This window comes from Lynx canadensis, chromosome C2, assembly GCF_007474595.2.
Source record: "Lynx canadensis isolate LIC74 chromosome C2, mLynCan4.pri.v2, whole genome shotgun sequence".
In the NCBI taxonomy this organism is placed as follows: domain Eukaryota; kingdom Metazoa; phylum Chordata; class Mammalia; order Carnivora; family Felidae; genus Lynx; species Lynx canadensis.
The window spans coordinates 93,343,881-93,465,776 of NC_044311.2; the positions used below are offsets into that span (position 1 = coordinate 93,343,881).

Sequence of the window (121,896 nt, forward strand, 5' to 3'; positions counted from 1 at the left end):
TCATGAACCGTGAGATCATGGCTGAGCTGAAATCAAGAGTCAGAGGCTTAACCGACTGAGCCACCCTGGCGCTCCTCCCTATTGTTTAAATAAACAAGCAAATGAGAAACAGATGACAACATGGAGACTAACTGTGGTCGGGGAAGGAGCACAGGACCAGGATAATAGTACCCAGGGCCAGAGAGCCAATTCAACAACTATATGAGTATCTACTGTATATTCTAGGCACTGTGCCAGATAACTACGTCATGGATCATCATGAGTAACAGTTGAAAGAACTGAAGGTGTTTAATCTGGAGAGATGAGCAAGAGTGCTATCCTCAGATTTTGAAAAGAAGGGGAATTAGAATTTACCTTAATTTGGGGGGGCGCCTTGGTGGCTCAGTCAGTTAAGCATCTGATTTTTGGTTTTGGCTCAGGTCGTGATCTCACAGTTAATGATTTCAAGTCCCGCATCAGGCTCCATGCTGACAGTGTGGAGCTTGCTCGGGATTCTCTCTCTCCCTCTCTCTCTTTGCCCTTCCCCCACTCATGTTCTTTGTCTCTCAGAATAAATAAATAAGCTTAAAAAAAGAATTTGCCTTAATTTGGTATTCTTGAGGACAGAAATGAGTTAAGGACTGAATATGATAAGAAGGAAGCGTTTTACTCAGTATCAATAATGGGTTGCCTCATAGAGTTAGTGAGTTACTCATCATTGGAAGAGTTCAGGTAGGAACCAGAAGAAATCTCAGAGATTTTATAAGGTGATGCAGGCTCTGAGAGAAGGATGCCTTAGGCTATTGCTATTAAGGTGTCTTCTAACTCTGATACTATGATTCTGTGATTCAAAGATCTGACTCTGGTCCTGTCACTTAACCATAAAGAGTGGTTTCTCATCTCCAGAACAGGACTAATAGTCTAATGGATAATAAATATGTACTAATAGGTAGATAGGTAGCCTGTCTACCTCACCAGGTTGATGTGAGGAGTAACTGAGATAATGTATAGAAAGGTAGTTTGTCATTTGTAAAGCCCTAGTTAAATGTGTTAAGTATTTCAGTATCCCATTGTATACAGAATTGTTTAGCAATCCCCCTCCCTCTCTGTCAGAGGTACATGATTTCACCTCTTATTTCCCCCAGTCTGGCTTTCCAGGGAAGGTGGCAACTGGCAGAGGCCCCTGAGGACAAAGGCCCAGCAAAAAGGTGGAGACTCACACGATGGGCTCCTCAGCCCCTGACTCACCAATCACTTGCCAGACCTTCATCTCTTTTCCTTTATTGGCTCATGGGGAGACAGATCACCATCACACTCTCTTCACCCTCTTTTCATCACACTATATTTTTCTCTGCAGTGGCTGTAAGGTCCTTTGGAGCTGTCAGTTTTGCTAAACAGACCTGGGGCAAAAAAATTGCTCCTAATGGTGGCACAGCAGGAGCTGCCCCCGGGCCTCAGGTTCTGAGTCTCTGGGTGGTAGCACCACTCTCTCTGCCAAGACCTCATGTTGGGTCAGCTCAGTTAAAGAGGAAGCAGCTCCCTCCCAGCCCTCTGGATCACAGCAGCCTGCAACCCACAACAGCCTGAACCTATTGTTCTCCTACTTGTATTTTACAGGCCTCTCTTTGTTTAAAAAAAAAAAAAAAAAAAAAAAAGACAGGGGTCTTATAAGACTCATCATTTTGCCATACAGGTTTTTTTTTTTCCTGGAAACTCATTCAGTAGTGCTAGATAGGAAGTAGAATTCTATAGATTCTTCATAGGAAGCACCAGGAGTTGATTTCTTGGTCTCGTCTCCTATAAAAATGAGACTGGGCTAAATAACTTCAGAGCTGGTTCATCCTAATACTCCAGAATGAGACGATTCAAAGATACGACCGCCCCTATCACATCAGGTATTGGGGACAGCTAAAGCGTTGTGAATTAGTAGAAGAAAAATAAACTGAAAAGAACCCTGCGGTGTTAGGCAAGCCACCTGGAGCCACAGTGCTGAAATCCTTCCTCTTTTTCTTTCCACAGCTTCTAGAACTCCTCTCCACAGCTACTCTCAAGTTGTGTCCAGGGGACAGGCCCCCTTGGCTCCAACCCACACTCCTGAACTTTAAGGATCAACAGGCTATCTTTTTCTCTGGCCGCACTAATCTTCACAGGAAGGTCACTTGAGTGCACACCGCGTCTCACCCCCTGGAAGGCTCACAGGCAAGGTCAGAGCAGACACAGAAGACGTCGCCCCGCTGCTAACATCAAGGGCTCCAGGCGACTTGTGCAAATTTACCCTCACCAGCCTTCCTTCCAGGAAAAGGCACCCAAAAGTGTGAAAGCACCGATCCCATCCTTCACTAACTGCAGAATCTTGGGCAAGTTACATAGGCTCTCTGAGCCTCATCTGTAGAGTGGGGATTCACAAAACCCATCTCCCAGGGTTGTGGTGAGCACTGAATGAGCTGACTTAGGTAGAGCCCCTCGGACATGTACGTGGCGTGACACCTAGTAAGCACTCCATAAATCACTCAGTTTTTTTCCCTTGTTGTTTTTCTGAACTGTTAAAAGGGTCACTGAAGTCAGCTAGCCAAGAAGTTTTCATGGTTTACTTGTTTGTTTTTCCAGTTAGATTCAATTTATAGAAGTAGAAACTTTTAAAAACCTAGTTTTCCCTTAAGCTTTTAAGTTCAACTTACAAATCTCTTGTTCTGTTTAGGACCCTAGTATTAAACAATAGTTTTCAGAGGGACTTTAAAAAACTTAGTTAATTAAATTTCCTTTCATGGTTTTAAGTGGGTTTATAAATTTAATATATTCTGTTTTACTTTTCCCCTAAATACTTCAACATATATTCTGGTTATCTATTGTCCTATAACATTCATACCTAAAACAGTGACTTTTTTTAATGAATATAATTTATTGTCAAATTGGCTTATGTACAACACCCAGCGCTCATCCCAAGTGCCCTCCTCAATGCCCATCACCCATTTTTCCTTCTCTCTCACCCGCCCCATCCACCCTCAGTTTGTTCTCTGTATTTAAGAGTCTCTTGTGGTGTGCCTCCCTCCCTCTCTGTTTGTAACTATTTTTCCCCCTTCCCTTCCCCCATGGTCTTTCTGTTAAGTTTCTCAAGATCCACACATGAGTGAAAATTCTAGCATATAGAAATATAATTCATGTTTTGTATCTTTAACTTTAATTCAGTGATCTTGATAAATTCACTTATCACTTCTAATAATTAATTCAGGGAGTCTTCAGGATTTTCCACAGATTCACATATATCATCCGTAAATAATGATGGTTTTATTTCTTCCTTCCTAACCTATACCTTCCCCCTCACTCCTCCTCCTCTTTCTCCTCCTTATTTTTCTTTTGATTCCTTGTTTTTCTGGGTAGGACCTATAGTACAGGGATGAATGGAAGGGATAATGAAGACATCCTTCTCTCATATCTGACTTTAAGGAAAATATTTTCAATATTTCATTATTAAGTATAATGTGTGCTATTAGATTTTTATATTGCCCCTATCAGATTAAAGAAGTTCTTTTCCTAATTTGCTGTTTTTTTTTAAATCGGGGATGAGTATTGAATTTCATTAAATGATTTTCTGCATTTATGGAGATTATTTTTCTCCCTTATTCTGTTAATGAATTACATCAATAGATATGTGAATATTAAAACAACCATGCATTCTGGAGGAAATCCAATTTTATTATGTTGTATTTTCCTCTTTGTCTATATCTGAACTTAGTTTGCAAATACATATATATATATATATATATATATATATATATATATATTAGGACTTTTACAAATATGTATCTTGTAATATCATTGTCAGGTTTGATATCAGGGTTATGCTGACTTTGTAAAAGGAGTTAGGAAGTACTCTATCTTTCTTCTTTCCTATTCTTGGAAGAGATCTTTAAACCCAGAAAGCTTTATAACTCTTGGTTCCCACTCCACCCATGTTACCTTCTACTCTTCTTTTTCAGTCAGTTGCCCATGCCCAAAACCTTGGAGTCTTTCCATTTATCTTAGTTCTATTTTCAAAACATATCCTGAATTCAATTCACCACCTTCACTGCTACCACTGATTTCAAGCTATTATTTCATACCTGGATTAACCTCAATGGACTTACAACTGGTTCCCTATTTCTCCTGTCTCTCTTCCCCATAATCTATTGTACACACAGCATAGTGGTCATTTAAACATGTATATGATCTCATTACTCTCTCGCTCAAAATTTCAAATGGCTTTTATTATACTTAGAGTAAAATCCAAACTTCTTACCATGTGACATTAGTCAAGATGAGCTTATTATGACTTCATAGCACAAATGTTTATTTCTCTCTTAAAGTCTACTGCCAGTCTGCATGACTCATGAGGGCAACCATCTTCATGTTGCAATTCAGTGATTCAATCTACTCTGACCATCTGGCTCTGTCACTTGAAGAAAAAACAGCTCGACATTCCTGTGCTAGCTTTTTGATGCTTTGGCCCAGAAAGGATACAAATCACTTCTGCCCATAGTCCATTGACTAGCGGTAATCTCATGGACCCACTTAATAATCCACTTTGTGCTTTGGTTAAAGGGATTGGGAAATGTGGGGAAGCAAAAGCATGTTTGGTGAATCCTATTCTTCTGGAAACTTATAAGCCACAATGCCCTACCTGCCTGTCCTTCAACTGTATTTTATTCTGATCTCATTCTTATTTATCATGTTTCAACCACACTATTCTTTTTGGTATCTGTCAGGCATACCTAGCTTCTTTCTATATTAGGGCCTTTACACTTGCTGACTTCTGGCCATTCAGTTCTCAGCTCCAATGTCACCATCCCAGCTAAGATACCCACTCACCTTACCATCATCTTCTGTCCCTTTTCCCTGCTTGGACTTTCTTCAGAGTCTTTTCTCTTTCCTCTCCTTTTAGGATTCCAATTACGTGCTTGATAGAACTGTACATTGTGTCCCATATAGCTCTTACATCCTTTTCTCATTTTTTTTTTCTGAAATTACACTGTTTATTTCCTTTCTTGTTTGGTTTCTGTCTCTTCCCTATATATTTCACAATATATTTCTCCCTTGTCAATTCTGAGAAATTCAGTAGCTCTTTTGTCAACACTTGAGGGCAGTTATGGAGAATAAATAAAGCAATAAACAAACAGCAACAAAGTGTGTACACGCTAAGTTGAGACTCAGCATTACCTGGATGTGGTGCCACCCCTCGAGCTAGAGGTCTCCCTAAGCAGGGCTCCTGTTACACACATGCAGTACATAACAGAGGTTCTGTACAATGGGAACTTCATTTAATGTGTGTGCGTTTGTTTTTAAAAGGATCAGACCTTCTACATCATAGAAGTTGTGTGGGAAAAGATATCTGGATTCCTACAAGGTTTTTTTTTTTTTTTAGATATATTTGTAGATTTTTAGAATCAACCACAATGGTATCTTTATGTATTTGAAATATAGCATTACATGTAGGTACAAAGCATTTTATTTACTCAGTCTATGGAAAATTCTTGACATGACATGGATTTGTGAACCTCCTGCAGTAACCCCACACTAGAGATCCACACATGTGAAAAGAAAATCTTGGGTTTATATCAAAATTTTAGCAATAAAGCCTGGCAAATAGTTAGATTTGCTCTCAGGAGACAACAATAAATATTCTTTTATCTCATGAATACTTATTAAATATTCACTTGCTGTCAAACATTATGCTGGACATCACAGGCTTTAATAAGTGAATCATTCATGGTATCTGCCCTGAAGGAACTTGAGCTCTAACAAAGGAGAGATATGAATCATAAGCACCCTGCCCCTCTCCCCACCAAGGCCTTGCTAAGTCAAGCTCCTTGGGCCTGGCTCCTCTGAGGATTAATTAATTAACTCTCCTCTGAGAGTCCTCAGTCCATGTGTAAATAGGTTTCTTGTGAACCATAAATAAATATACGTCAGATCCCTGACGTATATACAAATAAGCACTGTGTCAGTCCACTGTGGAAAGCATTACAAGAGTGGTTTAAACCACTATATGACCTACAGAACTCCAGCAGAAGAGATCACTTCCTATTTCTGGTATTCGGAGGGTTCATGGAGAAACTGAGCTGTGCCTTCAAAGACAGAGTTAGGCAAGGCAGAAGCAATCCAGGAAAAAGAAATATGTGACTCAAAGACCCTACGCTGGAAGGTACAAGAAAAGCATGGCTGGAGGAGAACCAATGGCTCTTAGTGACTAACTGTGGAACCTAAGTAAGCTCTCATCAAAAGGCGATGGAAAGTGAGCAGGAAAATGGTGCACTCAGAGCAGTGCTGAGGGAGACTGCATTCAGTGCATACCACAGAGTCTGGCAGAGTTTAGTTGTTTCATAAATGTTCACATTCTGAGAGACCTGAGAGAACAAAGCCAGGAGAACAGTGTCAGCCATTGAAACAGTCAGAGGGATTGTGAGGTACCAAGGGCCAGAATATATGATGGTGATGGGAACAGAGAGGCAGACACCTGAGAGATAGCCTGGGGGGAATTGCTTGGGAGAGGAGGCAAATCCATCTTAGAGGTTCTCCATCTTCTTCCGCATATATTCCTGACACCCTGGTTTCCTGTAGACTCCCCCACAAGTCTCGATGACGGAAAAAATGTGAGCAATGCTCTCAGTGGTTTCACTTCTAATTGTCATGGAATTCATACGTTGACACATGTCTCCCACTCAGAAATTTCCCTAGAGATCATGGGATTTTATTTCACTTTTGATTCACTTCTCTGACGTGATCCTTACCAAGAGCCCTCTTCTGCATAGCACATGATTGCCAACTGCCGATTGCCAACTGACGGTTGCTCAATGGCCTGGAATTGCCCTCTATACCCCCAACCCTCTGCTCTGAGTCCTAGTCATCCCTCAAGACTAGTACAAATGTCCCCTCCCCTCCCACACTGTCCCTGACATCTACCCCACCTCTGTCAGCATTAATCTGTCCCCTCCAGGACTCTCAGAGTCCTCTTGGACCACCACCCTCAGCTCTCACCTCCCCACAGACTTTCTCTCCAGGTGCTTGAGGGCTGGGCAGATTCTTATTGCCATAGTCCCAGCACCCCACATGGTGTCATGTGCCTGGCATTTAGTTGGTAATTGTTAGATCTTTGTTAAACTCAGCTGTCTAACATTTCAACATGGCTTGGATTAGGATTTTAGAAACTTCTAGTTCCATTTTCCAGTGTTCTTTTGCTTCTGCCTCCTGTTGAAGTTAGAACACTTTGTCTTTGACTCATGCGTGACTCAGGAAGGAGGTCCTTTCTTCTGGTTTCTCCAGGCCCTGCTGAGGAGCTCAGGCCTGCTGTCCCCATCTTCTGTCTGTGGACAGCTCAGATTTCTTGCCTGTTCCTCTCTGAAGTGTGGGAGATGAAAATGTGGGTCGCTCCTAATTTCTCCAATGTGATTTCTTCTCTTTTCCCTGAATTTTGTTTCTTGTAATCTGATTCCTCGTCATTCACCACATGTCTTCTATTTCTCTTGTCTTTTGCAACCTCCAGTAGCTCTCAAATTATTTTAACACCTGTCATTTATTCATCACAAACATAAATACACATATTTTTAAAACCCTCCTATTTACACTGTAATACTTCATCTGACCTAGTAAAATCTACTTTAATGCAACATGGCCAGACACCTTGCCATTGCTGGCAAATTTTTATTAAATTAAGTTTAAAAAACAAGGATATGGGGATAACATAAGTAGACATTGGGTTAGGATGCCTTATGAACATAGTGTAGGGTTAAGAAAACAGAGCTCTGGAGTTGACCACTTGGATTCGAATTTTAGCACTGCCACATTCATGGTCTAGTTACATAACTGCTCTGTACCTCAGCTTGCTCATATGTAAAATGGCAATAAAAAAAGAAGAACCTATCTCATGTTGCTGTGAGAATTTAATGAAACATAAAACCATGCCTGTCACACAGTAAGCATTCAATACATTGTAGTTATTATTAAGAGGATTGCCATCAGAATAGTGCCTGGACATAGCAGGCTTACAATAAAGGTTTGCTGAATGAGTGAATGAATGAATGAATGAATGAGTGAGTGAACATTCTGGTTTTGTGATAGCTTGTCTTTAGTTTTACCATTTCCTTGTGCTCTCCATAGAAGAAGTATAGCAAAGGGCAGCTTCTGAAGTGAACCATGGGTTGAGAGTGAAAAAGGAACGATCTTGACTTTGGGGTGGACTGAGTTTCAAGTCCAAACCAGGAGGGCTGGGTGAGCACTTGGAGTTGTGAAGTTGCAGGGGCTGGTAACTGCAGGAGAGAAGGGGCATTTTCACTTGAGTCAGTCTGACCCCAAGAAGAGGGGTGTTCACATATTGGGCTCTCCTTCCCTGGATATTTGCCTAGATCTCTTTCCACTTCTCCACCCTCCAGTTCTGTCCAAACTAAGAATCTGTCTATACTGGTATGGGCCTGGGTAAATGTTAAAGACCCAGAGCTTCAGGGTAGCAGCAGGAATTTACTTCCAGATAAACACTGCCCCTTGATAGTCTTCAAAAGCTATTAAAGCTCACATTTGCATTTATTGAAGAGTCACTTAGAGTTATTAAAACCCAATAGAAGTGCAGTCTGGTTTGGAAGTGCAGTAAAAATGAGAGAGTGGCTGTGTTTTTTCTCCGGTGGCTGTTTGACTTCAGGCAATTCCCTTAATCTTTCTGGGCTCTTCTTTCTTCCTCTGACACTCTGTGGCTTGATGACTAATAAACAAGGGTTGCTTAAGGAACCCAACAATAATAATGATAATAGATCAACCTCAGAGGATCTAAGAATTTCTTTTGGAAAAGAATAAGAGAAATCAAGGAAGAAAGATAAGGATTGAGGCATAGAAGTTCCTGAATTCTAGGTTAAGAAGTTAAGAAGCTCTTATTCTAAGGCCTTTGGGAAAATCCAGTGAAAAATTGGCAGCAGGAGAATGATAAGTTTAAAGACTTTGTAGGAGTTATCTGGCACAGGTAAATAGAGGGACTAGAGGGGAAAGAAGCTGGAGGAAGATACCAGTTCAGAGACTGGTGCCAAATCCAACGCCTTACCCCACGTCTGAGAAAACAGAAAGGAAGGGACAGATACCAGACACATTTTGAAGAAATTGAGAGACATAGTGTCTAAGTGTAAATCAGGTATTGGGAGGGAGGAAGAGGGGGTAATTACTTTTTTCTTTTTGAGCATTATAATGTCTTGAGCCAAAGATAACTCAGGCTTCAAGCCTGATGTTGCATGCCAGTGTGGTGGCTATTGTCATTGAGGAGAGAGAAACAACTTTGGGGGAGATGTTGATTTTATTTTGGATAGTTTGAATTTGGGCTATTGTCAGGACACTGAATGGCCCCCATAAAGCAAATAGTTAATGTTTCATAAGTGAGTGAATACTGAGGATAGGGAGGATTTTAGGGCCTGGGGCATAGAAGAACTCAGGCACAGGGATGGCCACATCACCTCCAGGCTCCTCTCTTAGGAGAAGAAGCCAACCTCCTCTGGGGTAAATGTGGGCTGTGATGGTCACCCCAAGGCCTGAGCATGCCGAAGAGTGAGGTCAGAGGTGTGTTTAAGGCTGGGGGGCAGCAGTGTATGTCTCTCTGAGAAGGTCACTCAGGACCACTGAACAAGGAGATAAAGGGCTGGGTGAGATTTTAGCAATATGAGAAGATTTATGTTTCAGTATGATTCCTTTATACACCCACAGCTTCCTCCTGGAGATATTTTTTTTTAAAGACTTTATTTTTAAGTAATCTTTATACCCAAAGTGGGTCTTGAACTTACAACCTCAAGATCAAGAGTCATATCCTCTACCAATTGAGCCAGCCAAGAGCCCTGCATGGATACTGACTGAAATGACATACTGAAGGCCAGTCTTCCTGGAAGAGATAGAACTGGAAGTTCTATCTGAATGGCTGGTAGAACCTGAACGGGATGGTGGGGGCAGCAGGTGCAAAGGCATGGAAGTGACATAGTCCACAGTATGCTTTAGGGGGATACTGGCTTCAGCACAAGGGGGACACGGCAGGTAACTTCAGTTAGGCAGAGTGGGGCCAGACTGAGGATGTTGCAAGTGCTAAAATCCAACTTGAGGAGGCCAGCCCGTATCACACAGTGGACAGAGCCCAGGTTCTAGAGGCACATGGCTTAGTGTGAATCCTGATTTCACCCATTGCCAGCTGTATGACCATGGACAAGTTGCTTAATTCCCTCTCCCTCCATGTTCTCTGATATAAAATGAGGTAGTACATGGAACTGCTGGGAGGATTAATAAGAGAATTTATATAAAGGGATTAGAACACTACCTGACACATATTAAATGCTCAGGAAGTTTTAGTTTTTCACTTTCTCTTTCATAACTTTCTGTATTGACTGAAATTTTTTTAAAGAGTTGAGTTTTATAGTCATAAATAAATAAGAGTTTATTTATTTTTTTTACAGGTCTTTATAGCTCATCCCTTCTAATGATTTCACTGCTCAGAGACTATGGTGTCTGAATGAATGCCATTTTTCAAAAGTAATGAAATCTCAGGCCCCTATAGTTCTGAAGGAAAATGTCATTCCACTTTCACACATGGGTATGGATTGGCCAACTTGGAGCCAGTTGAACACCACATGGTAACTCCAGAGGAGAAATTTGGGGGTTAACTTATCTTAGGAAGACAAATGCTTGAATAAGTAATTGCAAGAAACCAGTTTCTTTGAACCACTGTCAGAGCGTATGTGAACTGGTATGCCGTGTTTAGAAAGTAATCCAGCATTACTAATCTTTTGATATATCTGTTGACCTAGCAATTCTCACTGCAAAAATTTATCATACAGAAATGCAGGAGTCACAATATGAGATAGATGCACACAAATATTTATTGCAGCATCATTTGTAGTTGAAACAACCTCAATCCATCACAAAGAAAAAAGCTGACAAAATCATGGCATATCCAGACTGTGGAATATTACACATCCAGTGAGTAGATTAGACCTGTGTCTAATTGGAGGGATAGTCATGACATATTGTTAAGTGACTACAGAAAATTGCAGAGTGATAGGTGTACTATGATTTCATTTTTGTTAAAAAAACAACTTTGTGTGTATATATTTGTATTTACATGGAGAAATGGGTAGAAGGACATACATACGGCTATTAACATGGATTACCTCAGGGCCATGGTAGTCTATATATCTACAGTTTGACTTGTTAAAATGAACATTTATTGATTCTGTAGTTTGAAAAATATATATATAATAATGTATGGGAGTTTTTTTATTTGGTTTGGTTTGGAAATTAATCTGAAGACCAAGATTGAGAAGCGATCACCCAACTGCTTTAAGTGAATTCTGGTACCCAGACCCTGAGTTACAATCTTGCCTTAGAAATACCTTGTAGGGTAACTGAGGTCTTTGGTAATCACTGAATAATCCCAAAGAAAAGAAGTTAGAAGATGGTAGATACATTTGCCCCAGTAGCCAAAAAGAAGTAAAGCAGAAATTCCTGAAAGTAGAGACTAGGAAGTTTGGTGTGTTCTCAGCAAAGTCCAGGGACAAATCACTAAAAACATTGCTTGTATATATTTACGAAATTAAGTAGAAATTATCAGGAGCTCTTGGGAATGAAGTCATGCTAAAACTCAATCATATTATCTCTCTTTTCCCTCTCTCAGATCAGGGGATCATTATAAATATAAAGTATTGAAACTTTTCTCATAATATATAAGTAGTCAAGATAAACATGAATTAGAAATCTATGCAAATGTTCAGACCCAGAGTATTGATTAATCTTAAGGGAGCTTCTAGAAGTAGGGCTTTGCCCTTCACTTTCTCCTCTCAAGTTCTTGGATACAGATATAAAAAGAAATCTATTTAAAAATGACATACACATTGGGACACCTGGGTGGCTCCGTCGGTTAAGCATCCGACTTCAGCTCAGGTCATGATCTCATGGTTTGTGGGTTTGAGCCCCACATTGGGCTCCATGCTGACAGCTCAGAGCCTGGAGCCTGCTTCGGATTCTGTGTCTCCCTTTCTCTCTTCTCTTTCCCCTACTCATGCTCTGTCTCTCTCTCTCAAAAATAAATAAACATTAAAAAAAATAAAAGTAAAAATGACATATATATGTGTATATACATATATAATAAATATATAAAAATTACATAAAGCTTGGAGGGAAAGCTAAATGTTCCTAAGGATAAAATCGGGATATAAGTAATTCCTGACAAGTTGAAAGATTACAACAATAACATGTAAAGGAATTGGGTTATATGAAAAGTTCATTCAGGTTAAAAAAATCAATTCCACGAGAAAGAAAGAAAGCAGAATCAGTAAGAATAATAGACTCTAAAAATTGAAGAGTTGAGGGGCGCCTGGGTGGCTCAGTCAGTTAAGCATCTGACTTTGGTTCAGGTCATGATCTCACGGTTTGTGAATTCGATCCCCACACCGGGCTCTCTGCTGTCAGCATGAAGCCTGGAGCCTGCTTTGGATCTTCTGTTCCCCTCTCTCTCTGCCCTTCCCACATTGGTTCTCTCTTTCTCTCTCTCTCTCTCTCTCTCTCTCTCTCTCTCAGAATAAATAAATAAACTTAAAAAAAGTTGAAGAGTTGCAGTTGAACCCTAAAGTGACTCTTGGGCTGAATTAATGGAGGATTATAATGAGGAACATGTAAAACTGTATACTTGGTGTGTTCTGTGGGAGGAAGATTGAAAACATTGAGCCCAGTCCTGGGATTATGGCACAAACTGAACATATTCAGGGTATCACGACCAGAGGGAGGAAGGGTCTGGAAACCATGTTTGCAGTGCCACTTAAGGGAAGGGGTGTACTATCAAAGGGAATTACTTCTGTAATTGTCTCTGCTCATGGAAAGATCTCAAAAGAGGTTGTGAGCAGCAGGGGTGTGGAAGGGAGACGATGCTCTTGCCTTGCCATCAGGCAGATTTTCTTGTTACCTCTCTCTTTTTTCAAATCTCACACATGTCCCACCTACTTAAAGCCAGGTTTCCCAAAGTGTGGGCCACTGGGCAGGATGGTTTAAGGTAGCACATAGACCCAGCATTAAATAACATTAAGTCTCCTGGTGAGATTGCTGTTTATGTTTTCATTTTCTTTCAAGTCACTGATTACATAAAGAAGAAAGTCTCTGGTGTTAATAAGGTTTTGTCATCTCATATTTACTAATCTTCCCTTTTTAATAAGGAAAGGACAGGCCTGAAGTGGATAGCCTTCAGCAAGCCACAGCATCTAGTTGGACTTTTAAACATTATTATGTTATCATTGTATTAATTTACAAGAAGGGAAACTGGCTTTTCTTTTTTCTTTTTTTAAGTTTTTTTCTTTTTTCTTTATTTTGAGAGAGACAGAGACAGCACGAGTAGGGGAGTCAGGGAGAGAGAGGGAGAGAGAGGATCCCAAGCAGGCTGTGTACCATCAGCATGGAGCCCAATACGGGGCTCGAACCCACAAAGCCATTAGATCATGACCTGAGCCAAAACCAAGAGTCAGAAGCTCAACCAACTGAGCCACCCAGGTGCCCCTGGAAAACTGGATTTTCATTTAGGGTAATGATCTAAAATTTCTGATGGGGAGGAAAATGAAATGTGAGAGAGTCTAATCATGCTTTAAAGTAAGAAGCTATTAGCAAAGAAGCACAGGGGTGTACTCAAAGGCAAAACTGGAAGTATGAGGACAGGGAAAAACAGGTCAGTGAAACACCAATCAGCATCACGTAACATCATTTTGATCATAGAAGCATAATTTACACACGCTTGGAAGCGATAAGCAGTGGGGAAAACCAAGGAAGAACTATGTGCTGAGCAGTGTCTCCCAGGATGGCAAATGTGTGACAAGGACATTAAAGTCAAGGAACAGTAGGCACAGCCCTAATATAGCTCCTGGGTAACACTGTCTCTAGCGAGGTCCTTGCCTGGAACCTGGGTGGAGTAAGGGAGGGAGTAAAGGAAAGAGGGGGTTTGGGTTTTGAAAAATAAAAATGAACTCCAAGCCTGCCCAATACTGGGGGGAGTTTCTGCACTCATGTTACGCTCCCACTGACTGTGGGGGACAGTGAAGAAAGTAAAGACCTACATTAGTATTCACAATGGATCACCTGTCCTTTCATTGCATTTCTACAGCCTAGACAAAGGCCCAAACCCTGACTTCTGGTCAGCTGGGTGACTTGGCCCAGACGGACCAATTGCAGGCTATTGCTTATATCGTCTTCCTGCCTTTACTGTGGGCAGTGAACCAGCAAGTCAGCAGTTTCTTTCAAAGCACATTTATTTGAACAGATCTTTGTACACACGTGTTCAGAGCATCATTATTCAAACAGCCAAAAGGTGGAGTAACACAAGTGTCCGTGGATGGCTGAAGTGGTAAACAAAATGTGACATATGTATACCATGGAATACTATTCATCCTTAAGAAGAAAGGAAATTCTGACACATGCTATTACATGGGGGACTTTGAAAATGTCATGTGAAGTGAAATATGCCAGATACAAAAGGACACATATTGCGTGATTGTATGAGGTATTCTAGAAGAGTAGAAATCATAGTGACAGAAAGTAGAATAGTGGTTACCAGGGGCGGGGGCCGGGGGGCGATGGGGAATTGCTTAATGGGTTCAAAGCTTCGATTGGGGAAGATGAAAAAGTTCTGGAGATGGAAAGAGGTAATGGCTGTACAACACTATGAATGTACTTAATACTACTGGAGCGTACACTTAAAAATGACTAAAAGGATTTTTTAAAGAAGCTAAAATGAGGGGCGCCTGGGTGGCTCAGTTGGTTGAGTGTCTGACTTTGGCTCAGGTCATGATCTTGTGGTTCGTGAGTTCAAGCCCCTCGTTGGGCTCTGTGCTGACAGCTTGGAGCCTAGAGTCTGCTTTGGATTCTTTGTCTCCCTCTCTCTCTGCCCCTCCCCCACTTGTGCTCAATCTCTCTCTCAAAAATAAATAAACATTTAAAAAAAAGTGGTAAAACGATTAAGTTGGAAGATTCCAGGGAGTACCTGCTTGTGGAGAAAGTGTGATGGTGTGTGCCATATCTCTCTGGGGTTCCTCACCCACACCCCAGGCATTCTCCACCCTTCTCTGTCCTGCTTTATGCCCTGGGTCACATCAACATGCTTCTTGCCTTCTGGCTTCTGCTTGGAGTCATTCATTGGGGAGCACTAGCAGGAGATGAGGGCAGAAAGAAGAGTGAGATTGGAGAATCTATTTCCTCAGTTCCCTCCCTACAGGATTGCTGTCCGGGTGACCATGTCCCTTGACTGAAGGTCTGGCAGCCCCTGTCAGTCTTGGGATTCCAGTGCTCTCTCCTCTTGCCTCTTCAGACCTAGGGCAGGATGAGCTAACTCAGCCCCTAGCCCGAAGGAACAGCACCATCCCTTCTGGTTTTCCCACTTCCTACTAAGACCTTTGTAAATAGTCCTTTTATTAAATTCTCCTCAAATTACCCTGTTAGAGCAAATCATCTGTTTCTTGCTGGACTATGGCTGTATACAAGGTAACTTACAACAAAGTTCGGGAAACACTGACCCAAAGAAAATTCATCTATATTCCCCAGAGATCTCTCTGATTCCCCAAACCTTCCAGATATCAAGAGAAGGCAATGGTAAGAAATGGTGAATGGTGCCATCTTTTTCCCAGCCCTCCATCCCCTCTCCTGTTCCAAGCACTTCTTCTCAATTGCTATTTTAGTACAGAGAATTCAGTGCCTATTGTTTTCTCCATCCTATAGAAAATCACATTTCTATACATCACAGAATTCCATTCCAATAAAACAATGAAATCATTCAGATATTCCATGGTGTTTTATTATTTTTTTTTAAAAAAAACATTGTTCCTGTGAATGTTTCCATTGAATCCTAGGCACAGATGTTCAAGGATATGGGGCAATTGCAGTTAATATGCAGTTAAGTAGGAATAGAAAAGCTGAAGCGGTATTTTTGTAAGGCTGTTCAAATTGGTAACAGAGACAAAGCTCTGATAGAATGAATTATCTCTCCCCTCTAAGGTGGCTATTATGGGGAAAATAACCATGAGTTTTGCCTTCTTTCTAGTAGTAATGGCCTAGAGTAAGTTGAACATAGCTCCCCGACCTCTGAAATCCAGGGAGATGCATCCTGCCCAGGCTTATACTATACACACTTTAGTTTCAGGTCATGAGAAACGGTCACACTCGCTTGTAAGTTCACTGGCTCAGGTAAGCAGACAGTCTGTTTGCTGCAAAAGAAGAGCAACAAGAAGGTATGCGCTCAGGGCAGGTCCCCGATTGCTCAGGAAAGAGGGCTAGGAGTTGTGTGCTCTTGTGTTACCATGATGTCAGATGAAAGAAGCCTATAGCTGTCTATTATAGGAGTCTACTACTCCTGTCCTCCAAGTGCCCAGGGGTGGTAAGACTAATATAAATTTGTGCTAGAGGCACAGGTGGATCCACAGCTGTGAATGTGACCAGTGGAGACTAAGGAGGAGGAACTATGCAATGAGAAGTCTTTGTTTCAATAAATCGTATGTAGAAACTGAATAAGACATATATAAAATAGATTTTATATGTATATATAAAATTATTCAGCTGTATGTCAGATAAAATGAACTTTCTTATATTGAAGTGGGAATGGGAAATTGAAGCCTACCCTTTTTGGCTTTTGAACACCTCCAACCCAAGATGGCCCCATAGGAAATTCAAGAAAACCCTAGGTCTTTGTCATTTCTGTTGAAGAAGCTAATCTCTGTGATGAGACTGTACCTCAACAAATGTCACATCTCAGGTCAGGATTGGTCCTTGTGGGTATGTATGGGGCAGGTGTGGATTCTGGGCTTACTTGTCATTGACTGGCAAAGGAGCAGTGCAGAACTTTCCAGCAATGGTAGTCCGGTCTTTTTTCCAAACTAGGTTGGAAGAATGAAACTTGAATTTCACTTGGTTTATCTGGCACTGAGCGTTGGTGTGAGCTATGATTCCTCTCCCCTGGAGTTGCTGTCTAGGTCTGCAAGGGAAAGGGAAATTAAGTTATTGAAGCCCTTTTGGCCTTTGCTTCCCCTTGGCTCCTATGGGGTTCCGCTGGTAGCATTGGTTAGCTTTCATGCACAAAAGAACTCCTTGAAGGTGGGGACCGTGATCCTTTGTATCACACTAACCAGTCCCTTTGCACATATACTCACAGCTTTGAACATGGCTCAGAAAATAGTTGTTGATTTTTAAAAATATTTTTTAATGTTTATTTATTCATTTTGAGAGAGAGAAAGAGAGAGAGAGCATGAGCTGGGGAGGGGCAGAGAGAGGGAGAGAGAGAATTCCAAGCAGGTTCCACACTGTCTGTGCAGAGCCTAACTCAGGGCTTGAACTCACGAACCATGAGAGCATGACCTGAGCTGAAATCAAGAGCCAGAGGCTTAACCAACTGAGCCACCCAAACGCCCCTAGTTTTTTTTTTTTCTTTTGAGGAAGATTCTGTACAACTTTAAAAGCTGTTCCTTTTTTTTTTTTTTTAATTTTAGAAGTGTTTTGAAATACTTCAGAGGAAAAAAATAAGGTTTTTCCCTTTAAGAAGCTGCATGAATGGAGGAGCTTGCAAACTAACAGGGTATGAAGGACGCTATGAGTAAGTGGCCGAAAGACCTGGTTTGGGTAAATTTTCTAATTAGAAGGAAACCTTGGGATTTCACAAAGCTATAGAAAGTAGACTCACACACAAAGCTATAGAAAGTAGACTCACACATAAACTCCCCCCAGCCCCGCCTTTTTCAATTTCTATTCTGCAAGAGAGAAAAAAACCAACAAACAAGGAACTGAAGATAACCATGTTCTGATAGTCTTCTTCAAAAGAGTAATGCAAATTGTTTTGGGGAGAAGGAAGAATCTGTAGATACCTATTCCAATCACTCAGGGAGGATTTAAAAGTGTAGTGGTTGAGGGGTGCCTGGGTGGCTCAGTCAGTTAAGAGTCCGGCTTCAGCTCAGCTCATGATCTCATGCTCCGTGAGTTCGAGTCCCACATCGGGCTCTATGCTAACAGCTCAGAATCTGGAGCCTGCCTTGGATTCTGTGTCTTCTTCTCTCTCTGTCCCTTCCCCACTCGTGCTGTGTCTCTATCTCTCAAAAATAAGTAAACATTAAAAAAAAAGTGTAGTGGTTGAGGCTATGCCCAGAGATTCTGCTGCAATTGGCCTGGGGCAGGGTTTGGGGGTCAGTGGTGTTTAATGCTTTCCAGGTGATTCTAATGAGTGGCCACTTATGTGTCATTGTCAGGACTCTTGCCAATGTTGGCTCATTTACCCATGCAACCAAGAGGCAATGAAAACACCTTGTGGAAATAATGTGACCTTGAACTGACGTAGTGAAAATTATTCAGCTATAATCTGCAAGACTAACGTGGGCACCTGAAAATCTGTGTTGGGGTCCTGATTGCCTGCGGGACTTCTCTCTGGCCTGTGTGAGCTGGAGCCCTGGCTGGTGGCAGGGTGTTTGGGAATCCAGAAATGTGCTCCTCTCAGTGGAAACTTGTCTTCCCTGGTAGTGCAATTAACCTCCAATACTGCAGCCTGAGAAATATTTCCAAACTCCAATCTGATCCGGTCACTCTCCTGCTTCAAATTCCCAGTGGCTCCCCAAACTGCTCTCAGGATAAAAATAAAAATCCCTAACCTGTCCTTCAATGCCTGGCACAGTCCGGCCCTCAGCTGCAACCCCTGCTCCTTCCTTCTCCAATGCCTCACCCCCTGCTCTCCACTCCCTGTGCCATATTCTCACTAACCCCTGGCCTGGGTAACTCCTGTGAATCACTACTCAAATGTCAATTCAAACACTCCTCAAACATCACCTTCTCACACTTGGTCAGGCTCTGTCTCAGTTGTCCTCATGGCACCTGCCACTGTGGACAATTGTACATTTCTGTGCACACGCACTGGTCATTTCCATGTTTGTGCTTCATGCGTTCCCCTGCCAACCACACTTCTCAGGCTCCCCTGCCAGCAGGTTCCAGTGAGGTCTAACTTGCAGAAGGCACGCACAGTGGGGAGACAGCTTTGGACTGCGATTCCAGAGGGGATATATTTCCTGCCTGCTTCCAGATCCTGCTGGTATTCTACAAACACCTCCGGGCTTTCTTCCTCCAACCCCATAGGCGGAGTGGCCTCTGTTGCTGATCTCTGCAGTGCCTCATGCTCCTTTTGGGTTTCCAGCCCTCCCAACACATTTGTAATTAGTTCCCTGGGTTGAAGTCCCTCTGTTGGACTCCCAGCTTGGACTCTGGTTTCTGGACTGTACCCTGACCAAGATAGTTACTTCTCTGATTAGACTGGCTCCTGCTGGCTTGGGAGTAACTAACCAATTGCTTTTTTTTTGTTTTTAATGTTTATTTATTTATTTTGAGAGAGAGAGCATGCATGCAAGCATGAGCAGGGGAGGGAGAGAGAGAGAGAGAGAGAGAGGGAGATGGAAAGAATCCCAAGCAGGCTCCGCTTTGTCAGCGTAGAGCCCAATGCAAGGCTCAATCCCATGAACCAGTGAAATCATGACCTGAGCCAAAATCAAGACCCGGAAGCTTAACCAACTGAGCCACCCAGGCACCCCTAAGCAATTGCTTTTTAAAGAAACATGCACCACTGCTGCTGAGTTCCTGTCCCCTGCCAGGCCTGAGCCTTCCTATAGGTGAAGTTGTCTGTCTTCCCACCTCAAGTGTGGTCCTGCCAGCCGCTACGCCCAGATGTGACCTTATAAGGGAAGGAAATGCTCAGCCCAGTTCCAGAGATTGGCACCACCTGGCATCAAGCCCTGCTGGCCTCACCTTGTACTCATTTCCTAACTGACCTTCTGCCTGTGATTCAGTTCTACTAACTCACCTAGTACCGCCCCTACTTTCCAAGAGTAGGTGCTTTGCAGTCTCTGGCCAGCCCTCCCTGGGCTAGTGGCTGAGGTCCTCCTACTTGCTGACATCCCTGACGTGGCCTTCCTGGAGTCCTGACTACTGTTTCCTATCAGGGACCCAATTACTTTGTTCTCACCACTTTTTGAGACATGACTGCTGTCTGCCTGCTTCAGCTGCTGTTGTCTGAATACACTATCCTTGGACCCAATACTGATCCTGAACCTGGGACAGTTGCCCACCATGTGTCTGTGGGGTGCATCTGTAGTAGGTGCTGCCCTCACCCCCACCTCCAGCCCAGCGGGCTCAGGTCACCCATCAGTGATTGCACAGGGCCTGTTGTGGGAGATGTGTGCATGTAACGTGGGACACTTACGTACATGGTGATCTCGACCGAGGAAGTAACATTGCTGCTAAGGAAGGTGATGGAGATACAGGTATCCTTCTTTCTTGGCTCCTGCAAGTAAAACTCCACGAGGCTGTGATGCACTGGGAAACCAAAGCAGAGCAGATGCCTGGGCCAGAGGTCAGTGGGTGCAACATGCAAAAAGCCCCAGAGAGCAGCAGTGCAGGGATCTGAGATCTACCTCTTAACAGCCGTGTGACTAGCAGCAGATTATCTGTCATCCCAGATCCTTAGCTTCCTCATTGTAAATTGGGGATAATAAAAATGGGTCTGAATGAGAGTTAAATGAGTTAATACAAAAGTCCTTAGACAGTGTCTGTGCCTAGGAAGCATTCAATACATGTTAGTTTTTATTATTACCTATAATGCTAGAATGTCCCACTCCTCCCTGCTTGATGACATTATCTCGGTGGTGTGATTTTAAAAGAACTGAAAAGGATCTTTCTTATACTAAATAATTAACTCCTAAAATAACCCTCCATATGCACAGTGTCAGGGAGCCCACTTGTGTGTAGGAGATGACTATTTCCCTCTCTGTGGCAGCTGGGTGCCTGTATGGCATCTCCACCCTCCCAGGCAGCATCGATCCTGGGGCTCTCAAACTTGCGTCATTGACATAAACCAGACGAGGAGCCTGGCTCATGGTGATGCCCCTGCTGTCTCTCTGGCAAGAGAAGTTAAGAATTACAGCTTCCCTAACCTCCTATCCTTTCCTTATTAAGGGGGAGACCCATCTGGTGGCATTTTGCAGTATCTTTAGTCTTGGGGCATTTCCACAGACTTCTTTGGTGATCGGGACATAGCTGGACAGGCAATTCTTCACTTCTGCCCTACTTGTACTTTTTCATTTGTCATATTTTAAAGGCAAATATTGGGGGGACATCAAGTGGATTTTAGTAGACTCACCACTAAGCTGGAGGAGTGCTATGATCCATCTGGGCTAATGGAGTTGGTAACAAGACTCACTGACAGGTGCTAAGATGCCAAGAACCCACATGGAAGAAAAGAGAGCACCGTATGCTTCCTCTCCACAGAGGAACACATCCAATGCCATGCCCCTTCTGTCTCTTTCTCAGTTGTTTGCTAGAGGATGCAGACTGTAAAGGTAATGGGCAAGGGCTAAATTGTAGTGGGTAACTGAAATCTGGAAAAAAAGCTAAATTACATAAGCTTTAGGAATTGAATTCTCTGGGCTGACTTTTACATATTATACCACTTCTTCCTTTGTCAGCAGATCTCACCCATTAAGAAAGTTTCCTAAAGTTCTGCTTCTCTCTTTATATTATCTGGAAGCCCCAAGAGGGTCAGGTCTACTAACACTGGATGGGTGGGAATCAGTAGCGGAATCCAATCTCCGGTGCAGGAGTCAGACATGGGAGGCAGCAGACAGAGCCCTGGATGGTTGATCAGGAGATCTGGATCCAAGGCCTGGCCCCACTGCTTACTCGCTGTTTCCTTTCCCTAAGTCACTGAACCTCTCTGTGTCTTGGCTCCTTCATCTACAACCCTCGATATCACCTCACAGAACATTGGCAAGGATTAAATGAGGTAATGGAGGAAAGCACTTTGTGTGAAACACTGTTCTATAAAGGGAAAAGTAATACTGTTAGAAAAACTATCTAGAAACAATAGAAACACTATTTGTTTTCAACAATAGTGTTGAAAACAATAGAAAAACTATTTGGAGAAGGTTCTCTGCCCTGCTGGTGCATGTCTGGCAGGGGTCAGGGGTGACCACTGTCCTGTTGAACACTGCTGAGACCCAGGCAGGCCGAGTGGGGCGATGGGCACCCAGTGCGTGGGGCCTGGGAGTGGGTGAGAGCGGGAGCTGCAGGCCGTTGGTACTACCCAAACTACCAAGTGGATGGCCTATCCCTCCAGGTAGAGGAGAGTCCCAGCTTCAGTGCTCAGAACAAAAAGCTCAGAATTGCAAGGCGCAGAGCATGCAGAAAAGTAGGTACTCGGGCTGGCTTATTTCTTTCTGTAGCTCTGTGAGGTTTTTGAACAGACAGGGCCATGCTTCTGGGGCATGGAGAGGGAGTCTCACAACAAATACGAAACAGTCAGAAAAATTATAGCTATGTGAGTCTGCCTCAGCAGGGACTTTGAAATGCCTCTAACCTCAAGTGTGCCCCAGGCTCCCTGCCATGTGTGTCCCCAGCTGCGCAGACAGGAAGGAGCCAGTTCAGGTTGCTGTGAAGCTGTCCCAGAACTGGAAGTAAAACTGGACGTCTGGTCCTGGCATCGCTGCCTCCACCACTGGACAAAGCATCCTCCCCCAGGCTGACCTCTGGAGGGGGCGGTGAGGACAGAAGAGGATCCAAGAAATACGGTTGTAAAAAGCAGATTCTCAGAAGCAGAGGCAAAGAAGCCAGTGTGGAGGCAGGTGGTGACATGGAAAGAATATAGATTTTGGAGTCAGAAGACCTGAGTTGAATTCTGCCTTTTCCACACCACTGTGTAGCCTTGGGCACAAGGCTTAATCTCTCAGAACCTCCCCGTCCTCACAGCTAACTAGAGTGGGGTTGTCAAATGAGCAGATATATGTGAGAAGCCCACAGTGGACTCTTATAATCCACTTGTTCCTAAGAGGTAGCCATGAATTCTCTCTAGAATGATAAACACCCGCATCTAGTCTCCCCCAGTTCTCTGAATGATAAAAGGAAGGGAATTATTACTTATCAAGCTCCAGTCACTGTGCTAGCAACTTCCTGTATACTATTTTATTTTACCCTCACAATTGATTCTTTAAAGTAGATACTGTTGTTGTTCCCATTTTCTACATAAGGATGGAGAGTTCAGCCAGGTTAAGTAACTTGCTTCTGATGACACATCTGGTAGGTGGAGAAGCTGACATTCAAATCCAAGTCTGCATGACCACAATCTGAACTTTGGGCTCCATATCACATGGCAACAGGAGTTCTGGTCCAAGGAAGGAATGGCCATAAAGAAAGATCCCTCCACCAACCAGACACAAGCTGATCAGAATATCAGAGTTAATTTGGATGTACAATTTATCATCCTAACCAGCATACTTTTATCCTATACACACAATAAACCAGACAAGATCCTATGATAACAAGCACTAAGGAAGTATAATCACTCTACTTAAGACACAAACAGCATAGGAGAAAATGATGCTTCAACCTGTAATATTTCGTAGAATCTAAGACACATTTTTCTCTCACATTTAACATCTTTTACTGGTATCTTAGCTTCAGTGAAGCATAGTGGTTAGAAGCAACAGTAAATAGTTGGAGTATGTGTATGTAGGGGAAGTAGAGTAGAGAGCAAGGTTCGACATACCTTAGAGACCCTGACCTAACAGGGCTGCCAGGGTAGGAGACACATAAGATGGGCATCGAGGAGAGGATGAAAAAAGGTATGCGGGAAGGATGAAGCCAGAGGGTGCTCCCAAAAACCACATTACAGAGAACCCACACTGAAGTGAGGTGGGGAGGAACTAGGATAAGTATACAGACAGCAAGATACCTGATAATCTGCAGTAGAGCATGGGTTGGACTAGCTCTGAAAGTTTAGGGTCTAAGACCAGTAGCTGCTGCCCCTCACCCCTCCTATGACATCTTTGCCCCTGTCCTTCACCTCACGCCTGAGCTCCCATGCCATGCTAGACACAGCCCACACCAGAGCCCTGGACTCTGCAGAACAGCACAGTAGCATACCTGAGCTACACACAAACCCCCCACTCACCACAGTACGGAGCCATGGAAGTGGTCCGGAGGTACACTTTCACTTCCTTGGGAAGTGGCTGTATCTTAACACCACTTTGTTCCATCAGCCCTGGAAATACAGAGGCAAAGACAAAAAACAAGACCCCTGAGGAGGCCATTTCAGTGTCCCATGGCATGCAACCACATATTGATTAATTCGCACACCCATTCACTCTACAAACAACTACACTGTATGCTCATTATATGTCATGCCCTAAGGTGGGTCCCAGGATACATACAGTTCAGTCCAGTCAAAGATAAACACACAAATACACAGGAAGCACATTTTTTAAGATCATCTGGTCCATTCTCAGCAGGTATGTATCAGAAATTTGAAATTAGATCTCCAATTTGTAAAATAATCTATTAGACAGTTGTTTTAACGGCATTTATATCCTTCACAGACAAAGCACGGAAAGCGTTTGACCTGAAGAATAGTGGTTGACAAGTTAAGGAAGGGCATAACAAGCAGGGAGTACAGTTTGGACAAAGGCATACAGGGTGAGGAAACATGAAACATGAACATCCCTGGGGTGTTCAGTGCCAGGGAAAGTGTAGTGAGAGCTGAGGCTGGGGAAAGTGTGAGGTGGCTGGTCCATCACATTTGGGGGAAATTGTGGCATATGCACAATGAGTAGGAAGTAATGTTGATTTGCTTTATTGTGGGAAGCTACATCTACTTTAACATTTTGTCAAGCTGCGGTTCTGAGTAGTAGCTAGGGGTGGGAAGTGGGAGAATGAGGGCGAGAAAGGAACCATTTATACTCCCCCAGAGTTCTTCCTGAAACCCTTCATCTTGGAGAACCCTAGGATGTTCTCAGCAATGACCTGCACAGGGTGAATTGAGGTCAGATCCCTCAGCCTTTCCCCAGCCCCTCTCCCCAGACTAGCCTGGGTCATCCAGCAATGTGCCCAAGCCAGCCAGCAATTAGGCAGCCCTCCAGCTGGCACATGGTCACCACAGCCTCAAACCCCTAAAGGGGGCCATATGTGCCACTCATGGGGATTCCCCACAACACCTTGATTTAGAATCTATCAGGAATTGGAGAATGGCTGGCCTGGCTAGAAAGATCTATGGCAAGCATCTGGTCTGGGAGTGGGGGCAGCAGTTCTGAATTCTACCAATGTTTATAAAGTGTCCTTTGCCTGGACTTGCAGACAAGGGGCTGTGTGTGAAGGGTGTGTGCAGAGCAAGTAGAGTATCAGGCAACAGCATGGGTGGCAAGAGGTGGGATGTGGAAGGCCAAATGCCATCCTCCAGGTGGGAACAGGCTGAACATTTCATTGGTGAATTTCCTTACTGTAGTTGGATAGACTTATTGACCACAGAAGAGCAGGACTTAAAGAGGTGACAACTAGCAAGACTTGAACTTTCCCCAAATTGTCAAAGGAAGTCAAAGGGGTGGCATTTACCAATCCTTGGGCAGGAAAGCAGAAAGGGGTTAAAACAATCCAGACATTTTCCAGCAAGAAAGGCCTTGTAGTTGGCACAGGGAAAGGCCATCAATGGACAGGAATTCTCCAGGGCACTGATGTAGAGGTACACAGCCCTCATGTGATCACAGATCAGGTAACTGTAACCTTAACAGGGTAAAAAACACAACCAAGGTTTTAGTTTAAGACAAATGAAAATCCCTCCATGCTACTCATTATAACTCTATTGAATTTTATATTCCAGCAGGCTACAAATACATGGGATGTCTCTTGAGCCACATTTTTTAATGTTAATGGACATGGCTACTGCTTTCTTCCTTTTCCTTTTCCAGAGATACCTAAGCTTAATCTATCAAAAAAATTGTTTAATTTGAGACCCATTCTTCCATGATCATCAAACTCTCTTTCAGAAAATGGGAGCTTTCAGACAATTGGTGATCTTTACCCACTTCTCACAATGAATATCTGTCTACACATTTTACTTTCTTCATCAACACCCAACAAAATTTTTTATAACCTCATGATACTCATCCCAGCAATGAGACAATCAAGGGAGTCAGCTCTAGTGTTCTGAGGTCTTCAGAGTCCCCCTTCACCTTGGGACCCCTACTCTGGGACCAGTAACCACATCTGAGCTGTGTGTCAACTCTCTTTTTCCCATGGCTGGCACACTCTCTATGGGCAAGCTCCTTCCAGCTGCAACAGGGAGGTGGTGGATACAAACTAAACCCTTTTCAAATTGTGTTATGAAGAAAAATAAAAAGTGGACACTGAAATGTCACAGAAATATTCAAAAGCCATTAAAACCAAACTATCCCATCTGGTAAAAAAAAAAAAAAAAAAAAAAAAGTTGGAAAATCTACAAATTGTGAAAGGAAACATGTTTTTGGATAATCAATGAATTTAGTAAATTAGATTAGGGATTATTCAATAAAATTGTCAAAAGAATCCTTAAAGTGTCAAAAATTTGGTAAGGCAAGAAAAGACTAAAAACATAGTAATCAGAAATCAGGATAAAATTCCTGTAAGAAATGCTGATAGGTTGGCTATGTTCATAAGAAGAATGTGAGAAGATTAAACAACCCTTGGTCCTTAGCTTTTGACAAATTTAATATTATTTAAAATAATGCTAAGAAGAATGAATTCAAAAAGAACATTCTAGGGGCGCCTGGGTGGCTCAGTCAGTTAAACGTCTGACTTTGGCTCAGGTCATGATCTCACAGTTTGTGAGTTCGAGCCCCACGTTGGGCTCTGTGCTGACAGCTCAGAGCCTGGAGCCAGCTTTGGATTCTGTGTCTCCTTCTCTCTCTGCCCCTCCCCAACTTGTGCTCTGTCTATGTCTCTCAAAAGATAAATAAATGTAAAAAAAAATTAAAAAAAAAGAACATTCTAGAAGAATACATTAACCCTTGAACTTAATTATTAATAGCCTATTGTTGACCAGAACAATAACATGAACTAATAACATGAACAGTTGATTAACACATATTTGGTGTAAGTGTAATACTGTATTCTTACAGTAAAGTAAGCTAGAGAAAAGAAAATGTTGAAAAAAATCACAAGGAAGAGAAAATACATTTACAGTACTGTACTGTATCAAAAAATCCATGTATAAGTGGACTTGTACAGTTCAAATTCACATTGTGCAAGCATCAATTGTGTATTTAGAAAAGAAACTGTACATTTTTTTATTAAGTTCATTTATTTCGAGAGGAAGAGAGGGCAAGGGAGTACAGAGAGAGGGAGAGAGAGAATCCCAAGCAGGCTCTGCACTGCCAACACAGAGCCCGACACAGGGCCTGAACTCACAAACTGTGAGATCATGACCCAAATCGAAAACAAGAGTCAGATGCTTAACTAACTGAGCCACCTGGGCACCCAAGAAATGTATATTTATTGAATGCACTCAAGATTATCTTAAAAACAATTTTGGGGAACTGTCAAATTTAGTAAGTCATCAGTGAATTGAACCTTCAGCTAGCCAGCTTTGGGCGTGTCATTCTCCTTCTACCACAACTAAGCTCTGCAGAGGATGCAGCTAGTGTGGACCTGCCACAAATCAGGGCCCAGGAAAAATAGGGTTTATTGGCTTGAGTGATGATATATCACTGCAGGGCTTAAAAAGTGGGTAGGCCAGGAGAAGTATGGTGTACGCTTTTAATTTCGGGCACTCCTCCCCCGGAATTCCTGGGCTCCAAAGACATCCATTCAGTAAGTGCTGGGAAAGGCATTATGGGGCATAACAAAGAACATGAGAAGGAAGACCCCCCTGTGTTCCACACTGGCTGACTCAACATAAAGGCTACTGGTGAATTCCAGCCTCTGGGGCAGCCAAACCCCAACTCTCTCTGGCTTTCTGACCTGCATGAATGAAGGTGGGACAGCCAGGTTGGTCTTGGCCTCCATTGACGAAGTAGTCCACGTGTCCAACAGGAATCCGAATACCCGCATCTGGAAGGAGGAAGAATCTCATTACTTCTGATTGCAGGGGCTTATTTTCCAGGCCCCACAGCAGGGTCCACTGGCAGCAGAGCCTGAGCTCTGCCTTTGGGAGCACATCCACTCTGTGTGCTCCTTGGGTGCCCACCTCACTCCTAAGTGCTGTGAAACTGAAGAACCTGCCATCAGTTTTCTAAAGGTGTTTTTATACACTGGAAGGAAGCAAAGAAGAATAAAGCCATAAGATACTCATATTTGTCTAATAAATTCGAGAAAAATATCCCTTAACATAAGTTTTTATAAATTTTTTTTAATGTTTATTTATTTTTGAGACAGAGAGAGACAGAACGTGAACGGGGGAGGGTCAGAGAGAGAGGGAGACACAGAATCTGAAACAGGCTCCAGGCTCCAAGCTGTCAGCACAGAGCCCAACACGGGGCTCGAACTCACGGACCGCGAGATCATGACCTGAGCCAAAGTCAGACGCTCAACTGACTGAGCCACCCAGGCGCCCCTCCCTTCACATAAGTTTTTATAAATCACTAAATATTACAAGCTTGGTGAATTTCCTTGTCAAACACTGTTTACTTTGTTTTGAGCAAGAGTTCACATATGTATGTGTGGGTCCACATTTCCACAGTCTCCCTCATATTTTTGTGCTTACCTGACTGAGCAGAAATAAGACCTGGCTAATTTGAAACACTTTAGCCCTCATCTCATCATTGTGACCACAGCTGACTCCTCAGATGGGGTCAGAGCCAGCTGCCAAAGACCCCGGTTTTCCCCTTCAAAACATCTTTCCCCTTCCCACATCTATCACTATTGTAAGTGATCAGTTGCTTGGTATTTGTTTACTGGCATCTATCCAGGGGTTAAGCAATGACCTGGAAGTTATCCTTGCTTCCTCTCTTTCTGTCACTCCCTACACTTAGCCCATCACTTGTCTAGTCAACTCTACCTCCAAAATACCTCTCAAATCTTTCTTTTTTCGGTTTTTTAAAAGACTTTTTTATGTTTACTTATTTTTGAGAGAGACAAAGAGTGAGAGAGAGTGAGAGGCAGAGAGAGAGGGGGACAGAAGATCCAAAGGGGGCTCTGGGATGACAGCAGAGAGCCCAATGTGGGGCTTGAACTCACAAACTGTGAAATCATGACGTGGGCCGAGATCGGATGCTTAACCGATTGAGCCACCCAGGTGCCCCTTGAGTCTTTATATTTCTCTCTGTCTCTACTGCCCCCACCTCTGCACAAGCCACCACCATCTCTTGGACTCTACTGTAAACACCTTCTAATGAGCCTCCAGGCTCCCCTTAGTGTCCCCTGCAACTTATTCTGTGCACAGCACCCACAATAATCTTTACAGGAAATCCTAATCGCCTCCCTGTTCTCACTGCCTGTAGAATAAAATGTAAATTCCTCACCATGGTCAGCCTGGTCCTCCTCCCTCTTCTCTAGCCTCACTCCCTGCCCTCTAATCACATGGTTTTCTTTCCTGTCCCCCACCCATGTCCAGGCTTTCGTTTGGCTGTTCTCTCCAACTTGAATGTTCTCCCAGCTTTTCCCAGGACTTGCTCGTTCTCATCCGCAAATATCACCTCCTGGGACAGACTTTCCTCAATAATCCTTCCTGAAGTAATCCACCTCCCCACCCCACAAGTCACCCTCTGCCCTACATTCTCCATTATCATACTCATAGTGTGTAATAATGTCTGTTTACTTGCCTGGAAGCTCTACAACTTATAGCAGGGACTTGGCCTTTTTTCTGCTATATCCCTAATACCAGCACCGTACCTGTCACATGTTAGTACCTAATGTTTATTGAAGGAAGTAATGAATGAATGCCCTCTCAATTAGTCTGTATTTCCATGTGGGCAGGGACCTTCTTCAATGCCTTGTGTGTTGCATTCTTGGTGCTAACTACATAATTCAATGAAAATCGGTTAAACAAATGGAATGATTTTTTTTCCTCTGGTCACATTAGGAAGAGGCTCCAACTTTGAAGGAGACTGAGAGGCCGCCCTCTGATAAATAGGGACCTAACAAGTCACCTATTTAGCAAATTTAGAAACAGAAGTAGTTGACCTTGATAATTAATATGGTTAACCCAACAGCTAGGCAGAAGCCTGTGGTCTTTGCTTTGCTAACTGTGAGATGACAAAGGTGGGAAAGAGGGTTGAATTACATGACTGCATGGGTTTCTTCCAGAATTATGAATCTGTGAGTGTTGGGTGCTAAGAAGAAGGCTTCTGAACAAAGGGAATGAGACATGGACACCTCTCACTTGAACAGCAGACTCTTCTGGTGAGGGATAGGCATGAATTGATCTCGTACCCACCATCCTGAGCACAGGATCTGGCTAACTCCTGGGCATTTCATGTCAAAGTAGAAATGAGGAGGAATGCCCATCCCCTTTTCCAGCTAGTCAGAATGGCTTAATTTGGTCACAATGGATTCAGAGTTGGGTGGGGGGGAGGATTTCTCATTTTTCACTGGACTGAAGGGCTGGCTCCTCCCTGGGGAGGAGGAAGTCCCGACAGGCCTGAGTATCTGCCCCAGAAGCGGAATGTCCCAATCCCATGGGGCCAGGCACATTCACCCTGAAAAAAAGTAGTATGTCTTTCCCCTATGCCAGCCAGGCAGCAGTGTCCTCCCCCACCCAGCCTTGTCACAAGATTTAGTGTTAACCAGAGATCAAGATGATGCTGGTAAACTCCTCACTGCAACAGAAGCTCAGAAGGGAGGGAATCTGCCCAGAGCCACACAGGTAGATGCCAGCCTCCTAGCCCCTGCCATGCTCATCCCCCCCATCCCAGGAGGGTCACCCCCACTCACTGTCAGTGTCTGTGTGGATGGCCTCCACAAAGAGGGCATCTCCAGGGTCCAGGCGCTCCTCCAGACTGGCTCTGGTGTACTCTGGTCCAGCGGGGTCCAGGCCTGCTGGGACAGACTGATGTCAGGGGCCCCTTTCATCTCAGCTTCCGGAACCCTCATGGACCCATCACACACCTCTCCAGGCAGTCCTTCCTGGTCAGATCCTAGAGTCCCCCAGCAAGGATCCAAGGGCAAGAGGACCAGCTCAGGGCCATTGTACCCAGGAAAACGCATGCTGTGTCTCTAACTCTCAATGACGCAGCTTCTCTGGCTCTGAAGTGAGCCAGTTGGTAAGGGCTAATGTGAGTAATATTAATCCTCAAGTACTCATAACAACAGCTATAATTTTTTGAGCAGTTACTATGTTCAAGGCCTTGTGCTAGTCTTCACAAGTAAAAATTACTGTCCCCAGGTGTTAGTTTGGGTCTCTTTTCCTCTTCCTCCCCCAAAGCAAACCCTGAGACAAGGATTTAAAGCATAAGTAGCTTTTTGGGAGTATATCGCAGAAAGCATAATGAAGGAGTGGAAAAAATGAATCAGAGCACAGGGGAAAAAAAAGTATTGAATGGATTATCACTTTGGGCAACTTGGTCTCATTCCACTGGGACCCTTCTGAGAGGCTCTGTAGAACATGACTCAGACTTGTCCCACAGAAGAGCCAGAAAGCAGAGTATTTACCACATAACTCTGGTCCTTTATTGATTGAGGGTAGCTTCTAAAGCATAAAATCCCTAGTGTTTTGCAAGTATTTAGCATAATTGACTAAAGGTGATTTCCACAGTAGGCCAAGGTGATATGACCTATTATAACTCATTTCGCAGAAGTAGTAACTGAAGCTCAGAAAGAAATACATGGCCTCTTATACTGACATTAGAGATCACACAATAACAACACAGTACTGTTTTATGTAAATGGCCACAATAAGTAAAGTTTAGTGGAAATAAATGACTTGGTCGTAAGAACAAAGATCCTTCTGCTTGCCTCAATAGAGGAATTTCAAGGGCGTTCTCTCTTTATCTCCAAAATTGGGGTGATGGGCAGAGAATAATGTTACCTGTGATCCGTCCTAACTGGCCTTCGTAGAAATATCCCACCACGCCCCCAACGTGGGCTCCCAGGCTAACACCAATGATGTGGATTGAGGACTTCGACACACCCAACACCTAGAATGGGGCATTTACAAGTGAGTTGCATTTGGGCCATGGCAACCTGGGCCTCACAGCGTCACACTTTTCCTTGAAGCTTCAGAATCCAAGGACCCCGGGCATGACGTACCCACCACGCACACTTTGGGGGAAAAAGGCAGAATTTTCATTCCATTCATCACTCAACTTCTTCCTAGAAACCCCACCTTGATGATTGTCTCACTTTCTTTTTGGTGCTCAACGTGTGTGAGTAATGCCCATGGCCACTCCCTCTCGAGTGACTCCCTATCTAACATGCAGTGGCACATTTTACAGAGGAGGAGCGGGAGGCTCAGAGAAGGCCAACTACTTGCCCAGAGTCAGCACTGTAAGTGGTAAAGTTGAGATTAGAATCGAAGACCCACAAGCCACTAGGTAGCTCTGCTTCTGCCCTAAAGCTCCTCCTCATATGTTGATTCTTTCTGTTTCCTCTCCCCTAATAAGCAGACAAAACTCCCCCAAAGCTCTTGTGTACCTACCAGTAGTTTCTTGAGGAAACGGGAGATCTCTAGGCCCAGCTTAACCACATTCTGCACAGCTGAGAAGTAGATACCCGTAGAGCCATAAACCCAGTCCACAGCAATCACATTAGCATTTGCTGCTTGAAGAAGGGCACCGATGAATTTATCAATCCAAGAAGGCTTTGTACCTAAAGCCCTAGACATGGGGCCAAAAAAGGATGGGAAAATTATCTGCCAAGCCAATATCCATTGTCATGGGAATTACAGTGACATTCTCTATTAACAGAATAAACCCGGAGGCGGGGGGGGGGGGGGGACGATCAAAATGAATCAGGGGGATATATGGGCAATAAACCCTCTACCACTTTGAGCATAGGGAGGACATAATCCTATAGTCACCAGGGCTTCTGCCTGCATATATGGAGCCTTTGTGTAAATTATAAAAGAGTGCCTTTTGTTTTAGGTAGATGCAGCCTCATGCCTGGGCTCAGAACTCAGGTTGAATTCCAGCCCCACCAGCCCTCAGTCAGGTACCTTTGGGCAATGGATACCACACAAACCATATGTACTGACATTGCTTGTGTTATTTATAGAAAAAAAGAAGATAGCTTTGTACATTAGAGTTAAGATTTGCAATCTTAATTCTCATTCTATAATATATGCAATTCCCTTGGGACGCCTGGGTGGCTCAGTTGGTTAAGCGTCTGACCTCGGCTCAGGTCATGACCTCATAGTTCATGAGTTCAAGCCCGGTGTCAGGCTCTGTGCTGACAGCTCAGAACCTGGAGCCTGCTTCAGATTCTGTGTCTCCCTCTCTCTCTGCCTCTCCCCTGCTCACACTCTGTCTCTCTCCCTCTTTCAAAAATAAACATTAAAAATATATTTTAAAAATATGCACTTCCCTTGAAGAATGTTTTTATGTACTTGTTCTTTTGATCACACTTTCATTAATTCAATGGGTCAGTATTCCAGGTGCTTTGTGAGAAATAAAGAAAAATAAGATACAGTCTCTATTCTTCTGGAACTCATAGTATAAAAGCGCTTTTCTAGGAAAAGGAGAATGATAGAAAAAATTTCATAGAACTTTAGCAAGAGTTTGGGATCTGGAGAAGTTTTCTCAGTGGCCCACAGTGAAGGAATGGTAAGAGCATACTCACGTAGGCAGAGGAGCACAAATTGGGTGTGTGCCATAGAAAGTGGATTTCAGGGGATCTAGGAGCAGACAGAGTGACAGCTGCTGAGCTCTCCAGCTCTGTTAGCTATCTCTTGGTTGGGGATACACATACAGCCTTAGATAGTGGCTAAATAGATGATTTTCTGGAGAAGAGACTTTGGCATAAGAGTAAGGAAGTATATACCTAAGGAGGTATAGAGCCGGGTGCTCAGGGTCCAGGGATTTGAGAAGCAGAGAGAACCCAGAGGCCATGAAATGGTGATCCTTTGTGCAGTGCCTTTGCATCCACCTCTTCATTGGACACTCCCATCTCTAGTTGTTCTATACTGCTACTATTTTCACTGCATTTTCTCCCTCTTTCCTCCCACCAACCTTCTTCTGTTTTAGGCCTTGTCAGTGGGCTCTGGAGAGAAGACGTTGGAAGGAAGGATAGTGGTCGAATTGAGACTCAGTGACTACATATTATAACAAAATTTGGACGATAGGGCATCAAAGAAATCAAACCTGAGAAAGGTTAGTCTCAGGAGATGATGGAAGTAGCACTCGTGAGTGGAAGTTTCTTAAATCATGAAGCCAGAGAAGAAATAAAGAAGAGGAAATAAAACCCTGGATAAAAACACCATGCCCTTACTCTGATTACACACAGCCCATGACCTCACTGGCTGAGATGAGTCACATACCCCATGCTTCAGGAAGGAAAGATCAACTGGGACCATTTCTACAACTTCCCTTTTATTCAGATGTGGAAACTAAGGCTTCGTGTGCTGGGACAACTTGTCCGGGGTCATACATATTTACTGTTTGAGAGCATGTAGATAAGACCAAGCAGAGGACTAATATACATGACCAACAGGAATAAACAACATAATGTGTATTCATGTTGATATGAGAAACCTTCAAAGACAGCAGGAGGTGAGAGATAAAACATGTGACTGTCAGTAAATCCATCTTTCCCCTTGGTCCCCATTAACTTCCTGTGGCCTTATGGTCACTCTCTAGTTCTTAGTGAAGATGATCCTATTGGTTGATTACTCCCACCTGAATCCATGGATGATTAGTTTAGTTCCCAGAGAGGCATTGAACCCAGACTTTTGGATGTCACTACTTTCCTGCACTAGCTGACCACAGCTAGGATCCAAAGGGGTGAAGAGGAGAAACTGGACTTTGAGATTGGTGCCTTGGAGAAGATTAGCATTCTGGAAGTCAGTGCACTTTGTCTGTGGGATAGGAGGTGCGTCTCCTGGAGGAAAAAACAAAAAGAAAAACAAGAAAGATTCAAGGTGAGGTCATCTATTCTTAGAAGGAAGACAATTGTTCTTGAGAGGAAGAGACAAACAGGGGCTTACCAGCATTTATTATAAATCAGCTAGTACAATATTCAGACTCACTTATTAAAGACATCACTTCTGTAACCAAAATCTGTGAATAGTTTCCATGTCTAAAGATACATTGCCATAGGGGCGCCTGGGTGGCGCAGTCGGTTAAGCGTCCGACTTCAACCAGGTCACGATCTCGCGGTCCGTGAGTTCGAGCCCCGCGTCGGGCTCTGGGCTGATGGCTCAGAGCCTGGAGCCTGTTCCCGATTCTGTGTGTCTCCCTCTCTCTCTGCCCCTCCCCCATTCATGCTCTGTCTCTCTCTGTCCCAAAAATAAATAAACGTTGAAAAAAAAAAAATTTAAAGATACATTGCCAGAAAAGGATATGAATATTACTCAACTAGAGAAGATTAAAAGCCATGGTGAAGTGGATATTGTCATGAGATAAATTGAGTACCGCCCCCCCCCAACCATAAATCCATATGTTGAAGTCCTAACTCCCAGGACCTCAGAATGTGACTGTATTTGGAGATAGAGTCTTTATGTTAAATAAATAGAGGTATTTATGCTAAAATGAAGCCAATAGGGTGGGTCCTAATCCCATATGGCTGGTGTCCTTATAAGAATAAATTTGGACACAGACACAGAGGAAAGACAATGTGAAGACACATGAAGTAGAAGGTCAACTGCAAGCCAAAAAATAAGTCAAATAATGTCACACCTCTGTGCAAAAGAGGGCATTTCCCTCAGAATGAAACCTGAAGTCCTAACATTGGACTAAAGCCCCAAATGGTCTAAATCATGAGCTCCGGGAAAGCTTTGCCTGTCTGACTATTCCTTCCTCCATTCTGGCCACGTGTCTTCCCAACTCTTCCTCACTCTACACAGGCCTAGACCACCTGAGGGTCTTTGCACCAGCCATCCCTTCTGCCTGGAGTGTCTTTTCCACAGACATCCACATGGCTAACACCCTCTTCTCTTCCGAGGCTTTGCTTGTCAAGTGTAACTACTTTAAATTGCCACCTGCCTGTGCTCCTCACCCCTGTTCTCTCAATTTTTGTCATCTTAATCTATTTCCTTTTATAGCAATCATTACCTTCTAATCTCCTATGGAATTTACTAGTTTATTATTAAATTTATTGCTTACTGATTTCCCTGTATTAGGATATACTTTCAAAGAAGGCAGAGATTTTTATCCATTTTGTTCACTCTACTGCCCAGAATAGGGTATGCCACACATAATAAACATGAAAAGCTACTTCTTTGAAAATAATAAACTAGTTGTACTTTTGATTGATAAGACAGAGTAAGACAAAAAGAGGGAAGTCACAAGTAAACAATATAGAGAATAAAAAGGGATATATAGTAGACTTAAAAAAAAAAAAACTATTAAAGAGCATGTTTATACCCACCCAAAATTAAAATTACAGGTATTTTCCTAGAAAATAGACAATTTCCTAGAAAATATAACTTACTGAAACTTAGTCAAAAAGAAAAAATAGAAAGTCAAGTGTAAAACAGTAGCATGAGGGAATTGAAACAATAGTTTTTGATTTATTCATCAAAAAACCTCTACCAGGCCAGACAGTTTTCCAGAAAAATTCTATCATTCCTTCAATTCCTATCACTGTTCCAGAGAATAGAAAAGGGGGATAATCTAAATTCATTCTACAAAAATAACCAAGATATCCAAATTGGACAAGGATAGAAGGAGAAAAGAAAACAAAAGGCCAATTTCACTATTAAACACAGACATAAAGAACCTGGATAAATTACCAGCAAATCTAAGCCCATCAAAGATAATATGCATAAAAAATACATCATGGCCAAGCAGGGTTTAATCCAAGATATGAAAAGATGGCTTAACATTAGAAGATATATTAATGTACTTCACATATGAAAAATTAAAGAGAAAAACCCATATGCTCATCTCAATAGATGGAGAAGAAAGAAGCACAATAAAATTTAATATCCAACACTTCTTAACCTAAGAAAAAGCATTATCCAAGAGCCTATCTGATGACCATACTTATAGGCGAAACATTAGAAGCATTCCATTTAGAACTGGAAACAAATGAGAATGTCTGCTATCAGTGCTTCTATGAAATATTGTACTGGAAGTTCTAGTCCAAGCCAGGGAAACAAGACAATAAAATGGAATCAAAGTTACAAAGTTTGAAAAGGAGGAGAGAAAATTGACAATATTTGCAGATACATAATAAAACTTTCTATCATTCGAGAGTATGGAAGATGGCACAGTGAATCATACTCCGATATCCCCTCTCCCTAACCACCTTTCCAACCAAAGACTAATCATAGATGAATATCAAAAGAGAAGAAAGACATAGATGATCTCAAATATAAAGATTATATCTCTGTGGGCAAGAACAAGAACAGAATTGCAATATGGTGCTGGGTTCCTGTTCTGGGAGAAGACAGTGGTTGTGAGGATTCAGCTCTGTGAGGTAAGGGGGGTCCAGTAGTGCTTTGTGCCAGTGCTTTGTGGAAGGTCAGCACCAGGCGAAGCTCTCCAACTCCATAAAGGAAGCTAAAAACAAAAGCAATACAACAAAAAAGTAGCTATTGACTTTTTACCTGGGGCTATAGGTTTATTTAGGAAGGCAGGATGGAAAGACAAGGCCTCACTAAGAAGAACTGAGACAACCCCCCTCCCCCCACCAAATGGAGGAGAGAGTCTAAAGATGGGAAGGACTGGGGGTGGGGGGTAGAGGTGGGGAAGGCCATAAACAAACTTCTCATTGACACTGAAATAAAACTAACCTATTGTGTTAGAAGTCAAGATAATAGTTATCTTTGGGGTGGTAGTGATTAAGAGGGGATATGTGGAATGGGTTTTAAGAACCTGGTAATGTTTTATTTCTTGATTTGGATGATGGTTACAGAGGTGAGTGAATTCACTGTGAAAATTCATTAATCTGTGTATTAATAATCTGTGCACTTGTCTGTATATATGTTGTACTTCAATAGCGAGTTTTCTTTAAAAAAAAAAGCCTGCAAACAAAATATCTAAATTTATACAGAAATCAAATGTTTACAAAGATAGTCAATAAAGCCAATAAGTGGATCATGAATTCATTCCAGGTGAAATAAGTTTTTAAAAGCCTTTGACATAGACTTTTAAATAAATATGCTGAGAACCCACAAGGATAAAAATAAAGACAGAGCATATGAAATTATGAAATAAAAACACAAATAAATAATAAAATAAGATTTATAGAAAAAACCTAGTTAGGAAATTAGAAATGAAAAAGATAACCATTGAAATAAAAAGGGAATCAATACTGTAATGTTTAGGACAGAAGTAAAAGAAAATTTTAATATGGAAGTATAGTCAAAAAGTACGGACAATAGATGGAAAGATTCTATTTTTACCTCGTAGCTGTTCTCTAAAGGAAGTGAATGGGAGAAGAAGCACTAGTTTGAAAAGATAATTATTTAGAATTTTCCACAACTAAAGAAGATATGATTTCTCCAATCAAAATTTGTACTCAGGGTAATGAGTGAGATAAAAAGAAAAATCTACACTAGGCACATTATAGTATAACACCAGAATGTCAAGGATAAAAAGATATTTTTTAAAATTCCCAAATGCATTGGAAAACTTAGAAGAAATGGATAATTTTCTAGAAAAATCCAATTTGGTGAAACTGACTCACGAAGAAATAGTAAGCCCAAATAAAACTAGCATCAAAACATTAAATTGGTAATCAAGAGTCTTTCTGACTCGAAAGTATACTAGAGCTAGATGGTTTTATCTGAGAACTGCACTGCTTCAAAGTACAAATAGTCTTTATCTTATATAAACTGTTTATAGAATAGACACTTATTTCACGAGGTTATAATAATCTTAGTATTAACTGGACAAGGGTAATGCAAGAAAAGAAAATGATAGGTAAATTTTCTATGGACATATAATCAAAATAATATATAAATATATACAAAAGTAAAAATAAATTTTGGCAAAATAAAATTCAGTATTATATTTAAAAATACACCACGATTAAAGGATTTGTCCCTAGTGATCTTAGTCTGATTGGGCTAGCCATTAGGACTTAGAAGAAAATATGAAAAATTGCCTTTATAGTATGATTGCTTAAACAAGACACTGGAAGCACAAATCATAATAAGAAATAAGAATTAGGACAACAATGTAATACTATTTTTTCCATCAGGTTGACAATATGAAAAATGTTTGATACTGTGAAGTATTGGCAGAGAGGTGGGGAACCAGCCATGCTCACATATTAATAAATAGTTGTAACTTCTTTGCAGGCAACATTTCCCACATCTATCAAAAATGTTGGGTAGTGGATTAGCAAGGACATCCACCATTCTCAGTGGCAAAATCTTGGTTAGTCTGGAAATTTTTAATTTAAAATTAAATATATCTTGGTACAGTGGATATTTATAGGGTGAATGTAAGTCATATTTTGGAACTGATGCAGTATTATTTTCTTACAGTCTTGTGCCGGGTGAAAGGATTAATGCAGCTTTTAGGGGACTTGTGAAAGTATCCTGGTCGTTACCAGTCCCTTTATGATTGTAGGTTTTTTTTCCCCTCCCTCTTCTAAATTCATCTCAAGAGAAGAGAAGGCTTTTAGGGGACCCTCCAAATGTTAGCACTATATAAATAGTTGGTTTAAGAAATAGAAGCACTGACTGAAAGAAATTCCACCTAAGGCCCGAGCCCCCGAATTACCTGCACTTCCAATGCTGAGCCACAAAAGGAGTCCCCACGAACAGAAGCTTCTGTCCCCTAGGCCTGGGGGCATTGCTGAGCTGGAGGTCTCAGAGCTGGAGTGAAGCCGACCCCTAATGCCAAAAGAGATCACAGAAGCCCGTCTCTCAAAGTTGTGGATACCCAACACTCACTTGAGTCTCGCTGATTATTAACTGGCCTCATGACCTGTTAGAAGAAAAATAAACTCTCCCTATTTGTCTAACCTCCACAGTTTTTTGGTTTCTTCTTCCCAATGAAAATAAATACACTTCGTTTTTTAGGCAGGGGACATTGAAACACATTGTCCTTCCTCTCTGAGCCAAACATCATCAGGAAATGATTTCCTGCCCCTCTCCCACTTCCTATTATAAAATGTTAGTAAAAACCCAGGCAGAAGTCTTTTATCTCTAGGTGATGACAAAACCCACAGAATCATCGTGGACATATTTATCTCCCTAGGAAGACTCTGAGCAACTTGAGGGCAAAGACCTTCTCCTTTCATTTTGAATCCCCAGGGCCTAGAATAGAACTGGACCAATAATATGTGTTTAGTATATATTTAACAGAAGGAGTGGAAAATATGAAGTTTGCCTCTGACAGTACCTTCCTTTCAAAGAGACGTTCATCTTCTTACAAATAAAGAATGAAGAAACTGAACAGTAGACAAAGAAAGTGACCCGTTGCAACCCTGTTGTTAGACGTGGCTGCGCTGGCCTGTAACCAGGGCGTTTCCAGCACACCACATGGCCTCTTCACCCAAAAGAGTGGCAGAAACCACAGAGAGCTAGTTCTGGGCAGGTCAGGGGAAAGGGGAAGGCAAGGTACTTGCCCAGCACTCCTTAAACTGCAGCGTACCGCTACGAGGTGGAACCTGCCAGTAGGGCACTATCACACTTTCTGGACAATAGCTCTGTGAGGTGTGTACAGCCTTAGAGCATAGAGAGGCTAAGTAACTTGCACAAGGTCATGTAGAGTTGGGACGAACTAATCCCAGAGGCCATGCTCCGCACCTGTGCACCAGAAAGTAACAGTCCCCAAGGAAGCCTTGGCACTGTGTCATCATGGCTGTGCCAGGTCTGCCCAAGATGAGGATAAAATGATTTTGGAGGGAAGCCCTTGCTTCCCCTGGTGCACATGATCCCACTACTTGAGCACTGCTGCCACCAGGAAGGAGAGGAGCGATAAATAGGGCACTACTGAAGGCTGCTCTGGTGTCACCGACCACGCCAGGTGTGGTAGTCTGGCCCCTCGGAGAAGAGACACCAAGATGGGGCTAGATGGGCAAGAGATTTACCGGAGATAACACTTGTGAGGAATAAGAGAAGCTGAAGAAGGCAGAGACAGTCTTTAGACCATGATGCAAGTTTGACACCTGTGAAGAGGGGAAAGGAAATGGATGACATAGGAAAAGTCTTGGACTGCCTCACAGTTCCTGGAATGTTCTGGCAAGGGCAATGGGGAATGTTCAAGCCGAAGTTGTTGTTGTTGTTGTTGCTTTTAAGGATTTTTTTTCTTAAGTTTATTCATTTATTTTGAGAGAGAGAAAGCATGAACAGGGAGGGGCAGAGAAAGAGGGAGAGGGGAAGAACCCGAGGCAGGCTCTGCAACGTCAGCACAAAGCCGGAGGTGGGGCTTGAACCGCAAGATCATGACCTGAGCCAAACCCAGAGTCGGACACTTAACCGCTTAACCGACCCGAACCATCCTGGGGCCCCAAGCTGAAGTTTCTTATTAACGAAGTCCTGTCTTACGGTAATGAACCTGATTAGCATCTCCACCCTGCTCAGTCACTAGCTGGGGTCAGTCTCAGGACAAAGATGAGGATAGATCCAGAAAGGCCGCAACTGGGACCGTGAATCAATCAGGGTCCCTGGGGCCAGAGATTGAGGGCTGCATTTTCATAGCCGCTCACACCACAGCCAGAGCTGGCACACCAAGCTCCAGTCATTCCAGCACAGTATTCCTTGTGGGTGGCATTAATACAGCTGACACTTAGAGAGCACCTTCCCTTTCCCCTTCGTCATCTAGTACAGTACTCTTCAAGTAGTTCTGCTGGAGTTCTCCTGTGTGCAGGACCACCTGCCTCAGCATCATCCAGGGAAACTGGAGTCCATGGGCTCCAGGCCCAGAGACCCTGAGAGACAGCACTTGCCGGACAACACCCAGCTGCTACAGATGATGACGCTGAGACCAAAAAAAGGGAAGTAGGAACCTTAAATGGGACGGGTGCAACCAAGCACAATGTAGAGAGAGGAGTCCCAGTCACAGCCCAGGCATTGGATGGGGTCTCCTTAGTGTCAGAGGAAGAGGAGGCTCTCTGAGGAGGGCAGGGAAGCTGAGGGGAGAGTGAAGACTCTGTCCATTTCACAGTCTGACCTGAGCTCTGCTCTGCCCCTCCCTACCCCTGCACCCAAATGTGGATCAAGCCTCAACGAGCTTTCTCCCTGACTTCCCCTCATAGTTGTGAGAAGGTGAAGAGAGGGCACAGGCTTCTGACATCACCATGTAACTCTTGGGTTCCATTTTGGCCTTGTCTAAGGAAAACTTTCTAACTACAGCTAACAGTTGCAGTATGATAGGATTGGAGACACGTGGCTTGGGTTTAAACCCCGGCTCCTTCTCACCCTAGACATGTGACTTTGGACAGATGGAAGCTTCTCTGAGCCCAATTTCTTCATCTGCTAATGGGCTGTAATAAACTACCTGACACTTGGTAACTCTTTCTTCCTCCTCTTCTTTTTCCTTCTCCAAATGGATACCCCAGGTGTCACTTCTCCTAACCCCCAAACTCCCAAAATGGAAAATGATGGGAAGGCTCCCCACTATGCCCTATCTTGTTGACCCCTGGATCCCTAACCAGACACCAGCAGCCATCCCATGAGGAGCTGATCCAGTAGGCTGGTTAGTTGTGAAATCATCAGAATCTCTATTCCTTCCCCCTCACTCTCAGTAGCTCTGTGGCTGTTTAAAAAACAAAACAAAACAAAACAAAAAGCACATTTACTTGCCCTGGAGAGGTATAGAGGGGAGTAAATGGAGAATGTGGTGGCTGAAGAAGCCTGGAGGAGGGTGGATGTGGCCAATGCTAATTTTGCAGCTCTTACAAAAAATATTGCCAAGACTTCTAGACAACATCTAGCAATCTCAGGTAACAAACAGAGCAAATGAAGCACCATTATATAGCAGGTCAAAAACATATAATTAATCCCTGTAATGTTACACATGTTTTTTTCTCTTTTTTAGTACACACATATTAATTTGATAAGCCTAATAAATTCATACTGTGTGCTAGATCATTTTTTTAGAGAGAGACAGAGAGAGCATGCAAGTGGAGGAGGGGTGGAGGGAGAGGGAGAGAGAATCCCAAGCAGGTTCCACACCCCACATGGGGCTCCAGCTCACGAACTGTGAGATCATGACCTGAGCCGAAATCAAGAGTCAGACGCTTAACTGACTGAGCCGCCCAGGTGCCCCTCAGATCATTTTTAATTTACTGCAACATCATGCATATAATTATGTTATCTCTTTCCTCTATTCTCCTCCTCCCTTCTTGTACACACACACACACACACACACACACACACACACACACACACACACTGGCACCTGGCATTCACAGTAGGAGCAAAGGTAGACACCCTGAGCCAGATGCAGGTGGTGGGCAGAGGTGGTGAGGGGAGCGTGTAATTGTTCTCTGGTTGCTTCTCTTTTCTCAGAGAAATAGCAAGCAAGGTTGCCAGTTGAGAGTAAAGTTTGAAGAGGAGATTTTGAGGTTTGAGAAGAAAGAGTATGAAAGTCTGAACTCTTTTTGAAGTGCGCCTGTGATGAAGACAGATTGTCTCAAACAAACATAGCAGGATCTCTAAAGTCTTTCTCTGCTGTCTCCAGTTGTGGCTGAAGTCCTACCTGGGGAATAACAAATGCTAAGTCCTCGCCCTCCTACCCCTCTCCCCCACCTCTTCCACTGTATTCTAAAGGGACTGGAAGGACTTGGAAAGACAAATCCCAGTAGGATATAGGAGAAGGTAACAGAACTGCTGTTATCAGACCTCTCTTCCCCACCTCCCCTCCACTGGAAGCCAGTGATTTGAATGGAAAATAGAGAGTCAAGTTCTGTGGGGGTTCTCTCTTACCTTCTTGAAAGAGGAGGGGAGGTGGTGCTCTTTCTTACCCTCCACAACCAGTGAGAGCCTACCAGTTGAGATTGAAGGTGACCATATCAAGGGGGCATGGGTATCTATTTCCAAGTTGGATCTCTCAAGGCCTATTTAAGAGGGATGGGTGAAATGTAAGACAGCAACAGGTGGGAAGCCTGCACTCCCACTGCTGGACAGGAGCAGGAAGGACGAGTTTCCCTTGGGCTGAGGGGACTCCTCAGAAGACAGCTGTCTTGAGCCTTTCGTACCAGTGCTCCACCAATGAGAATGGTCTCAGGGCAACATCTGAGAGGAGCAAGGAGCCTCAGAAGAGAGAGGGGAAGAATGTCCCCTTTTCTCCTCCAAGTCCCTTGGGCCCAGGGCTGATGGAGGTGGGGAGCATGGAGGGCATGACATGGAAGTTTTAGAATTGATTAAACTGGGCTGGGATTCCCACTTCTGGGTATAAATCCAAAGTAAATGAAAACAGGGTCCCAAAGGGTCTGCACTCCCGTGTCACTGCAGCATTATCCACGATAGCCAAGATATGAAAACAACCTAAGTGTCCATCAACAGAAGAATGGATAAAGAAGATGGAGTATATGCATACACACAATGGGATATCATTCAACCATGAGAAAGAAGGAAATCCAGCCATTTGTGATAACAGGGATGGGCTTCATTTAGGGCATTATGCTAAGCCAAACAGAAAACACAAATACTGCATGGTATCACTTATATGTGGAATCTTTAAAAAAGGTCAAACTCCTAGAAACAGAGTAGGAAAGTGGTTGCCAGAGGCTGGGAGGTGGGGAAATAGAGAGAGGTTGGTAAAAAGGTACAAACTTTCAGCTGTAAGATGAAGCAGGTCTGAAGATATGAGGTGAAACATGGTGACTACGGTGGATAACACTGTATAGTATACTAGAAATTTGCTAAGAAAGTAGACCTTAAATGTTCTCACCACCCACTCCACTCCCAAATATAAATATGTGCAATGATAGGTGTGTTAATTAACTAGATGGGAGGAATCCTTTCACAATATAAATGTGTATCAAATCACCACGATGTACACTTTAAATATCTTACAATCTTTTATGTCAATTATGCCTCAATAAAGTTGAAATTTAAAAAAAATACTGGACTGGTTTTGTTTTTTTTAAGTTTATTTATTTTGAGAGAGAGAGAGAGAGAGAGAGAGAGAGAGAGAGCACGCGCTGGGGAGGGGCAGAGAGAGGGAGAGAGAGACTCCCAAGCAGGCTCCACGTTGTCAGCTCACAAACTGTGAGATCATGAACTAAGCCAAAATCATGAGCTAGAAGCTTAACTGATTAAGCCACCCAGGCACCCCTGGACTGGGTTTTTAATACACTCCCCACCCCCACCCCCAACAAAGGACCAAAAACAATGTGATATTCTAAGGGACAGGAAAAGCAGCTTCCACACAGTACTGTGAAGGCAGTAGTTGGAGAAAAATAAAATCATGTTTGCTTCTTACTAAATTCAGATGACTTACCAAACTAGCTACAGAGGTAAAACAGGTCATGCCTCAGATTCCACTTGTTAAAATGCTCTTCTGCTCTTTTCTATACTGTAAGATTTAAGCAGGTCTACTGTTTGGCCAGTGCTAATAGAACTCTAGTGTTCTGTCTATTCTAGGCTCCTAACTACTGGAAAAAGACACTTCAGAACAACCAGGAGAAATGTTTCCTCTTGTCTTACATCTGCAGAAAGGCACACACTATTCTGTGCTATAAAGTCAGTTCTTACCAACTGGGAAATTGAAAGCAGTCATGAGGATCACCTTAATATTCTGCTCAGGAATCTTGTATAAATGTTGTATGTCTTGTATAAATCTTGTATGTGTTTTCTATTATTCTAAAACTGTGCTCAGAATATTTATACAAAGGAGTCTTTTAAGACATCTGAATTTAAGACGTATGACAGTGTTCTGTGAATTGTAGCCCAGCATGCTTGAACGTCTGCAACTCCAATTGCTTGTCTTACCAAAGAACCTGTTTTTGCTTTTGTAATATATAAAACGTGTTTGTTTTCTGAAATATATAAATACGTGTGAGAGTTTTTTGAGACAGAAAATGAACTTAGGAATTTCCTTCTCCCTTTACGTATAAAAGAATAATAAATTCCATGTCCTTGCTTGAGTCCTGCTTCAAATACAGAGCTGTGTAGGTCAGCACATGTGCATGGTTAAAGCATCAGACTCTCCGTCTCTCACAGTGCATCACAGGTCACTCTGGGCAACCGTGAAGTAGCAGGTGTCTGAACAGATGTGTCTGAAACAGATGTGGAACCGCATGTTGAAAGCATTCACATCAACACAATTTGATGAACCTCCTATTTATTGAATGTCTCTCATGGGCCAGCAGACAGGCCACAAAGAGAATAAGATAATTCCTCACAAGGAACCTGAGTTTGTCCTCAGAAGACACCCAATCACCACTCAACAGGACCAGTGTGGTGACAAGTCTGGAGACAAGGCTGTGGGTATATGAGGAGAAAGCGGCCAAGTGCCCGAATAATCACAGCAAGTTTCACCCAGAAGGTTCTACCTGAGTTGGGGCTTGAAGGATGAGTAAGCATCTACCTGGTGGAAAAGGAGAGGGAAGAGCATTAAGAAATGGAGAAAGGGGGTGGGTATTCATTGGAACATGATTAGAAGTTCAGCATGACTGATTTGTAAAGATAACTCTGGAGGGCAAGGAGGAAGGCAAGACTGGAATTAAGGGACCAGACAGGAGGTAATTAACAACATTCATTTAATATATACTGATCAAGTACCTCCCATGTTCCCAGGCACTTTGCTAGGTTGTGTCTAGAGGAAAATAAAGACAAGCCAAGAGAAAACAACAAAACTGGCAATTCGTTAAGTGTCATGGCCAGCAAAGTACAGAGTACAGCTTGGAGCAGCATCTCCCCAGACTTGAGTACCCTGGACTGCAGAAATCCAACTGAAAAATACTGGTGCAAGAAGGTAAAAGAGTAACAGATGTGAAGGACATTTAGGAGGCAGACCATCTGGCAGATGCTATTGGGACCCCACATACCTCCTTCACTCTTCCCATGCACTGTACAGCTTGCCATTGCAAGCACCTCTGAGTCTTTGCCTGAAGACATTTGTGTCTGGCTTGCACAAAAGACAGGCCAAGAAGTACCAGGGAGTTAGCGTCCCTAGGAGTGGTCCTCAACCAATGCCAAATGGAAGGTGACGGATGGACACCCCAGGTTTGCTTGCCCCTTGGGTGGGACAACTCTTGAGGAGTGCCTTACAGAGAACCCAGATGGACTAGTCCCAACTGGCCAGAGTGCTGACCTGCTCATCGCACCTTGTGCTGGCTTCCCTCCCCTCTCCTCCCTGTCTCACTTCCCATTTTCCTACCAGGACTTCCTGGAATCACCTCCCAAATAAACTACTTGTTATTGAATCTTTGTCTCAAAGTCCACTTTTGGAGAACTCAACCTGAAACACACAGAAAAAACTTAGTGAAAGATTAGATGATGAAAATGAAGACTCAAATATGGGGCCATGAGACTTCTAGCTTGGGGAGATACTGACTTCTATCAACTGAGATAAAGGACAGAAAGAGGGACAGAGTCAGGGGGGACAGGATGAATTTGGAAAGACAAGCTTCAGGTGCTCAAGGGACATGTTACCTCAAAATTCCTGGAGTACAAGGTTAAAACTCTTGACTTTGGAAAAAATGAAAAGAAACTGGACTACATAAGAGGAGAAACCATGAGAAATGATGTCACATCTCTCTAAAGGGTAACTACAGTATCTTCCTTTGACCCAAGAGAATACAAAGCCCTGGCTGTCTTTTCCAGCCGGTTTCTGTATTCTAGTTTCTCATAGTTGGAGGGACTCACTCCTTTAAAACCATACATAACTCCCCACCAGCAGCCAGCAATAGCAGCTGTAGAATCACTGTCTCCACCATGGAAAAAGGCTCGATGGGCAAGCTCCTTCCAGGAGTCTCCTGCAGCCAGGATGGCATCATAAGCAATCATGGGGGCATCGTGTCCACTGCTGCCACCCCAGCCAGAGTAGCTCACGGAGGTATAGAACTGATCCCTCTCCTTCACATCAAAGGGCTTGGGGAAGGTAGGGGCTGATTTGCCATCCAAAATCCCTCTAAGTTTTAGGTATTTTTCCCATTGGTCTTGGAAGTAGGACCTGTAGGAAGGAAAAGTTCTACAGTCAATTGAAAAATTTAAAAATCATAAGGAAAGGTAGCAGATAAATGTATGAATAGAGAAAATTCCAAGATGACTTCAACTTCTTGTACTAATATCAAAATTGTATTAAATAATCAAAATGAGGGATGCCTGGGTGACTCAGTCAATTAAGGGTCTGACTCTTGGTTTTGGCTCAGGTCATGATCTCACGGTTCCGTGAGTTCAGGCTCCACACTGGGCTCTGCACTAATGGTGTAGAGCCTACTTGGGATTCTCTCTTTCCCTCTCTCTCTCTCAAAAGAAATAAACTTCTTAAGAAATGCTTTAAAAAATCAAAGGAGGGGCACTTGGATGGCTCAGTCAGTTGAGCCTTGATTTTGGCTCAGGTCATAATCTCATGGTTTGTGAGATTGAGTCCCACATCAAGATTCTCTCTCCTCTCTCTCTCCCCTCCCCCCACTCTCTCTCTTTCTCTCTCTCTCTCTCTCGGTCTCAAAATACATAAATAAACATTTAAAAAAAATAAAAATGAGCTCTAAGTGGCATTCATTCAATAAATTTTTGCCAAGGATTAATATAAACAAGGCATTGATAGCTGTTGCTGAATAAGGAAGATATATAGCAAGGTAAAGGTGAGAAATAAAGGTCTATTTTTCCTGAATTGAGAATAACGTCAAGTGTCACCTTTCAAGGGTGGAACTTATTTATTTTACTTTATTTTCTTAAGAAATCTTGTATATATTTAAAGTATACAACATGATGATTTAATATACTGATACACAGTGAAAAGACTATAGTCAAGCTAATTAACACATCATTTCCTTACATTCTTCTATTGTATTTTTTTTTTTTTAAGATAGAACTTTGGAACATCATGACCATTAAGTGATTTCAGCAGAAAGTTTCTGGATATTTTTATTCTAAGAAAGGTGATGTGACATGAACTCACAAAAAAGGGAAATTGTGGCTTACCCCTTATTAATTAGCTGGTGAAAAAAGCCTATCTCTTGGGCACTCTAACCAAAGATTTCAAAATATTGCATGTCAAGACAACACTGAATAAACAAGTTCCAGGAAATAAGCAGGGAAGTTCATAGCAGTATAGGATAGCCAAAAAACTATAGAAAGGTGGAATACAAAATAGGATCCCTAGACAACAGGGAAGCACCACAGGTGTAACTACTCATTGAGGTCTTCACCTGGCTACTTGGTGGCAACCACTGCTGGCACTGAACTTGAAATCCTTAGCAGGTGGGCTGGAGTTGGGGGTGCTGAACCCAGCAGACAGCAAAACTAGATGGTGAGAACCACGATGGTGCTTTGATCTATGAATTCTAGGCACACGTGTGCATGCCTGTGCACACACAGATGCAATCATTTTCTAGCAGGAGCGGGCGCCTACCAACTCACCAGTGTTGAAGATTCTTCTCCAAAAAGTAGCCTGATTGGATAATGTACTTTTTAGCTTCTGGTAGCACCTCCATCATTTCTTTTCCCCACTGCCTGGGAGGCTTGTTGTTCACAGCATAGGCTGTAAAAAGAGCAGAAACAAGAGCTCCCAGGTAGCCTGTAGGGTGGTGATGGGTCATCCTGCCACTCTCGATGCTCACCTGGATCAGCGTGTCCAGCTGTCCGTGGTGGGGGAACCTGAGACCGATGCACATAGCACGCATGGCAGCCCCGCAGCCGCCCTCGTGCTTGTTAAAGGGAATCCTCCAGCCATTGGCCTTGTCTGGCTCCAGTAGCATGGCATTCTGCACTGAAGCACCCCCTGAGAAGAGTTAGGTAGAGCAGAGGGTCAGTGTAACCAAAGCAAAGGCCCTGGCAGGAAGACAGAACCAAGATCAGTCTCTAAGTTTCTTTGATGGAAAGGGAAAGCCAAAAAAGTATGATGATGAACGCTCCCAAACTCCAAACCCCAAGCCAACACTGTTCCTTACTCTCCGTACAACCCTTAGTATGATTATTAGGAAAGAATCAGATTCATATAGAGAGTCTTGGAGTCTTTATCAGTTATTACTGAGACATCACAATAACTCAAAAAGGTAGGTTTAACATATTATTCTCTTGTTTAAATTAATAAGCAAAGGGATTGCCTAGGTGGCTCAGTCGGTTAAGCATCTAATTCTTGATTTCAGCTCAGGCCATGATCTCACGGTTCGTTACATTGAGCCCTGTGTCGGGCTCTGCTCTGCCAGCATGGAGCCTACTTGGGATTCTCTCTCTCTCTCTCTCTCTCTCTCTCTCTCTCTGCTCCTCCCCAGCTTGCACATGTACATGTGCTCTCTTTCTCTCTCTCTCAAAATAAATTAATATTTAAAAAAAATGAATAAATAAGCTGAGGCTCAGAGCTTGATTAGGAACCTTGCTCAAAATCACATAACCAGCTAATCAGTGGCCCCATCAAAACCATCAGACTCCAAGCCCAAGCCTTTAAAGAACCCAATGAGAACCTGAGGATTAGAGATCCTGAATTTCAGAAAGAGGCTGTGGATTCTAGAGTGAGGAGCACCAGGCCTCGGAAAAGGAGCAATGGGCCCAGAGCAACAATGAGCCTTTGGATGCCCTATGTGTTTTGTAATCCTTTTTTTCTTTTTAAACTTAATATATCTTTCCATATCAGTAAATATTTATCTGCATTATTTTAAAAGGCTGTGAATGTGTCACTACAGATAAATAAATTAAAGAACATCTGGGTTGTTTCTATCTTTGTCACAACTACAAAATATAACTGTCTCCTTGATGTTTACATCTCAATCAACATTTTAAATGACTGCCTTGGGGCTGCTTTATTCTCCACTGCCAGGACCTCCAGCGGCTGCACTCACCTGGTGCTCGGCCATCCATGTCTCCCATGCAGTCTTGGTAATGCTTAGCAAGTAGGGAATACAGGTGAGCCAAATCCAAGATTTTCCCAGCTTCCACAAGAGCTTCTGCCGTGGCCAGGTGCATTACTGTGTCATCGCTGACTCTCCACCTCTCCACATCTATGGTGTCCAACCCACCAAGCTGGGCCAGCTGCTGGTGAATCTTTTCTCCATCCCGAAGAAACTCCCACTTCCCATTGAAGTACCCTAAGGCATCTCCAGCAGCGCTCAGCACCATGGCAGCCACGTACCTCTCCATCAGTCCCTCACACATGATGAGGCGGTGTCTGGGGGAATATGAAGATATACAGAGGATGGGGAAAAAGAATTGGAAAAAATAATGGGCCCCTCTACATTGTATTGAGCACTTACTAATTGTAGGCATTGTATTAAGTGCATCTCATGTAATACAACTGCTCTATGAGGAATGTATTAGACCCATTTTATACGTGAGTAAATTGAGGATCATCAAGATAACACAGTATCAGAAACGTTATGTGCCTTGTCTTAGGTCACAAAGCTAATAGGTAGCAGGACTGGGATTCCAGCTTAGGTCCATCTGACTCCACAGCCAACAATTTTAACTGATTCCATCTTTGCCTCTCTTTGAGTGGCAAGCCCATTAAATTCTGCAAGTCGAACCAAGCTTGTCATTTTCTTTTTAGTTGGGATTTGGCCTTGGAAGTGCATCCCTCCTTTATTAAATAATGGTACTTTCCACTGGCATCACAATGCACAGTTTGCAAAGCACCTGCATATTCTCTACCTCAGTAGTAGGCAGGGATTAGTGTATATATTTCACAGATAAGAAAACTGAGGCTCAGAGATGGTAAATTGACACAACCAGTGAATGGAGGCACTGAGACCCGAATCTTCTGGTTCCAGGCCACTCTGCCTCAACACAGATCTACTTATCTTGGGCAACCTTTTTGTGCCTCAGCCTCCACATCTCTAAAATGGTGACAAAAATAGTAACAACCTCACCAGTTTATTGTGAGAAGTAAATAAATTTTTGTAAAGCACCTACAACAGTGTTTACCACATAGTAAGCACCATTTTTATTATTCGTATGCAACCAGGGGAAAAGATTTTTCTGTTATTCAACTAGAATACTTTCTCCCCACCACGTTCCTTTCAACAGCAATATTTTAATTTTGTCTTCCTGCTAAATGATTTGACTTAAACAGTCTTGGGATCTCAGATTCCCTCCATGGATCTAATCCCTGGTGAAGTGCTGGTTTCCCTGTAGTTGCATTTCCAATTTCTGGTTGTATCGTATCGCCTGCAGCATTCATGTTCAAAGCCCTTCACCATCTGCCCCTACTCTATCCACCTACTTTACTCGCATAGGCCAGGCACTTTTAAACGTTCCTAGCTGCAGTTGGGCTTGCTAACTTCCCCCTCAGTTCAAGCTCTTTCCTGGAACCCACCACGCCCTTCCTCCCCTCCACTTACCTAAAACCTTTTACTCAGGGTTATGTTCAAGTCCTAGGACTTCCAGGAGTCCCCTTTCAGTTGCACTGCTGTGGGCCAGGGAATGCAGGCTGGCAAGCACCTGGAGAAGAGTAAATAATGAAGATGGGTTGAGCATACCAAAACCGAGTTACGGATCTTGCTGAGTTTCTCGACTCACAAAGGGTATTTATAAAATGTTATTTACATATTTTATTATTTATAAATGATGCCTAGGAACTGGAGTTCAGGCTCCTGGATCTGGCTCTGCCAAGAATCAGGTGCATCACTCTGGACAAACCACCCACTCTGGACCTCAACTTTCCCATCAGTAAATAGGAGAGTGGAGGGTCCCATCTTGTGCTGAGACCTTCAGAGACTAAGCTTAGTTGGCTTTTGAGGACCAAATTTGAATGCCCGGTATGCTCTCAGCTTCTTTTCTGCAATTCCTTCTAGCTCCACACGAATGTGTGTTTTTGTGCGTTGCAAGCTGGGGGGCGGGGGGATCGATGACCATCTCTTTCCTTGGAAATGTTAACATGTACATGTACATGTTAACATTTACATGTCACACTCCTGCTTTCAGAACACAGTTATTCCTTAAACTCTTCTGCCATTTACATTCTTCGCCCCCAAACTATAAATTCGAATAAATTCAAAACTACGGTCTGTGCACATCTTCTTCCTGGCAGTCTTCCCCTTTTTGATTTCGTTTTATTTACTTACTTTGGTGGGGAGGAGGGTGGGAAACGCCCAGGCAGGGGGGCGGGGTGGGCACCTGCTCACCGCCGGAAAGGCGAGCGCTCTTGGAACGCTGGGCTGGACTTGCGGGTCCTCGTCCCCGAGGACGAGTTGGAGGACCCAGGGCAGGCAGGCCCGGGCACTGCCAGGAGGAGGGCGCCGGCTGAGGTGCTGGAGGATGGCGGGGAGGAGTACCTGACCGCCGAGTACTGAAACGCGCGCGGGACCAGGGAGGGGCCGAGCGCCGAAAGTTCAGGGTTCGCGGAGGGCCTGGCTGCATCCGGTGTGTGGTGACTCACGACCCACCCCGAGCGGAGCGCCCAGCTCAAGGGCGGAGCCGCGCAGCCGCGCTAGGGAACCGCGCGCAGGTTCAACAGACCGTGGACAACTGCTCCTCGCCTTCCCGGCAGCGCTGTGGTCTTCTGCGCCCGAACAGGGGCAACGGGACCTGCGTCACTGGCTACCTGGGCTGGGGACAGGGCTGGGTAGAGCCTGGCATTTCGGAATGTCAGGGCTCAGGGAGCCAGACTCTCAATCCGAGTGTCCATAACTCACCTGTAGCCCCTTAATGACGCTTCGGCCTTTCCTCTGACCAGCTCTTCTGGGTTCTGGTGAGCCAGTGTGTGACCAAGTACTGGGGAAAGGGTACGGAGTGCAAGGCTTTTGTCGGGGTTCTGAGCCCATCCCATAAAACAGGAAAATAATAGCATCTACTTCTTATGGTGGTTGTAAGGATTAATTTTATTTTTATATTTTTTATAATTTTTTAGATTTTTTTTTTTTTTTGAGAAAGCGCAACAGGGGGAAGGGCAGAGAGAAAGGGGACAGCGGATCCCAAGCAGTCTCTGAGCAGTGGGCTGTGGGGTTTGAACTCATGAACCCAACTGTGAGATCATGACCCGAGCCAAAGTCAGATAGATGCTCAAGGTACTGAGCGACGCAGGTGCCCCAGGATTAAGTTAATGTAAATTCATCATTTATTTGGTAGTTTAGAAGTTTTGAATCCTGATAGTAAATAAAAGCAAATAAAAACTAACAGTATTTTTGTTTGAATAAATTAATGCCACTTTTGAAAAGAATTAGAATCACCATATGTATGAAGTCTATACACCAAAATTTTAATTTGCTATGTCTTTAATTTTCTATGCTGTATCTTTCTGGCTATAACTACCCAGACTAAGTCTGAGAGTTTTTGTTTTTGTTTTCAACTGAGATACAATTTACATGTAGTGAAATGCACTTATTTGGTGTGCTGTTCAATGAGTTTATATTTATAACCATAATCAAGATACAAAATATTTTCATTACTCCAGAGAGTCCCCTTGTGCCCTTTTCCAGTCAAACCCCCACCTCTACCTCCACCGTTAGCCAAAGTGACTTTTTGATCCTTTACAAAAATCAACTCACTCAACCTCTGAAGATGTAGTCAGAGAAAGTTTCCTAGTGAGGGACATTTTTAATAAGCATCCCTATCAAACATAACTATTTCAGTTTAAGATGTCTGTTCATAAATATTCTGCATATTACACAGTGCTCTTTCCGTTAAATCCATGAAAAAGTGTGTCTTTGGCTTGAATATAAATAATAACTGGTAGTGTTCTTAGCCATTAGTTTCCTTTTACTTTATGATGCCTGTGGACCTTGCTATCACTTAGATAGACTACTGACTCATTCATGCTACTGAATGGCTGCAGGTGGAGGTTTGTGCAGGACCTCTGAGGCATAGTGTTGTCATCCTTCACCACCCTGTTGTTACCAATCCCCATACTTTATTAGCTCCATCCCTGCTGAAATTACATTTTTTTTTTTTTTTACTGTGGTTGATTTATGTAGTGCCTTCTTTAGCATCCCAGTGCATTAGGCCAGCTAGTATCTGTGCCTTACTTGGGAAGAACAACAATACTGAAACCTCTTCTTCCTTTTTTAAAAAAACCTTTTATTTAAATCTAAGTTAGTTAGCATATAATGTAGTAATGGTTTCAGGAGGAGAATTTAGTGATTCATCACTGACGTATAACACCCAGTCCTCATCCTAACAATTGCCCTTCTTAATACCTGTCACCCATTTAGCCCACCACCCCACCCGACACCCCTCCAGCAATCCTCAGTTTGTTCTCTGTAAGAGTCTTTTAAGGTTTGCCTTCCTGTTTTTTATTTTATTTTTCCTTTCCTTATCCTATATTCATCTATTTTGTCTCTTAAATTCCACATATGAGTGAGATCATACGGTATTTATCTTTCTCTGACTGACTTATTTCGCTTAGCATAATACACTCTAGTTCCATTCACGTTGTTGCAAATGGCAAGATTTCGTTCTTTTTGATCACCAAGTAATATTCCACTGTGTGTGTATGTATATATATACATGTGTATAGACATGTGTAGGTATATATCTATCTATCTATAGATAGATAGATATATACCACATCTTCTTTATCCATTTGTCATTCGATGGACTTTTGGGCTCTTTCCATAATTTGGCTGTTGTTGATAGTGCTGCTATAAACATTGCCCCTTTGAATCAGCATTTTTATATCCTTTGGATAAATACCTACCAGTGCAATTGCTGGGTCTTAGGGTAGCTCTATTTTTAATTTTTTGAGGAGCCTCCATACTGTTTTCCAGAGTGGTTGTACTAGTTTGCATTTCCACCAGCAGTGCAAAAGGGTTCCCCTTTGTCCACATCCTTGCCAACATCTGTTGTGTCCTTGGTTGTTAATTTTAGCCATTCTGACAGGTGTGAGATTTTATCTTACTGTGCCCTGATGATGAGTGATGTTGAGCATATTTTCATGTGAAACGTCTTCCTTTTGACAAACCTTAAAGGCTGATCTAGATGACCTAAAATTTCCTGGAGGTTATGCCCTATTACAATAGGTAGATGACTTGCTTCTCTGATCCTTGCTCAAGCCTCTTCACAGGTGGACAGCATCCATTTGTTAAAGCTTTTGGCCTTAAAGGGACATAAAGTCTCCAAGAAGAAATTGTCATTTGTTCAAACTCAGGTTTGATATATAGGGCACCTGATTTTGGAATAAGGACTACATTTAGATCCAAATAGGCTTCATGTCATCTTGAACTTAACCAAAAACCAAAAAGCAAATACCAACAATGAGACTTTTGGAGCTAGTTAGCGACTGACTGTAGAAATTGTCCAGACTTCTCTCTTGTGGCCCATCCCTATAAGTTTTACTAAAATCTATAAACCTGACTGTATTATTTAAGAAGACTAAGATGACTTAAAGTCTTAGGAAAGCTTAATAAATCCCTCTTCCCTTGGACATCCCAATTATCAACTTCTCTTCTATGTTAAAAGGAAGGGAATGCTCTTATGGTACTCACCCAAAAACATGGGGCCCACCGTTGACCCAAACAGTATTATAGCCAACAGCTAGACCCTATGGTACAAGGGTACCTCTCCTTGTCTCAGCCATTTCTGCCACAGTCCTTTCAGTCAAGGCCACTGAAGAAATAATCATGAGATTCCTCCCCTACAACTATTCTTGTACTCCACGTGGTAGAAGCTTTCTAAATTCTCACCATACTCAACACCTTTCATCTAGTCACCTTGCCTCCTGTAAAATCTTTTTGCTAACCACTTCTCCCAAGATTCTTCCTCACCGTAATAACCTTAACCCTGCTATTTCATCTCCCTTCTTCCACTGACGAAACCTGTCACGACTGCTTAATACCGACAAATCGCCTTCTGACCCCCACAGTGACCTACAAGAAACTGCTCTGAATAATGCTAACCTTTCACGGTTCACTGATGCTTCTTTTTAAAAGGTGAAAATGATACACATTGTGCTAGCTATACAACTGCAACTCCTTTTGAAGTTATTTGGGTAGCACCATTGCCTTTGGCTACCTCAGCCCAGCAGGCCGAATTGTACTCTAACTGAGGCCTACATTTAGCCAAGGGCAAACTGCAAATATTTATACTGACAGTAGATATGCCTTTGGAGTGGCTCATGACTTTGGACTGCTACAGAAACAGTGAGGCTTATTATGTGCCATACAATTATTAGATGCTATACTTTTACTAGCTGCTTTCACTATCATTCAGGTCCCTGGGCATTCCAAACCACCTTGCTGATGTTTCCACCAAGAACACTGCTCTAGGGGCTCCTGAGTGTCAGTTGGTTAAGTGTCTGACTTTGGCTCAGGTCATGATCTTGCAGTTTGTGAGCTCAAGCCCCACATTACGTGCTCTGCTGTCAGCACAGAGCCTGCTTCAGATCCTCTGTCTCCCTCTCTGACTCTCTCCCACTCACACACTCTCTGTCTCTCAAAAATAAACATTAAATACATACATACATACATATATACATACATACATACATAAAAGAACACTGCTCTCAAAAGAATCAACAACCAAGCCTCTGTCATGGTCCAAAAGGATGTTCCCCCAATGATAATCTAGAAAAAATGGCTAGAGAGGCTCAACAATTGTCCCCAGAAATGCAAAAACAAAATTAGAAATCTAATAACTTTTGGTTCAATAAAAAGAGAAGTTTGGTTTGGCCCAAATAGAAACCCAGTCCTACTAGAGGCCTTAAAATTCCCATTTCTGACTACTGTACATGCTTTGAATCATTGGTCCACTGATAAAATTATAACTTTTATGAACCCATACTGGTGGGAAAATACCTATAGAGCTGCAAAAAGTGCTTATTTTGCTTGCTCCACCTGCCCCAGATACAACCTAGAGAAATACAAAATACACCTGCTGCTGGAAACTTTAAATTCCCCAATGGGCCATTCGAGGTTTGGCAAATGGATGTCATTCAGCTTTTTCCACCTCAGGGATAAAATTATGTTTTAGTCATGGTTTGTATGTTTTCTCACTGGACATATGTTTTCTCTCCTTTTAGGCAAGTTACTGCCCCTTCTGTGGCTAAAATCCTATTAGAAAAGATTATGTCTAGCTGGGGAACCCCCCTCGAACTGCATAGTGACTGGGTAACTCACTTCATTGGTCAAATGCATCAGAAGGTCTGTGCTACTTGGACACTTGTACAACACTTTGTGCTTAACCACCCTCAATCCTCACATCTAGTTAAATGTACCAATAGCATCATTAAGACTCAGTTGGCAAAAATTGTAGAGACTCCTCAAAAACCCTGTGGCCAAAGGCAATGCCATCAGTCCTTCTAAGTCTTAGGTCCACACCTTCTGGAACTCATACACTTGCACCCTTTTTGATAATCACAGGGCACCCAATGCACCTGGCTCCTGTGTCCTTTGATATACAGCTGATTAAAGGAAGATCTACTTCAATAGTATAAAGACCTAATTGCTTTTGTTGAAAATAACCATGCTTTAGTAGAACCATCTTTCCATAGTACACTCCCAGGAGGTGAATACCTCAAGCATTACTCCTTATAACCCAGAGGTTTTTTCTCTTGGAAAAGACAGACTAGACTCTCTTCAACTTCATTGCAACAACCCCTAGCAGGGGCTGTTTACAAATCCCAATTCTGCCAAACTCTAGGGAATAACCCTTGGATCCATGTGTCACATCTAAAGAACACACCAAACACCAACTGGGCCTGCACATCAACTGGTGACCTGAAAGTAAAGATTTCCAGGAGTTGAAGCAGATGGCAGCTGAAGGAGACAGCTTTCCTAAGATAACCAGCCAAGGCCTATAAACCTTCTTTCCCTTGCTCATTTTCACCCTTTCTTCAATCTCTCTTTCATTGTATGCATTTGCCAATCCCATGTAAAAGGGGGAAACTGCTCCAATTGTTAGATTTGCCATCAGAAAACACATTATAGCAGTGACTCCTTAGTTCAACCTGTAATGAATTTTGCTGAAATCCCAGATGCCACTGTATGCCCAATTGTTCCACAGGTCCCTTTTATAAAGTTAGAATACTAAATCCATATACCCGTGTTCCTTACCTCAATTTAACCCAACGCTGCAGTGGGAGAATGAGATCCATTAAAAAAATATATAAAAGATACTGCACAGCATTCAGCATAAATCAGACTATTTGTAGGCTTGCTTTCAAACCCATGTATTAGGGTGGTCTTTCAATATGTAATAATAACACTTTCAATATGTAATAATAATGGTAACACTCCATTACCAACCAAAGGGTCCATAAATACTAATACTTGTGAGAGAGCCCTATGTACTCCACTTGGCTACTCCTCATATGAGGAGGTTTTGGCAATGGCCCCTATACTTGGGCAGCTCACTGTCATGATGGCTGGAGGATCAAATGACCATATGCTCTTCCTGTATTTACTGTTCTGTCTTCTCTTCATAACAAACCAGAACCTACCACTGGTCTACCCCACTAAGCCTCCACAGCCATCTTAAACAGGAATTTCCAGAAGGCATTCAGGACTTTGGGTTTGCTGGAGGAAAAGACTTTCTCCCGTGGACCAGAGTAAGTACCAATGAACACATGACCAGAAATCTGTCCCTGATATTGGGAGAGTTAACCAACCATAGCCAAGACAATAGGGGCCCAAACACAGTCACGTGACTCGCTGCCTAAAGTAGTTTTGGATAATTGAATGGCCCTCAATCTTCTACGTGCTGAACAAGGAAAGGTTTGAATAGGCAAGACCACCTGTTGCACATGGATAAATTCTTCTAGGGAAGTAGATGCCCAACTGCATAAAACTAGGGAATAAGCACATTGGCTATAATAATTTCATGTAATGATCCATGGTCCTTTGGCTTCTGGTTACCTTCAGGTTGGGGTTCCCAGTTTAGAACCATCTCACAAACTGGATTTGTCACATTGCTTTTAATTCTGTTTTGTATAATCATTTTTAAGCTTTGTACCCGTTACCTGTCAAACCTTTGTAGAAGCAACATACCAAATAGGGTGATGCTACTCACCCTCAACTCAACACTTCAAGATGATCTCCAATGGTTATTTGACCCTGATAAGATATAAACTTTAGATGGGAAATGCCTGAGAGTTCTTCCCCCTACCCTTCCTTGTTACTCAAATGTGACCTCAATGTTTTCTCCAACCTGTGCACTTTCCCTCTGACATGGGACATGACAACCAGGAAAGGCCCTTCCCGGTACCAAGGGACAAAATCACTAAATGCAGAAAAACTGACTCTTGATCAGTGATGCTTTCAAGGAAATGTCTTGAACAAAAGGGGGAAATGTGAAGATGAATAAAAGAAAGCCTCATTCAAAATGGAGTCAGGCCACCCTGAAGAGGAAAGCTGGTATGCATATACCATTCATTACAGTTTATTTTATATACAGCTTCCTTTACTACCCCAACTAGAGGGATGAAGATTTTCTTCTTGCCCAGCAACAACCCAGCCAGTGAGAAACTGCCACATCTCAACCATTGAGAAGTAGCCACAACCCTGAACTCTGGCTCTCCTCTAATAAACTTTCATTCAAAACCACCCCTCCCAACTTTCTCCATTCCTCCATAAAAGCAAGCCCCTCTCATTTGTTCTCTGGATCTTGACTATGTTTTACCAGAGTTTGCATGTCCCAAATTGCAATTCCTCTATTCCTGCATAAACTCATTTTGCTGGTAAAATAACTGGCTATTTTATTTTTAAGGTTGACAACACCTACTGACATTTTTTCTTCTTGGTCAAACATTGGAAAATGTTTCTCATCAAGGACATCAAGGACATGGTCAGGAAAACCAAAAGAACAATCTGTCAGTTGGCTCCAAATAACTGCAATAACCATTACACTCTTCTATACCCCCCCCAACATTCCCCATACTCACCAGGCTTAAATAATAAAGACACTTATTATCTTACATAACAAAATGTCTACACATATCTAGATTATCTTAATATATATATATATATATATATATATATATATATATATATATCAGAAATCCCCAGGGTTAATTATTTGTTATCAAGTATCCAGTTCCTTTCATCTCTCTGCCCCACTAGTCTCACTGTGTTAGCTTTGTCCCCAAGCTGACATCTCTGACAGATATAAGGTCCAATTACAATAACAGACAATGTCCAATGGGAAAAGACAGTATGTCTTCTTTTAAGGATGAAGAAACTGTTAAGAAAGCCTCCTCCTGTGCTCCCCTCCAAGACTAAACCAATCACTGTTAGATTATGAGGGTTTTTTTGATCAAGGATAAAACATCTTCCCTGAGAGATGGATACTTATACAAAAATCAAGATTTTGTTCATAAAGGAAAGAGTGAATGCTAATCTGCCAAGAACTAATATTTATCTGGCATTTTACTAGTGCTAGACATTAGTGTAGATACTGGAAAGACAGAGACATTGAAGATTTAGTTCCCCACCCCCAGTTTTATTGAGGAAGACATATTGCAAGTATCTTCATTAGTCACCAATTCAGTATTATTTGCCATTTTGAGGCTTTTGCTGAGAAACAAACTTGAGGGACTCAAACCTAATCTCTGAGATGTTTCATCTGTAAGGTGGAAATAATGGTACTTTTCTTAAAGAGTTGTTAACAATGTCCAGGAGTGATCTTTATATATCCTACAGACATTAAAGACTAACTGTTACCAGGTATATGCTATGACATAGGACCCTCTCTCATGGAGTGAACCCAGCCATGTGATCTCATTTTAGGCTGCTGACTCATGATATTTTTAAAATTTTTTTAATACAATGTTTACATTTTTTAATGATAAAAGTAATGCATACTTTCAGCAGAAATGTTGGGAAAGCTTCTAAAAATCTTTCCAAAAGAAATACCCACACTTGTTCATGAAGATAAGTGTTCCTGAATGTTCTTTGCAGAATTGTTTCTAATAGCTGAAAGTTGGAAATAACCTCAATATCTGTTTACAGGGAAGTAAGTTTGTGTTACCTTTTCCTAAATCATGGCATAATTATGGAACTGTTTAAAACCATGAGGCAGATATTTAAATCAGTAGACTTTGGGTAAATAATCAAGCTCACATGGAAAGAGCTTAGAGATATTTTGTTAAGTAAAAATATCAAATTTGAGAATGAAGAATATATATGGTCTTATGTAAAAAGAAAAAAAAGAAGAGCTGTGTGTGTGTGTGTGTGTGTGTGTGTGTGTGTGTATAAAATGACTGAAAGGATACACATCAAGTTGTTAATAATGATTATGATTACCTCTCAAGAGGATAATGGGAGAGTTTGCCAGGAGAAGTTTAAGGGGAAAGTTTTAATCTTTCACAATTAGAATTTTTACATATTATACGTGTAAAGAAATTTTGGAAAACACAGAAAAAACATAATCACTCACATTTCATCACTCACACTGTATATACTTAAAATCTTTATTTTTTTCACATGTGTTTGAAAAAAATGTGGATCCTTTTGTATATACAATTTTTTATCCTATTTTTAACCACTAAGCTTTACATTGTAAGCATTTCTGTCATTAGTGATAGTATTTTTAGCATAATTGATTCCAAATGCTCAGATAAGGTAATGCCTCTAGCATAAACTCCCTTTCATATTGATACAAAGAAAATGAGGCCCTGAAGTTCAGTTGCTCTCCAACCGCAGTATTGTCAAAACTGGTTCATTTGAAGGGAAACAGAAGGACAGATAACTGAAAAACAGGTTATTAAACAAGTCTTTGCCACTTCATGTCTTCATTGTGTAATACCACACCTAGTTAAAGCATGAGAGCTGAAAAAAAAAAAAAAGAGAGAGATTGAGAGAGCACTAACAGGAAATGGTTAATAGGCAGGGCCCCTTGAACTCTTGCAGACGCAAAATAACTAAAAGATTCAAAGGTAAACATACCACAGAATAAGATTTCAATATACATTTGTTAAAATGAATTAAAGTTGGGGGAGGGGGGATGAAGTAAAGGCTTTTTAGAAGAAACCAGAAAAAAGCTAGTACAGGAGACATTGGAAGCCCAAAGCAGCTGTCCACATATCAATTCAATTCAGAAGACTTGGTGAACATACTCACTTGGGCTAGGCAATAATACCCAGATATTCAGTCAAACATTTTTCTAGATGTTTCTGTGAAAGTATTTTTTAGATGAGATGAGCATTGAAATCAGTAGATACTGAGTAAAGCCGATGATATTCCATGACAGAATCGGGCCTGACCAATTCAGTATGGAGGCCTTAATAGAAAAAAGACTGACCTCCAGCAAGGAAGTAGGAAGTCTGACAGCAGACTGTCTTCTGACTTGATAAAGGAAGTTTTCAACTTTTAATGTTTGTGGGCCAGGTTCCCATGCTTCTAGGGAAGCTGTACTTTAACATTTACCAAGTCAAATTGATTCGGTAAAACCTCAAAGCATGGGCTCTATTTCTGCCCAGGGTACACATTGTACATCTGCTTCATTGAAGAAAATAACCAAAGAGGTGCATTCTGAGCATAAAAGATAAGAAAAAGTAAGAAATTTCCCTGTTCCCACACGATTAAAGTCAGCCCCTTGCATATACTAGAAAATTAAGACAAGGCCTACAACTTACTGAAATGTTCTTCATCTAATTATTTGTAACTTTTTGTGTGAATAAATGTATATAACCCTACACCAAATGTTCCCTTACTGGAGCACTCTGTTCTTTGTGAAGACTGTGTATCTCAGGCAGCTGTCCTAACTTGAGCTTGAATAAAACTCTCTTCCTTTTTCTTTTTTAGAAATTCTAAAAGGTTCATTCATTTTGTGTCAATAGACTTGAGCTGCAGCATCTACTCTTTCCTGGGTCCCCAGAGATTTGGACTTGCCAGCCTTCACAATCAGGTGGGTCACTTCCTCAGAATAAATCTCTTTCTCTCCATACATATACATATTGACTCTGTGTCTTTGGAGAACCCTTACTTATACAGCACATAAAATGTGTCAGGTGCTTTGCCAGGTGCTCCCCAAAGTTACAGAGGTAAGGCAAAAATCATGCTACTAGAGGAGACTTGGTAAAGTATAATGACATTAGGCCATGAGGACTGTGACAAGGGGGAATGTTCAAGATACAAGGTCAGCAGATATGAGAGAGACATTACCATCTTAGAGTGTTCAGAGAAGGCGTCCAGAAAAAATAACACCTGGGCTGATTTTTGAAGCATAATTAAGAAGACAATTTAAAATTGCCAGAAGCCTAGTGATAACCCAAACAGCCAGCACGTGGGAGAAAAAAAAAAAAAAAAAAAAAAAAAGGAGGAGGAAAAGGAGAAGAAAGAGGAGAAGGAGAAGTAGTAGTAGTGAAAGTGAAGATGCAGGTTTAGGTTGGCATATTCTCCCGAGCTGAGGCACAGTTGCTCATCCCCAGAGCAACTAGCTAAATATGCATCTGCAGTATGATGAAAATGCCAACAAAATATTTGTGGAAATATGTGGAAATTGTGGCAATAATGAGTGGAAGTATGACATACCACGGCCAGGAATCACCTATGTGGATTCTTTCTAAATGAGCCCAGTTAACTACATGTAGAAAATGGATCCAGAGAAAAGTAACAGGCAACAACAGAAAGGATGCTAAACTGGGTAACTCAGAGAAAAAAAGCAATGGAAAGCCGAGGTTTTGTTTCACACAGGCTGAGTGGTTTTGAGGAGCTTGGTAATGATGCTCTATTGCCCTGAAGTGTTTCTGTTTATTTGTTTCGGGCTTATAATGGACACAAATGCTCCCCACTTCTGTGGATGAGTGAATGAGAGAAAGTCATCTTAAATTAAAGCAGGAGATAGTTTGGTTGTGTTTAGGGAAGTTTGTTTTTTGTTTTTTTTTTTTCTGACTAAACTGGTAAGGGCTTCCTTCAAAGGACATTGCAGCATGTTACTGCGTGATCCTTTGAGAAAAGAAGAGACAAGTACTGTGTCCAGGAGAATCGAGGCTTCTGTGCCTGAGGGTAGGGACCTGCTCTGGAATCCTGGCCAGTCCAGGATTTGGGGGAATTAAGAGTCACTACAGCCGTTGGCTGCCCCTCCCCCTACCCACACTGTCCACCAGAGCTGTTAACAAATTTACAAAAGCCACTCTTTTCAGTTTTCTATTTTATTTTCCTTGTCTCCTGAGAAACATAGAAAGGAGCCAATCACCAGGCAGGAGAAAGAGAAACTAGAAATGATCTTGGTGCTTTCACAACGGGACTGTATAGTGCCGTGAAAGCAAGCTTCAATGAATTAAAGGTCATGTGAATTAAAGATTTTAACAGTAGGGTGTTATTTACTGTTTAAGCCCTCTATGCTACTTATGCACCCCTAAAATGGAGTAATCAACCTCCTTTACTTTCCTCCTTCTTCCCCCTTCTTCTTCCTCTTCCTCCTTCTCCTCTCCTTCCCTTCCTCCCCCTTCTCCCCTTTCTTCCTTGAATATTTTTCTGAAAAGTGAAGTAATAGTTGCCATTTGTTTCTTATTGACAATGTAATATAAACTGAAGGGGAAAACCAAAAGGCCAAAACAAAAGGTCACAGTGTCCAGATTTCAAAAAGGCAGATGGGGAGTAGTAGTTGAACTCTATTCATAAAATTAAAGAGAAATCGCATGGCTTGATTAGAAAGGGGAATTTATCTCTCAGCAGGTCTTCCCAGAAACAGCACCATTTAAAGCACACCTTGCATAGATATTTAGCTGCTGTTTGAATATGAGAAGGAATTTGAGGAATTGAAGCCTCTGCAGAAGAGCAAGTACCCACCATAAAGGCAGAATTTGATGAAGAGCTTTTAAAACATTTTTTTAAATGTTTGTTCATTTTTGAGAGAGAGACAGAGAGACAGAGATAGGGCGCAAGCAGAGGAGGGGCAGAGAGAGGAAGACACAGAATCCGAAGCAGGCTCCAGGCTCTGAGCTGTCAGCACAGAGCCCAACAGGGGGCTCAAACCCACAAACTGTGAGATCATGACCTGAGCCGAAGTCAGACACTTAACTGACTGAGTCACCCAGACACTTAACTGACTGAGCCACCAAGGTGCCCCCAGTGAAGAGCTTTAACAGTGCTCTCAGACTAAATCCCTTCAGCTTTGGACTGATTTCTCTGGTGGCCACGGGAGGAGGTTGAGGGACTCTCTAGTGGCCTGACACCACTAGGAAACCTGCCTAAACCGGCTGCCATTGTGAAGTCATTGGTTTCACTCTTTAGATTCTCTACCCCAGGCTTCACCGTAGGAGTGGCTACTTTCCATTTCCTGGAGGCTGTATTTTTACTCACTGAGAGCCAGCCCAGTGAGCAGTCAAGTCTGTTAGGAGTACCAGAGGCCCATTGCAAACCCTAGGAGGGGATCGTGGGGATCCAGCTGGCCAGCTGAGCTTCTGTCCCTGTGGGAGGGAAATCCCAACAGGATTAGGAGAAGCAGAGAGGCTGATGACCATCTGGTAGAAAGTGAACCAAAGGTTTCAAAATCTACTGGTGGATGGGTCTCCCAATCCAAGGGTAGGAAATCATGACTTACAGAAGTGAACCACTGCTCTGGAGGAGGTATGGGACTCCTATTCTGCAGGCCCCTATTCAGCTGATTGCTCTGGTCCTTTTCTCTGCTATCTCTTGCTTCTTTTGCTTAGGGCCCCTCTACCTTGTTCTTATTTCTCCCATTCTGTTCCTTTTTGCATCCCTATTGCTTGACACAGTTCCAGGTTCACAGTACAAACTCCATACATTTGAGGGGAATTGGCTTGACATGCCAAAGGAGTGGTACATACATTAGAAGCAAAGAGAAAGGAAAGAGCAGATGGGGATTAGAAGAATCAATGACAACTTCTTGAGGAAAAGGCATTTGGTCTGGTCCTTTCAGGAAGGAAGATGTTTGGATGGGCAGAGAGACAGAGAAAGGCACCTAGAAAGTTAAGGAACAGTCAAGGTTTTCAGGCAGAGAGAATGTAATGCCAAATGCAGGCAGAAGAGGAGCAGTGGGCATTGGGGATAGAGCCCTTAATTTAGACAAGGTTTAACTCTGAATTTCCACTGTTCTTTTCATTTTAAGAATTCCAGTGATTTCCATTTCAGAGAACCAGAAAGAGTGTGACAGCATTCAGAGAGGAAGAGATGACCACTCTTACACTGATAACATTTCTACCAGCTTTAGCAGACTATGGCACCACTTGGGAGGACCATGGTCTTAAAGCTTAGATCTTGCCACCCCATGCTGGGTGCAGGTTATAAACAACTTTGAATGAAGCAGGGGAAGGAGCCAGAGGAGCATTTCAGCCCCTCCACTGAGAGGCTGAAGGTCACTGCAACTGTAAAGTGGAAGTTGTTAACATCCTTCCTCATCATTATTCGAAATATGCAGCTGAGGCTCAGACCAAGACACAGATGAGTGAAAATGCTCACCAAGCTTTTTTTTTTTTTTTTAACAGAGAAGATGAAAATGCAGTGGGCCCCTGTCATATAAAGTCTTACCGGCATGCTTTGTAGAACTTGAATATTCTGAGAGCAGTCAGCCACTGAACCCTGGCACAAACTTATCACTGGTGTGGAGCAAGGTGCCTCTGCCTCCCCCATTTCTTACCCACACTCTTTGCTCTTTCTGGCTGCTTTCAGAGAGATGGTGCCTTTGCCAATAGACAAGAAGTAGAAGAGGCAATGTTTATTAAATAGAAGCTGCTGCCTCTCCTGCCACGCCAACTCTACAATACATCTGTTTCTACTGCCACGTTTCTACCTCTACAGAAACATGGCCAAGATGGGAGGGACATGAAACCCCCCTACCTTGGGCTGATATTGTCTTGATGTAAGAAGGCAATATTGATTAAAACACCAGTATTTCAAATTGTCTCTTTATTTGGCACCCTGAAGTTTTTTCACCTTCTAGAACACTGTATCATAGTGACATTAAAGTTGAGTGAGAGGTGACCTTTCCTTCTCTAACAGGGTGAAAGACAAGGTCCTTCTCACCGCAGGTAAGTTTTATGAAAGAGTCCATAAAGAAACTGAAAACCTGGAAATGGATTGTCTTAAAATTATCAGTGCCTGCATACCCTTTGAAAACCTGCAGGCAACTTTGGGGGTAGAGGTATCTCAGTTTGAAGACCCTCCCTTCAACCCAAACAGCTCCATCTCCCGGCAGAGAGGCACTAACCCTGTGGATGCTACCAGGAGAGATACTATACAAGTGGACCTATCAGATCACATTGTATTAGCTGCTACTCACTCGTGTGCGTAAGACTTGTCTCAAAGGCAGTCAGCAATTTTCTGAGGCTAGGGCATTAGCTGAGCATTGGGACACATTCCCCCAGCTGAGGTCCAGGCCTGGGGAGAGCCTGAGCACAGTCATGAAGTGGAAGAGACTTTATTCTTTCCTTCTCTTCCCTCATGATGATTGTCACTCCTCCCCACCCTGTGGACACCCAGAGGGTGTCATCCTTCCATATCAGCTTTTAGTATGAAGGGATTTCAGTGCCTTCCTTAACACTGAAAAATATTAGGATAGATGGCAGCTTAAACTGTGATTTTTTTTCCAGGAAAGTTTACTTTCTAATAGCCTGAAGTCAATATTTCAGACATTTCTATACCATATTCACAAGGCTTACCATATTCATGTATCATATTTACTGTCTTTTTTTTCCCTCTAAATTGACTCACATTTCTACAAATTTAGATAGAAAACTATTGTATCTCTACCATATCCCTGCACTGGCAGTGCAGAGCCTGCTTGGAATTCTCTCTCTCTGCTTTTCCCCTGCTCGCTCCCCCCCCCAAAGAAAGAAAGAAAGAAAGAAAGAAAGAAAAGAAAAGAAAGAGTATCCCTCCTGCCTTACCCTAGATTCTGTAGAAAGCAAAGCTGGAAAAAAAGGCCTAGTTTATTGGGAATGTAGTCCAGTGGTATAGGACAGGGGGATTGAGACAGGAAAGAAAGAAAAGCCAGTACAAGGGTGCTTTACCACGTTGGCTTTTGCTGCAGGCAACTGGTACTCAACCCTACTGGGACCTTCTGGAGAACCTCATGAAATGTCTCCTAGAACTCTCCACCTGGAAACTGTCAGCTTCCAACCCCCTCTGGTCAAGAAGTAGCCCCACGGGCACTAACTACCCCCAAATTCCCAGGCTGCACATGTTCAAGCACAAAACTCCCCGTGCCAAAGCAACAGAGAAGCTCCAGGGGCAGAAGCAAACTATGAAATGTACAAAACAGGTCGGCTGCACCAGCATGAGTCAGCTGTTTACCTACAGAATGCTCCAGAATTCTATACAGGGGTAGAAGGCTGATTGAAACAGAAGGGGTGGGTGGGTACTAAAACCTTCTTCATCCTACCCCTTGGTTCTATCACTGTGCTCACCTGAGGTGCCCTCAACCATGGCTACAGTAACTGCAATCCTGTCCAGCATGGCTGCCGGAAGTCTCTTCTGTGAAGGTAGCTGAGGTGGAGGGGTGGGAGTGCCGTTAAGGGTGGCCTGTTGAGCCCAGCACTCTCCAAAAAGTGGCCACTATATATGAGGTAGATGGCCCACTCCTGCAGTGGCAGGGCCATGAGTAGAGAGGGGTAACTCTGGGTGCTAAAAAAAACTTGAGACCGACACAGAAACAACTGGCCCACAAAGCTCACAGTCTGTCTACCGCCAAAGCCAATGGCTCCCCCAGGCTGCCCAATGCAGTCTTCTCTCCCCTTGAGACTACTGGTTTGTGTGAGGTAGTGAGGGAGGGGCTGTGTGGTTGGTCTAGGCCACACCCTCTGAGGAGATGCTGATAAAAAGGGAAAGCTGAGCAAGCTTCCTCAAATCATACGTAACACCCTACCCATCCCTTGCTTTGACTTAAACATTTCTGGTGAAGAACATCAGATCTTCTAGGGAGTAAAAGGAAGTTGGAAGATATATCACCCAAAGAAAAACTGAGAAACTTGCCATTATTTTGGAGACAGCAAGAAAAGAACATCTCAGAACTGGGGCCTCATCCTTTGATTTTTTTAACACAAGAGAAATAGAGCAATTGTTCTTCAGCAGGTAAGTACATTTAATATTATCTTAACGTGGGATAGCTTGGTAGGAATAGTTACCAATAACATGACTGCTTTTTTTTTTTTTCTTAAGTTTACTTATTTATTTTGAGAGAGGGAGCAGGAAAGAGAGAATCCCAAGCAGGTTCCGCACTGCCAGTGCAGAGCCTGATGCAGGATTTGAACTCACAAACTGTGAGGTCATGACCTGAGCCCAAACCAAGAGTCAGACCGTTAACCAACTGAACCACCCAGGCACCCCAATCTGACTGCTTTTTAAACAAGCATACCATCACTCCTATCTCCAAGATGCATACCTATTTCCAAAGGAGCCTGCCGGGGTCTCATTCCCATAGGAGGCTGAGGCTTCCCAGCACAGTTGGAGAATCATCACCAGAATTATGGCTTATAAAATTCTGGTGAATAAATGAATCCAATCTAATCCTGGTTAAAATGGAGTGTGGCTAATAAAACAAACAATCAAGGGTGGCTGGAAAATGACCTCTGGGGTGGTTCCCAAAGAGGAGGCCCAAATGTCCTCTGGGTAGCATTGGACTATGTCTGTGGTGGCAACCTCAGAAGATCACATTGAAGCACAGCATTCTATTTCAGTTCTAAGTTTTGATATATTTACTGAAAAAAGTCAGCTTACTCACATTATAGTACATAATATAACTAAGTAATATTTGCAATATGTCTTTTCCCTTTCTACTGATATATTTTTCTATCTGAATCTGTTTTCTATCTGAATCTGTTGATTCAGATCCTCTACCCCTTTAAGACATGTCTTTGTTTTTATATATACATATATATATACATATATATACACATATATATATATATGTCTGTGTATATATATGTATATGTATATGTTAATGTATTGAGAAGGAAGTACTTTTGTAACTTAAGTACTGCCTTGGACAAACTATGCCCTCACCGATATTTTGTGTTTCTTGGTATGTTTTGAAGAACACCAGAACTTTGGCTAACCGATATTGACTGCCCTTGTAGTTCTCTGTGCTTTTACCCAAAGTCTTAATCATCTCCATAAACAGAGCCATTCTATGGGAGAGCTGTGGTTAGTTTGGGGAACATGTACAAGGCAGGGTTACCTCCTTGGAGTTCCCCCAACCTTTGCTTTTCCCACAAGATTGTCTGCTTTAGAAGTTTCTCAGATTAAGATCGCCGACTCATTTCAGGCAGGCAACTAGGGAGTTTTACAACCCATACTAGGCCGACCTTCCTTCCTGGGTGACTCTTTTTCCTTTCCAGGTTGTGAAAATAAACCCACAACCTTTTATATTCAGGAGTTTGGAGACCCAGGTACACCATTCATGGTGTGTTTTTGCAAACGTCACAGGAGAACCCTCTGTATGAGACGATTGAATTGTCTTCTGTTCCTGCCTTGTGCTTGCTGGGAATTACCCATGTCTAACTTGGTTTGAAATTGTTTTCATTCTCTGCCCTATGCAGCAAAAGCCATGGATCACGCAGCAAAGTGGAAAACACCACTACTGAAGCACCCATATCCCAAGCTCTTTCCGCTCTTGATGCTAGCTAGTCTTTTTTACTTCTGTTCAGGTAAGGAACTTTCAGGAACTTGACTGAGTTTGCTGCTTCAAAGTTTAGGTGGTGGTGTTTTCTGTGCTGCCCCCTTCTGTCACCCTGCAAGCTAACCTTCGGGGGCTGGATTTGGGAGGCTGTTGAGAAGAGCAGGGCTCATCCTGCTGAAGGATGGTTCTGACTTTATTTTTAAAATCCAAACAAAATATCTTCTTTCTGCTGAACAGCATACTACCTGGTTTCCCCAAAGTAAAGAGAAGAATCTGGCTTCAGCATGGTTTGCCGGTTTGCAAAGAGCCTGACATCAAAGGTCCTTAAAAGGTCTTAAAAGCTGCTAACTTAAAGCATGTCTGCACTGCAGGCATCACCCAGAATACCTAAGTGTGAGGGAAGGAGGCAGGTGGATGGGGAGAGGAGTTTGGGCACATGGATTACTGGCCCGCAGTGGTGGTCGTCGTATATTTTCTGTCCTGGGCTGGAAATTTTGCTATTTCACATGGTTGCTGAATCAAGAGAACTGTGACTTAAGTTTCACAATTTATGCATCAGATATTATATATATATATTTGGCAGTTATATGACCTTTCCAACAGTTACAGTTTTCTTCTGGTAAGTTAGGGGAGCACCCTCAAGTCTCCTGGGGAGTCTAAAGAGTTTAAAAATACTTAGAAGGAAACTTATACAGGCTTCCTGGAAATATGTGTGTGTGTAAGAACCAATGAAAAGGAGAATATAAAATTAAAACCAGAGTTTTAGCAATTATAGCAGGAAAATTAGAGGCAAGTGGAAGGAGATGATCTTTGAGCTAAAGAAAAATATTTAGGAAAACACTTTGTCCTATAGCTACAGCCAGATTTCTTTGTTGCTGTACTGAGTCAACAAACAAATCCATGAACTTCTCATGCTTGAACACCTACTATGTACTTAAAAACTGTGCCTGGAAATCCTGTCCTCTAAGAGATTTGAGTGTGTTAGTTGGAGAAGGCAAAAGTAACCCACAGGCAAGTAAAGAGCAGTGAAGGGCCTGGTTCTGACTGTAAGAGCCTAAGACCAGGGCGGGCTGGGGCAGCTGGGCAGGCTTCTGGTGGAGGATGGGCGATGATGGGAGAATTCTGAGTAGGACAACAGCACAGACAAAGGCACAAAGGTAAGGATGAGTCTGGCACAAGCGGTCTTCCTTTTGTTTACTCATTTATTAATTCAACAAATGTTGAGCATCTCTTATGTACAGGAGACTTTTCTTGGTCCCGGGGACAAGTTGCGAGCAAAATTGGTGTGGCTGTTGTCTTCATGGAAGTTATAGTCATTAGGAAGAACGTGAAAATCAATCAAAGAATCACTCGAATGTATGAGCAACAAGCAATGTCTTCCTCTGCCAGGAGAGAGTGGTGAGGGAGATCTGGGTGAAGGTGGGAGAGCAGCATGTGGAGGAAACAAAGGAGCAGGAAAGTGAAAGCGGCTGGTGTTGGGGCAGGCGGAGGTAGGGACCAGATTCCATGGGGCTTGAAGGCCATGGTCAGGAATCTGAATGTTATTTAGAGCGTACTGGGAAGCCATGGAAGTGTTTTAAGGAGTTGTGACATGGTCTATACCAGTGCTGCTCACACCTCGATGATACATATCAATCACCTGGGGGCCTTGTCAAAAGCAGGAGATTTTTAGGGCAGTGAAAAGACTCAGTATGATACTGTAATGGTGGATACGTGTCGTTTTATGTTTGTCAAAACCCATAGGATGTATAGTGTCAAGAATGATCCCTAAAGTGCAGACTTTGGTGATAATGTGTTAATGTGGGTTCATTGATTGTCACAAATGTACCCTCTGGCATAGGATGTTGATGGTAGGGGAAGCTGTGTGCATGGACAAGATGGAGTATACAGGAACTCTCTGTACTTTCTATTCATTTTGCTATGAACCTAAAACTGCTCTAAAATAAAGCCTGTATATTTTTTGAAAAATACAGTTTCTGCCTAGGTGGGTCAGGGAGGGGCCTGAGATTCTGCATTTTTTAACAAGCAGTCGGGTGATGCTGACACTGTTGGGCCACAGCCCTTCAGTTTGAGTAGTAAAGTTCTGAAATGACGTTACAAAAAAAAAAGGTGTTGCTAGAGCAGAAAGAATGGCTTGTAGGGCTGACAGAGGGATTGTGTGAAACCTGTCAGGAGGCTGTTATAGACAGCTTTGATGAAGAGACTGGAGTCAGAGGGAGATGGGGGAATCGGAGGGTGTGTGTGATGTAGAATCGGGGAGAGTTTGCCAGACTGTGTGCAGCTAGGAGCTGAGCATGTCCTGTGGGAGGCAAGACTGGGTGAGATTATGGAGGCCTTTGCTTCAAGGAAAGGGATTTGGCACACACCTTCCTCTCCTGGTCTGGTCCAGGAAGCTGCACTACCACCCACCCCCAGCCGTTGCTGCCCAGGACAGGTGACCTCTTTGTCCTGAAAAGGGAGGGGCCAGCTGGACTCCTCTCCACTTCTGGTTTGGCCTGTGGAGGCAAAACTAAAAACTCATGTACTCCAGGAACTGGTATGTATGTATGTATGTATGTATGTATGTATTTTTAAATTTTTTAAATGTTTATTTTATTTCTGAGAGAGAGACAGAGTGCAAGCAGGGGGGGGACAGAGAGAGAGGCAGACACAGAATCCAAAGCAGGCTCCAGACTCTGAGTTGTCAGCACAGAGCCTGACGCAGGACTCAAACCCACAAACCGTGAGATCATGACCTGAGCCGAAGTCAAATGCTTAACCAACTGAGAAGTTGGCACCCCCAGTTTCTGGCACCCCCAGAAACTGGTATTTATAAGGCAGAGGATCTAACACGGTCGCTTTCAGAGGGGCTGACCTTGTCAGGCAGCTTTCTCTGAGGTGGGATATCTTCAGGTAAGCACAGCTCTAAGGGGAGTGGAGAGGCCTTTGGTAGGAGTGGGCCAGGGACATAAGAAAGGTGTTGCCCGTAAGTTTATGGCATGAGGAAAACTGAGCCACAGGGAAAAGAATGCCCTCAATGCACCACAGACACTCTTCCTGTCATGTATTGTCTGAGCGCTGCTGGCCAAGGGTCCTAGAAGTCACAGTTCTTGCTGTGAGAACTCTGATATTCAATGTCCCTGAGCTTTTTAAAGATTTAAGTACTGTTTAGAGACACAAAAGGGTCAGACTTTATACAGAGTGCATAGGCTGAGTCTCAAGAGGAGAGAAAGTCAGGAGCAATGGAAAAAATCAGGTAACAAGTCTGAAATCTGTTAGCTGCTGGAGAGCAGATACTTCTCCCCCTTGTGTTCCCAGCACCAAGCCCAAGGCCAACAGGAGCCCCAGGTGTGCTGGTTCCCTTCATGAAAAGTACTTAGAAGTGTCCCCAAAGGTCACTTCCATTGGAAAGATATACACAGACCATTAGCAGTAAATCTCTAGATGGTGGGGTTATATCTATAACTTTTAGGTGTTTCTATATTTTCCATTCTTTCTAAATTTAGTGTGTTTCCTTTAGAGTTAGGGAACATCTTTACTTAAAAAGCACTCTCAAGTCCCAGTGAGCTAACATACAGCCCAACACATGGGGATTTAATCTGTTCTGCCCAGCTGTGGGCACTTGGCTCAGTCCGGATGTCAGCCAGTTACCACAGTGATCCTGGCCTGTCCTGGGTGTGATTCAATAAATCACATGCTGCACATGACAGGAAAGTTAATTAAGGAAATGAGAGAAAATTAAGTTTAAAATTTCTGTATAGTGTGTTACAATTAACTTAGCACTTTTACATCTGGGTATTATATGATTTACATCATATAATCCCCGTGATAATTATGTAAAGTTTTAGTAGAGAATGTATTATGCCCCTTTTGTAGAGATTCCCAAGGAACCAATTTGTCTGAGGTTATGATTCTAATGTGCAAAAACCGATGGAGGCAGATCTCATCTCCTAATGCGTAGTCATGCATTCAGTAAATATTTATTGAGTGCCTACTTTGGGCCAGTCCCTGTTCTAGATTCTGTGGATATAATGATAAACTAAACAGATAAAGCCCCCCCACCACCACTCGTTCCCATAACCTCAGAAGTAACTGCTGCTGAAGATAAACTTGAAGAGAAGTAAATCAGGGCAAGGGACTAATGAGGAGCAGCATGGATGAGGTCTGGGAGGAGGGCACTGGTTAAAGAGAGTCAAAGAAGGGCTCCCTGACAAAGGGAAATGAGGAACTAGGCTGTGTGGATGTCTGGGGAAGGCAATGGTACACCTGTCATATGCCCACAACTGCAGAGGTATCTTCTGTGTGTTACCTCACAGAATCCTCATGCCCGCTTTGTTAGGTAAGTGTTGTTGTGCCCATCTGTAAAATAGTGAAGCAAGGTCAAAATTCAACTAGGTTTTAGGTAGTAATACTCAGATTTCAGGGACCTGACTCTCCCCTCCAGAGCCACTGAAGCACACAAAACACTTCAGAGACCTTTTAATTGTCTGCATGTAGCAGCCCTGAGTATGGAAGCTGGGTCCTGGTGGAATTTCCAAATTGCCCAGAAGATTTTTGGTTCCTCTTTTCAGTCTGGTTCTTCTTCAGCATGAGTGTGTGGTGAGAGGAGTTCACATAGGAACATTAAGGATCCCATTGATGGTTACTGACCTTTAGAGAGACACCCACACTTCTCCTCAGATGGCTGGACAAAAACTCCTTAAGAGTCATCATTGAAGGGGTGCTTGCCTGGCTCAGTCAATAGAGCACATGACTCTTGATCTCAGGGTTGTGAGTTCAAGCCCCACATTGGGCGTGGAGCCTACTTAATTAACAACCAAAAAAAAACCTTTTTTTAATTAAAAAAAAAGTCATTAGTCAAAGTAGCTCATTTTCAGTTAAGATTCCTCTTTTTTTCATTTTTGTTATTTTTATTTTTTTATTTTAGAGAGAGGAAGAGTGAGCAAGGGAAAGGGGCAGAGGGAGAGAAAGAGAGAATCTTAAGCAGGCTCCACACTGAAGGGCTCAATCCCACGACCCTGGGATTGAACTGGGACCTGAACTGAAATCAAGAGTCAGACACTCAACTGACTGAGCCATCTATGTGCCCCTGAGATTCCTCTTTTGCTAATGTCACCACATGTAAAAATTACTTAGAAATCCTGGATTCTTTTCAGGTGGGAACAAACAGATCATAGGGAAAGAACCTATTTAGAATCTCAGATGAATGAGCTGCTTTCTGTCGTGGTATCTGTAATGGCCAATAGCAAGACCAGAATCCTATGTATCTGACGTAACCCCTGAGTGAAATGAAAGGACCACAGGGTAGAAGTTGGGAGCAAGAGTTGGGGAAGGAAAGGAAAAGTCTTATAGAAGACCTGCCATGTACTAGGGACTTTTCCATTTATATCATTTAATTGAATTTAATTTTACAGTGATTCTGAGAGGTAGGTATTACATACTTTTTACTGATGAGGAATTGGATTAATCAGCAAGTGGCTGAGCTGGGACTAGAATCCAAGTCAGTAGGAATCCGTAGTTGATGCTCCTACATATCAGTTTGCTTCTGCTGTATTTTTTTAATATAAAGTTTATTTATTTATTTTGAGAGACAGAAAGAGAGAGAGTGTGCGTGCATGCATGCGGGGGAGGGGCAGAGGGAGAGAGAGAGAATCCCAAGCAGTCTCTGCACTGTCAGCACAGAGCCCAAAGTGGACCTTGAACTCACAAAGCATTATCATGACCTGAGCCCAAACCAAAAGCCAACAGACCCTTAACTGACTGAGCCACCCAGGTGCCCTCTGCTGTATCTTTCTCAAAAGAGCTCAGGTTGGGGCGCCCGGGTGGCTTAGTCGGTTGACCGTCCAGCTTTTGATCTCTGCTCAGGTCATGATCTCACGATTTTGGGGGTTCGAGCCCTACATCGGGCTCTGTACTGACACCCTGAAGCTTGCCTGGGATTTCTCTCTGCCCCACCCCCACTCATGCTGCGCACCCCCTCCCCCAAATAAATAAACATTAGACAAAAAAAGAACTCAGGTTATTTATCTATTATGTGCTCCTCTGAAGTATATCTTTTCATTTCTTCACTTTCTCAGTTATGTTCCCTAAAGCTGGGGGTGGCAGTGTTCTGTGCGATTGCCAAAAGGGGTGCCTGAGATCATTGGGAGTTTCTTCACACTGCTCTGAAGATACCCGCCATTAAAAAACTTACTTCCTAATGCTGTGGGGGGCCCATGTCCAATCTGATGAAGGCCTAAAGAACAGCTGTTGAGGTAGAGAGGTGCTCGTGCTCCATGATCATGCTATCTAAGAAGAGAGAGGGACTGGAGACTGGATCCTTTGATAGGGGCCTCCCCAGGGGATGCCATGTGGCTCTGGGGGATATGGGACATGATAGCATTGGTGGGGGAGGGAGTGGCTAGTGAAAGAGCTTGGGCTTGGGGGACTCTGCTTGTAGGTCAAGCGTAACATAGGAAGAACGACCATGCCTTCTGAACCAAAAAGAATCAGAAAATATAGTCTGCCAGGGGAGTTTGGTGCTACTGATAAACGCTTAGGAGCTAACAAAAAGGTGGAGTTTGGATACTGAAATGTTGGTATTTCTGGAATATACTGATGGGAAAATGGGCAGAATGTTTTAAATGGGACCCTCTAATAGGGTAACTGTCACATGGATTGCAGATAGCTGAAAAGATAAGGACCGGATATAGATCCATTTAGCATTGCTGAAAAGGATAAAAATAGTCTGGGGGGGGGGGGGTGCACACTAAACCTTGTCTGGTGGAGATGAGGGGAGTAAATTCAGCCTGAAGTCATGAGTTCATTCCAGGCCTGGAACAAAAACGACTGTGCTTCTCAAAGCAAAAATGTTCAATGGTGGGGTCTGGCTGGGGGTGTGGGCAGTGCTGGCCTACTTAATCCTGGAACCGGGGCCTAAAGTTGGGGAAACCAATAAACAAGGAGAGTGGCCTGAAAGGTCTGGGCCAGAAAGTGTAAAACAGGGGCAGCTTCCTCTTCTGGGCTTAGTTTTCTCACCTATAAATAAGACAACCAAAATGAACTGACATGGAAGTCCTTTTAAGATCTCACAGTCCAATGATTTCCATATTCCTCATCGGGCTGAGTACATTGTGTACCCATACTTAGCATTCATATGCTAGGTTGCCTAAAGTCCTCCTTTTTCTAGGACTAGTGGACCTTCTCCCTCACTGTCCATCGACAGATGAATGGAAAAGAAAATGGAGTATATACATATGATGGAATATTATCATTATCTTATTATTCCTTAAAAAGGGAAGAGATTCTGGTACATGCTAAAACATGTATGAAACTTGAGGACACTATGCTAAGTGAAATATGCCAGTCACAAAAAGAAAATACTGTATGATTCCAGTTATATGCAGTATCTAAAGTAGTCAAATTCATAGAAACAGAACATTAAGTGGTGGTTACCAAGAGGTAAAAAAAAAAAAAAAAAAAAAAAAAAAAAAAAGAAATGCATACAGAGTTCCAGATTTGCAAGATGAAAAGTTCTGGAGATCTGTTTCACAACAATGTGAATATACATAATACTACTAAACTGTACACTTAAAAATGGTTAAGATGGTATAGTTTACATTATTTTATTTTTTTAGAATTTATTTATTTTTTAATTTACATCCAAGTTAGTTAGCATATGGTACAACAATAATTTCAGGAGTAGATTCCTTAAACCCCTTACCCATTTAGCCCATGCCCCCTCCAACAACGCCTCCAGTAACCCTCTGTTTGTTCTCTATATTTAAAAGTCTCTTATGTTTTGTCCCCCTCCCTGTTTTTATATTATTTTTGCTTTCCTTCCTTTATGTTCATCTGTTTTGTATCTTAAATTCCTCATGAGTGAAGTCATATGATATTTGTCTTTATCTGACTGGCTAATTTCACTTAGCATAATACCTTCTAGTTCCATCCACAAAGTTGCAAATGGCAAGATTTCATTCTTTTTGATTGCTAAGTAATACTCCATTGTATATATAAACCACATCTTCTTTATCCATTCATCCCTCGATGGACATTTGGGCTCTTTCCATACTTTGGCTATTGTCGATAGTGCTGCTATAAACATTGGGGTGCTTGTGCCCCTTCAAAGCAGCACACCTGTATTCCTTGGTAAATACCTAGTAGTGCAGTTGCTGGGTCATAGGGTAGTTCTAGTTTTAATTTTTTGAGGAACCTCCATACTGTTTTCCAGAGTGGCTGTACCAGTTTGCATTCCCACTAGCAGTGCAAAAGAGATCCTCTTTCTCCGCATCCTCACCAACATCTGTTGTTGCCTGAGTTGTTAATGTCAGCCATTCTGACAGGTGTGAGGTGGTATCTCATTGTGGTTTTGATTTGTATTTCCCTGATGATGAGTGATGTTGAGCATTTTTTCATGTGTCGGTTGGCCATCTGGATGTCTTCTTTGGAGAAGTGTCTATTCATGTCTTTTGCCCATTTCTTCACTGGATTATTTGTTTTTTGGGTGTTGAGTTTGAGAAGTTCTTTGTAGATTTTGGATACTAACCCTTTATCTGATATGTCATTTGCAAATATCTTCTCCCATTCTGTCGGTCACCTTTTAGTTTTGCTGATTGTTTCCTTTGCTGTGCAGAAGCTTTTTATTTTGATGAAGTCCCAGTAGTTAATTTTTGCTTTTGTTTCCCTTGCCTCCGGAGACATGTTGAGTAAGAAGTTGCTGAGGCCAAGGTCAGAGAGGTTTTTGCCTGCTTTCTCCTTGAGGATTTTGATGGCTTCCTGTCTTATGTTTAGGTCTCTTATCCACTTTGAGTTTATTTTTGCGTATGGTGTAAGAATGTGGTACAGGTTCATTTTTCTGCATGTTGCTGTCCAGTTTTCCCAGCACCACTTGCTGAAGAGACTGTCTTTATTCCATTGGATATTCTTTCCTGCTTTGTCAGAGATTAATTGGCCATATGTTTGTGGGTCCATTTCTGGGTTCTCTATTCTATTCCATTGATCTAAGTGTCTGTTGTTTTTTTTTTTTTTTTTTTTTTATTTATTTTTGGGACAGAGACAGAGCATGAACGGGAGAGGGTCAGAGAGAGAGGGAGACACAGAATCGGAAACAGGCTCCAGGCTCTGAGCCATCAGCCCAGAGCCTGACGTGGGGCTCGAACTCACGGACCACGAGATCGTGACCTGGCTGAAGTCGGACGCTTAACCGACTGCGCCACCCAGGCGCCCCTAAGTGTCTGTTTTTGTGTCAGTACCATACTGTCTTGATGATTACAGCTTTGTAGTAGAGGCTAAAGTCTGGGATTGTAATGCCTCCAGCTTTAGTCTTCTTCTTCAATATTACTTTGGCTATTCAGGGTCTTTTGTGGTTCCATACACATTTTAGAATTGTTTATTCTAGCTCTGTGAAGAATACTGGTGTTATTTTGATGGGGATTGCTATTTTACATTTTTAAACCACAATAAAAAAAATAGCTTTGGGGACCAAAATGATCAAAATCAAACTGAGTTCTCTGATCATGCTTAGTCACTAGGTACAACACCTTGAGTTTTGTTATTGACAACTCTGAATTCCTGCTTGTGCAGGAGTCCAAATTTAATAAATACAAAATCTTTTCTTTCTGCCTCTCCTTAGGTATCATCCAGGTGAACAAGACAGTGGAAGAAGTAGCAGTACTATCCTGTGATTACAACATTTCCACCAAAGAACTGACGGAAATTCGAATCTATTGGCAAAAGGATGATGAAATGGTGTTGGCTGTCATGTCTGGCAAAGTACAAGTGTGGCCCAAGTACAAGAACCGCACATTCACTGATGTCACCGATAACCACTCCATTGTGATCATGGCTCTGCGCCTGTCAGACAATGGCAAATACACCTGTATCATTCAAAAGATTGAAAAAGGGTCTTACAAAGTGAAACACCTGACTTCGGTGATGTTATTGGTCAGAGGTCAGTGGGATTTTTCTGATTTACTATAAACTGGCAGACTGCTGATGCCCTTAAAGACATACTCCTATTGATTTAGGAGTATTGAAACATTGAAAATGTTACCAAGGAGGGATGTATCTGCATTTAGGGTTAAGTAAGTCTGTAATGTTACAATAAACCCTAAGTGATCTCTCAAGACATTCTAGAAATATTGATTAGTGTGTATTTCTTGCATTTTGACAGTCCAAATTCATGGCAGTCATCCTGAAGTGCCTTCTGAATCATAAGGGGACACATTTGATTTGATGTAGCTGTACTATTAACTGCTCTTGCTCCAGTAATATATTCTTGTGAAAGTATATTGAAAGGTATAAGAACAATGCAGGCATAAATATTTTTCAAATAGTATTTGAATGCCTATTACTATGGCTACTATATTATTTATATTTATTATTATATTTGAGGCTCACATCTAGTGGTTATTCCTACAAAGTTAGACATTAGAGGATTGGATACATAATTTATGTGGCCGGGAAGAAAATTCATAAATCAAAGTCCTACTTATACGTCTATCGTGAAGGCAAGCATTTCTTGGATAGGAAGGAATCTTGCGTTTATCACAGGTGGTAGTTCTAGAGGATACTAATATAGCCTGAGCCCCTTGCTGAGAAATTACAGCCCTTGACCATTCCCTCATACTTGAAATTCAAACACATTTCTTTTTCTTCCTGGACACTTGGGCCTTTAGTGGAAACTAAACCTGTTACTTAATGAAAGATAATCATTAACCTTGATAACAGATCATGTAAGTGGATCCTTGGCAAATTCTTCACTATTCTTCTCTGCAGTCTGCAGCTATTTTGAATCTTTCACTTTAGCACCCAAATCACAGTTAAAGCTTAGGAAGTGAGCCAGTTGTATAGAATTATCTTAAACCTCACTCTGTACTCCCTACTCATGAAGACAGCAATAATTATATAGGGGTATGATTTTAGGTGTTCTTCAAAGCCCACCTTCTCCAAAATTCTAACCTGCATTGATTCTGAGAATCCCCACCATTATTGCTGCTCCTGCTTAGTTTCAGCACTTTTCCCCCTATGAGATCTCTGTTAAAAATGAAAATGTTTTAGCTGGGGAGGAGGTAGCACCACAAACATATTAACCTGTATTAGTTAACACATTGGCTATAGTCCTTCCTCTAATGGAATACCTAATGGGAAGTTGACTTAGGACTATGTACATTTTTAAAAATTTTTTTTCAATATATGAAATTTATTGTCAAATTGGTTTCCATACAACACCCAGTGCTCATCCCAAAAGGTGCATTTTGATAGAAGGATGAAGAATAAAACCCAAGAGGGAAACGAGTCGGAGTCTCAGGGAGTGCAAGACTACAGCAGGAGACCAAGGTCAGCCAAGAAGGCAACACGAGAGTGCTAGGGGCCTCAAAAGGGCCGGGAGGGGGTGCCGTGGTAGGCACAAAAGTCAGAAAGGGGAAGACAAAAAGGGAAGCTTCACTTGCTTCATTTGACTCAGAACCAATCAATTCTGATTTTTCCATCTCAGTCAGTTAGAGCAGTGCTTCTCAAATGTTAAGGTTCCTATGAATCACTTGGAGATCTTATTAAAACGCAGAGTCGAATTCAGTAGGTCTGGGGTTGGATCTTCAATTCTGTGCCAACAGACTACCAAGTGATGCCTGTATGGCTACTGTATGGTACGGTATGGCACAGTGATGCCTGTATGGTATGGACCACAGTTTGAGAAACAAGAAATTAAATAATCACTTGTTTGACAAGGGTGATCACTGTCCCACTTTGCCTAAGACTGAGAATTTTCCTCAAACGAGAGGTTTTCAGTGCCAAACCTGGGAAAATCTCAGGCTAACCAGGACAAGTTGGTTTTTCTACATTTGCCTAAGATTGCAAAATGATATTATATCAGCATAGCAGTATATAAAAGCCTCCATTAACCAGCATTTGGAGGAAATAGCTATACTAGTTAACAGATTAACTAGGATAACAGATTTTTAGCTTTCTAACATATGTGCACCTCTTCTTCCAGTAAGATATTTTTACCCTACCCATTAAGATTGGTGAAAACATGGGTTAATTCATTAAAATGAGATACAAAGGAGTAATTCTTTGATAGTTCACAGTCTTGCAAGGCCTTAAGTACTATTACTTGATATGGATCACCTCCCTGAAGCGATAGGAGATAGCTGAGGCTGTTCTAAGCCTAGCCAGACCTTGCAAAGATGGTTTTTAATAGATAGAATATTTTTAATATTCTTGTGGTTAAGTATCTCTCAGAAAAGCAGCATGCAGAAATGAACATGAATCATAATTTAGGATATGAGTTACTTGGATTTGTTATTCCAGGTTAAAACACATAACAATGATGTTATAAGAAGTAAAGGGAATATTCTTTTTTTTTTTTTTTTTTTTTTTTAAGATTTTAAGTAACCTCTACACCCAACTTGGGCCTTGAACTTACAACCTCAAGATCAAGAGTTGCATGCTCCACAGACTGAGCCACCCATGTGCCCTACAAAGGGAATATTCTTGATGTCAGCTACCATTGTAATGATCTCATCTTATAAGATAAATTTAAGAAGCAGAAATGTCAAACTAAAAATGGTTCAGGAAAATGTCAAACTTAATTTAGAGACAGAGTTGATTCAAAAAAGGTGACTTCACCTCCAACCAAATGCAAGCTTTTCTTTTTCCTGGCAATTCTAATCACTTGACATAACTTCCCCTTTCTCTTATTATTCACAGTTCTGCCAGGCGGTTTGGGAAGTTTTCCCCTGAGCAACTTGATATAAACAAGGGAGCTCATCTAAGAGGGCAAATTTGAGACCCACCTAAGTCAGTCTATTAACTGATTTCCTGTGTGTCAGGCTCTGTGCTTTATAATTTATATTAATGATGTCATTTAATGCTTACAACCCTGGAAGGCAAGTGTTATTATCCCCATCTTACAGATGAGCAAAGTAAAACCGAAAGTGGTTAAGCGATTGGCCCAGGGTTAAAGGGCAAAACTGGTTTTAAAGCTTCCTGTTGGATCTTGGCCAGTCTGTGCCTTAAAGGAATCTTTAGTAATCATGTATGGTTCACAGATGGTCTTTTCAAAAACCCCAACTTTCTGGAGAAGCACAGTCCTCATGAGTGGCTTCAGTTTTGCATTGTTTGTCTTGTATTAAAAGAAAATCCAAGTGGCACAATTTGTTTACATTGTGATACTTTTTTTTTTTTTAAGTAGGCGTCACACCCAGCACAGAGCCCAATGCCCATGTGGAGCTTGAAATCATGACCCTGAGATCAAGACCTGAGCTGAGATCAAGAGTCGGACGCTTAATCGACTGAGCCACCCAGGCATCCCAATGATACTTTCTAAATAAACTCTTAAAAAAAAAAAAAACAAAAAACCTGCTGTTGATTACTATTATGCTATACTACACCTCTTTGTGGAACTCCAAATTGTGAAAAGAAAACTAACTGTATGGATGGGATGAAGTATCTGGGGCTTGGTTCCCCACATTCAGGCTGAGAAGTATAAATTTCTTTAGGCCTAAGAATAAGGAAGAAAACGGGTAAAGGAGCTTTCTCCCATGTTCTCTGCAGTCATTTCACCATGCTTTGTTTTGTATATGCTTTCGTATCTCATTGGGAGTCAAATATACAAATGAAAGAGTGCCTCAAGTATCTCAGAGGAATGCTAGGAAGTCTCTTCTGTCCTTGTAACACATATCAGAACAGCAAGGGAGTCAGCAAAGTATAGTGGTTGAGATCACAGGCTCAGTGTTGTACAATTTGGACAGAGGTTTATCTTATTAAAGACTACTTTTGAAAAAGTAAGAGCATGCTAAAGAAAATTTAGAGTAGTGGTTATCTCAAGTGTGGGAAATAGGGAGACAACAAAGGCGTGACCATACAACTAGATTTGCATAAGTTACAGTCAATGTGCTGGCTTTCAAGTTGGATGTGCGGGCTTTCGTGGGTGTTTTTTACAGTATTAATAAATAGATCAATAAAAGCCATTTTATCTACCTCAAATATTAGGAAGAAAGGGAAGAAAAGAAAGGCAGGAAAGGAAAAGAGAAGAAAAAGCAGGCAAGAGAAGAGGAAGAAAAGGAAGGTTCTGGTATCAGAAAAATTTGAATTGATACCCCAGTTTTGCCACTTACTCATGATTTCTCTCAACCTCAATCTGATTATAAAATGTAAATTAGGTTAAATCATATGAAATTGCTGATATTTGGTCTTTCTTGATGTATACCTGCCTCCTAGGGTTGTTGTAGAGATGAAATGAAATAGTGTCCAGACCTAAAAAACATTAAGAGTTCAATAAATGTTGTCTATTATTTTTCTCTTCACTGCTTACAAACGCAAATACTATGTCTATATCTATTCATATAAATCTACTTCTTTCTATAAGTGGTCTCCTACCTCCATCAAAAGTGATGAAGAATTGGGGTGCCTGGCTGGTTCAGTCGGAAGAGCATGTGGCTCTTGATCTCAGGGTCATGAGTTCGAGTCCCACATGGGGTGTAGAGATCTTTTAAAAAAAGTGATGAAGAATTGTTATACCCAATTCAAACCAAAGTTAATCTTTGGATCACACAGAAGTATTAATGATTTGTGGGAAGTTGTAAATTATATCTCATTTTATTATTCTTATTAAAACCAGATAATTTATTTAAAAAAAAAAAACAACAACCTCACTTCTCCCACCCCACCCCCAATACATAACAATATGCACTTACATCCTTGTTCTTTCTTTAGCTGACTTCCCTGTCCCTAGTATAACTGATCTTGGAAATCCATCTCATAACATCAAAAGGATAATGTGCTTAACTTCTGGAGGTTTTCCAAAGCCTCACCTCTCCTGGCTGGAAAATGAAGAAGAATTAAATGCCATCAACACAACAGTTTCTCAAGATCCTGAAACTGAGCTCTACACTATTAGCAGTGAACTGGATTTCAATATGACAAACAACCATAGCTTCCTGTGTCTTGTCAAGTATGGAAACTTAATAGTATCACAGATCTTCAACTGGCAAAAATGTAAGTAACATTGTTCTGGGGAGTTTCTACTATGTAAAATCTAAAAAGAAAATAACTCAGCCAGATACATTGTAGAATTATGCATACTGACTTTGATAGCATTTCCTGTAGTATTTTTAGACCCACAAATGTTATGGTGACTTAAGGTCACTGTATAACGTGTGACCATAATGCTACTAGACTAATTGTTTTTAAAATAAACTTTCTAAAATTGAGACATCCAAATATCAAGTGGCCAGCTTAGGAAGTCATTGTAACAATAGTGTTGATATCGAAAGTACTAAAATTTGTCCTTCTTTGAACTTGCCATTAGGGCTTTGGTGCTTTCTTTTTGGGTACCTCCTTCCCATTGTCCCATGGTGTCAAATAATTGTCTTTTGTGGGTGAATGTGCCTTTTAAGAACTACTGGTTCATTCAGAACCAAGTCTGGTAAAGAAGGTAAATGACAAGGTACTTGAGCACAATGCCTGAAAAGAAGGTCATTTTTGCCCAAACACCATGACCAAATACTTTACCCTTCAGGTAGTAAACATACAGAATTTTCTGTCCCCAAGAAGTGAAATCATTTGAAAATATAAAATGGGAAAAGCTGGGCTTGTATCGATTTATGCATGTTAAACCCTTAGTACGTCATTACAGAACTCAGATACTTGAAATAAGTGTCTAACTTCTATGGCTGATTATATGGAAGACCAGCAGGCCTCTCCCTCACCCCCTGAGCCCACTCCTAATGAATGTTTTGTGGATGCATAGTAATAAACAATATACTGAATCTGATACACACTGAGTGGCACATGGATACATAGTATAATATATAATGTATAGCGTGTCTTCCTCTTATCTTTACTTGTAATAGAGGAGATATTTTAGATGGTCTAGTAGCTCATTCTAGCTAATGAGCTAGATTTACTGTAGATCTTTCCTTCTTGAGGTGAACTCATTCATTATTTTTCTCAATAGGTAATGAGATAAAATTTCCTGGGAAAATTAGTTCAAATGCAAACACAATTTTGACATGTTTTTATTAATAGTCCAAGCTCATTTCTTTCAATCATCTTTTATGTGTTCTAAAAATTTATAAAAATGAGGTTTGAATCATATAGCTTATTAATTCAGCATTACTTTTCACTTTATTAATATATCATTATTTAATCAATTTTAGGTTATTGTGATTAAGGCAGGGAGTAAGTAGTCCACAGAAGGGTAATAGCTTCAGTTATCTTATTTTGGACATTATATTTGGACTATGAATGTATATGATATTTTAGGACAGTAATTGGCAAATATTTTCAGAAAAGTAATATTTCAGTAAATATTTTAGTCTTTGTAGGTCATATGGTCTCTGGCTGGCACCAACTCAATTTTGCTCAATTTTACAGCATGGAAGCTGCCATAGACAAGACATAAATGAAGGCTATGGCTGTGTTCAAACAAAAGTTTATTCTAAAAAAGAGGGAGTAGGCCAGGTTTGGCCTGTAATTTGCTACCTTACAGGAAACAGAATGTAGCCCATTCAAATAAAAGGATGGAGCTGCTATTTAAAGATGATTTAGACCACCCAGCTTTATCATCTTTTCCCTAATATGCCTTCTCTCAATTCTTCCCTCAAGCTAAGGATGAACAGTATCCCTTTTCCGTCTAATGAAAAATACTAGCTCTTTACCCTCTTTGGTCTACAGTTACAACAATTAATGGAAAGATGATTAAGTACATGTGTTTGTTCATTTCTTTGTTCATTCAATCTTTATTAAGTAGTTATCAGCTATTAAGCATCTTGATAGATAGATGGTCAGAGAGCTTTAGTATATCAATACTTTAAATCTCATTTATTGAACTATAATCATCATTAAGAGTCAAAAGCAAATAATGCATTTGTGGCTGGTCAAGGGCTGACTGCATAAACAAACAAAAATTAGGCATACAGTTCATAGAAATATTATAAGTCAATGTGAGTGAAGCTTTACTATGTAAGTACCCACTCAAAAAAAATACACCCAGGGGCACCTGGGTAGCTTAGTCAGTTGAGTGTCCAACTCTTGACTTTGGCTTAGGTCATGATCCCAGGGTCATAGGTTTGAGGATGCATGTCATGCTTAACACTTAGCGTGGAGCCTGCTTAAGATTCTCTCTTTCTCCCTCTGCCCCTCTCCCCTGCTCGCAAGCTCGCTCTCTCTCTAAAATAAAAAAATAAAATAAGAGTTAATTAATTTATTAGTTAAAATTTATTAAATAAATTAAAATTTATTAAATTCATTAATTTATTAATGAAAAGCACACATTTTTTTTTAATTTTTTTTTCAACGTTTATTTATTTTTTTTGGGACAGAGAGAGACAGAACGGGGGAGGGGCAGAGAGAGAGGGAGACACAGAATCGGAAACAGGCTCCAGTCTCTGAGCCATCAGCCCAGTGCCTGACGTGGGGCTCGAACTCACGGACCGCGAGATCGTGACCTGGCTGAAGTCGGACGCTCAACCGACTGCGCCACCCAGGCGCCCCATACACACATATTTATTAATGAAACAGATTGGGTCCATGATTCTTTGAGTCTGGATCTGCCAAATTGGTTAACCCTTGATACAGTGGAAGGCACATAGGTTTGTGGAAGGGGGTAAATCAGGGCATCCCACTCATGGTGTGTCTGATAAGCACGGGTAGATGTCTCACATAACTCTGCAGTTAGGGTTCTGAGTCTGCTCTGTGGCACATGTACTAGGTTCCTAACCGGCATCATGACAGAGCCAGTTTGCCACGACTAGTTCCTCCTTTTTTCTCTCAAACATCCTCTTTCTAGGCTGCCTGAGGCTTGAGGATGGATGGGAAGTGGCCTTCCTTCTGAGTGGAAGCCAGGAGTGAGTCGGAATCTGAAACTTTTAGACTCCCAGGATAATACCCAGAGCCCCCTTGTCATTCTGGTCGTTTGAGGCCAATCCTGGTAATCACGCATCTTCATGCAATCTAAAGAAAACCAAAGTTCCCTAGTGTCTAAGTGGCAGGAGCACTATAATCAAATGTGCATTTTAGAATGATTACTGGGGCAGAATGTGTAGTTATTATTAGAGCCTAGGAAACCAGAGGCAAAGAGACCAAATGTAGACTACTAAGGTGGGCAAGAAGAAAAACCTGAACTAAAGCAGTTGCTGCATGAGATTTTGGGGAAAGGAACCAATTGCAGAGGTATCCTGAATACAGAATAGAAAGTCCATGGGGACCTGCTGGGAAGTGAGCACAAAAAGAAGCCTTTACTCTTATTTAGGTAACTAATGGTGTTGCTGTTCACTGAGATGGGTGAATATAGGTGGAAGATATGCTTTGGAAAGAATATATTGAGTTCAGTTTAAATCAGGTGGAAATGCTAGCATCCAGCCATCTAGTTGGCAGCTGGAAATTCAAATCTGGAGTTCAGAAATGAGATCAGAAATATGATATGCAGATTTACAAATCAGATGATATTTTAAATCTTGGGTGTGGATGAGATCACCCAGGAAGACTGGGGCCAGAGAATGGGACCACAGATGGAACCATGAGAGCAACGGTATTTGAAGAACAAGAGGAGGAAGAGCCTATGAAGGAAACGGAGTCAGAACAAACAGAAGGAGAAGAAGGTGGTGTCATAGAAGTCCAAGGAGGAGGAGGCTTCAACTGGGCCACATGCTGATGAGAATAAGCTGAAGACCAACATTTACCCTCTCATTTTCATCAGAAAAATGAAAAAGCAAAAAGTTAGCAAATGTTCAATATTGATTTGTAAACTATTCCAGAGAAGTCAGAAGATGAGCTGCTAATATTTCTTTTATGTCCCTGTCCTTTCTCTAGATGCCACTCTAACTACTAAAGAATAAACAATGTAGCTACTGCTCCTGATCAGCAGGGACAGACAGCAGTCCCACATCCCTGTCTCCTCTCCACCCACATTGTTCCCTGTGTCCCCCCTGTTCTCTCTGTTCTGTGTTCTACAGCTGCTAGCTGGTTTGCAGAGCTCCCCTCCAGGATGACCCCACCTAATACCAAACCACAGCTACTCTTAGTTCTTTGCTATGCCTCTTCTATCCTTCCAGAAGCTCTAGGCTGGACGGTGAAAATTAAATGTGTATCTGAAAATAAATGCAAAAGAACTCCTGTAGCTTTAGGCAGCCACTGTGAGGTGTGTGTGTGTGTGTGTGTGTGTGTGTGTTAAGAGAATGTGCTAAGAGAAAGGGAAAAGGCATGACAGATCTAGAAAAAGAAAAATAAGGCATATCTAGAACATGATGTCAAATAATTATTAATAACACATAGTTATATCAGCTATAAAAATGAGATATAAAGACAAGAATGCTGTTAAAGTATCTCCTTAGAATCTTTTTCATGTCAATTTAACTCAGTAAATGCAACTTCCAAAATGTCTTTTTCACATTTAATATCTGACATCTGGATATTAGTTGCCCACAAATATGTGTCCGATCAAAGAGTTACGCAAGAAAAATGCTAGCAGCTGCACAGTGGATGAGCAGAGAAAGCAGTGAAATACTCTATAGTTGTGTCAACATAAGAGGCATAGAATATGGCAGGTGGAAACACATGAGAGCTGACACTCTTCTTTTCCCTCCACAGCAGAGCCACAGCCTTCTAATAATCAGCTCTGGATCATTATCCTGAGCTCAGTAGTAAGTGGGATTGTTGTGATCACTGCACTTACCTTAAGATGCCTAGTCCACAGTAAGTACTATCATACTATCATTCTGACCTTGATTCCTGGAAGCCCAAACTCCATCAGTATGGGTCAGCGTCTCTCTGAGGTTTTAGCCTCGGTTATAGCCTCCTCCCGTTTTATGGAAACTTTAGTGTCTCATTTACGTGTCTCACCAAGTTCTGTTCATCCACTGGACAGACGTTTCTCGGACACCTACTATGTGCCCCGTTCTCTACTAGGCACTGGAGTTACAAGTATGAGCAATCACTCCCCTCAAGACACATTCTAGTTTAGTCCTTTTATTTTCCCCCCTAACTTTATATTTTCTTGGAGACGCTGAGGCCTGCTAACTAATTTGAAGACATTTCTGATGCAAAGTGATATTCTAATCTTTGATTTTCAATTGGAGAAAAGTCAGAATGCCAAGGTTTGGGGCTAAGACTCATCCCACAGGTAGGATAAAAAGGTCTGGTGGGCTCAAGGATGATTTTGATACAGACTGCCCAGCCTTACCCCTCTAGTTCAGGATTTCCCATTCTTAATACTACTGACATTTGGGGCCAGATAATTCTTTGTTTTAGGGTTCTGTTCTGTGCATTGTAGCATATTTAGCAGCATCTCTAGGCTCTACTCACTATATGCCAGTAGCACCCCTGCCCCAGTTGTGACAACCAAAAATGTCCCTATTACATTACAAATGTTCCAGGGAAGGTGTGGGGGGGAGGGGGTGGTTAGAAATCTCCCTGGTTTAAGAACCACTGACCTAGTTCTAACCCAGCAAAGGCTTGCTGAGATATATGGGCACCATTTAAGGGAAACTAACCTATCTAAATCTTTATTGTTTGTGCTTGTTTTCAAGGACCTGCTGCAAGGTGGAGACAAAGAGAAATGGGGAGAGCGCAGAAATGGAAAAGATCTCACCTGTCTACATAGATTCTGCAGAACCACTGTATGAGCAGAGCATCTGGAGGTAGCCTCTTTAGCTCTTCTCTACTAGGGTGGAATATATGAGATACATGGATTATGAGGCACAGCGCCTTCTTCCTCTCAGCACCAAATTTAAGCTCTTTCACCTACTACTACTAACCTGAATTAAAAACCTAATTCAGGTTACTCTAAACAGGTGATTGGCATCTCTTCTCCCCACATACGACTTGCTTATTGTATAACTTCTTTCTCTGCTGTACCATTCTGCCATGTTGAAATGTCTCCCTCTTGTCAGTCAACTCAGTGTCTTTTATTACCTATAAAACACTACTTTAAGTGCAGCTTGAATATTCCTGGCCCAACTCCTTGTGCTGATCATTCCTTTTCCCCTGTATCCTTCACTGATGGACACTGATTGCGGTCACTTACTGGTCACTCTGTACCACCTCAGTAACATCCTCTTTGGTCTCCCTGCCTCTTATAGAGCCATCCTACTAACCCAGTAACAGAGCTAAATTTCATAATCACTTCTCCATGTCATTTTTCCCACTTAAAAACTCAGAAGAGACCCTCCCCCATGCCTTGAAAAGTTTGAAGACTTTGAACTTTCCACATTTCAGTTGATCTCTTTAGTATAAACATTCTCAGTTCTTTCAACTGTTCTCCATGTAGTAGTTCCAGAAGCTTCATGTGAATACACTAAATGTCAACAAATGGAGTCCAGGACTTTAGATATGGCCTAATTCTACATACAATGAGAAAATTACTATCTGGGATCTGAAATGTTCTTTATGTTAAGGAAGCCTAACACAACATCAGCTTTTTTTGAGTCACAGTATTAACTTACATCAATTTTGTATTATCCTAAACTACCCAGTTCTTTTCAGTAAGAGAAACATTAGAATCCAAGAAACTGATACCAGATCCAGGGTGGTTGATAGCCTCCATAAACAGTTCCGTTTTGACTTACGAAGTTAGGGTGAAAAAGTATAAGAAATGCGAGTCTCTCTGCTGAATCATTGTGAACTCGCAGGAAATATGGCAGATAAAAAAAAAACATGTTGAAGACACCATGAAGATAGAGTCAGCCAAATCCAGGATGTGAGAAATTATAAGACAAATGACCCAATTTCTTCAACAAGTAAATGGCATAGAAAGGGGTGTTATAGATCAAAAGAAACCTGAGACATATGAATGAAAAGTAACATTTGTTTCTTGTTTACTCTGTGATTCAAACAAGCCAATTGTCAAAATACATTTTTTAGGTAATTGGAGAAAATTGAACACCATCTGTATGTTAGATGTTAATGAATTGTTTATTAATCTTGTTAGATATGATAATGCTGTAATTATGCTAACATAAGCATCACCTATGAGAAATACATACATACTCAAGCATCTGCACATAAAATGATGTGCTACCTAGGATTTAAAATTATCTGAAGAAATTAAAATTTGGGTAGGCATAGGGAAAGATGAAACAAGAATAGCAGAAAATGCATAGTTGTAAGCTAGTGAGGAGGCCCATGAATTCACTGAATCTAGTCTTCTATGCAATGTATGAACCTCTCTGAAATAGGCTGGTGCCTTTGGGCTATTAGTATGAATGTAACTTTCTATAGTGTTACTATCATTGAAGAAATAAAGACGTTTTCACAGGGGGAAAAAAAAAAGAAACAAGAGTCTATGGAGTTACCTTTACAAAACAAAAGGAAATTAAACACAACACCTGAGATTTATATAATAGATTTTGTTTTACAAAAGCATTATTTCATTTTAGTCTTATAAAAATCTCTATGAGCAAGTTCTTTACATCCATTTTATAGGAAAGAAACCTGAGGCACCCTCCCACAGGCTGAGTGATTTTCCCAAGGTCGGGCAGGCAAGGAACAAAGCCAGAACTCAAACTGGGCATTAAGCTCCGGTTCCTTTCACACCATAGCAGCCTATACACATTTCCCCACAATAGTCTCTCAGTTTCCTATCCTGTTTTCTTTACAACTTCTTTAGGATGCTCTGTCCAGGATGTCCCCCTCAGTTCTGTGATTACCTAGAGCTTCCGTGACTTCCCTTATTAACAGTCTTCTGCTCAGTTGGCTGATACCTCATATTGAAGCCATGGGTCCAGTCTTCTACATGGCCATCTTGTCCAGTTCAAGCAACAATGCCTTTGAACTGCTGTAGCAGTGCTATCTTGAGCACATCACATTCCATCCCGGGTTTATTTTCACATGCTGTGTCTTATATTCTTTACTAAATTGTAGGCTTATTGAGAACAACCATGCCTGATATGTCTGTTTGCCTCATAGGTAGAAGAGTATTGCCTTGATCAATAATTTGGTTGTTTAATAACTGGTGCTTAATATTTGTCTGACATTTCATGTATCAGAAATTGTCAGACTTGTCCTAAATTCTCCCATAATTCAGACTTCCCTTTATATTCTTTAGCCATCAAGATTAATATCTACAATGCCCCCTCAATTTGGGAGCACCTATGTGATACAAAATATAAAATTTTAAAATGTTTTCTTCCTTTGGGGATTTAGGGTTTAAAGTATTTTATTTGTTTGTTTCCTCAGGTCCCACCTCCATCTTAGATTGACCTCTTTGAATTTCCTCAGATGGCCAGGATTATCCCACCTTGTACTTCATGTATCTGTTTTCTAGGAGCCTCTTCATTTCAGTGGCTCTGCAGAAAGTGACTAGTGGAATACAGTGGGAACATCAGTAGCTCTGGTAGGCTTGGTCAAAGAATTTAGAAACACAGAATTGCTTGAGCCTGGAAGAGACATTTGAAAATACTTGTTAATGACAAAGACATCAAGGCCCAGGAGGTGACCTGAATGATCAAGGCCAGAGCCAGAACCCAGATTTCCTGTGTCTGGTGCTCTTTTCCATCATCAGTCTGGGTCTGTGGTATTAACTGGTGTATATATACATACACACCAGTCACAACGTTTCTGGAAAAAGAATTTGTCCAATGTCAGGCCAACTTTATGGACTTGATCTGATGCAACACTGAAGGACTTTATGTTGTAAAAAGCAATCTGATGCTAATGTGTGGGTAGTATGCTGGTATGTATACCAATATGAGGATGATGGAACATTGTCTATGTGTAGCCAGTATTTCATTTTCCTTTGTGCTCTCCTCTGTTGCTCTCCCACTTCTCTATCAGGTTCTGGAGAAAGACCTATCCAAAACTAATATCCTCTGACATATAAGATGAATGACTTATACACTTCAAAACAATAGCCAGGTTGGAGAGGGATAGTCACATCCTACTGGTTCATATTGGACTGATAATCTCCTTAAATGGCTTCATGTTGTTTAACCTCATTTATAAAATATTTATGAGAAAGTTCTCATTTAAAATGAGATAGGTTTTCATTGTGTATTACTAAACAGTAAGCTATCTTTAGAAATTGAGGTAATGAAAGTAGTATTCCATAGGGCTTCCTCATATCATTAAAGTGGCTTTTCCTCCTTGGCACTTCTGATCCGAGATCAGCAGAGAATTGAAAAGTGGCAAACTGCTATTCCTGTGTTACTTACTCATGACTCCCCTTTCTCTGACGTTGCCTTCCACAACTCAGTGGACCAGGAAGTGGTCCTTGGTCCTAACTTAAGCTGGAGGAATCAGATATTCTCATTTGAAAATTTGAAGTTGGATAGCAAGTTGACCAAGTATCTCAAATATGGCTAGATTTAAAACATTTAATTTTGGTAGCTATAAAAGGACTGAATTATGCTATATAGTCTAAGAAACAGAAGTACACTTTTAAATGGTTGCTCTCAGAACAAAATCATGGAAGAAATAAAAGTAGGAGACTGACAAAAACTTTAAGCAAAGAAACAAAAAAAAGGGAGTTGCTGCATTTGGTTAAGATTAGTAATCCTTAGACATGATCAAAAGGAGACCTCAAGAAGTAGTCACAAAACAGAAGACACCTAAGAGAGCTTATTTATATTTAAAATAAGTTATATTGTTACTTATTACATTTGATAAATGTGTCAGTACTATTTTTTTCAAAAAGTGGTATTTTACCTTCATTCTGGTATTTTTGTGATATTAAAAAAAATATTTTAAAAACCAACCACTAGTTTTATAATTTCTAGTTGGGAGAATTTAATCTATATGTGTATATGAATAAAGCAATAAAGAGATTGACTAACTGCCAATTTGTCAGCAATTTATGAATAGGATAATTAAGAAAAACAGGTTTTATGGAATGTGGTGAGAACATGTAAATCGTGGTAAAAATATACTTGTGCACAGGTTCTTCTAGCCTTATAACTACTACTATTTGTTTTTCTATCATCCCCTGTGGGCCAGGGCATTGTGTTACGCTCTACATGCATCATTTCATTTAATACCCATTGTGATATGGATACTGTTTCATTTGACACAGGGGAAAACTGAGACTTAAACTAGAATGGCTTTGCTTTGGTCACATGGCTGCAAAGCCATAGATGCCAAGCCAGCGATTTGCCTCCAGAGCCCATGGTTTCAGCCATTACACCACGTGGCTACACAAACCTGGCTCCTGAAAATGGTTATTTTCAGGGCAGGAACTAAAAACAAAGAGGCCCAACATGAAAACAAAGCACTAGATGTACACTTAGTGCATTGCTCCCCCCTCATTTAGTAAAAGTTTCAGTCTGCATGAGAGCTTCCTTCTAAAGGAGCAAGCTCCTGCAATGTACAGACTGAATATCTATGCTAAGTATCTTCTGCATATTATAGCATAGACATTTTGTCAGCAACACTAAGAAGAAAAAAAGATGGGCTCCTTTTTTTTTTTTTTTTGTAATAATGCTTATCTACTTCATTTTTGTTAAATTTATATCTTATTTCAAATGACATAGGAATTATCTTTTTTATTAAAACAAAACCAAACCCCACTACACACTTAGGCCCACAATGTTTCTAGAATCCAAAGGCACAAGGATTTCATCACAGACCCATTTGCCTTACCTAGTGATACCTCCTCCTTCTAGTGACTAAGTATCTTTTTAAAAGGCTGCAAGAATAAACATACAACCCACAGATTCCAACTCCAATTTTGGGAAATTTTTAATTTACTATTGCAAAATTCAGGGCAAAGAAATATGTATTGATTGACCAGTACAGATACAATGCCAAATATATAGATCAATCAGGAAAGACTATGTATTTAAATTTAAGGATAAGTAAAGTGAGTGTACAATTGCCCAATTCTTGGTGAAAACAAAAGATAAGAGCAAGTCACTGCCACTAGAGGTGCCAGCACTTATATCCGTCAGCAGGCTGGCCAAGGAGAAGACTAGCCTTTGGCATTCAATGGACAGGGCAACATAGATCCCTTCAATTTGCCAATGAATTTTAAGTCCAGAACATTTTCAGTCTTTGTCTTGTTTAGTTGTTGATGAAGGGTTTCTAGGAAGATTTAGTAGTGCTTCAATTTTCTTAACATCATCTTTGGATCGATTTTTCTGTAAGCTACTTTCAATTTCTTCAGGGAGGAGTTCAGTAAATTGCAGTCTGGCTTTACTGTAATAAAAGAATGAAAAGGATATATCAAGTACTGCTCCATTTCTTTAGTTCTTAGATTTTTATTTTAGCTTATTTTTCTCTTAGAGAGCGAGTGTGTGCGCAAGTGGGGGAGCAGGGCAGAGGAAGACAGAGAAAATCTCAAGCAGGCTCCATGCTCAGCATGGAGTCAAACACAGGGCTCAATCCCACAACCCTGGGACACGCATGACCTAAGCCAAAATCAAGAGTTGGACGCTCAACTGACTAAGCCATCCAGGCGCCCTGATTTTTTTAAAAGATAGTATTTGTCGTCTTCTCCCTGTGACTTATGAGCAAACATTGCTCCCTGCACTTTAAATATAATGGACCTTCTTCGCTCTACTAACCTGTTCCACTCACATGCTGACTACGATTCTCATATCACCAAAATGGACACTGCTGTGGCGGCAGCTCTGATCCTTACGATATTCCAGAGTTCATACAGGGGTATCGTGCAGGAGCTGAAACACCCTGAGCTGAAGTGTGAGCCTTGCAACCTGGCTGTCCTGTTGCCCTCAGGGCTGGGGGGCATGTGACTGCCCTGCCACTTCATTAACTCTCTGTTGCCAGACCTTGTGGGAACTGCACAATGGCAAACTCAAGATGGAAACGTCAGATGGGACAACACTATAGATGTGTATTTACAAGGAATAAAATCTAATTTCCAAATAACAGATCAGTTCTTTTTCTAAATCTAGTATTAGTGTCTTCCTTGAAGTGGTTATCAAGGTCATCTATGACTTTCTTCTCAACTCTTCACAACCAGGTTTGACCATTTCTTCTTCCATATCTCTATAGCCAGTTTTCTATATTTTCTTTTTTTTTTCTAAAATTTTTAAATGTTTTTTTAAATTTATTTTTGAGAGAGAGACACAGCATGAGCAGGGAAGGGGCACAGAGAGAGAGAGAGAGAGAAAAAGAGACATAGACTCTGAAGCAAGCTCCAGACTCCGAGCTGACAGCAAAGAGCCCAACACAGGGTTCAAACTCATAAACTGTGAGATCATGACCAGAGCTGAAATCAGATACTTAATCGACTGAACCACCTAGGTGCCCTGACCAGGCTTCTACATTTTCAGCTCACTAAGGCAATGTTTTATGTTCTCACTTTAACTTCTCTATGATTATTTTCAAGCAAAGAAGCAGGCATATAAGTTCTTAACTACTATTACTCTTCTCAGGAATATCATATATATATATATATATATATATATATATATATATATATCTACACACACACACATAAATTTTTGACACTATTTCCTTTTGCCAAAGTATTTTTGCATTACTGTAATTCAATTCAAGTTATTGCTTTTAGCCATTCTTGAGGTTTTCTATCTCTGGTTTCCCTTTTTTATTGAAATACAATTATTATCTGTTCATATTTTTACAAATGTTAATTCTTCTGCAACTTTCTATATCAAATTCAAATACCAGTATACTTTCCCTACCTTTCCAATTTCTTAAAGTTTCATTTAAAAAAAAAAAAAACAAAAAAAAAGAAAAAGAAAAAGCTTCTGGGGCGCCGTGGCTCAGTCAGTTAAGTGTCCAACTTCGGCTCAAGTCATGATCTCACAGTTCATGGGTTTGAGCCCTGCATCAGGCTCTGTGCTGACAGCTCAGAGCCTGGAGCCTGCTTCAGATTCTGTGTGTCCCGCTTTCTCTGTCCCTCCCCAACACATACTCTGTTCCTCTCTCTCTCTCTCAAAAGTAAATAATTAAAAAAAAAAAAAAAAAGGCCTCTTATGACATCTAAAGAACTAGAAATAAGCTAACAACACTTTCATGCTTTTAATTCTCCACACCAGATTTTATACTGGCATTATAATTTTAAATGCTTTATCCCAGAACTTAGAAAACTACATATCTCACATACCCTCTTACAATGGAGAAGAGGAGTGAATGAAACAAATATGTATTGAGCATTGTGGTGTGATTCTGCCTATAGAATGGCTGAGAAAACTGAGGGCTTGAAATTAAGGAAACTAAGGTCACAGAACTAATTAATAGCCTAGCTGGGATTTAAGCTCTGTTTTCAAGGTTTAATTGGCTACAAAATCAATGCTTTTTCTCATATAGAACCTAAGTCCTTGGACAACTGATCTACAGATATTAAGAATTTCCATGTGTGGTGGTGCCTACGTGGCTCAGTCGGTTGAGCGTCCAACTTCGGCTCAGGTCATGATCTCAAAGCTCGTGAGTTCGAGCCCTGCGTCGGGCTCTGTGCTGAGAGCTCAGAGCCTGAAGCCTGCTTTGGATTCTGTGTCTCCCTCTCTCTCTGCCCCTAACCCACTCACATTCTGTCTCTGTCTCTCTCAAAAATAAATAAACATTAAAAAAAAAAAATTTCCATGTGTGTATGTGCTTTTAGCACAAATCAAAGTTTTAAGTAAAAACATGGAAAAAACCAGACTGCTTATCTATTCAACATGGGGCCTGAACTCACAACCCTGAGATCAAGAGTCGCATGCGCCACCAACTGAGCCAGCCGGGTGCCCCAGAAACTCTTTGAATTGAGTGGTGGTTTAGAGTACTTGGGTTAAGGAGAACACCACAATGGCTAGGAAAGTCAGGTACCTTTATCTTCACCTGCTCCTTACCTCTCTTCCAATTTCAGCTCATGGAGTGCTTTGCGATCCTTCTGTGTTCTCTCTTGGACAGTCTCCCCGTAGAACTTCTGAAATGCCATCAACAGACTTCCTACAGGAGTGCTGAGGGGGAAGCAGAGAGAAAGCTTAGGAAAAAGCAGCCATTAGACCACACACCATGTGAGTGTCTGCTAAGGCAGGAGCAACACCGACTGAGCCACTTATTCCCTGACAGGTACAGGAACTCTGACAAAGTGTCCTTGTCAAATGAAGAAAAAATTATTAAGGCAATTTCCTTCCTGGTCTTCTAAACAGTAGAGAAAAACAATCACTGCAACTTCCCAAAATTAACTGGTATAAAAACAACAGGCCTATAAATTGGCTGTTTTATCATGAATGATAAACTGGGAAAATATATACTTGTGACAAGTTCTAGTAAGTAGCTTTATACTGAAGATTTCTCAGAAATGAAATTGTAACAGGAATGGTACCAAAACCTCCAGAAGGCAGGAACTGTGGAGGGCATATTTGGTTGGAGGAAGGATACCACTGGCTTCTGGGGATGGAACCACCAAAACATCCTAAAGTTCAAAAGTCTGGCACAACAGTCTCACCCACACTGTCAATAGTTACCCATTGAGAAACTGATTTAGATAACAATTATTACAGTAAGTTAAGGGTTTGGTTCTTATGTTCTCAAAGAAAAGGAGTTTTTGACTCTGAGATAACTTAAGTTCCCTCTGGCTACAACATAAGTAAGCTCATTTGAAAAATTACTGTAGCTAAGTGGCAAAGTCCATTGACAGACGGATAAAGAAAATGTGGTATCTACAGCCTTTAAAAAGATCCTGTCACATGCTACAACATAGATTAACCTTGAGGATGTTATGCTAAGTAAAATTAAGCCAGTTACAAAAGGACAAATAATATATGATTCCATTCATATGAAGTATCTAAAGTAGTCAAAATCAGGGCGCCAGGGTGGCACAGTTGGTTGAGCATCCCACTCTTGATTTCAGCTCAGGTCATGATCTCATGGTTCATGAGTTTGAGCCCTGTGTCGAGCTCCATGCTGACATGTGGAGCCTGCTTGGGATTCTCTCTCTCTCTGCCCTTATCCCACTTACACATTCTCTCTCTTTAAATAAACAAACTTAAAAAACAGTAAAGTAGTCAAAATCATAGAAACAAAGTAAAAATGTGGTTGCCAAAGGCTAGGGGACAAGGGGAAGGGAGAATTAATGTTTAATGGGTACAGAGTTTTCAATTTTGCAAGATGACAAAGTTCTAGAGATCTTTTGTACAATAATGTGAATATAAAAACACTACTAAACTACACACTTAAAAATGGTCAGGCTGATAAATTTTATGTTATGTGTTTTTAATGACAATGAAAAAGAAATTATTTTTGCTGCTAATTTCAACAATTTTTCCCTTCAAGCCAAGATGGTATATTAACAATATAACAAGTGGTGCCTGGCTGGGTCAGTCAGTAGAGCATGTGACCCTTGCTCTTGGGGTCCTGAGTTCAAGCCCCACGTTGAGGGTAGAATTTACTAAAAAACAAACAAAACACAATATAACAAAAATCATGTCAGCGATAGATTATGACATGCTGAATTTTTAAAAATAATTTAAAAAAGGAATCCATAAGTCTAGTGTAACTTCCTCCTGAAAAGAGGGTAGAAAAAGGGAGAGGGTAGGTGGAGGCGAAGGGAGAACTCAGGTGAATGCCAACTAATAAAAACAGAAGAAAAGATAGAACTAACAAATCATTTTACAACCATCAGTAATAACTGATTATGGCAACAGTTATAATAGATCATTAAAACCACTAGAAAAAAGATAGCTGGAGAACATGCTATTCACATAGTCTTACCCAAGATTATTTACTAATCACAATGAGAATAACAGAAGCCTTTCAGTGGAGAAATTTAAGTCAATACTAAATATGGTAGGCAGAATTCTACAATAGCCCCCCCAAATTGTCCTGCCCTAATTCCTCAACTATAAATTATACCCATGATTCTGTTACATAGCAAAATTTTACAGATGTAATTAAGGTTAGTAATCCGTTGAATTTGAGTCAATCAAAAAGGAAATTATCTGGATGAACCCTTTAAAAGCAGAGAGTTTTCTCTGGTGGCAGAGAGAAGTCAGAGAGATTCAAAGTATGAGAAGGATTCAACATACCAGTTGCTGGTCTGAACACAGAGGGGGCACTGTGGCAAGGAATATGTATGCCTCTAGGAACACTGGTGTCTGGCTGACAACCATGCAGGGAACAATAACTTCAGCCCTACAGCCACAAGGATTCTGTAAACAACCTAAATGGTGTAGGAGCAGATTCTTCCCTAGTCCAATAAGAGCCTGCCTCATCCATACTTTGATTTTGGCCTTGTAAAACTCTGAACAAAGAGAGCCCATCAGCCTCCTCAGCCTTCTGATCTACAGAACTGTGATATAATAACGGGTGGTTTCCAGCCACAAAAGTTTGTGGTAGTTTGTTACACAGCAATAGAAAAGTACTGCACCAAGTAATTAACATCACTTACAATAGGTGAAGACAATATGTATCTTGATGTGATACACTGAGAAGGACTAACTTCACCTACACTGTATTCCTGACGAAAACATTTAACCTAAATCTACTCATGAAGGGATAATGAAAAGAAATTGGGAAATTTTCTGGGGGAAAAAGAGCAGTGGATCTATTCTAGCTTAAAGGAATCAAAACTGTAAATGCAATATGCAATTGGATCCTGAATTAAATATATATATGTATGGCATTATTGTAATAATTGAAAATTTTTGAATATGGACCATATCTTAGATAGCTATATTGAATCAATGCTAAATTATTTACTGTGATGATTATACTGTGGTATCATTGGTGAATGTTCTTCATTTCATCCTGGGAGATACCAGCTAATGTATTCAGAGGTGAAGAATTATGAGGTCTCTAACAGTTTAGACAGAAAGAAAAAAGGAGAAAGAAAAAGAAATTTACACACATTCCACACATATACAGAGACATACAACAAATATGACAAAATGTTAACTGGTGAACATAAGTGAGAAGAGTATATGGGTGTTTGATGTACTAATTCATTCAACTTTTCTGTAGGTTCAAATTTTTTCAAATTAACAAGCTGGAGAAGAAAAATTTTTTAATTTATTAAACAAACAAAATCAAACAAAAAATTTTTTAACAGAATGTGCTTGTTAATTGTTTATTATTTTCCTGCTCCTTGTAAATACCATTGTTCAAATTACAAATAGGTTCAGGTGTTAGTGATATCTAAGCAGTGATAATTGGAAGTAAAATCAACAACTGGGGTAAGATTAGAATTTGACAGTCAAAGCGACAGCCAATACAAAACTGAAGGCCTTTTATAGGCTGTAAGATTTAAATTTATTCTTTAGAAATGCATGAGATTTTTAACAGTAAGGCATTAATGAAAGTTGTGTTAATTTAGTATCAAACCATATTAACACTTACCCTAGCAAGGCTCCAATTATGCCACCAGCCACCAGACCACGCAGGCCTAAGTTTATTCTAAAAAGGCTTCCTGTGACAGCTATTTTAAAACAAACAAACAAACAAACAAACAAACAACCCAATATTAAATTATCTTTAAGTACTAGAATCCATTTAAAAAATTTTTCTTCTATAAAAAGAACATAACCCGCTAAGTAAGTTTTCAGAACCCAGTATCGATAATACATCACCACAACCTAGATTTCCTGAATCTAAAATGCCAAGGGCGCCCGGGTGGCTCAGTCGGTTGAAACGGCCGACTTCAGCTCAGTCATATCTCGTGGTCTGTGAGTTTGAGCCCCGCATCAGGCTCTATGCTGACAGCTCAGAGCCTGGAGCCTGTTTCAGATTCTGTGTCTCCTTCTCTCTGACCCTCCCCCATTCATGCTCTGTCTCTCTCTGTCTCAAAAATAAATAAACGTTAAAAAAAATAATAAATAAATAAATAAAATGCCAACACAGCTAGTTTCTCTTCCACACTGCAGGTTCAAAGGAAGAAACATCCCTTTTACAAACCTAATTTTTGTATATCGGTTCTATGGGTCCAACCTCTTCTCATTCTGCTTCATTTTTGCCCACCTCCCCTTAAAAATCTGTAATTTCTTCACTCCCATCTCTTCAGTTTCATCCTTCTTCAAGAAAAGCTTTCCCCAAAGAACAAAAACCCCTGCAGTTTGTACCTTGCTACAAGTCTCACCCCTTCTGTCCTGCTACACACCCCTCAGGCAGGCCTGCAAGTGGGCATTTGGTCCACAGTGCCACCAGGTGGTCAGTGCACAGGCTCCCTTTCCTTCCCACTGGTCTGGTATATCCAGGACGTCATTCATTTTCCTCCCTCACTATGCACAACACAACTAATGCATCTCATATAGTAACATTTTTAAAAAAACAATTGAGACTTATGTGTCTTAAGTACTATTTGTTTTTTTTTAATTTTCTAAATTTTAAAATTAACAAGAAAAAAATCACCTTTAATTAACATTACCCAGAGATGGTAATAAATTTGGTCTTTTTTTCAAGTCTTCTTTTCCAAAGAAAGCATTTTTTTCAAAATAAAATATTGGGGGGGGGGAGGGGTGCCTGGGTAGTTCAGTTGGCTAAGCAACTGATTCTTGGTTTTGGATCAGCTCATGATTTCAGGGTTCATGATTTCGAGCCCCTTGTAGGGCTCCATGCTGTTGAGCTTGCTTGGGATTCTCTCTCTCACCCTCTCTCTCTGCCCCTCCCCTGCTCACTCTGTCTCTCTCAAAATAAATAAACTTAAACATGTGTGTGTGTGTATTTTTTTTTTTAGGGGTGCCTGGGTGGCTCAGTTAAGCAGCTGACTCTTGATTTCGGCTCAGGTCATGATCTCACAGTAGTGAGATGGAGCCCCGCATAGGACTCGGTGCTGGGTGTGGACCCTGCTTAAGATTCTTCTCCCCCTCTTCCTCTGCCCCTCCCTCACTCATTCTCTCCCTCTCTCTCTCTCAAAAAAAAAAAGAATAAAAAATAAAAATAAATATTTTTTTTTTTAATTTTTTTTTTTTCAATGTTTATTTATTTTTGGGACAGAGAGAGAGACAGAGCATGAACGGGGGAGGGCCAGAGAGAGAGGGAGACACAGAATGGGAAACAGGCTCCAGGCTCTGAGCCATCAGCCCAGAGCCCGACGCGGGGCTCGAACTCACGGACCGCGAGATCGTGACCTGGCTGAAGTCGGACGCCCAACCGACTGCGCCACCCAGGCGCCCCATAAAATAAATATTTTTTTAAAAAGCTCTCAGAATAGCCAAAATCTAGAAGACTGACAACATTAAATGGTGGCAAGGATGTACAGCAAAAGAAACTCTCATTCATTGCTGGTTGGAACACAAAATGGTACAGTCACTTTAAAGACAGTCTGGCAGTTTCTTACAAAAATGAACATATTCTTACCATATGATCCAGCAATCACACTCCCTGGTATTTACCCAAAGGAGCTAAAAACTTGTGTCCACACCAAAACCTGCACACATTTATAGCAGCTTTGTTCGTAACTGCCAATACTCGGAAGCAACCAAGATGTCCTTCAGTAGGCAATGGATAAATAAACTGGTATATTCAGACAATGAAATATTATTTAGTACTAAAAATAAATGAGCTATCAACTCATGAAAAGAGACTGGAGGAAACTTAAATGCATATTGTTAAGTGAAAGATGTAAATTTGAAAATGTTATATAACATATAACTTTCTAGAAAAAGGCAAAACTATTGAAACAGTAAAAAAAGATCACCGTTTATCAGGGGTTGGTGGGCAGGACACATAGGTGGAACAGACTTTTAGGGCAATGAAAATGCTCTTTATGATACCACAACGATGGATACATGTCATCATACATTTGTCCAAACCCACAGAATGTACACTAAGAGTGAAACCTAAGGGAAACTATGGACTTTGGGGGATAATGATGCATCAGTGTAGGTTCTTCAACTGTAACTAGTATCCCACCCTGGGGTAAAATGTTAATAGTGGGGAGGCTATGTTTAAGTGTGTATGTTGGGGCGGGGGGAGGAATACAGTAAAACTTTGGATTGCAATTTACTTGTTCTGCGAATGTTTCACAAGATAAGCAATTATTTCTAGTAAATTTCAACTTGATAAACGAGCAAAGACTTGCAATATAAGTAGCACCTGACACTGAATGTCACATGATCACAACTGAGCCAATAGTTCTCTCTCTTTCTCCCTCTCTGGGAGATTGTGGGTGATCATCTCCCATGCTCGTATGCTCAGTTTCAGGCTTTTCAGAGCATGGGAAATCAGTGATTTTTCAGAACATTGGAAGGTGCCCACAACTGGCACTAGTGTATTTTTTGTCACTTCAAAGCACCTGTGGACAGTCCTTTGCTTTTCCATACAAGAGTAAGCTTAGGAATGCTTTGCTTCATTCTAGGTCAGGCTGCCTGCAGATATAGACCCTTCCCTCTGTTGTCTTATGCTGAATACATTAAATACAGTATATGACAAGAGTTTATTAATACTGTACTGTAATCAACATCCGTTAGTAATAGTTAAAGTTGTCCTACACAATAATCCTCCTCTCTCGTCTCCCTCAAACCAGCCACAAAGATTTTCAAAGGTAAGTGCAGGTTAATCTATTTTTCTTTATATTTTGTACTTTCCTTATTCATTTGTATTATATTACAGTATTGTAATCATTTTTATATGAATATTTATTTGCGAGTTGTGAAACAAATCATCTGAGTTTCCATCATTTCTTATGAGGAAATTTGCTTTGATATACAAGTGCTTTGGATTACAAGCATGTTTCCGGAATGAATTATGCTCCCAAACCAAAGTTTTATTGTATATGCAAAATCTTTGTATCTTCTGCCCAATTTTACTGTGAATTTAAAACTATTCTAAAAAATAAAGTCAGTTAAAAAGGGGGGAGGGAGTAGTGAGGCTTAATAAGCTATCAGCAGCCAAACATCAGTCAGACTCTTTATTACACAAACTCTTTATTACCATGTGTTCTGTAAATAGTTTACTTTTTTTTTTCGACCTTAGTGTTTATTTCTTTTTCTTGCCTGAATGCACTGGTTAAAGTCTCCAGTATAATGCTGAATACAACTGTATTCATCTCAAGTATACACCTTAATTACAAGTGTATACAGCTTTCCCATGTTCTCAGTCTTAGGGGAAAATCATTGTCTTTCATCATTAAATACGATGTTTGCTGTAGGTTTTTTAATAGATGATAGATGACCTTCACTGGGTTAAAGAAGCTCCCTTCTATTCCTAGTTTGTTGAGAGTTTTTATCATGAATGTTGGATTTTTGTCAAATACTTTTCTAAGCTAACCTTAAATTCCTTGGATAAATTCTACTTGGTTATAGAATATAATCCTTGGTTGTTGCTGGATTTGGTTTACTAATATTTTGTAAAGGATTTTTGTGTACATACTTTTCTTTTTAAAGTAATCTCTGTACCACCTCACACTGGTCAGAGTGGCTAAAATAAAATGAACAAATCAGGAGACTGTAGATACTGGAGAGGATGTGGAGAAACTGGAACCCTCTTGCACTGTTGGTGGGAATGTAAACTGGTGCAGCCACTCTGGAAAACAGTGTGGAGGTTCCTCAAAAAATTAAAAATAGATCTACCCTATGACCCAGCAATAGCACTACTAGGAATTTACCCAAGGGATAGAGGAGGGCTGATGCATAGGGGCACTTGTACCCCAATGTTTATAGCAGCACTTTCAACAACAGCCAAATTATGGAAAGAGCCTAAATGTCCATCAACTGACAAATGGATAAAGATGTGATTTATATATACAATGGAATACTACTTGGCAATGAGAAAGAATGAAATCTGGCCATTTGTAGCAATGTGGATAGAACTGGAGAGTATTATGCTAAGTGAATAAGTCAGGGAGAGAAAGACAAATATCATATGTTTTCAATCATATGTGGATCCGGAGAAACTTAATAGAAGACCAGGGGGGAGGGGAAGGGGGGAAAAAAAAAGTTACAGAGAGGGAAGGAGGCAAACCATAAGAGACTCTTAAATACTGAGAACAAACTGAGGGTTGATGGGGATGGGGGAGAGGGGAAACTGGGTGATGGGCACTGAGGAGGGCACCTGTTGGGATGAGCACTGGGTATTGTATGGAAACTAATTTGACTATATATATAATATATATATATATATATTATATATATAATAAAAAATATTAAAACAAACAAACAAACAAATAAATAAATAAATAAATAAAATAATCTCTGTACCCAACATGGGGCTCAAACCCACAACCCTGAAATCAAGACTCACATGCTCCACTGACTGAGCCACCCAGGTGCCCCTGTGTATATACTCTTGAGTGATAGTGATCTGTAGTTCTCTTTGCTATCTTCATCTTCTTCATTTGGCTTTGGTATCAAGGATAATACTAGTCCAAAGGAATAAGTTTGAAAGTGTTCCTTCTTCCTCTATTTTATGGAAGAGTTTGTGAAAGAAACTTCCCAAATAGCCACTGAAGCCATCTGGTCTTGGGCTTTCTTTGTGAAAAGATTTTTAACTAACAATTTAGTTTATTAACTTGTTGTAGGGCTATCCAAATTTTCTATTTCTTCTTGAGTAGATTTTGGTAATTTGTGTCTATTTTCTTTTTCTTGGTCAGTCTTCCTAAAGTTGTCTGTTATCTTGTCATTTTAAAAAAAATTTTTAATGCTTATTTATTTTTTGAGAGAGAGAGAGAGAGCATGAGTGGGGGAAGAGTCAGAGAGAAAGACAAAGAATCCAAAGCAGGCTCCAGGCTCTGAGCCATCAGCACTGAGCCCAACGTGGGGCTTGAACTCCTGATATGTTATTGTCTATTTCACAATCTGTTATTGTCTATTCTCCTCTCAATTCAGTGTTTCTTTTTATGTATTTATGAGCTCTGTTGTTAGTTTATATGTTTATATGTTTATAAATGTTATATCTTCTTGATGGATTGGTCCTTTAAATATTATAAAATGAGGGTGCCTAGATGGCTCAGCTGGTTAAGCACCCGACTTTGGCTCAGGTCATGCTCTCAGTTTGTGAGTTTGAGTCCTGCATCAGCCTCTCCATTGACAGTGCAGAGCCCACTTTGGACCTTCTGTCCCCTTCTCTCTCTGCCTGTCCACTGTTCAATTTCTCTCTCAAAAATAAACATAAAAAAAAATTATAAAATGTCCTTTGTCTCTAGCATTTTTTAAAAAGTTTATTGATTGATTGATGAGAAAGAGTGTATGTGCACGAGCAAGGGAGAGGCAGAAAGAGGGAGAGAGAGAATCCCAGGCAGGCTCTGCACTGTCAGCACAAAGCCAGATGTGGGGCTTCAACTCACAAACCGTGAGATCATGACCTGAGCCAAGATCAAGAGTCAGCTGCTTAACCAACTTAGCCACTTAGTTGGATACTGTTATTTTTTTTAATTAAAAAAAAAAAAAGTTTATTTTTGAAAGAAAGAGCATGCAAGAATGTGAGCACATGCAAGTGAGGGAAAGACAGAGGGAGTGACAGAGGATATGAAATGGGCTCCCTGCTGACGGCAGAAAGCCTGATGTGGAGCTCTAACTCACAAACCGGGAGATCATGACTTGAGCCACAGTCGGATACTTAACTGACTGAAACACCCAGGCACTCCCTCAAATACTAGTTTTATTTTTTTTAATTTTTTAATGTTTATTTATTTTTGAAGGAGAAACAGAGCATGAGTGGGGGAGGGGCAGAGAGAGAGGGAGGCACAGAATCTGAAGCAGGCTCCAGGCCCTGAGCTGTCAGCACAGAGCCTGACGTGGGGCTCGAACTCACAAACTGTGAGATCATGACATGACTGAAGTCAGACGCCCAACCGACTGAGCCACCCAGGAGTCTTTCAAATACTATTTTTAAATTAGGGAAAAACAGTTAAAAGAAAGGAAAACAATAGGTTTATAGAGTATTTTATATTAACCTACATATTAACCATTTCTAGTACTTTTCATTTCTTCCTGTCAAGTTACTATTTGGTGTCATCTCCTTGCTCCAACATACCTCCATTCCTTCCCTCTCATTTGTGCTATTAATGCCATATACAACTTTAAATATGCTGTATGTCTAACACTGCAATTTTGTTATTATTTTACATAATTGTCTTTTAGATTAGTTATGAGAAAAAATATTTATACAGCCTTTAATAATAACTTATATAATTATCTTTATCAACGCTCTTTAATACTTCTCATAGATTCAAGTTACCATCTGGTTTATTACATCCTTTTAGCGTGAAGAATTTCCTATAGTATTTTTGTTAAGGCAGATCTGCTAGTAACAATTTTTCTTTGTTTGTTTATCTGCCAATGTCTTTATTTTTGCCTTCAATTTTGAAGAGTGGTTTGTTAGAAACAGAATTCCTGGTTGACAACTTATGCTTTTCAGGCCTTTGAATGCATTCTACTGCCTTCTGGTTTCCATCATTCTGATGAGCAATAAGCTGTTAATCTAATCCTCTTTGGTGTTCCTCATGGGAGTTATTTTTTTCTTGCTGCTTTTAAGATTTTTCTCTCAACAGTGTAACTATTATGTGCTTAGGTGTGAATCTCCTCATGTTTGTTCTTCTTGGAGTTTGTTGAACCTTTTGGATGTGTGGATTAATGTTTTTCATCAAATTTGGGAAGGACCATTATTTCTTAAAATACTTTTTTCTAACCCTTTCTCTCTTTTCTACCTAACATTCCCTTCACACATCTATTGGTATTTTTGATGGTGTCCTATAGGTTGCTCAGGCTCAGTTCATTTCTCTTCATTTAAAAAATTCTGTTCTTCACGAAAAATCATCTATATTGATCCCTCTTCAAATTCATGAATTCTCTTTTGCTATCTCAAGACTGGTTTTGAGCTCCTCCTCTCCAGTGAAATTTTAATTTCTATTGTTGTATCAACTTTCAACTTTTCATTTGATTTTTTTTTATAATTTCTGTCTTTATTGATATTCTCTATTTGGTAAGTCACTATCATCATACTTTTATATTTCTTTAAAATGGTTTGAAGCCTTGTCTTCTATGTTCAATGGATGGGTCCAGTCAGAGACATTCCCAGTGAGTGCTTTTTTAATCCCCTGGTTTTACATGTCATATGATTTTTTTGTTGTTGAAAACTGGACATTTTAGGTAATAAATTATAGCAACTCTGGAGTTAACACCCCCCACACAGGGGGGATGACTGTAATTCTTTGTCTATGTAGTGACTTGCCCGGACTAGTTCTGTGGAGTCTTTTTTCTGCAGAGTACAGCCACTAATGTCGTTGCTCAGTTTTTATTTGTATGCGTGGTTTCCTAGGCATCACACTGGCTTAAGTAGTCAGCCAATGATTTGTCAGAAATTATGCTTAAGCATCCCAAGCTAGTAACGCTCCTATCCTTTACCAACGTATCTGTGGTTGAAGAATGCATTCAAAATTTAGACAGTTTAAAATCTCTTCTGGCTTTTTCTTTTGGTGTTCACAATTAACCCTCACAACTAACCAAAGATAAGTAGGGGCCTTGCCAGTCTCTCCATAGTGTGCATGAATACATACTTACACATGTGTGCAACTTTCCAGAATTCTAGGGATACATAGAATCTTATTAAAACCCCCTGTGTGGGGCGCCTGGGTGGCGCAGTCGGTTAAGCGTCCGACTTCAGCCAGGTCACGATCTCGCGGTCCGTGAGTTCGAGCCCCGCGTCGGGCTCTGGGCTGATGGCTCAGAGCCTGGAGCCTGTTTCCGATTCTGTGTCTCCCTCTCTCTCTGCCCCTCCCCCGTTCATGCTCTGTCTCTCGCTGTCCCAAAAATAAATAAACGTTGAAAAAAAAAATTTAAAAAAAAAAAAAAATAAAAAAAAAAAAAAAAAAAATAAAACCCCCTGTGGCTGTCTTGTTCCCTAGATATTCCTGTTAAGATTCTGCCTCATCTGCCAGTCTATTCCTTACCCCAAATAGTATCAAAACCTCAGATTAGCTGTGTGATATTATCCTTCCCTGTTGCAATTGTTTTCAGCAACACCCCTTGGCTTGGAATTTTCTGTTTTCTGCTCCAAATAAAGTCAGCACCCTCAAGCAGCAGAAAGCCAGTCCTCCAGCCTGTCCTTAAGAAACTTCTGCATCACAGAGCGGTGGGCTAGGGGGGCAGGAGGAGCCCTAGGCTGAAACACCACAGACTCCCAATGTTCTTACTGAAACTCAGTAGAAATTCTTGGATAAATGCTTACTGATTTGTTGTGTGCCTGTGGTCAATTTCCAGCATCTTTAAATGGTTGTTTTTGATAATTATGTCCAATTCTATTGTTGCTTTTTGTGAAAGGATTTGCCAAGCTCCTCACTCAGTCATTCCAGATGTCAAATATACATTTATAAATGTCCAGATGAATGCCATATAATAACGAGGGGAGACATTCTTGACGTGATTTTGACTTCAGGGGAAATTACTTCAGTGTTATACCATTAAATTCAATGGTGGTTGCTGGTTTGAGATAAAAACTTATCTTGTATCATGTTTATTTTTTTACTAATTTTTACACTCAATTTACATTCAAGGAACATTTATTCTACTCTACTATGTGTCAAATAGTTGTGATATAAAAGGCGAAGACTTTCTCTGATATCAAGTAAGTCATCTAGTGGAGAAGCAAAACAAGTTAACAGGTACAACATAGAGTCATAAGTGCTTTGATTAAAATATTTATAGTTAATTATGGGAATATAGGGGAAAGACACCTGAAGACCCAAAAATAAGAAAATAGGGACTAGGAAACTAAAGCTGACAGATAAGCTGAACCTTGAAAGACAGGTTCAATAAAAGCTGAATAAAATTATTTGCAGGAGTGGGAAGGCATGCTCAAGAAAAGGGACCAATACATGTAAAGCAAGATTATGATGGGTTTGGGAAATCAAGAGTAGAGTCATAGGGTGGAGCAAGAGTGGTATGTGAGGACCAGATCAAGAATCAACATTAGAATGATGGGAAACTATGAAAGAAGCTCAAGCAGGAAAGTGTTATACTCACATTCATATTTCCAAAAAGTAACTAAGGTAACAGTGGAAGTGGAGGAAACCAAGACTAGAAACAGGGAAGACCAGATAGCAGCAGTGGGAAGAAAGAGGAGGTGAGAGTCCCTACATATTAAAGGAATCTAATTAAAGGACTAGAACTTTGCAAAGAGGAGGCTAAAAGGCAGAACCATATCATTATCTGGTTTCCAGGTTTTTTGTTTATTTGTTTAACATGGTAAATTATAAAGAACCTAACAACAGGAGCAAGTATGGAAGTTGGGGGAGGAAAACAGAGTTTGGTTTGGACATAGGCATTTGAGCCTACAGAATACCCATGGAAAAATGGTGGCAAGTTAAAAAAGGGCAAGTTCCAGCTGCTCCAGTGCTATTAATGCCTATTTCTAGTTTTATATTTTAAAATGTTTCCATTAAATTGTTAAGTTCAAATTATGTGTACATGTGTTTGCCTGTGTGTATATATACATATACACAGAGAAAGAGAGCATGCACTCAGAAGAGAGAACAAGAAGCAAATGGGCTAAAATGTAAACAACTGAATCTCTGTATATAAAGGTTATATGGTGTTCCTTGTATTACTTTTATTTTTAAAACTTTTTGTAAGCTTGAAATTATTTCCAAATTAAAAAAATTTTTAAATGTTTTATGAATTATATGTACCTTTTTGCATGTGAGAGAATTACATGAGGTAGTGAGTGTTTGAGTATATGTGGCACTTCACATTTACATTTCTGGAAATAATACTTCAATACTTATTTTTTAATGTTCATTTTAAAGAGGTCACATTTACCAGAGGCATAAAGCTTTAAAATAAAATCCAAACTTAGTATGAAAAATCTGGTCCCTTTCTACGTAATTTCACCAAACTTATCTCAAGCCACTCTTCCCCTTACTGACTATGTTCCAGCCTTATTATCCTGCTTTTGAGGAACTTTCTTGCCTTGGAGACTTCACCCTCAATGTTCCTTCTGCATAAGCTACTCTTCTTCACACTTTTCAGGTATCAGCTTAAATGTCACCTCCCCATAAAGGCCTTCTCTACTCACCCTGATCATCCCATTGCTTCACCTGTTTGCTATTTTCTATCACAGCAGCCTTTTTCTCCCCCAACCACATTAGACTATAAAACTCCATGAAAGCAAAGACCTTTTCTGTTTTGTTCACCAAGTATACCAAGGGCAAAGCATAATGCTCTCCATACATTTTGCATGAATGTTGAATGAGATGTGATGAGAAGTCAACCAAAGAATTCAGTAGTTCTGATTTATAAGTCCTTAAATATTTCCCAAACCATATTTGAGAAGACTGAAAAACATAAACAAGAACAAAAATGTCTTACCTCCCGCAATGACAAAATGGCTTAGGGCATTTTTATTTCGGTACACATTTAGACCAGTATTCACTGTGCTGGGAAGAAGGGGGAAGAAAGAAAACATAAAATTTAAAGCATATCCCCCTTACTTTCTCGACCACAATTTTCACTAAAGTGATAGGTATTAGAAATGCCTACTAAGTCAATTCCTGGTCTTAGTCTAGGTCCCGTCAATGTGTTCCCGACTACCAATATTCCCTAGGTTTTCTAGGTGGACCTTCTGTTGAAGAATGAACCAAAGAATTTCTCTTACTTAGAAACCTTGTCTCTACTTTGATAATAGGTGGAAGACCTCCATCCATGGATGCAAACCTATATCTGGACCAATCTTTTACATAGATAAAAGTTCTTGGGGAAAAAGGTATTATGAATCACTTTCATGTGGGTGTTTAGTTTTTAAAAATCTCACTTGCTCAAAAGATGTGCTCCCAAAATAATACTAAGACCTTTTGTCACAACTCAGAGAGAACTTACTTGAATATAGTCACAAACACTGTAGTTCTCCAACTCCAGCGCCAGCCATACCGGATGAAGCCTCGTGTGGCAGCACGATGTGCAGATTGCTAAAGTTAATGAAAAGGCTGTGAGGTTCCAAGACCCCTTAATACCTTCTTTATTCTAAAACTGTGGTAGAAGGATGGCTATGGATTAGGCAGGGACACCTAAACAGAAACATTATTAAGATCTCTAGAAATACCGTTTACTGAAACTTAAGCAAAAGTCCCATGTGCATCCTATTCTATCGGGAGATAGAAAAGGAACTAAGAATTGCCAGTGTCAACCAAGCAATCTATCAATGAGGCATAAACAGAGAATCTATGTGGCAAATGCCATGGCAAATATAAAGTCAGTATTAGACATGCTTTTTATATCCAAGAAATCTTGGAAAAAAGAAAACATAAAATAAAAAAGAACCAAAGAAATGGTAAATAAAAGGGTAAGGATGATAGTAATACAGATATAGAGAAAAGAGCAAAGAAAAGAGAACTGATATTTACTGCCCACGTTCTATGTAAAAGTTGTGTTAACATATTACCTCATTTAATCTTTACAATTTTTCTTTTAGGCAGGTGTTTCAGATTTAACTAAAGCACAGAGAGGAGGTTTCTAACCAAGATCATTCAGCCAAGAAGGAGTAAGTCAGAAGTGGAAGACAGGTTGTCTGTCTCCACATCACCATGGAGCAAGTCTGGTACAATATCCTGAGGATATAGTCTAGATTTTGAGAGAATCCCTAAGTGGATCCTTAACTACTACAAGATAGTGGGCAAGTCAAAACCTCTCTGAAGAGTATCAGTATGGACTCGTGGCTTTTAACAAATAGGCAGATAAATAAATAGATACAGATGTGTGTATGAATATGTGTACATAAGTATATATGAGCACACACACATTTCCTAGGGCTTATAGAAGCCATGATATCCCTGTAAGTGAGCATATGTAGCATCAAATCTTTGTTTTTTTAATGTTTTTATTTCATTTTTGAGAGACAGAGTGCAAGCAGAGGAGAGACAGGGAGAGAGATACACACAGAACCCGAAGTAGGCTCCAGGCTCTGAGCTGTCAGCACAGAGCCCGACGCAGGGCTCGAACTCATGAACTGTGAGGTCATGACCTGAGCTGAAGTCGGACGCTTAACCGACTCAGCCACCCAGGTGCCCCTCAAATCTTAGTTTTATATATAATTTTTCCACTAAAAGAAACTAGAACTCCTTGGTGATGACTAACTCTGGGGCTGGTACTGGAAAAGTAAAAGATGAGCCAGGAACATCTTGCTATGCCAAAAAATAAAGATATGCTCAAAGAACGATGGGGACATATAAAAAGAACAAAGGAGCTAGTTTAAAGGGCTCCAACTGTCCAAATCTAGGCCAATTTCAGCATCAAGATAAATAATGATAAGAATGGATTATAAACTACAGAGTAAAACAAGAATCCACGAGTCCACATTGATAGAAATAAATTATAAAAAGACAAATACAGGAGAAGGGAAAGCTCTTCCTTAAAGCTGAATATGAAGCAATAAGTGTAGGAAAGATGGGATTAGAAAATAACCATTTCGCAACCACCACAGTATTAACTCTTTCAGGTAAGAGTCATCATTGAATACTAAAACTAAAGCATGGAAATTTGATGAAAAATAGGATATTTACATAGTCTCAAAGTATCTCATAAGTATCCATAAGATATTCACTAATTACATTTACTAATTATCTTGATTTCAGCTCAGGTCATAATCTCAGTCCTGAGATCAAGTCCCGCCTGGGCTTGCACTGGGTGTGGAGCCTGCTTGAGATTCTCTCTCCCTTTCCCTCTGTCCTTCCCCTGCTTGCACGTGTGCTCTTTCAAAAAAAATTTTTTAATAAAAAATAAAAAAATTACAAAGGGAGAAAAATAGTAATTTTACAGTGGATAAGCCTGGCAGAGACCATCTTAACCAAGTGCCAAAGTAAACATCATCAGTAAAGGGACAATAGATATCATGTGTTCCTGATATAATGTACTAAGTAAGAAGTACATTAAGTACATCTAAGTAAGAAGTAAGGAGTACTAATACCCCAATCTAGGGTATGCCTGCTAAAACACATAGCTGGAATCTAATCATGAGAAAACATTAAACAAATCCAAATTGAAGAACATTCTACAAAATAAATAGCCCACATGGGAATGCAAGCTGGTGCAGCCACTCTGGAAAATAGTATGGAGGTTCCTCAAAAAACTAAAAATAGAACTACCCTACGACCCAGCAATTGCACTACTAGGCATTTATCCAAGGGATACAGGTGTGCTGTTTCGAAGAGACACATGCACCCCCATGTTTCTAGCAGCACTATCAATAATAGCCAAAGTATGGAAAGAGACTATATGTCCATAGATGGATGAATATATAAAGAAGATGTGATGTGCATATATATGTGCATATATATATGTATATATATATACATATATACATATACATACATACAATGGAGTATTACTTGGGAATCAAAAAGAATGAAATCTTGCCATTTGCAACTACGTGGATAGAACTAGAGGGTATTATGTTAATCGAAATTAGTCAGAGAAAGACAAATATCATATGACTTCATTCATATGAGGACTTTAAGAGACAAAACAGATGAACATAAGAGAAGGGAAACAAAAATAATATAAAAACAGGGAGAGGGACAAAACAGAAGAGACTTATAAATATGGAGAACAAACTGAGGGTTACTGGAGGGGTTGTGGGAGGGCGGATGGGCTAAATGGGTAAGGGGCACTAAGGAATCTACTCCTGAAATCATTATTGCACCATATGCTAACTAATTTGGATGTAAATTAAAAAAAATAAAAAATAAAAATAAAATAAAATAAAATAATAAATAAATAGCCCCAATCTTCAAAAATGTCACAATCAAGAAAGTTAAAGAAAGAGAAACTGTTCTATATTAAAAGAGACTAAAGAGGGGCCCCTGGGTGGCTCAGTAGGTTGGGCGTTTGACTTCGGCTCAGGTCATGATCTCACAGTTCGTGGGTTCGAGCCCTGCATCGGGCTCTGTGCTGACAGCTCAGAGCCTGGAGCCTGCTTTGAATTCTGTGTCTCCCTCTTTCTCTGCCCCTTCCATACTCCTACTCTGTCCCTTAAAAATAAACATTGAAAAAAAAATAAAAAAAAAAAAAGAGAGACTAAAGAGGCATGAAAGGCAAATTCAACATCTGATCCAGTATTAGATGCTGGACCTGGAAAAAAAATTATTTTTATTTACTTTTAAAATAGGGGTGCCTGGGTGGCTCAGTCGGTTGAGTGTCTGACTCTTGGTTTTGGCTCTGGTCATGATCTCATGCTTCATGAGACTGAGCCCTACACTGGGCTCTGCACTGACAGCGTGGAGCCTGGCACAGAACCTGACTGGGATTCTCTCTTTCTCCCTCTCTCTCTGCTCCTCCCCCACTTCAGCTCCCTCTGAACACTCTCTGTCAAAATAAATGAATAAACTTAAATAAATAAATAATATTGGAGAGACGACTAGCAAAATTTACATAAAGTCTGAAAATAAGACAACAGTACTATATCAGTGATAATTTCCTGAACTGGATAATTATATAGTGGTTATATAAAAGAATGTCCTTGTTTTCAGGGAAATACATGCTGAAGTATTTATCATGACTATAACTTACTCTTTAGCAGTCACAAAAAATAATAATATGCATTATACAGAGAGAAAATGCTATAGTAAATGTGATAAAAAGTTAACATTTGGAGAATTTGGGTGATAGGTATATAGGAATTCTTTGTACTACTTTTACAACTTTTAAGGCTGACAGAATTTAACAAAACAAAACAAAACCCAAACAACTAACTCTCTGAGCTGTAACTTCCTCACTTATACAACAGAGTTGATGTACAGATCTAACAAAAGAATTAGCACTCTATAAACTGTAGAGTTATAAATGCTAATTATTGTTTTAGTGTCCTCCAAGGAGACCCTGTGAATGGGGTTAATATGCTACAGCTAAGCCTTGATGATTTAGCTAGGGATTAGAAATATATTTCAGATACTATACTTGATCTCAGCCAAAAGACTGAGAAGTGATAGAAATATATTTCAGAAAGTAGAGCCATGGTAGTAATCCCTCTGAAGATAAGAAAAGTAGTCTGACAAACCATGTGTATGCTCTTTAGCATTAATACGTCTACTGTTGTTAAGTGCAGGTTTTGTTTCTTTACTCTGACATCTTAACCCTTCCAACCCTACCACCTAACTGAATAGCTAAGTGTAAAGTGAATTACTAAACCAATATGCCCTCAAATACTTTTAGAGTATCAGTACTTACCACAGCATCAAACCGGCTATGATAAACTTCTGCTTGGCTCTGCTCAACATAGTGCTGTTTAGCATGGATAAAAGCTGGTATTCCTCCATATGCCCAGCCAATGATGCCTGCTGAAATAGCCGCCTTATAAATATTCTCAAGTTCCTTTGAAGTTCTCTGCTGTTCACTAAGACATCAAAAAGACAATGTTGTTTGGGATTAGTTTATGGATACTGCTCTCCAAAAGACAGTACATTCAAAATGACCCCAATACTAACACTACCACATTTTTCATCATGGGCAGAATCTCCGGATTAATAAAATCTCCTGATGAATTAAATACCACAGTTATATCACAAGTAGCTCAAATCTCAGCCAAAATTAACCTATGCTGTTAGAAATCAAGCTATTGGTTGATTACCCTTAGGAAGATAGTGACTAGAAGGGGCACAAAGGGGAGCTTCTGAAATGCTGCTAACAGTTTCTCGGTGTTGGTTACACAGCTATGTTTACCTTGTGAAAATTTGTTGATCAATATACTTATGTGTAAATAGATGCATATTATACTCCAATAATGTTTTTTTCGAAGGTGGTTTTATTTGATGACTATTACAAGTCCACTACATCTCTGGAATCAGGAAGAATCTGTAAAAGCTGGATGCAAGGATCAAGATATTTCCCTTTTTGAATTTTAAGCTAACTTTTGGAAATGACACAAACTTATGGATTTTAGGACAATGTATTCAAGAACAAAATCCTAGATTAAAAAAAAAATCAAAACCTGTCTTTCTGAATTCACTTTTATGCCATGCTCAGATTGGGCCTGTATGATAAAAAGCAACAAATGAGAAATCTCACTGTGCAATGGACACCACAGACCAACCTAACATAAGGAAAAACCACTGTTTAATTCAATTTGTTACTCTCAAAAGAAGAAATTAGAATTGATAATAAAGCTTTGAAGATGTTTCTAGAAGCTCTAATGAATAGCTAAGTTTTTAAGTATTATGTTACTATAAATGGCCCTCTAAATACTAAATGTTATTTACATTACTAAATCACTTTCTTCAGAGACTATAAGGTGTTTATCTAATTATCAATAACCACATCTCTGAAATCAGAATCAGTGAGTCTTTACAGCTCCTGCATCTACAAGAGAAATCTAAATAAAATTTCTCAGAAAACTGTAATTCTTATACTTACTTAGGCCAATAGGAAAAAACTGCTATAATTTGAACCCTGTACTTATCTTGTATAGTGAATAAGATCAAAAACATTTACCTAAAATTTGGCCTATGACAGAACTCAGAAAAGAGAAAATGTGAAAGCTTAAAATTTAACAAGCCAGATGAATATGCTTTGCCTCCTTTTCATTCTCTGAAAAATTCCATGCCATAGGTGATATTTATCTCCATTTTATTTATTTGGCTCTAAGAAGTCCTATGGTTGGCCCAAACAGCTAATAAATGGTGAAGAAATAGCACAGTGGTGGAAAAGACCTAAACTACAAGTGACAACAGGGTTGTGGTTCTGGTTCTGTCACCCACTGTTAAGGGACCTGCAGCCAGATCACAATCTATGAACTTTAGTTTCCTCATCTATGATGGAGGGGAACATAGAAGTTAACCTAGATTGACACTAATTAGCTCGGTCCAATTCTTCTAATTTGTAAAATCGGGGGATTACACTAAGACTATATTCTCTAAAAATGCTCTGACTTATAATGAGTTTCACCCCTACCATTTGTAAACTGTCCTGTCAATCAACAGAACTACTAAACGGCAATGTGAGGACACAAACTTGGGATACAAACATTACAACACCAAATCTTATTCAAAAACAAACCACATCACTCAGGGGTCCTTCACCCCAGGATGACCCAGGTTGCAGGACAGCTCTTCGCAGTCCCCTCCCCACAGACCCTAGGCACTTTTACTCTTTGACAAACAGGTCCCGGAGGCGGTCCCATCCGGATTCCAGGTAATCAGGCTCTGGGACGTGGGAAGACAGCTTCTGGTTCTCCGAATCGGCAGCCACAGCTCCCGCAGCAAAAACCCGAGGGAAAGGACACAGCGCCCGGCAGAAGTAGCTCTGTGGCGCTGGCGGCCGCACCTCCATGGCCCTCACGGAACCTGCGGGCACACGCTTGGGTTCTCAGGGCTCCAAGGCCTCTGGGAGACGCCGTGGGAGGACAGTAAGGATAACTGCAGTAATAAATAGGTGAGTACCCTTCTACCAGGCCCAGCTAATTTGCTGCCAGGCTCGCCACCACATTCTTGACACCCTCCTCCCCAGGGCCGGCACTGACTTATGAAGACCTTGGATACACGAGACAGGAAGTCCCACCTTCAACGGGGCAAAGGCCAATAGGCGGGGCGACGGCGTAGCCGTAGCCAAGCACTTCCGCCTAGAGGCGGGACGAACCCAGTGTGCCTGGCCCGCCCCCCGGAAGTGAGTTGGCTCGGAGTAGCTGACATCAGCTGCATGTGACCCCGTCGCCGGCCGGTTTCTTTGCCTGTCTTTGGGCTTTCTGGGCCACGTAAACCGGGTCTTCGTCAGTTTCCGGGAGGCAAGATGTTGTCACAGGCTGAAGTAGTTTAGCGTGTTTAAAACGCC

At 41.1% G+C, this 121,896-nt stretch overlaps 4 protein-coding genes across 10 annotated transcripts in view; 2 read left to right on the plus strand and 2 right to left on the minus strand.

Moving 5' to 3' along the window:
- Positions 1 to 2,904, plus strand: part of POPDC2 (popeye domain containing 2) — a 19,325-nt gene extending 16,421 nt beyond the window's left edge. The window contains exon 4 of one of the 2 annotated variants that reach the window (XM_030330504.1): positions 1,999 to 2,904. In XM_030330504.1, the coding sequence (XP_030186364.1) occupies positions 1,999 to 2,084 (86 nt within the window). In that variant the 3' untranslated portion in view covers positions 2,085 to 2,904. The remainder of the gene's footprint in view (positions 1 to 1,998) is intronic. The other variant, XM_030330503.1, reaches the window with a different exon arrangement.
- Positions 2,905 to 15,800: 12,896 nt separating this feature from the next.
- Positions 15,801 to 53,266, minus strand: LOC115522763 (protein ADP-ribosylarginine hydrolase). Of its 6 annotated transcripts, XM_030328359.1 has the most exons (14): positions 52,246 to 52,335; positions 50,752 to 51,077; positions 49,334 to 49,694; positions 39,573 to 39,685; positions 34,575 to 34,776; positions 32,381 to 32,558; positions 31,772 to 31,880; positions 30,679 to 30,780; positions 27,769 to 27,858; positions 25,387 to 25,554; positions 23,954 to 24,043; positions 20,217 to 20,325; positions 16,796 to 16,960; positions 15,801 to 16,196 (listed from the first exon to the last, which is right to left on the minus strand). In XM_030328359.1, exons 2-14 carry the CDS (start codon positions 51,062 to 51,064, stop codon positions 16,112 to 16,114), a joined length of 2,085 nt encoding a protein of 694 aa, XP_030184219.1. In that variant the 5' UTR covers positions 51,065 to 51,077; positions 52,246 to 52,335; the 3' UTR covers positions 15,801 to 16,111. The 6 variants fall into 6 exon arrangements, with proteins under 6 accessions (XP_030184219.1, XP_030184224.1, XP_030184222.1 ...); XM_030328364.1 differs by lacking the exons at positions 50,752 to 51,077; positions 52,246 to 52,335 and having other exon boundaries at positions 49,334 to 49,454; positions 49,534 to 49,624; XM_030328360.1 differs by lacking the exon at positions 15,801 to 16,196 and having other exon boundaries at positions 16,883 to 16,960; positions 20,213 to 20,325.
- Positions 53,267 to 69,189: 15,923 nt separating this feature from the next.
- Positions 69,190 to 96,090, plus strand: CD80 (CD80 molecule). The gene is made up of 7 exons (XM_030328366.1): positions 69,190 to 69,807; positions 71,274 to 71,381; positions 80,946 to 81,263; positions 86,030 to 86,311; positions 90,905 to 91,009; positions 91,843 to 91,953; positions 94,490 to 96,090. Exons 2-6 carry the CDS (start codon positions 71,282 to 71,284, stop codon positions 91,914 to 91,916), a joined length of 879 nt encoding a protein of 292 aa, XP_030184226.1. The 5' UTR covers positions 69,190 to 69,807; positions 71,274 to 71,281; the 3' UTR covers positions 91,917 to 91,953; positions 94,490 to 96,090.
- Positions 96,091 to 96,963: 873 nt separating this feature from the next.
- On the minus strand, positions 96,964 to 121,624 carry TIMMDC1 (translocase of inner mitochondrial membrane domain containing 1). Its single transcript, XM_030328368.2, has 7 exons — positions 121,217 to 121,624; positions 119,302 to 119,467; positions 114,961 to 115,049; positions 114,454 to 114,521; positions 103,553 to 103,631; positions 100,063 to 100,173; positions 96,964 to 97,441 (listed from the first exon to the last, which is right to left on the minus strand). Exons 1-7 carry the CDS (start codon positions 121,396 to 121,398, stop codon positions 97,291 to 97,293), a joined length of 846 nt encoding a protein of 281 aa, XP_030184228.1. The 5' UTR covers positions 121,399 to 121,624; the 3' UTR covers positions 96,964 to 97,290.
- Positions 121,625 to 121,896: the final 272 nt, after the last annotated feature.

Excerpts from the sequence above, each read along its gene's own strand:
- LOC115522763 (XM_030328359.1), bottom strand. The coding sequence starts at position 51,064 with ATGTGTGAGGGACTGATGGAGAGGTACGTGGCTGCCATGGTGCTGAGC. Across the intron at positions 25,555-27,768 it reads TCCCACCTTCATTCATGCAG|GTTACAGTTACCTGATCTGT; the intron begins GTCAGAAAGCCA and ends TACCCTGTTAAG. Across the intron at positions 20,326-23,953 it reads TTCCATGGCTCCGTACTGTG|TGCATCACAGCCTCGTGGAG; the intron begins GTGAGTGGGGGG and ends TTGGTTTCCCAG.
- CD80 (XM_030328366.1), top strand. The coding sequence starts at position 71,282 with ATGGATCACGCAGCAAAGTGGAAAACACCACTACTGAAGCACCCATAT. Across the intron at positions 71,382-80,945 it reads TCTTTTTTACTTCTGTTCAG|GTATCATCCAGGTGAACAAG; the intron begins GTAAGGAACTTT and ends GCCTCTCCTTAG. Across the intron at positions 86,312-90,904 it reads GATCTTCAACTGGCAAAAAT|CAGAGCCACAGCCTTCTAAT; the intron begins GTAAGTAACATT and ends TTCCCTCCACAG.
- TIMMDC1 (XM_030328368.2), bottom strand. The coding sequence starts at position 121,398 with ATGGAGGTGCGGCCGCCAGCGCCACAGAGCTACTTCTGCCGGGCGCTG. Across the intron at positions 103,632-114,453 it reads CCATTTTGTCATTGCGGGAG|CTGTCACAGGAAGCCTTTTT; the intron begins GTAAGACATTTT and ends GTTTTAAAATAG. Across the intron at positions 100,174-103,552 it reads ATAATTGGAGCCTTGCTAGG|CACTCCTGTAGGAAGTCTGT; the intron begins GTAAGTGTTAAT and ends CTTCCCCCTCAG.